Source organism: Camponotus vicinus, unplaced genomic scaffold (assembly GCF_025532165.1).
Source record: "Camponotus vicinus isolate PSW18456_S1 unplaced genomic scaffold, iyCamVici1.0 SCAF_12, whole genome shotgun sequence".
Lineage (NCBI taxonomy): Eukaryota > Metazoa > Arthropoda > Insecta > Hymenoptera > Formicidae > Camponotus > Camponotus vicinus.
The window spans coordinates 9,532,376-9,634,425 of NW_028141948.1; the positions used below are offsets into that span (position 1 = coordinate 9,532,376).

Genomic DNA, 102,050 nt, shown 5'->3' on the forward strand with positions numbered 1-102,050 from the left:
ACATAAAAAATATATGTAAAGAATAAAAAAATATAATTTTAAAAGAACAAAAGATGTTGTGAGGAATATTATTTAAGAATAAATATAATATATAATTGTATGTCTCTTTTTAATTAAAAATATTCTCACTTGCATTCGAGTATTATAAATACTAAAGAATAGAAATCCATGCTCAAACGATATGTATAGATGCAGCAATTAAACGCGTGCTTATTATACAGAGAAGAATCTCGTTAGTATGTAGCCTCGAGCAAAATTCAAACGACACGAGACGAAAGAAATTGTCGTTATCGAATTGCATTTGACCTAGTAGCCTTTGCGACGTAGAAGACAGAAGTTAAATTCGTGTCTTCAACGTGTCTCATTCTCCCCTTTTGTTCTCAATGTCGACATATCGCCACGGATAATTACTGTGCTCTCTCAACTTTGAATGTATCGTGGCGGAAACTGATATCTCATATCATTGATATATAAGGGAACAGATCCAACAATGCGAATAATACACGATTATACGATTACGTAAGATTATACGATTACGCAAGATGATCTTCTTATAACTCCCTTAAAAATGAAAATCTAAATCAATTGAATTTCTCAATTTTTTCATAATTTTATTTCTTAATTTTTTTATTTTGAAAATTTTAATACTTAAAGGCGTATTTTCTAATCCCGAAAGTTAATTTAAGTCTTAATTAATTAGTTAATTTAATTTTAATCCTTATTATTTTCGTAACGTCGATTTAAAAAATATTATATTATAATTAAGTGGATTTAAAAAAAATGCCATTATAATCGCTGATAGAATTAGTGAAATTATTAACAAATTAAATTGATTGAATAATGTTAAATAGTTAATTCATTCTTGACTGCGACCAGAATCCCAATCGGAAGTACACGTAAGAGAACCTTACCGCCCTCGCAGAATGTATCCCCGATAAGGTAAGAGTATCGAGGATCGAACGATACTCTCAATCTCGCTTAATGCCAGAGAAACACTCGGTATAATTTAGCGAGGGTAGAACCGCGGCAGCTGATAGTGGTAAGTGATGAACGCTGGTAATGTGCTGCATCTACTTTTCTCAGAAGTGGGAGAATTCCTCGGGCGTCCGAGCTTTTATTAAATGGTGTCTTTGTTTCGGAGTAGGACGAAGAATAAGAAATCGTCACCTCGTCGAAGAAGTTCTCTCCTCTGAATAGAAAGTCACCTTCTCGGATGACCGCTTCTTTATTTTGACGTTCGATATTTGCGCGCAATCGTAAAGTACATAATTTTACAGTGTTTGAACTTTTTGTAATGAAAAAAAAGCATTTTATTTCATAATGATTTTATAAAAATAGGAGGAATTGTTTTAATATTACATTTATAATATAATCTAAACACTTTTAGAAAATACCCGATGATTAGCAATTATGACACAAGAAGGAGAAAAGGAGAGAAGAAAAACATGATAATTATTTCTCGAACACACGATTACACAATATTTAAAACAAAATAATTTAGGAATATGCTTTGTAATTTAATATTACTTAAATCATAATGAAAAAATACATTTATATATAAACAATTATTTATATCATCTAATATGAATGAATTATCTAATATTAAATTTCTCTTCGAATCAAATTAGCACAAGCAAAGCAAAGTATAAATTGAGATAATATCTTAATCTTTTTCTATATTTTCTCTTTTTTTTCTTTATGCACAATTCACTGCGTCTTATTTCTTAGATAAAAATTTATTGCAAAAATAAAGAAACCTTGAAGAGTTGCATCTCGTTTATTGAAGATCTTGCAATTTTTGCGCGCGCCCTTCGTTATCGGTGTTCCTATCATTCGCTCCAGTGACGTCACGCGTAGGAAATACATTCGAGGACCGGCACCACTTGCCGTTAAACGGGGTGAGCCAACACTTGTCTTCAACCCCATGAAAAGTTTTATCCGACCAATGGGAATCGCTGGTGCCGCCGTGCACCGCCCAATCACGGCAAGATCGTCATTGAGAAGGACGAGCACAAACGGGAGGAAGCCGAGGTCTTAAGAGGACCTGCTAAGGATGGTACCGGCACACTGTTACTCGTGTCTTAAAAGACAGTGAATCGGTAACAAGTCAGTTCGTATATATCGCTCAAGATATTGAGAAATAAATTCATTGATAAAAGAAATTATCGAGAAAAATTCTTGTAAAATTGATAAAAGAAATTACCGAGAAAAATTCTTGTAAAATTGTTTCGCAAATTCTTTTGTCGTAAAAGTTATGAGTGGATCAGGAAAGAGTCTGCTCGGGGTGTGGCTGTACAGAAGAGGCAAGAATTGGGCTGTGAAAGAAGGAAGTCCGTTACATAAATCGCACAATGTATGTTATTATATATATTTGGCCAAATCAAAAAAGCAGATGATATATAAAGAAATGACAAATTTTATTTTGTCTTTAACGAGTCAATAATTTCACACAATTAAAAGAGAATTATACATTAATATCTATAATAAATTATAAATATATTTTTTATTGTTTAATTTATTTAAATAATCAATTTAGTCTTATATTTTATCAAGAGCTTAAATATTATTATATAAAAATACAAGTGTCTTAAAATGGAATTTATATGATAATAAATAAGAAAATTAAAACAACTATCTTAATAAGTAAATTCATCCTCTTGTTCATTCAGCACACCGTGGATGAAAGTAATCAAACCAATGACAGTAAGAATTCTGTGATATTTTCCCTGAAAAATCAAATCGGTGGCTTGGCTCGAACGCTTCAAGTATTTCAGGTATGTTTCTGTACTTTTTGTTTTGGATATATGTGCTTACGTTAAAATTTATATGATATTCTTTTCAAATATTTTAATAATTATGTAGTGTTAAAAATAAAATAAAATAAAAGGATTGTTTTATGAATGTATACATATATTTGAGGAACAAAATACAAATCGCGAATGAATCCATAAATCTCGCAACGTTTCTCTGATCGCGCTTGTCGTCTTTTATACGTTATATTTCTCGCGGCTCGCTAACGTTCAACCGACATGTCAACTCGTCCTAGAGGTCGATCCTTTTTTGCAAATAATCGCAAATATAAACATTCCAATATAGATAAGAATATTCAATGTGTCGGAAACCGTTACACAGCGGGTGACTCATCACACACACACACACACACACACAATTTCATTATTTAATTATTTAATTTAAATCCCTACAATTATTTAGCGAATCTAAATGAATAATCGGAAATCAGACGATAAAAAAATGCAACATGTTGCAAAATTCGAATACCGCAAGTGAAATGTGATCATTCATGCTATTATATAAACAGCCTTTTTAATCAACTTTTATCGTTAGATAAATAAAGATAAATAAATAAAGTTAAATAAATATATAAATAAGAGATAAGTTATTTTATCATTATAATTTGTAAGATTAAAATTTTTCAATATGTATTTTTTAATTTATGTATAATATATATGTATATATATTTTTTATTTTACTAATTATAATTTACTAATTTCTATCGGATAAATTATATAATTAAATTTATAATGCTTTATGCGACTAATGCATTTCAATATGTGCAATACTTACTAAAAAATTATCTAGAGATAATCTTTTTCCAAATTCCAAGCAATAAGTATTGCACATGTTGAAAAGTACGTTTGGAAAATATTGAAAAAGAACATATTTTTCTTGATCGTACAAAGGATCTAGGAATAAACATCGTGCATATCGAATCAAGAAAGTCTATGCGCCGTGGTTCCGAATACGACATCCTCGTAGATGTCGAATGCGAATCGAGAAAGATGGAACAATTGATGAAAATGTTGAGCCGCGAAGTAGCGGCTGTCAATCTTGCACATTATGAGCAAATCGGAAATATACCACGCGTACCTTCTCTCTCGGCCGCGACAAGCTTCGGTGAGTCATTAATATGCAATATCAATAGAATATCAATAAAATTTTTTATTTTTCATTATAATGAGATATACAATTAAATACAATGTTAACGTCCGTATATTGTTCCTGTATATGTTATTATATTGCATCTATAATTTAACCCAATAAAGCTCCGATACGATAAAAGTTTTATCGTATCACACTTATATTTTAATCTTAATTGATAATTAATATTCTAAAATTAAAAACCTATTATAGTTTAATAATTATTATAATAATTTAGCAAATATAGTTAAATAATTTAGTAACTTGTTAAATATTTGGACACAGATAATTTTAAATTTAAAACTTTAATTTAATTATTTAATAACTGTATTTAACTTGTTAAAATATGCTCCTTTTTTGTCATAGTCATATATTTAATATATCTATATATATTATTATAATCCAGAATAAAAGAGTCTGATTATTTCAAAGGTTAAATAATTTAGATTAGATATCAAAATTCATTAAAAGTATTCTTGTGGCGAGGGCTACATTTGAAAATTTAATAAAATTTATATCGAAGTTTACTATACGACACTTTTATTATTTCTGCCTTTTCCAAAACATTTGAAAATAATGGAATATCTTATCGCGTGTATCAAGACGCAATAGATTTTGATTTTATAGATTTTAGTGAAGTAGACATGCCCTGGTTCCCGCGAAAGATATCGGACCTCGATCGTGCGCAGAAAGTTCTCATGTACGGCTCAGAATTGGATGCGGATCATCCCGTACGTTTTTGATATGATTACATGCATCCTAGATGCTGTTACAGCAACTTCTTCTCGAGTTTATGTTCACTTTAATGAATTACTATTGCAGGGCTTCAAAGATCCCGTGTATCGTAAACGTCGCGAGGAGTTTGCCGACATCGCTTATAATTACAGATAGTAAGTAAAGTAACGATTCATGCGTAAACATTTTCATTTTAATTATAAACTTTCTAATGACATAATTCTAATGACATTAATTACAAACTTTCTAATGACATATTTTAGTGGTCAACCAATACCGAAGGTGCAATATACGCCGGAAGAAATTAGAACTTGGTACGTTTTTTCACATAAAAAATATACCATATTTGCAACAATGTTCATTTAAAAAAAATGCATTTTGCTTAATAAATTCGTTTTGAACTAATCAAAAAAATTCAAAAGAATTTAAAAATAAAAAGAACGAAAAAAATAACTTAAGAAAAATTTATAATTTTTAAAAATTAAATCTTTAATGCTAATTTTAAATTAAAAATAAGTAGATAGAGAAATCCTAAAAAAAACTCTTTTGCGAACATATTTAAAAATCATTTGTAACATATTCGTAAGTCGTGAATTAATTGTCCCCATTGACGTCATCATTCGAGATACGGCATATAACTTTTCCCCCCGATGAAACTACAAACGATACGGCAAACGTGTTTTCGCGTACATGAAGGCAATTAGTATGAATAAGAGAAATGAAAGATTTTCTCGATACTTAAGTTGATATATACTCGTTCGATATCTTCGATTTCATCTCTCGTTAAGAAAAGATAAATTCTATCTCTTTTTTTTTCTCTTCTCTGTCTTTTTCTCTTCCCTCCCTCTTTCTCCCTCTATCTACTTACTTATCTATCTCTTCCTACTTCTCTTTGTAGTGCGAATCGAAGTAAGATTGGCACGCTGAATGCACCCTTAATTGCGTCAATTTGATTTATCCTCGACGCGGCATCAAGTAACAGCTTGGCTAATGCAATCTCTCTGAGATGCAACTCGAATGCAACGAAACAAACATTGCAACTTTAACAAACTTAATCACAACGAGAGCTTTTTAGCAGAAGTCAAACATTTAATGATTTGATAACGATAATTAATTTGTCTAACGTTTAATTTGTAACGTTTAAAAAATACATCCAAAATGTACGTGTCGTAAATTAAATACATATTTAACATATAATATAAAACGTTGCTTAATATAACATGTAATATAATATAAAGAAAATTATAAATACACATATACATAATAACTTAATTATTTAAATAACTTTACCTTATTTTTTTAGGGGAACTGTTTTCCGTGAATTGCATCAACTTTATCAAAAATATGCGTGCAAAGAATATCTAGAAAATTGGCCGAAGTTAGTCAAATATTGCGGATACAGGTATAAAACAAGGAGATAATTAACATAAAATCTTATTTTAAAAACATAAAATGTTATTAAAAATAAGTAATTATCCAAAACAAAAATGCGCATATATATTATAATATTTTGTATATAATGATACTTCCATCCATCATAATGATTTTTATAATTTTATAATTAATTTTATTTTAAAAAATCTGAATACATATAATATTGTGAGATTTACAAGAAAATAAAATTTTTTAGTCTTTTAATCTTTTACATTTTTTAATCTCATCGCTTTTAGGGAGGACAATATACCGCAATTGCAGGATATAAACAATTTTCTAAAGCGTAAGTGAGAGATCGGTGATGATAATTATGTTATTTATACGTTTTACAAAAATAAGAACGACGCTTTTAAACGAAGCTCGATATTTGCCAGGAACCACGGGATTTCAACTTCGTCCAGTCGCGGGTTATCTCACACCGCGGGACTTCCTCTCCGGACTTGCTTTCCGAGTGTTTCACTGCACCCAATACATTCGACACTCTTCCGATCCATTTTACACACCGGAACCGTGAGTAAATGACGTCTTTTTTTAATCAAAGTAATGTGTAAAAGATAAAATATGCATCAAATAAGTATAAAATAGACTTTCCTATAGTTATGATTTCCTCGCATTATACCATCGACATAAAGTAATTAATTTATATTTCGCAATTTATAGAGATTGCTGTCATGAACTGCTGGGCCACATGCCGTTACTTGCCAATCCAAGTTTCGCGCAATTTTCTCAAGAACTTGGTCTGGCTTCTCTCGGTGCATCGGACGAAGACATAGATAAATTGGCAACAGTAAGTCTTTGAAAAGAATTTCATCTTCCGTCACATTGATACGACCTCTATCTTTTCAGCTATACTTCTTCACCGTGGAATTTGGATTGTGCAAACAGGATGGTATGTATCGCGTTTACGGGGCCGGTCTGCTTTCGTCGGTGGCGGAATTGAGACACGCTGTATCCGCGCCCGAGAAAATCATGAGATTCGAACCGGACATCACGTGCAAGCAGGAATGCATCATTACCGCCTTTCAGAATGCGTATTATTATACAGATAGCATAGAGGAAGCGAAAGAGAAAATGCGGCAAGTATCTCCCTTTGTGACAATTATACATGTGTCAATCTTTTCGTTTGAACACGTTCAACCCTTTTTCTATGAAAGCAAATAAGATCATATATAAGCAAAGATGATCATATTAATATTTATATATACCTCCAGAGCGTTTGCTAATCAGATTCAACGACCATTCGGGATACGCTACAATCCGTACACCCAGTCGGTGGAGGTGTTGACAGATGCCCAGAAGATCACGGCTGTGGTCAGCGAGCTACGAGGTGACCTTTGCATAGTGTCGAACGCCCTGAGGAAGATTCACGAGCAGGACGATACCGTCGATGTCGAGAGGATAACCAGTCTGTTGACTCAGGGCATCGAGATTCCGCAGGACAGCTCGTCTTCGGATAGCGATGTCAGTCCTAATGTCGAGGAGTCTCGTCCCCAAGAAGATCAGCACGTACATTGCGATGATAAAGATGCAGTCGCTATGGGAAATTAAGCAATTGATATCATCACTTTAATTGCATGCTTTTTAAAATTTTGACAATGTTTGAGAAAATCGAGACACGAAATTTTAGAAATAAATTCTCTCGCGAATGCAGAGATATGACTTTCTGTTATCCATAGAAAATTAATATAATTATTTTGAGAAGTTAATCGATATACAAGATCAAAAGATAGATGTATAATATATCTATATCCCCGAATAACTAGCGGGATGTGTATATATTATTTATGGATATCCATGGATGTCCTATGAATATTTATGAAATCTCATATGGCGGACATTTGGATATCCAGAAGATATCTAATACAAATTATATTATATTCAGTATGGGTTTTACTTTAGAGTAAATAATTAGATTTTAACAATATGTATGCAATATGTGAATTGAAACATAATGAATGTATTCAACAAGAATTTTTCCTCTTATAATCACAGGGAACAGGAAAGAAATCGTGTAAATGTAAAAATTAACGAAATCGGAAATCGTAAAATTTTGATTCATCAGCATAATAGCAGCATGCTATATTTGTTAAATGTACAGGCAAAATATTATATAGAATGCCATCAATGTATCGTAATTAAATTAAAAATAAATGCAAAGTTATAATAAATTTAATCTCCCTAATTTAAAACTTTACACACACACACACACACACACATACTTTATCTAAATTTTTTAAATGAAACTCTATTATATATATTTTTTACATATTATTTAAAGATAATTTTAATTGTATATTTTCGACTTAAGTCTTCATTTTATAAATTTTATCGAAAAATTAAGACATTACAAAGAGCGCACTATTTAATTCTTTTTATCATATAATATCAGAGAGAAGACTGAGAGGTGTCATTACCCGCTTTTAGACGATCCCTGAAAGCGATACGCTCTCTGTAGACATTAAAAACGTGGACATGAACTACAAAACCAATGTCCACGAATGTTCTCAGAAGGTAACATATATATTATCCTCTTTTTAATGTCCACAAAGGGCGTATCGTTTTCAGAGATCAAGCGGGTTATAACACCTCTCTCAATTTTTTCTTTAATAATATAAATAATATAAATAAAAATATAAATAATTTAATTAATAATAATTTATTTTATATAAAATTATTAGTATGTTTTCTCTTTCCACGCTATCATTTATTTATTTATTCATTTATATAAGCTACAAGTCAGTCTTTTAAAATACAAAACTAAATATTATAGAATTTGACTTTGGAAAAGCGCGATAAAACAATCCAATAAATCCAAATAAGTAGCATAATGAAAGGTCCTATGATACATCAATCGTTTAATAAATAAACGTTTAATAATTAATTTATAAAATAAAATATACCTCAATAATTTAAAATTCCGCGTGTATATGTAGTACGTAAAATATTTCGGCAGAGAATTATCAATAATATAATGTTTGGCCTGGACAGCGTATAGCGTGAGAGCGCTATTGTTTACATGTCACAACTTCATCATCATTCGCACGGTGACATTCGAACAATAAAGTAGTGGGATGTGTGTGTGGGTGTGTGTGTATGTGTATGTGTGCGCGAAACGCTCCGTATATTATCGAATTCTTTTTCCAATCCGATCGTGATTAATATTGCAACATAATTCGCTATAATTATTATAACTAACGAGTATTAGTCTTTTGATTAAATTTTTCTAAAAAGCAAGTATAAATTAATTATTAATTAAACAATAGTTACCACGATTTTTCATTAGTTTAATTTTTGATCTTACGATTTGTATTTTATGCGTATACTATGTATATATATATCAACAGTACTAGTGCTACTCGCTCTGCTTATTACTGCTATATTATTAATTTTAATCTAGTATAAATGTTGCTCTTATGATATAATAAAGTGCGAATTTTATGTGATTATTCCGCGATTGAAAATATCATGCAAAATGTCCTACGTATTCGACTATTGTAATTAATCGTGCTTACGTGGATGAGTGCCACAAGAAAACAGCGAAGAATATATAAGGGAGAAGAAAAAGAAAAAGCATTTGAACAACATACGGAACACACATACACATATGCGGTAAGTAATTTTATTATTTATCATATTTATATATTATTTTCAAAATAAACATTGTTTATTCTTTTTTCATTGTCTGAATTGGTTGGAGTGATTCATTCTGAATTATCATACATGGTGTCCCATTTTAAAAGTTCCACCCTCATAACTTTTTTAATTTTGATTATAGAAAAAAATGTTTCAGACAAAAGTTATATGGCTTGAAGGGGGCCATTAGATGGTGGCAATGATTTGACCTTGGAGAGTCATTTGAAGGTCACGTAAAGGTCACCGTCAATTTCTTAAACGGAACTCTCTATTTTTTATTACATATTCTTGTAGCTTATCTCGAGGGCTTTCCAAAACACTATAATAAAATATTTTTCCCTCAAGTACTTTTTGAGTTATAAGGCTTGAAATCATTTATTAATTTTACATAAACCGTAAAATATCTTGTAAAATATTCATTTTTCGATTATCTTACCTTAATACTTTTATGTACAAAATAATGAGAGTAATTAATTGGTGTAAAGAAAATATACCCCAGTGAGAAATGATAAATCGAATAGACGTTTAAGACGTTTAAGACGTTTAATAGATGTTTATTAGACGTTTATTAGACATCTTAGACGTCTAACAAACGTCTATCCGACTTGTCATTTCTCACTGGGACAGTTGTTTGTAAGAAAAAATATGGAATTGTTAATTGCAAATTACATATTTTTTCTTAAAAACATTTTTTTTTTTTAACATTTTTTTAATAAACTTGTACTGTTTAAAGGACAATAAAGAAATTTTTGTATCTTGATTCATAAATATTTTCATTATGTTTATTAATTTAATTTGTTTCAAAATTCATTCTTTATCCTTGATTTTAATTTCAGAATAATTATAAATTTTTATATATTTTGTTACACATTTTTGCTATTAAATCATATTACGAATATCCTTTATTCTTTTTTCATATATAGCGGTACAGACCATGCGCAGATTCGTAGCCAATAGAAAGCAGGCACATTCCCTCCCGCATTTTGGCTTCACCCCTCTCGCCTATCTCGGGAACTTATGCTCGATCTCTGTATTCCTATGTCTATGGTTTCTCCCTTGCCGCTACCCGTACCTTCCCCTCGGGAAAATGCTCCGTCTGTGATGTACGCACCGCTAGTGTACGACGTAGGGAAAGCATTCCCTGAAAAATAGCAGCGTGGCCCCTCTCAGGCTTCTCTCTGCTGTTAGTATTCATTCGTTTTTAAGAAATCACCAGATTATTTTAGAACCAGCCCAATGGCTGCGTTCAGCAGAAAAAGCTGCTTTACAACAGTTGCAAAGCAACTTTTTCTGCTGAACGCAGCCAATGGTTTCATCTCCATGTAACTATCCGCATCTGCTGTGGTATGGGTGGTGTGTTATTGCATATGGCTGCGCGAGAGATTCATCTGTGAGGAAAAACCATGGGAAAAACAATTTAATTGAGTTTAGAATGAAATAGAAAGAGCTTTTTTGCTGCATTTAAACAATTCAGAGGAACCAATGACAATTTATCGATAAATGTGCGGAGATACATGCACGGGAGAAAAAGGATGATAGAGGACGTCCGTGAGAAATAATCGGAGCAGCTAAGATACACAATCGCAACTTCTAGGTGCCGTTAATGATGTTTCTGCCCGGAAGGTAACGCGTGATTTCGAAATTAAATCCCGGCGGAAATAAATAAATATGGCACAAATACAGGCATCGACCGTAGACGGGCTGCCGAAGCACTTCGTCAACGCGATGCGCACATTGTTCGACATAATGGATGATCAGAACACTGGTTTCGTCAAGTTCGCCGACATCGAGGGTCGATGGCAGGACGACGGCACGCAGGGCCTGCCTAAAGGTATCCTCGACAGCTTGAAGAAGGTCACGCCGCCGAGCGGCATGTTGTCGTTCGAGAGATTCTGCGCGGGTTTGAAGATCTGCCTGCTGCAGATACAGACGGAGACTGATTCTAAGAAACATAACGGTCAGCCCAACAGGCCCCCGTCCGCACCGATACTCATCCCTGACAGTCAGAACAAGGCGGCTTGGACCTCGCCCAACACCGCTACGATAAGACCCAACAATGCCATATCTCAGCAACGTACTCTCAGCATGCCGCAATTACTGGCCAATCGCAAAGACATGAATACTCAATTAGAATTAATGGATGGAAGAAACATTGGGGAACCAAAGATCAATAAAGTGTATGGCCCACCAAAGCCACCACGGACAGGTGCTGCATTAGAAGGTAGAATGATGGGTTCAGAGCGTAATTTTGACAAGTCTGAGATTAGAACTGCTCTGCAGAATTGGCAGATGGGTCTCATGATGAACGACGAGAAGGAAAAACGTCAGTTGCAGGCTGTAAATTATAGACCGGATGCTAGGACGTTATTGAGACCAGCCAGAGTTCTGGGTGATGGTAAAGCCATCGATATACAAACTAATCAACTTGGAATTCAACCTAAGAAACTGTCGGGTCGTCGCAGAGAGCCCAGGCGGCATACGTTGCAGAATGGTATTGATTACAATATGGTAAAGATGTTCTCCTCTAGGACTCCCAACTAACACTTGGTGATTGGTTCTGGGTATGCCTGATTAATACTTATTAACACTACACATATCTTTTAAAAATGTAAACTATGTATTTGTAATAACTTGTGTATTATTTTGAATTTAATATAATTCTTTTACATATATAGTTGGGAACCTCTCTGTATTTTTGATATTTTAAAAAAGAATATATTTCCATAATATATATTATGTTTCTAGATGAAAAGAATGAAGCAGATTGAACAAGAAAAAGATGTATTACTTCAAGGTCTAACTGCTGTTGACAAAGCTAGAGAATGGTACTTGAAACAAATTTCTGCTACGCAAGAGAAGATTAAACATCTAGGACGAATGGGCTCTCATGTGGTATAAAGAAATATATTTTTTATTTTCTTATATCCTATAAAAACTGTGCAATGTATATACAAATACTTTGTTTTTTAATAGGAACAATGGACAGAGGCACAGCAGGAACGTTTAGAATTGCAACGTGCGCGAGTCCTAGAAGTAAATCGGCATCTAGCCGCTTTGATAAGTACCTGGGAGCGTGGAGGACTTCCTTTACATATGAATCTCGCTTTTTTAAGTACTCCGACTTCGGCTCAACTTCAACAGGATATGTTATCACGACTTAAACAGCAAAATCATAGATTAACCGAGGTAATGTATAATAACAATTTTAGAGTTTACCATAGGAAATCCAAGAAATTAATCTAATCTAGATTATTTTTTTTATATAATGAAACAGGAAGTTAGCAAAAAAAGCCAACGAATAGCATTACTTGAGCAAGAAAAAGACAGTCTTGTTAGAGAATTGTATAATAGACAATCAGGACTGATTCAATCCCGAAGAGCAACAATGATTCATGAACAACATGATCAAACGTTCATGTAAAGTACTAATAGTATTTAAATTAATTGTCATTGAACAGAATAAAATTATATTGTAATTTTATTGAAAATATATCCTTTTCAGAATATAAATATTTCCGACTTTGGAATATGCGCCATACAAATGATAGGATCTGAATTAAGCTTTAAATAGAATAAAAGTAAAAAGACTTACAAAACTAATGCGGTCCACTTGCGGATGTTTTTGTTTCCTAGGTATCATAAAGTAATTTAATTAGTAATTTTTATTAATAATTTCAATATTGTCAATTAATTACATCAAACACATTACAGTTGGAATGTTCTGAAAATAGACAAAATGTCATGTTTTAGATTTTACAATATGCCATGGAATGCAACCTAAAAATATAAAAAAATATTTGACACATTATGTTAAAGTAACTTTATTGTGCTTCTTTATCTGATATCTCATATTAAGATTGTAAGATATTTAAATAATGGTATACGATTATATTATCTAAATATAGCTACAATAAGTGAACGAGACATATTTTAAATTTTTTGTAATCTACCCAAAAAACGAAAATCTGTTTTATAATAAATTATTTCAAAATAAATATTATTAATAAATATATACACGCGCGTGTGGGTGTCTCTGTTTCTCCTTGATATTATAATCTTAAGTTGCATATTTTTATCTCATGATGCACTCTTGACATATCGATCTTGATCTCGTGAAAATTTTTATTGAATTTTACTGTTTTGTCAAGATCACAGCAAATTTTACGAATTCATCTTCGTGACATATATTTGATCAATTTCCGGACTTAGAGCTGTCAGTGTCAAATGTTATCGAATTCTGAAAGGCGATAGCCTATTACAACGATATGTCGTCAAATCCGTTAATTTGAATTTCACTCGAGTTAATCACTCATTATAGAAAAGAATTTCACGTACAAGACTCGAAAATAGAAATAATTTCATAAACGATAACGCTTTTAATTTTAATGTTCTCTTAATTTTAAATATAGCGAGAAACATCATTTTATACATGTTTTGTTTAATAAAATAAAGCAATAATTAACAAACATTCAATGAATACGTGAGAGAAAATGTGCACAATTAAATAATTTTTTTCATTCTCTTAATTATTTGTACATAATATAGTTTAAACAATTATGACCTATTTGATGCTAATTATTATCATTATATACTATTTTATTTAATGCTAATTTTCATATTTTATATAATAAGAGTATAAATATCAATGTATAAACGAAAGAGAAATTATAAGAGTATCAATAACAACTTATAAGAATATCAATAATAATAACTTTCTAAAATTAAATTTGGACTTTTCTACGGCTTTTCTATTGGCTATGTGATGCATATGCGATAGTTTTGCACGTGTCGTCAAAACATTAATTATTTCCACGACCGCACGCGTTCGAGATCTGTTCTTCATCCTGAATCCAAAAAGATCCGACCAAGATGCAGTTTTTTTTACAGTGAAAATAGATATCATTTTTCACGTTATAAAAACTGATAATTTCGCGGCAGTGTCGAATAAAACAAGCTGAATTCTCTAAGATTTACAGAAAATAAATCCTACATAATTTTCAGTGAAAATCGCAATAAAAATATTACAATATTCCTAAATCAAAGCATCAAACGCGCATACATAGCTTCTCGTGCCAGAAAATGTTATACATATACCAGACAAAGTAAATTAATATATTAAACGTCTTGATTCATCTTCAACTATCTCTACACATTTTCAAAATGAAAAAACGAAATATTGGAAAAGCTAAAAAGACGTTCAATTTTTCTTCTTTTATTATACAATTTCTCAATTTTGTCATTCCATATATTAAATTTATCGCTTATCTGTTTGTCGGAATCAATCAGTTTCACGATTAAAAATTAAAGAATATATTATTGCACAATTTTGTGCGTATAAATCTCTGTCGGGCATTATTGTGATTCGAGTTGCATCCCACGCATAGTTTCTCAATGCGTTGGACAGCATCCGCGCGATCGCATTTTAGTTATTAGCGATCCACGACAGTTAGCTGCCACGAGTCGACGGGTTCGGTCGACTCGGCCGCTGCATCGTCCTGGAGCGCTTCCCACTGTTGCAGCGCAGCCTCATAAATCCCTCGCAGCGCTGACAAGAGAACGCGCGCGCAAAGAGAGGACCGCGCTGACCCCGTGTCCCCTTTGTGTGAGAGCTGCCTGTGTGACCTTTGACATCGGACTCGCGACGAAAGCCTATCAGCAGGCGCCCGAGCGGTCGACGATCTCCCCCTTCGAGCGCTCCGTTCTTCTAGATTATCACCGTTCACGATATTCCTTGACGTTTCTCCCATCTCCCCTCATCTGGGAACATCATGCTATTGAGATTGACGCTGTCGGCTGCTCTGCTCCTCTCAACAATAGGTAAGACGTATTATAATATTCAAGCGGTGAAAATTATATAAATTTTGCATAGACAAAAATACCTTACATATGCAGGCTATCATTAAGTAATTAAAAAAGGACTTTTTTTTAAATTTCAGAGATTTTGACAAGTAACTGATTAAATATATAATTACCGGCAATTACAAATAGCGATTATTAATATATAATTGATTATACTGTTTTAAAATTATACAGTGTTGCAATATTTTTATTGTTTGATCAAAAAACAAGTATGAAAACTGATTTGTCTCAATAGATTCCGAGATATATTGGAGAAGCAACATTTTCGCTTAAATCTTTTTTTAGCTAATTAATTAATTAATCACTTAGATAAATTACTTTCCTTTTTTATTATTGTCTTCTACAGTTAACATAAAAAGTTTTCTTTTATTTTTATCTGCTTTTCTTATAGACACTAAACTTTTAAACACGCGCACATATCTAATTTTTTTCCTTATTAATTTAATACGATATGTAATATTTTTAAAAGTATTATGAGATCCCCTCGGTAAAATTAATTTTCCATGGAATAAATAGCAACAATGTGCGAGACGCATTCTCAGTTTACTTTTGAATAATCAGACGATAAACCCGTCATAACGATAGTGAATGGCGCTCTCAATAATGAACAATCCTACATACGCCTCCCCTTTCTGATTATGACTCCATAATAAATCATATCGTTCGTAATTAACAATTACCCTTGAATAAATCGAAGATTACGAAGAATTTGCGCGCCCGCAAAGTGTTTACTTAAATTAATCAAAATTAGAGAGTGCTGCAATATATTGCACACACACATTGAACGGAGGCGAAAAAGGAATCAAAACTTTATGCAAGCGAATGCATGATAATAAAAGTGAACGAATCTAAAAATCGATTAGCCCACGCACGCGGTATCCTCTCGTGAAACACTTATCAATTTAGACAAGTGGGAAGTGGACAGCCGACTGCATCCGGCACAAACATTTGTCTCCGCTACCGTATCACATCTTCTCTATCTCCTTCTGGGGTAAATAAACTGCAGATACTTCTGCTGCATCTGTCGTACATTCACCTAAAAATAATACAGATTAATAAATATAGAACGCAGATGCATATAGACTCGCGTCTATTAATTAAAACAGTTATTAATATATATATATAACACACAGATATCGTTCACAGACCTCGTTATTCTTCTGTATCAGAACTGAGAATGCCCACTTTATCACAGCTTCATTGAGTAATTTTCTCAGAAAAAATATCGAAAAAATGTGTTTATCGCATCTCTTCAATAATTCATTGTCTATCTTTACGTGATAATTAATAGATTTAAAATTATCAGTCAGTTTATGTGAAATTAACTGAAGAATAAATTATATTTTCATCTATCTTTTTTCTATTATGATGATTTAGAAGCTTCTTATTTTTAATCATTTAATTATATTTGAAAATTATATCTTTGATATTTTTATGTAAGGAAATATCTCTTAATACGATCGAAAAATCTAATAGAAAGGAATATCACAGAATATCTTGCATAAATATAGAAATAAGAAGAATACCATGGATATATCTCTTCGTTTAAATAGCTGAAGCATTAAATTTGATCAATACGAATTAATGCCAAGCTTTTTGCCAGCAGTTATATTGTCCGAGGGATGCGAATTGGATCAAATGCGATACGGATGTCGCATCTACAATGCACAATGCAGTTGCGGCTATGGTTGTAAATCTGAATACAGATATAATAATAATGACGATTGCAAGCTAGCGTTGAAAGGTAATATCTGTTAAATCTGTAGTACACATACAATCATGTTGACAATTTATTTACACGCTTTTAAAAAAATTTTATCATATTTAACGAAGAAGAAAGAGAGAGAAAAGAAAGTATATATATATATATATATATATATATATATATATATATATATATATATGTATATGTACTCACATATTCTAGTTCATTGTCTTGTATGAGCATTACTTAACTTCTTCCTGTAGGAAGACGTAGCGACATATGTTCTCGATCGAAGCCTTGTCTGAACGAAGGCTCGTGTTCCCAAATATCATCGGAACCCGGATTTAAATGCCGCTGCGAAGGAACTGGATTCTACGGCACTTACTGCGAGATACGTTAGTAATTCCAATAACAGTGATTTAACTTTCGCAAATTTAATTAATCTAATTCGATGAACATTGCGTCTCTTCGTACACATTGAAATCGTCAAAGTGATTGAATAAAATCAGTAAACGAAGGATTTATTTCGGCGAAAGAAAAAAAATTAGATATTTAATATTGAGAAACCTTCGCATTTTTTGAGTTTTTTCCATATAATATTATAACATAAAGAGAGAAAAAAAGAGAAAATTAATATAAATAATTATATGTTACAGGTTGTCCACGAGCGGACAATTTACTTCTCCAAGGACAATTTCCTTACGAATGCGTTATAATTTAATTCGAAAGTTTTTTTTTCTTATTCTTTCATCCTGATCCAAATTCGTCTTAATATGATACATACGTACAAAAAAAGAAATGCATCTCATAAGACATATTTACACATCTTTGTACATACATAATAAATATTAAAACAGACGATACGCCGTTTTATTTAATGTTTTGTATGATACCGTACATATTCTTGATACTTGAAATTTTATATATATTCTTGATTCTCGATACTTTTTGTAATCGCGCAATTTTAAAACATTAAAAGTATAATACATATGATAGCAAAATAGAATATGAAAGTGAATAAAATATTAAAATATTATCCCATAAAGTAACTTTAGTTTTAAAAGAATTTTAAGATTTATATATATATACGAAGTATAGATATATATATATATATATTTCTTCGATACTTCCATTGTTTATTCATCAATAATTTTACAATATGTATGCACATGATGTGTTGGATCCACGGGTTTCGGAACAAGCGCAAGTTTGTATCGTGCTTGTGTTATGTACTTTACCTTATATTTTATACGTTATTTCTTTCATATATCTCTCTACAATAATGCCACATGTATCTCTCGCTTACCATTTCAGAGGTGGCAAAACTTATAAAATGTGATTTTTTATACTTTACATAGGTATTTTTTGTAACTTCCATTGTTGTATGACCACAAAATTTGTAATACTAATTTGATTTTACAACACGAGACTGCGAGATTAGAGGAACTTATAATAATATGTATGTTGAATATATATAAATATATATTATATATATTATATATTATATACACATATACATATGCACATGTATAATGTATATAAATATAAATATATATTTATATATATATTATCTAAAGACAAACAGCTCCAGTCATATAACTTCTTTTTTTTCCAAATTCATAGATATTATTTTAACAGAGTGACACTCAGTATCATAATTCATGTAACAAAGCACACCGCTCTTGACATGATAAAATTATACAACTAATTCCAATAATGAAACTATAGATTGTTTCTTTTTTCAATTTTACAATTAAAATTTCGTACATACTTTTTGCATTTGCATATAATTTCTTTTCCCAAATATTTATTTCTTTTTTTTACTTATTGCATATGTATACCACATGTATAAAGTACATAATAAGTTAAACAAGCTTGAAAAAAGTTATGCAAATGAAAATTGTATTAATTTATAAGAATATACTTTTTATAAAAACAAAGATATCTTTTAGAGCATACAAATAGCTTGTCAGCAGCCCAACATCTAAGTGTACTGTAGGACATTTTTCATACTTTGTTATTTCCTCAAATAACAAAACGAATTGATATATCGACCAAACGTGTATGAAAATAAACATACTAATCAAAAATTTCGATGAATCCTATAAACTATCGATTATGTTTAGAAAAGTAACATCGAATATGTATAGCTTAGTAGTAAATTCAGACATGGGAAATTAAAAAGATAAACCAATTACGTATTGAAGTTCTAATATTATCTTAAGAATAAGACAAACTGCCTTTCGTTTCCCATTATGAGGTGATAAAATGAGTCGTTGTTCTTTTTTTTCTTTTTTTTTTTACTTTTATATTATTCCGGCCCTCGTTCATCATCCAATTCCAGATCACTATCATTATAATTATTGTTGTCGCATTAGTCTGAATTTTTTTGGCAAACGTTTATGACCATGCTTACAATAGTAATCTTGGTATCGAAGTGTATGAACTAAAAACAAATTGTAGATTACAATTTGGATAATAAGTGTCTCACAGCGCATTACTCTTCTATGGCACCAGGAATGTGCTGGCATCTTTCCTGGTTAAATCCGCGAGTGCCATCGGGACCTCTTGGTTGTCTGACCACAGTTAATTTTGGGCCTGTGTCTTCCAACGATATGGTACGTAATCGGCTTATTAATCGTTCAGGTCGTTGTTGGACCGCATCGCTGTTAAAAATTTGCGAATAAAAATACATTATGATGTTAGTATGAAAGAAACATAAAAAAAAAATATTTTCTTCGCATCGATTTACCTTAATCGAGTCACGTTGCACGCCGACGACTTGCCAGTGCGTTGATTAGTAACCAAAACAAATTCCACTTGATCACCCGGTTGTAACGTAGCGTGATCTCGAACCTCGCTTATATGGAAGAATAACTTTTTACCCTCATCTACTTCGTAGGCGAGAAAACCGAATGGACCTTTTACCGCATCCACGGTTGCTCTTCTTTTTTTTCTGACGGCCACAATATTGCAAGCATGACCTTCTGAATCAACTTGTAATTGTACAGGATCACCAGCCTGTAATAGCTCTCGCTTGTTAGAAAGTCCCATTATTCCGAATTCGTATTCTGGCGTTTCCTCGTCTTCGTTAGTTGGATTAATTTTGATCAAACCAGCGTATTCGGACTGCTCGGGATTTGCACTTCGTAACGGTCGTACCACAGTACCATCTAGGACCTCGCTGACTGCCGTAGGCCTCGGAATACTTCCGCGTGGCACCAGTTTAACATAATCGGCAGCTACACAACCTCCAGATCCTCTTCCATTATTCGAACTGCTAATTGTACATTCGATATCAGCTCCTAATTCCAACGTATTAGCATCTCCTTCAAAGTTACTGCGAATAAAAATCGAATTAAATATTGTTTTATATACGCGTTGTTTTATAAAAAAATTGAAGTACACACAAAGTACAATCTTTACCTGTAGTGAAAAAATATTTCTCTATCATGATTTACTGTCTCAATAAAGCCAAATCCATCCTTAAGAGCAGCTATAAAACCTTGACAAACTTGTCCATTTGATTTTTTATTAACATTTTGAATTTTTTCACCAGCAGCATTTACTAAAAATATGTCCTCAGCAACAAGCTCTTTATTTCGTTTTACTTGAACAATATTGAACATTACCTACACAAATTAAGTAGATAATTATAACACAAGATGCACGAAGAAAGTAAAATAGACAAAAGAATCAAAACTCTTCATAATTAATATAATAATTTTATACAACCTTACCTTATCGCCCAATTTTGGAATATGTTTAGGGTCACAATCTTTAGAGAAGAAAATAATGCTCTTCTGTGAACCATAACCAATGAGGCCAGGTTCCATTGAATTTGTGTCTTGTATTACAGTACCTAATATATCTTTTTCTATAATAGTTTGAAACAATACAGTACCCATTGTCAAATGTTTCAATCTAATAGCACTTTGTCGAGTATTAGAGAATGATGACGAAGGATCCTTGTGAGAAAAAAGAAGATAATTATTATGAGTAAGATAGATAAAAGATAGATAAAATTAAATTGTAGCAAGAAAATTGTTTTAGTACTAATTTTAAGTATCACTGCCATGATGACTTACTTGTATAACTGTAAATTCAACCTCATCTCCTACACTAATTTCTCTATCAACATCAAGAACTTCGTTAAAATGAAAAAAAAGTCTGGGTTCTCTTTCTACACAACGAATAAAGCCAAATCCATCTTTGAGAGATTGTATAACACCTTGCTCCCGTCTTTCTCCTGACACAGTGAAAGATTCTGGTAATAACATTATTTCTGTAGCTCTTTTAAGTTGATCTCTAGTGTCTGTTGCAATACGAAATTGAACCCAATCTCCATGCCTGTTGAAAAAATTAAATTGCATTAATACATGGATATCTTATAGCTATAGAAAAATGTGTTATTATATATAAGGAAATAAATGTACTTATATATAAAATTGAAAAAAAAAGTATACATTTAGTAACTCATATTTATTACCTAAGAGTAAAATCTCCTTTTTGATCTTTGTCACCAAATGGTACTTCCACTTCAGAATGATTACTGTCTCTATATCGAATGCGTCCAGGTAAGGGATCATTTTGATGACGAGCAGCAGTGCCTCTTTCCAAAGGCTTCAAAACTTGTCCTTTCACCACTTCATTACTGACTTCTTCAAATATGATTGAACCAGGTGGTAACTTCGTAATGTTACAAGCCACCTCCTTTCCCTGTAACAGCAAAATATTAGATTTGTTATTTTAATCGCAACGCGTATATGTTTATGTGCCTGCAGTTCTTTTTTTTTTTTTCAAAAAATCGTTTTGACAGTTTCCATTTCACTTACATTGCGAGTTTGTATTATAAATTCTACATCATCTCCTAGCCTAAGTTCTTCTTTCATAGACTTAGCTTCACTAAAGTGGAAGAATATTTCTTTAACTACGTCAGCACGTTCGATAAAACCAAAATTTTCCTTCATCGAACACACCACTCCGCGGTATCGAACCGGATGTGCTGGATTTTCCAATCTCACATTACATGCACCCAAGTTCCCTCTACAATTTGCACATAAGAATGTATATATATTTTACTAAGAATTAATATATTAATATATTAATATATTATACCGTTGATTAGTAGCAATCTGAAATGAAACTTTGTCGCCAGCACGCAAAGTTACGTTTCCTTCGACATCATCTTTGGTATATGGCAGAAAAAAACATTCTCCACGATTTTCGTAACTGATACGTCCTTGTGAATCACCACTCGCTTGTAATTCCGTTGTTACATTACCGATGCATCGTTGATCACCCAATGCCTTAAACAAATTATATTTTATATTATATTCATATTATATTTTTATATATTAAATTTCTTACACACATACATTCATTTCTTATCAAGCTTTTTCATACTCTTATGTTATATTATTATTATTATTAATGATATTTTTACTTGTTATTATTGTACTAACCACTGGAGCAATTTTGCTAACAGTGCTTGCAATAGGCTTGCCTGTTCGCCGATCGTAAGTCATTTCAAATTCCACAGGATCTCCAATCTTCAAATGTTCAATGTTACCACTAAATTGGCTAAAATGAAAAAACAGTCTTGCCTGTCTTTCGCAGCATTGTATGAATCCATAAGAATGCTGTTGAATAAAAGTTTCAATTATGTGAAAATTAATCATATATATATTCTATAAAAATAATCCAGTTCAATTCACAATACTCACTAGTAATTTCTCAATTATGCCAGTTTCCCGTGTTCCTTGATTTGCAGATTGATCCTGATAGGTAGAATTATTGGTGACAGGTTCACTAGTGTAACTGGTATTTGTTTCCATACCCGTAAATTCAAATGGAAATCTTGTGGCGCCATTGCGTGGTGACGATTGTGTGCCAGGATAACTTCCATAGTTAGAAGTAGAATTTTTGCCACATTCAGGAGGTGAACCCATATAGTGATCACCACTATAGTTGGTACCATTACGATAATTGGTAGTTGTTGATTGATGAGATCCTGTTATGGCTTTAGGACTTGGTATAGCCATAGACTTGTAGTCAAGTATTGCTGGGTCAGAGTTCATGATTGGCGGCTGGAACGTTTTCCACTGAGGATTGTTGGACATTGTCTTCTCAATTTGCGCAGTGTATTATATTTATAATACAGTGTATAATATTTACGTATAATTTAGCTCTTCTTCTCGTGAAACAATTACTTAATTCCCCTTATGTTCACACTTATGTTTCACCACAATATATATATACATATATGTATATATATATACATACATATATATATGATATACATACATATATATACTTATATTTAGAAATTTTTAGTCTTTTTTTCAATTATTTAAGTGTTAACATAGATATCACAGAACGGTTCTTGGTACCTTATATCTTTGTTCACTATTATAATGTTACAAGAACTTAATGAAGAGGAAGTGGCTCTTTGAAATGCTGCAGAAATGCAGACTCCTTTGTGATCAGGAAGTGAAAGTGAGGTCTCTTCAAAAGTATTTTAACACATATATCGTCAATTATTTAATGGAGAGTACCACAGTAGCTCGACACAAACTTGGCACTCCTTATAAACGCAGATAAAGATGTTCTATCAACCAAGCAGAGCAGCACAATCTCAGCCGCAATCGCAATCACGGTCACTATATTAGCCCACCTATTTCTTGTTCACAAAGCTTGTTGTGTATACAATATACAAATGAACGATGCAGTTAATGTTGATTTATGACTTAATACAAGTACAAAACCTTAGCACACCATATACTGTCAATACTTTCCATATGTATATGTTTGAATATTATAACAACTGTGATAAATACTCAATTTAGCGTGCACTAGAACAACTGTGTTTCTTTTTGAACATCAGTCATTCTTTATAAAAGAAGTAAATCAAAAACATAGGAGATTTAAAGAATAAATGTTGACTTGAAAATCCTCAGATGTCTTCAATGCGTGCTGAGTCTGGTTGTGTTCTCTTTCAATATTTCTATAATAGCGTTTCCTTCTTCAGCTTTTAAATGTGAAATTTACAGTGAGCCTTAGTTTCAGAAGTGTCCTAAACTAACAATGACACAAGCTGCAAGAAAAAGAGAAGAAACAATATGAAAAAACATGAAAGTCAAGAAATTATATTAAAGTATAGTGTTTTTTATTCGAAGATTGCGAGCTTTCTGTATTCAAGTTAAAATATACAAAATATTTACAACATTAATTTTGTAATACAATTAATTCTATATGGAATAAATGTTTTATAAAAATTTTCAAATTCTAATTAAATTTGGTACATAAAATAAAAAAAAAAACAAATTTTGCAAACAATATTATTCAAAGTAAAAACACATATGTCTTTATAAACTGCTATAGATGCTGTAAAAAATATTAATTAAAGAAAAATAATATTTATGGATTTTCCACTTTCTAATGTAGTAATAATATAACAATTTCATTGATAAAAATTAATTTAAAATTATTAAAAATATGCATGAAAATTTAATGAATAAATTTTTTAAATATTAAATAAACATATAGTAAATATAAAATAAGTATATATATATATATATATATGTGTGTGTGTGTGTGTGTGTGTGTGTGTGTGTGTGTAATTATTTTATATTTACAATATATTTATTTTATCTCTACACAAACAGAAAGATAGAGAACTTTCCATATTATCTAAGAAATAACAGGAGCAAAATAACTATACATTTCTTTATAGCTTTCTACGGGAATAAACGCGATTTCTTCCTAATCGTGTGATAGTTTGACATTGACTCGGTGTACCGCAAGAAACGTGGTTCTATCATTAGGTGTTCCTCACACGTTTGCTGAAAATTGCGCCTAACGCGACACTGCAAGACGTGTCGCGTGGTACGCGATCTCACGGATACATGAATCACGATCACGATCCTCGGACCCTTACATTTATCCTATCCGATTCCGATCGCGTTACTATCGGCTAACATTACCGTATACGCGATAACACGAAATGTTTGCGAGATTCGAAAGAGGAGGGCGATTGTGCGATGGCGATACACGCGACAGATGATCCTCGCGGACGGTTCGCGCGAGTCCCCGTCCGCGTCTCTCCCCGAGGAGTCCTCCCGTCTCGGAGTAGACGAGCATCGTGCGCTCGTCGCGGTTTTCCGCGGATCGGTTCTGATTTTTTTACGAGGTCGCGAAGCGCCTTATCTCGCCGCAGGCGACAGCGTGATTCCCTATCGCGTCCCGATTCCTCTTGCGTCTCGCGGGGTTCGATCTCGACGACCGGATCGGAGCGAGGATCGCCGGGGGATCCGAGCCGCACGCGCCGCTACACAAAGCTCGCAATTGTACGGCAATTAAATGGCTTTACGAGACTCACCACGACACAGCACAGCACTGACGACATGCCGCCATGTTGAATGTCAACATTCAGCGTTCACACACATCCAAGGGAGGAGCGGCCGCACGCACGAGCGGCCCAAATCCCTCATTTACATTGTAGCACGTGATGAAAACGTACCTTTATGGGAAATTTGGAATCTTTTTTTTTTTGACATTTCACGAGAAAAATTCTTCTATTTTTGACATGATTTCTCGAGAGAAATTCTTCTCTTTTTGACATGATTTCACGAGAGTAATTCTTCTCCGTAAATAATCTGCATATTTTAGGGGTTTCTAGGTTTTTAATAACATTTCTCTTTAAACGTGCTCCGAAAATATATAATACAATACGGTTGGGAAAAGATAATTGTACTTGAAACATTGCGATTGCGTAGTCAGTTTTTCTCTCTCGGAATATAAATTCTTCGGCTTAAAATTAATAAGTACAATAATAAAATCCTTGCTCAAACGTTTTTATTTCGAGAAGGATTAGTATAACAAATTTGAGAGGGGAAAAGAAGACAGTCGATAAAACTTGCGTTCGAGAACCGAAAATATAGCTTTAGTTGATTTCATTTGAAGTAAGACGCTTCTTTCTCTCTCTTTCTCCTTTTCTTATCATTACAATATTAGTATACAAAGTGACATATATATATATATATATATATATATATACCTTTTTGAATTCAACTACTCAATCATATAATTTACAACGCATCCCTTTAGTAATAGTAAGACATTTTGTGCAGGAAATTTATGCTTATTGTTAAGTATTTAATTTTGCCGAAGGCTCGCTGTTTGGCGTTCTTGTATATATGCCAAAATGATTCAATCGACGCCAGCGAACGTCTTCAGGATCAGGCGTTGGTGGGGCAGTCACGCATTCGAGGCTCAATTGTAATGCTCGTCTCAGCTCGTCATCTTCGTCCGCATCATTTGTAGAATTTGTTAAATGCGTCGTTTTATCATCAGTGTGGAGATCTAATCTTAACTTCAAGCTCTTATCTACATCATCCTCGTCATTTTGCAAACTCATCTGCAAAGCCCTTGCTAATTGCACGTTCTCGTCCTCCTCCTCTTCCTCTTCCTCCTCTTCGCTTTCCTCTTCTCTACCCTCGACTCTTATAGGAATTATCCTTTCGCGAAGTTTATCCGTGGGTAACTCGGATTTATGCGAAAGCAAGGATGCACTTCTAGTTGTACACGACGTCTGCGGAACCTTTACCTCTCCCATCGCAAGTGCAGCTTTCAAGATATCATCTTCCACTTTGCCACCTAAATGATAACCTTTGGATGTATTCTTTGATTCCGGGCTTAGATTACTTTTTGTGGCAACTATAGGATTTTTTAGAAGAACATCTTCGGCAGGGCATTGTGGAAGTGTACCAATAACAATAAAGATAGAATAACCTACAAGCAAAAGAGAGTAGTAAATTAGCATGATATATTTGTTATTATTTTGTTTTGTATTTACCTTCTTGCAACAATTGAGCTAGATACATTGCGAGATAAGTGTCCGATATAAGTTGTGGCCCACTGAGCATTGAATTTAAATTGAACCACTGGTTTCCAAGCTTTCTTATTGTAAACCAATGTCCTTTATAGTTACAAATATATGCTCTCATCCGACTGAAAATTATATTGTTTCATGTATTACTTCATAAAAGCATAATGAAGTTATTAATTATATTTTTTGAACAATATGTCCAAATATCATGTCCATATAAGTATTATTATTCATAATGTATTCATTTATACATTTATTACTTCATTATTGTAATTACACTAAGAAATATTTGAAAAGAATGCTTTTTCGCAAGTGCAATAGAACAAAATATTTGAAAACAAAACACAAAGAGAACAAATTATCAATAACCTACGAAGGATCATTCTGTGCCAGTAAAGCTGTCGATTCCGTGCTGTTATATGGAATCAGTTCTAAACCCCAAACTTTCAAAGCACTGCTAATAACTTGAACTGAAAAGTATCCACTGTCGTCCATGTTTCCCGATGGTTGCTAAACATACACAAGAAGCAATTTGCTATTGTTACAGACATATCCGCTTGGCTCTTGGGGATGATAACAGCAATGCCAAGCATTTGTATCAACGTTAAGAAAATTTTGAAGGAAAAGAATGTCTCTTTTCTCGCTAACTTAAACCTATAGTTGCGTATAGTGCTCTTATTTGTACTGCAAGTACTATGCAAGTATATATACGTGACACGTGAAAAAAAGAAAGAAAAAAAATTTCTCTCGCTTTTACCTCTAGAAATAGTTTATAATCCTCACTGTCGACGCCCGACTCGGCCATCCGGATTCTCTCCTCCTCGTCCATCTGATGACCGAAACTCGCCAGATCCACGGCGTTAAAGTAGGGACCCTGTAGAAGCGCGTTCAGGCAATGCTGGGCGCATAGATACCCCTCTTGCTGCGAAACATTGCCAGAGAACGTGAACGCGATCCCGTTTCTTCCGCGGAGAGAACGTCGAATTAATTACATCGGACATCGGCGTGTTTACCTTTTCGTGGAATATGCTCTCCATTGCACAATCCGTCCGCCGATACCGTGTACGCAGAATCCGTGCACGTCAGCCGTGTAATAATAACCGCAACGCAACGTTTCTCCGCCAATTTCGCCGTACAAACGTCATCCGTAAAAATATTTTTTATCCATAACCATAAACAAGCAAGGATAATTGTGGATCGCACTCGCTATTCGCGCGTACGCGCCTAATGTCACTAGGGTTTAAACGCAATTCTCAAATTAAAAACTCACCTTAACTCAAGATTACCAACATCGGTTAAGGCAGATTGTGTATAGATATTTTTTTTTTCAAGTCCAAATTGTGTATATATATATTTTTTTTTTCATATTTCGTTAGAAGAATAATACCGATTTTATCAAGCTATTAGATTTTTTCGCTTCTGCCTCGCGGAAAAATGCTGCAAATCATCGAAATAATTTTCACGAGTGTACCATATGTCGTGCTTTGATAATGTTTAGAGACAAAGATCAGTACTAATCCCATATCACTGCGTGATTTTATTTACATTTAGCTATCTGCTGTTGAATTTCGCAGAATTATTTCACCTCTTCGGATATCGAGCTTACACATCGAGAGCGATCGCGATAATAACTTATCTCATCGCGCGGCTAGTATCATATTCTTATCGCCATAGAAATATCGTTGATATACGTGTATCGTATGTATGCCGCGTGTATATATGTATGTACACATGTATACATGTGACGATCGGGCGCCTCGCACCTCGCGACTCGCGACTGGCCGTCTTGCGCGAAGCTGTCAACGCTGTCATAGCGTTTCCAGCGAAGCTGTCGTCGCCCTCGCTCGTCGTTCTCCTCTACAGTCGCCCTTTCACCTTGACCGCGAGGATATAAGGCGAGACCGCGAGGAAAATGTGAGTTCGCCTAATCTTTCGAGGCGGACGCACTTCTTTCTGGGAAAGGAAAGTACACGCGACAATCGAACGATCGCGTCGCGATAAGCTACGGTTATGTATTTCGATGGAGAGCTGTTTAACGACAATGGCAGCAACGTCCCCGTCGAAGGTACGTCCGCTTTCATTTTTTTACGGTCTCTTCGTGTATCTCGAGACGATCGGAGCAGCATGTCGTCGATTTGTCGAGAATACTTAATCTGTAATTGGGAAAAAAAAAATATTAAAAGGATTTTCAATTTTTAATCCTTCTCTTTCCCAACGCGAACAACTGAGCGTAGTTCTGTAATGGACGTTGTGAAATGTAAAATGTATGATTTTATTGACGAAATATTCGTATATGCTTTTTATCAAAAATTATGTGATCAGCAAACTCGAATTATCGATTATATTTTCATTGAAAGTAAGAGATGTACGATTGTTAATAAAAAATGTTATATTCTCAAAAAATATAATTATCTTTATTTTTAAATATGTATAACTTTTGACAAAAATTTTGTAAAATTTTCCATTACTCATTTAATTACCACTTGATTCACAAATTAATCAATTTTTATTATATTTATTTTCTTTTGTCTAATTATTATATGATTTAGATTATTTAACTATTTAAATATTTAAAAATGGCACTGTGAGTTTCTAAAATAAAATTAATTATTTATCAAAAAGAATGCGAAGCATTATATATATTTTTGAAAAAAAAATATATATATATCTTTGAACAAAGTAATTTTTCTAAAATTATTTATATATAAATTATTTATATATAAAATGTTAAATAAATTTATTTAATATCCTAGCGAAGACTTCAAAAGGAATTGATGTCTTTAATACGCGAACCACCACCAGGTGTACACGTAGATGGAGAAATGGTGGGACAGAATTTGACACAATGGATTGTTTATATGGAAGGTGCTAAAGGCACGCTGTATGAAGGAGAACAATTTCAGCTTCAATTTAAATTCAGTTCTAAATATCCGTTTGATTCACCAGAAGTGACTTTTATTGGTGGAAATATTCCTGTACATCCACATGTTTATAGCAATGGTCATATTTGTTTGTCTATATTAACGGAGGATTGGTCTCCTGCTCTCAGCGTGCAAAGCATTTGCCTGAGTATTATTTCCATGTTAAGCAGTTGTACAGAGAAGGTATAACTTACTTAGCTACTAAATAATACATATGTGAGCCTTAATATATTTATTTACAATATGCAAATCTCATACATATACTTTTCTATACAGAAAAGGCCATCTGACAATACATTGTATGTTAGAACTTGCAACAAGAATCCAAAAAAAACAAAATGGTGGTATCATGGTAAGAAAGGAATAATTTTATATATTTTATACATATTATGTAGTTACTATCAGTATCTGAGATGCTACATTTCATATTATTTAATTTATTATAAAAAATACTTTTATAATATATTGGCGATGCCAAAATACCTTTTTAAAACAAAGATATTGTATTTTTCTATTCACTAGATGACAGTGTCTAACATTGAACATCACATTTAAAAGATCTATCCAACTAAAGATCTAACCAACTTGTCAACATGGAAAAATTGTTGGACCAAGTGGGATAACATTTAAACTTGATGCATTAAATTAATTTTGCATACCATATTCTATAGTGATTTCACAATATATAATAGGAAATTAGATGCATAATTTTAAGAAAAGACAAGGCTACAACCTACTTACTATTACAGTTATAGAATTAATGTGAACTGCGCGAGTTGTTTAATTATAAATTATTGCAATGTTGCTGATAGTAAAAAAATATGCATATTATAGTTATACAGAACTATTATTGCAGAAGTCAGTTTAAATGCTAGAAAGAGAGACAGACAGGATGTATTCATTATTTATTATTAAGATATTAATATATGAAATTTTTCTCTCCTGTTGTGACAAAGAAGATTTAGATATTAAAAAATAATCATTTAATACATTTAGAAGACAAAATGAATATTGTTACTGCTGCATATACATATTACACTTGCTATACATTCTAAGAATCATTTTCACTGTGTTATTTTCAATAAAACTCGATAATTGATTTAATGATGTAATATTAAATTTCTTAAATAATTTCTTAAAATAATTTAATCTCTCTCTAATCATTAATTTAATCATTAATATCTAATAATTAATAATTTGTTATTTATTTGGCTTTATTTAAACAAATTGAATTGCAAACAACTATTAACCCTTTCTCAACAATTTCCCTTCCAAATCTCTCTTTCTAGATTCAGATTTTTTCAAAATTCCAGTATTTTTTGTCTGCATAAATTGTATAAAGAATAGATATTGTTTATTTTTATATTTTAAAAATATTTTTCTCAATTTCCTATTTTTTTGAAAACAAAAATTACAATTCGGTTTTTATTTGCAAATCTGGTTGTACATATTATATTGATTTTAGCCGAATCTTGTAATTTTATACAACTCAAGTTGATGCGACCACGCATTTAAACTCAATATGATATCAATTATGATATGAAAGCTGTCGTATTAATACGGTAGCATTAAAAAAAGATACCGATTGAGGCTGTAGAAATTATCATCTTATACATGTGTGTATGCGCATAATTGTATTTCATTATATCATATATATACATATATAAATTTTTCAAAATAATATTGCGAAACTATTGATAGAGCGCGTATTTAAGCATACACGTTCATTTATTGTTGGTTCGCTATAATTATTATAATGTAGAATATTTGTATAAGTTCAACGATTTATATACTATCCAATGTGTAATATATTTTTAGCAAAATACTGAAATAAGATGTCTACATTAACATCTCAGCATTCTAAATTTATTTTAATTTGGAATTTTATTTTACTCACAATTAGAAAAAAGTCGTGTCTAAAGTTATCTTGTTATCTAAAGTTCATGCTACTGCATTTTTTCTTCAAAATACGAAAGATTGTTTATTAAAATGTGTTTTCTTCTTAAAGAAGATACAATTTTACGATTAAATTTAGTGTGAAATAGTTTTACGATATAATTGTATAATTGAATATACAAGTTTGCAGATGAAGGATTTCTTTTTTTTTGTGATACCGTATTCTTCCTCCATCTTCAAATTTTTTGAAAATATAAAATGTGTTCGTAATTTGTTCGTAAGTTGAATATAATTGCGTGCAAAATGTATGTTTTACAATTTTGCGCGCGCAAAATATCTCTTAATTGTCAAAAAATTATACAACAAGAATAATATAAAAGATATTTTTTGTGTCATTGAGATATGCTAGAAATCTTCGAACATCCGGACAGAAAACGCAGATTCATTTGGTGTAAAACCCGTGAAAAAACCCAAGAATCGCCTAAAGCAGCGTTATCATATAGTAGACGATGCGAGCGCATCATATCGTTAACAGTCACCGTTGATTGTGAGAGAATGCGACAGAGAGTGGGGCCGGCAATTTCCGAGCATGTTCGACAGTGCGATAGCAGTCTGTTACAAGTTATAAGTCATATCGAACGGAGATGATGCCACCATTACGCTAGAATTTTAACATCGCTCAACAATCTGATCAGCCAGCGCTGATGTGTGGCCGTAAATATCTATTTTTTTCGAAAATAGAAACAGGTGTCAAACATTACACATGTATATATATAGCATCTCTTTGTGTTACGGTAATTTTGTTGTAAAGTACGCAGTGCGATTCGCAAATGACGCAGATTACGCGTGACATTGTGAACATCGCGGTATCATCCGCATATCGGTACGAAAATCCACGGCATTATTATTTGAATTAACGAGGACATTGCACGAGACTCGAAGGACAGTCGCTATACCAGTTTTCGTGTCTACTTTTCTTTGTTTTGTTTTATATTTTTGCAACTCTGGCGAGAACGAGCATTTCCACGATTCCGTCTCTTCATGACGTGTCGTCCTTCAACAATCACGTCATCGTCCACTCTAATATCTATCTGACAGTGTCGTAGGATCAACGAAGATAACGATAGGTTCCAGCTGAGTTCGTGCTGCATGGATTGTACTTTGTTCCCGTGAAATTTAATTGTCCAATAGAACAAGTGGTTCGACGACGTGTCGAGAATTCGGAATTGACTCGAATGAAATTTTCCGCGAAGCATCTTCCACAACGACGGTGCCTTAGATCGATGGTGGACTTGGTGTTGGCAAAGTGACCACTACCAACAGGAACGATGATGCGTGTGAGGTAATCTCGAGTATGAGTCAATCTCATCCTTAACTTAGCAAATAATGCGGGTGTGATCGGTTGCGCCGATTTGATGGATAACAATCGCAAATGATGCGCTTCGATTAAAGCCCATTTTTTTTTATTTTACTAATGATGATGACGTTCTAAACGTGACGCGTGTTGCATACACATATCTTCATTTTTGTCCGAAGCTTGTTTCTGTAATGGAAACGTAATTTGTCAAAAAAAATATCGCAGAAAGTTACTTGTTGAAATTACAAATGCAAATCTAAAGTAGTCATAACTAATTAAAAATTTCCTATCACGATATATATTTATAATGATACCCACGAATATATATCATAACGAGTACGAATAATTCACGTGCATTTAAACTATATATCGTGAACTACTACATATCGTTTAAGATAATCGATGTTTGTAATTATACATACTTTGCTAAGAAAATCAATTCGTTATAGATGTCTTATAGTTGAAGGACACTCATTTTACATTCATATTCTTTTTTTTGTCTCATTCGACGTACTTAGGTTCTCATCGGTAGAAAAAAAGTTCAAAATTACTGTTGCCAATATATAATGGTCATTTTACTCTGAAACAAACATATATATTTGCATATAGATTGCGAATATTTTCAAAATAATGATGTAGAAGCGCATCCTGTTACATCGCGTTGACACACGACGTCCCCAATGTAAAAAAAAGCGTTCTCCATGTAGTGCATGGGCATGGTGACATTGGTACAACAGCAGCAACAGCAAACGGCCGACGATAATCATCAGTATCAGAAGGAACAAGATTGCTCGAACGGTGCTGTTGTGTCCGCCGAAAGAGTACACGCGGTCGACAAGTTTCACGGTGAAGTTGCAAGGTCGGCGAAGGAAACCGCAGTAGTCGTTCCGGGCAATGGTAGTGTTGGAGATTCCTCTACGCAGTGCAGTGACATAGACGACGACGATGATGAAGAGGAAGAGGAAACAGATGTTGAGCAGGATGGTGATTGGATCACGAATCTGCCGGTATCGTCAACTATCGTTCAGCAACATCAAGCGGTCGCCACCGCGAATGGCGACGTCGTCCTCCCGAATGCTGATCCGTCGAACTTTGGCGATGTATGCGTGAAGAACTCGGCAAACGTGCATCTGGGTAACAAGACTTTCTACAAGGGTCCGGTTACCATAAAGCAGTTCGTTTATACGAATCCCATTCCGATACAGGAGGCAAACAAATTCGAGGCAAGCGTTTCCGACGTCAATATTTCAGACTTATCGACGAATAAGGGTGATGAAGCCACCAACGGACCTATTTTTCCACAAAATACCGAATTAAATAAAGGTAACAATTAATGTTTGTTGCTTATATATTATAGGTCTCTCTCTTCCTGGTGTATTTAATATAATTATTTTATAATTATTATTACCCTTATAATATTATAACTATTATCTTACTCTTATAATTATTTTAGTGACGCAATTGCTATGGACGTGGAGATGTGCGGTTTTGTCGTGCGTTCTAGCTTTAATATTTTTAACTGCCACAGTGGTCGCCATTGTACATTTCGCTCGTCCTACGGACGCACCGCCAACGCCAGTTTTCCCGGAAATTCCAGACTCATCGCTCGAGGGTAATTTGCTATCTGGAAAATTTGCAAACGCACGAGATAAATTTCATTGTACTATGCTCTTATAAAGTTATTCTGTAATTTGTCTTCTATATTCTTCTACATTCTTTTGCACTTATTATATTTATTCATTTATCTAAGAGATGTTTTTAACTTTAGCGATTATAGAATATGTACAATTGAATGTTGCAAAACATATTCTCGAAAATGTATCAGATTTAAAATGTGCATTATGATCTATATCAAGATGTTAATTAATATTATATATAACCCTTGATCTTTATATTCAATGCAAAATTAACAAGTTTTTAATTCACTTGTATATGTAGTAAATTTTGGATATTTTATATATGTAGTATATTTTGAATATTTTATATACGTGTATTGCTTTATAATTTTCAGGTATAACAGTAACTTCAGTACGTTTTGTCGAGAGGAACGAATGGGGAGCGCAACCGCCCTCAGAACCTTTAACAAAATTGAAGCTACCAGTACCATATGTAATTATCAGTCACACCGCCACGGAATTCTGCGAGACGCAATCGGAATGTACAATGCATGTGAGATTTGCTCAGACTTTCCACATCGAATCTAGAAAATGGTCGGATATCGCTTATAACTTCCTCGTCGGAGGCGATGGCCTCGCATACGTTGGCAGAAGCTGGGATTTCGTCGGTGCTCATTCTTTCAATTACAACATTAAAAGCATTGGCATCTCTTTTATTGGCACATTCAATACGGTCAAACCACCAAAAGTACAAATACATGCCGCGCAAAAAATTATAGAACTCGGTGTCAAAGCTGGTAAAATTGCGCCTAATTATATACTACTAGGTCATCGACAAATTTCGAAAACTTTGAGTCCTGGAGATGCTCTATATAGTGAAATTCAAACATGGCCGCATTGGTCACCTCATCCTTAACACGACAGTGTAAAAATCTATTGTGAAGAAACGACAGAAGAATTGATTGTGATTTTTGAAAATATTAAAACTTTTTTCCTTTAAATTGTATGCGGCTGTCTCATTTAGACAGTTCTGATATGTTTACATAATAGTTGACTCTGGAATTTCATGAACTTATTATATTGTTAACAATCATTTTATATTTAAATATATTGAAAGCTTCACCATTAAGAATTCTCTGTAATCTAAGTAAATTTAAACATCAAAAATACACATATATATTCTTGATGTTTAAATTTACTTAGATCACAGAGAAAATTCTCAATGGTAAATCTTTTAATATATATACATAAATAATATAAATAAAAATATAAATAATACATAAATAATATAAATAAAAAAGCAAAATGAAAATATATCTTCCTTTGCCTGATAAAATTTTTTATAAAAAATAGCATTAAGAAAATTTAATGATATGAAAAGATTTTGAAATTACAAAAGAAACAAAGTATGTTAACAATCATTTTTTTCATTAGCAAATAGCAAGTTATGCCAAACAAAATAACAAGATATTTCTCTCTCTCACTCACTCATATATAAATGTAAAAAAATTAAAAAATTTCTTTTTTGTTGGTAGAAGAGAGATGTATACTTAATAGTTCAATCCATTGATATAAGATATTGATGAAGATGAAATGTAAACAATCGTTCACACTAAACAGTAAACGCTCAATGAGCGGTGTTGTACTAAATGCATGCATTTCTGTCATATCGCATCACTAAATTTTCAAAATCAACAGTCATGATATATGAATTTAGACATGATGTGTCCGACTGTAAATGGTTGATGCTTGCTAGAGAGTTTGAATCACTTACATCAATTGGTCTAGGAATATCCAGCACGATTGACCAATCAAAGTTCTGCATCTAATCGAAATTTATCCCAGCGAAATTTATAGCGTTTTCGACTTGTCGGGTTCAATCGCTCCAAGATAGTTTACTAGGTGTTATTGACCAATCACAGCCATTCTTTTGAAGAATGTAACCATATATTCTTCTAAAGAATGACTGTGATTGGTCAATAACATCTAGTAAACTACTCCGGAGCGATTGAACCCGACAAGTCGAAAACGCTATTATGCAGGATTCACACTGCGTCCGATATCCGGCGTACGACATCCGACATCCAATAAGAAAATTTGATTTCTAGGCCGGTATTCATAGTCCGATCTTATATTTGAGATCGTCTTAAATTCGAGCTTGAAATGCTACGCAGCCATTTGATTGGTTGAATGAGGTCTTAAGTCAACCTCGGACCAGACTTAAGACAATCTTAAATATAAGATCGGACTATGAATACCGGCCCTAGAGTGTCTAGCAGTCTCTAGAAATCTCATTCTCTAAAGGTACCTTTTCATGTGTCGCTCATCGCTCGTTTTGAGCGATAAAAAAGTCACGTAATTAGATTGTCGCTAGCGACTAGCTATTGAGCATGAAAAGGGCTCCAGCAGCGATTTAAAAAGAAAAGTTCCGTTGAGACACGCACAGTATAAAATAAATATAAACAAAATGTTACAAGCAAGAAAATATTATAATTGGATGATTGAGTGCACAAAAATTATAAATGAAAATAATATAAAACAGAATAATATAAAGAAAAGATTAGCAGTAGCGGCAGTTCTTTATTATTTAGAAGAAAAAAAGAAACGATACAAAAAAAAGTGTTTGGGTTACTCCATCATCTAAAAACATTATAAAACAGATTATTTTTGTAATTAACTAATATAAAATTTATAAATACAAACATTCTACCTAATACAGGATAAAAACACAAATTTTCATCCGTAATAAAATTGGAATAGCCTTCTAGACATGTATGCGTCGGTACTTCATCCTCATTACAAATAGTTTCACATGACATATTCTATAAATAAAAATATTTCGTTTATTTTAATGTTCTCTTGCCATTACACAAAAGATTTTTAACATAACCATATATATCAGCAGATTTATATTTACATTTTTATTATGTATAAAATTACATTATAAAATATTATTATTATATATATTTAATATTTATTACAAAATTATATACTTACTCTTTGATTATCCATTTGGGCTACGTTCCAAAACGTAAGTAACCGAGGAAATTTTACTCGAATCGCCGTTCCGAAACTCTTTTAAGCCTTTCTGATTGGTTCAAATCGGCCATCGAGTAAAATTTCCTTCGGTTACTTACGTTTTGGAACGTAACCTTGAGTCTTAAAATTACCGAATTTTGTTTCAGTGGTTGGCATCACTACTTAACTACTAGTTAAGCTTCTTCTTCTTTTGTGGCACTGGGCAATATTATTTTTCGCCCATGCTGCCAGATATCTTCGTGAGTATTAATAATCAGCAGAGTTTCTTACATCAAATAAAGTATAACAATCAGGGGTCATAGGTAAGGAAGGGGAAAGGATGAGGGGAAGGAGTAGGAGGGGGATTGGGGCGGCTATATCGCAGAAATAAATTTTCTGCCTCAGCGGGACTTGAACTCAAGACCCCTTTTTGCCCTATATGGCAGGCAAGTACCTTGCCGCCTTAAGGTGGAAGCACATAAAATTACAGGAGCCATAAGCAGAATGCAGAAGTCATAGCGCATGCGCTATGATTCTGAATTCTGCCTGTAGGCCATTACACACAAAATTGCATAGCTGCATATGCATAACATAAGACCATATAGACCAATGAGCATGAGTATTAAGTCGCCATATTGACTTACATAACATAATACTCGATGCTCATTGGTCCATATGGTCTTATGTTATGCATATGCAGCTATGCAATTTTGTGTGTGATGGCCTTATGGCTTGTGGATTTTCAATCTACATAAAAATACATAATGCATAGCCACGGGCATAACTCACTGTAGCCGGTTCTAAAACGTATCGCGTTATCAAAAAGAAATAATTAAGGACGAATATTACATATTATATTTATTAACTCGAATAATTATATACGATCATTGTCAGTTTATATTTTCATTACATGGATAATTAAATAGTGATAATACTTACGTATATAAATATAATATGTAATATTCGTCCTTAATTATTTCTTTTTGATAACGCGATACGTTTTAGAACCGGCTACAGTGAGTTATGGCCGTGGCTATGCATTATGGTTCATATTCTGAATCCTCTTTTATTGATAAAAGTGCCTTTAAAAGTGGCTTATAAGCCTTCTGATTGGCTGTAAGCCACTTTTAGAGGCACTTTTATCGATAAAAGAGGATTCAAAATATGGACCTATGTATTTTTATGTAGATTGGAAATCCAAAAGCCATAGGCAGAATTCAGAATCATAGAGCTTCTGCATTCTGCTTATGGCTCCTGTAATTTTATGTGCTTCCATCTTTAGCCACACGCCGCCCCCTACTAGTTAAGCTAACTGGTCACTGTCGAACTGGGCCTAAAGCCCCTTGCACAATGCTAGGCAACAGGCAATAGAAATAAGGAATAGAAACTATTCACCAATAAATACGCGGAACAGAAAATATTTGCCAATAGGAGCAAAGAATAGATACTATTTCTGTTCTTATTGCCTGTTGCCTAGCATTGTGCAAGAGGCTTAAGGCCTGTGTCCACGATGCTAGAAATTGGTCCGAGTTCTCGATCGGAGAAAAAGTTACTAAAACTCGAATCGTGTACACAAGCAACTCGAATGAATATCTCGAATAGAAATCTCGAACAGAAAAATGCAATACTGTCCCATATTTCCATACTAGTTACTAGGCTAAATCTATTATATATATTACAAGATATTGTTTTTATTACAATTTATAACAATTAGAATTTCACAATATTTTTATATTGTTTTTCTTTCCAATATTTTAATGTTGATATAAATTATAGGGTCTGTTCTTTTTAGCTGCACTGCTGCACTAGTGCAATAAGTTGGAAAAAGACAAACATACTTTCTTTCACTCTAACTAATTGCACTAGTGTAGCAGTACAGCTAAAAAGAACAGGCCCATAGTAACTCTAACCTCTCGCATACTCGACTATAACGCTATCTACAGTCATCAAAGTACAACCAGAGAGAAGACTAAGGCCGGCGTCCCATGGAGCGGAAATATTCAGCGGAACAGAAAGTGCGAAGCCAGGGCGACCAATCACAGCCATTCCGTTTTTTTTGCGGTGCTTTTTCTATGGCTGTGATTGGCCGCGTTGACTCCGCGCATTCCGTTCCGCTGAATATTTCCACTCCATGGGACTTCAGCCTGAGAGATGTCACGGTCTGTTTTTAGGTGATCCCTGAAAGCGATACTCCCTCTATGGACATTGAAAACGTGGACATGAACTACAAAGCCAATGTCCATGAATGTTCTCAGAGGGTAATATATAATGTGCACAATTTCTGGTTTTGTTCCGTGCTATGTGCACGAAATGCCGGTAGCACCAGAGTATAACAATCATTATTTTGAAAATAATATATAAATATGATAAATAATAATTTTTATAAAAATAATTTTTATAAATTACTTACCTATATGTGTATGTATGTGTGCCCATACGTTGTCCAAATGATTTTAAGTATAAGAATAGACTATTACGAATATCGAATATGTTACCGCCGGCATAGCTCTCAGGTTCATGAGAGTACTGAAACCTTCACATCTGGCAAATGCCTTCGTTAAGGCGGAGATACAGGGGAGGAAAAATTGAACAGGAAAAATTTTTTATTTTTTTTATTTTTTTAAATAGAGTTTTTAAACAAAGAATATAATACATATAAAAAATATATATTACATAATTATAATATATACAACGTAAATTATAATTAATTTGCAATTACATAAAAAACACATTACAAAATATTAAATTATGTAATATAAAAATATTTACATTACAAATATATATATTAAAAAATTTAATGCAGAATATATAAAATACAATGCATTAGAAATATGTATTACAAAATATAATACAAATTTAATATAAACTATAATTTTAAACTTAATACAAAATAAAATTTATTACACGAAAGTGTCCAAAGTATACGTACAATATAAAATTTACTAAAAATTTTTACATAGACCAGACAAGACTGATTAGTGATGATTAATTACGCGATATTTATTATTAATAATCGACATAGAATAATAGAATTTAATTAGTTTTATATAAATAACGTATAAACGTAAATAATCATGATCAAAAGAGTCATTAATAAAATTATTGATCATTTCTTCGATTGTAAAAGAAAGTATTTGCATTATTGACGCATTTCGTGCAGACCATGAAAAGAAATATTTAAAACGTGTAAAGATAGAACAAGCTTTGATGTAAATCAAAGATTAAATTACAAAATAAATTGCGATTTAAAATTCGCGAGAAAACGCGACGAATAAATAAATCGACAATAATCGAATCAATAGACACGTGTGCGATATAATTATTATCACACAAATGTTGACAGACGAAGATATTTTAACAAACATTTGTGATCCGTATTGTTTATGAACATAAAATTCACTGTCCGATTTATTTGCGATTAATATATACGCGACTTTATACGAATTTCACGATTGAGAATAAAATACATATCCTATTTCTCTCTATGATTAGCTGAATAAGAAGAAATGAGCTCTATAAGTTTTAAAATATAATTAAAAATCGCGTTGTGGCCACGTTTAATAGAAAATAACGGAACGAATGATTTTCATTAATATAGTTATCGATCGTCTTTTAAATTATAAAAGAAAATATTTACACTACCAGCATTTTACACGAACTATTAAAAACAATATTCAAAGATGTGGAAAGATAAACAAAGCTTCAATGTATAAGTCAACGATTAAATTATAAGATAAATCGCGATTTAAAATTCACGAGAAAACGCGACGAATAAATAAGTCGATAATATGCGAAATATTTGATCGCGATACGTATAATTTTTATAATATAATAATCGAAGCTCTCAATAGACACGTGTGCGATATAATTATTATCACGTAAATATAGAAAATCGAAAATATTTCAACAATCATTTGAAGTCTGTAATGTTTGTGAATATGCAATTCAGCGACCGAATTACTGCGAATTTTTATAAGATATATCGCGATTTAAAATTCGCGATAAAACGCGACGATAAATAAATCGATAATATTCAAAATATTCAATTGCAGATACGCGAGTGACATACCGGTAATCCGATAAAAAGAGGAGCAAATTTTATAATATAATTCGACGCCATTTGATACGCGGATGACATACCGGTAATATCCGATAAAAAGAGGAGCGACCTTAAAAATGGAAAACGATATTAACATCTTGTTTCTACATCAGATTTCGCAAGATCAATTTGCGAAGAAAAGTTAAGTGATCCATTGAATGTCGGGAACTTCACTGTAGGAGGGAACGAATCCCGGATCTTCCGGACTATTCCCAATAGCAATGATTTCAGTAATAAATCAACGACAATTATCCCTCGTCATTATCTTCAATTCACGAAATTGATATTCACGTCAGAAAACATGTTCTCACATTATTAAGAAATATATTTCTTTATTGACTAAATAAATGGATATAACGATTTTTTTATAGAAATGTGATTACGAACGATTATATTTATAAATAATAAAATACATGCATCATTGGAGTTTGTGTTAAATGTGCGAACACATAATTTGGGGTACCGTTTGCGCGCGCGAGACGAATCGAACCCGATAACAGCAAGATTTAAAAAATTTCAATTCGAATAGTGTGCAAAATAAAATAAATGAAATAGTTTTAAATATATAATTAATTCTAGATTAATTCTCTAGATTCTTATTCTTATAACGTTTAAATTAATAATTTTTTTTCTTTTAATCAATATCTTACTGATATAAGGGTACCCATTCGATTCGTCTCTAAATTTTTAAGTATTCGCACATTTTATGTAACATTCATATATAATTTCGCGTATATATAATATATCATATTAACAAAAATTATAAATATATTTTGGATACGTTAATTTGTGCATGTATTTTATTATACATATATATAAAATAGTATATATCTAAAAACTAATATTCTAAAATGGCGATGGATGTCCAATACCTGCAAATAGTTTCTTAAAAGAAACTAAAAACTAATATTAATATCCCCAGTACCTAGAAATAATTTTTCAAATGAGATAATTAATTAATAATTAATAAAATATATTCGTTCGTAATCATTTTTATCCAAAAAGTTAATAAAAACTAATTATAATATGGAATTACTTGAAAAATAGAAATTTATACACAACGCTATATCCATATTTAATCTACTACACATTAAATATTTCTGGCATTAGGCAATAATAATACCAATCCTAATAATGACAGAATATTTTTAACGAAGAAAAGAATAGATGCATTTCTCTTACATCTATATATATATTATTTAAATTAATTCGACTTTAAAGAAGCGTATGGCGTTCGTCATTGAATGACTACCGAAATCATTGCTGTCGGAAATTGCCAGGAAAACCTGGGATTAGTTCCATTCCTGCAATAAAAATCCTCAATTTTCAACAGGGCACCGAACTAGACGTCGCGAATGGATCTTACAAGAACCGATGAGAAATAATTCTCCATAATGAAAATCGTTTCGACTCCTCGGCGGTACGAGTCACGCAACTTTCATTAACGTTTATCTAACGAAAGGAACAACGATAACTCTTTCATTAATCTCGTATAAGAACACGAAAAGAACGCGGGAAAAACACGGTGTTTTCGCAACTGTAATTTATTAATTTATTTATGAATATTTTCCGATACGAAATTCGTAAATACACAAATATAACCGAAGAAACAAATTATTAAATTCATAATAATTAACTCGCGATTCTATAATATCGAAGGTGATCGTTTAATTTTATAAAGCTAATATTTAATCGTTGACTTAACACATCGAATCTTCACACTCTTATTCCATATTTCTTTAAATTTAATTAGCGCAATATTCAAAAATATTATTTCACGAGAGGGACAGCGGTAAGATCCTTTATTACAGTGGCAATTTCGTCTAAGAATAGAGAAAGAATGCGGAAATAAATATGATATGTTTCCGTAATTTATTAATTTTACGAATATTTATTTCGGATACGAAATTCGTAAATACATAAATCGAATTGAAAGTATCACTAAATCCGTATAATAATTGACTTGCAACTTCATAACATCGAAGGCGATCGTTAAATTTTGTGAAGCTAATACTTAATCGCTAACTTAACATCGACTCTTTATACTCTTATTTGATATTTTTTTACTTTTAATTAGCAATATTTAAGAATATTATTTGAGAGGGACAGCAATAAGATCCTTTATTAAAACGGCAATCTCATCTAAGAACGCGAAAAAACGCGGAAAGAGCACGGTATTTTCGCAATCATAATTTATTTCATGAATATTCAGTTCCGCGCGATATGGAATTCATAAATAGATTCCGAATTTATTTTTTATTAATGACTCTTTGGTATGAAAATACAAACGATTATTCTTTTATGAATATTTCAAAAATATATACTATAGAATTAAATATGTTAATTTAATGAATTACTATTATGTAATCATTATACGTATACTTCGGATAATTTTTCGTGTAATTTACATAAGAATGTATTCATGTAATTTACAATCGTAAAATACAATTTCATGTAATATAATTATAGATAAATTAATTATAGTTTATAATTATATTGTATTTTACAATTATAATATCAATATTATAATTAAAATATAATTATAAATATTTACAATGTAAATATGTTAAGATATTTCTTAAACATTAATAATTACAATTTTCTTTAATTTATACATTAATATGTACAATTTTCTTAATATTTCTGGAAAAATAATAAATAAAAATAATTTTAATAATTTAGAATTTATTTTTAATGTTCTTTTCAATAAATTAGGTAAAATTTATACAAAAATAATTTTTTCTCGATGTTCTTTCTTTATAATTAAAATACTGCAATATATTTTCGCGATGGATGCAATACATTTCGAACGAGAGAATTTATTAAAAGTTATTTAATTTAATCTATCCTAGCTCATCCATTTTAAGTTAACAGATTTATCTACAATCTCTACAGTTACCTTAAAATTAAATAAAAGTTTTTGTCACTCACCGAGACATTGATGTGCAGCAGCAGAGTTGTCGTTATCGAAACTACGGAGTTGTTGTTATCAAAACTACGTTGTCGTTATTAAAACTACGTCTGTAACATACAAATATAAAATTCATATATAACAAAGCTCAAAATACATTCAATATTTCAAAAAATTATTATTGTGCGGCATTTCATATCCAGTGTGCAAAAGTAATAAGCAGATATAAACATGTATGGGAAGATTTTATGAATTTTGAAATTATTTTTTAAATAGAAATTTTTATATTTATAAAAATCTTTCTCTCTAATTTTCTCTTTAATTCCTTTAAATTATAAGAACGAATTATTATGCGTACGATTTATAACAATTGATATATAAATAATAAATATTCACCATCAGGTTGCTTCGCCGATGCAAGATGCCTCTCCCAGGCCTCCTCCTCCTCTCACAATAGTTTTTGTTGGTCTGTAACATACAAAGAAGATTCAAATTGTAGTCACGGTCAAAAAATTATTATTATATGCATTTAATTTTATATCCGACGCACATAAATAATAAGCAGATAAACAATTTTATAAATTTTGAAAAAGATTCTACTAATAAGTAATAATTTAATAATTCTATCAAAAGCTATTCGAACGTAGAAAAACTTTTAAATTACTTTTAAATTACAGTTTTTATGTAAAAATGTCTCTCTTTTTCTCTTGTTTAAGTCATGTAAATAAAAAATCAAATTACGCGATTAATTACTTAATTTAAATCGCGCGTACGCAATTAATAAATAATTATATATAAGCGATAATTTATTTACCATAGAGTTGCTTCACAGGTGCCTGATGCCTCTCCCAGGCCTCCTCCTCCTCTCATGTTGTTGACGCGCGATACTTTCAACGGCACTCTCGCACTCACGAGCGATATTTTTGTATCGCTATTTTCGCTATTTTACGCGCGATACTTAACGATTTCCGCACTATTTCGATGCGATTAAAAATTTTATATTTGATCGCGCGATGTATATACTTAATATGTATACCTATACATTAGACGGCACTCCCGGTTTCGGTACGAGCGAAAATCTCATTTCACTTACAAGAATCAACTTCGAGTAAACCGGTCGGGATTGCAATGATACAACGCGCAAGGACTAAGCCCAAACCGGAAAGAAGACGAAACGATTGACGGAAATAGAGGAAAATGAAGTTCACCAGCTCTTTTTCGCGCATAATTATCCTATCTCGTATCGAACCTGGGTCCGCTAAGCACGATTTCAGGTGCTCCGCCCGGACATATTATGCCTCTCGCGGTTGCTATATGCTACACCAGGCTAATAGACGGCAAAAGAAGAGGATACCCACATTTTTTAAATGCTAACATTCAGCAATTTAGAAAATGGGGAGGCAACCCCTTTTACCGAGCGAAAATCGTGCCTAGGGGAATCCACTCGACTCCTCGATAGGGTTAACACACGCAGTGCGTGTGGTTGTAGACGAGCAAAGAGAAGGGACCCATTGACGATCATTCCGAGCAATCGATCGAGTTCTAATCAATTCGGGCCGAATCACTTGACGAAGCACGAAGCAAGAGTGTACGTTGCATAGCAACGTGTGCAAACTCGAAACATCCCAGTTAGTTGGCATCGGAAGTAGAGACTCGTGACAATAAATGAAATTAGGATTTTATATGAAAAGTCCAAAAGTTCCGCGAAAACGCGACGACGCGAGAATACTACAACGCGAAAACGCGGTAACGAAGCGCTTGCCGTCCGCGGCACGTTGACAGCACCGACGACGCGAAAGGGTACTTAGCTTCCCATTCAGGCACCTTAAGATTTATCATAAATAGAAAAATTTAAGATAAACCTCAAGGCACCATCCAAGTACTAAGCCCTCCCACCGCGACAAGGTGTACCCCATGGGAGGGTTATATTATATATAAAATTATATATAATATAATACATAATTTGAAATTTATTTTGTAATATAGTACATAAATTTGAATTCGCAAATATAAATAAATATACGATAAATAAAAATATAAAGGATAAGAGAACATCTATTATACAAAGCAATGTTCAAAATAATTGATTTTAAACCTAATTATTGCGCGCAATTAATTTTTACATTTTTACTTTTAAATAGATATATTTTAATATTATAAACTGCGTAATTACAAAATAATTGATATTTCTTAGATATAAACTTTTAAAAATATGATAAATAAAAAAATTTCTATTTTTTTTATATATGAAATATTTAAATAAATATATTAATTTGAAATGTTTTATAAAACATAAAAGTATCTGAAAATATTAATTAATAAAAAATTTTATAAATGTTTTAATTATTTTAAAATAAAATGGAATATTTTTTATAAGTATATGTATTATATATGTTACAATTTAAAATCACTATTAAATCACAATCAAAGAAATAAAACGAAACGAGAAATATGTATATTTTGAATATATATATTATTGATAAATAATTTATATATTGTTGCGTCCGCGGAACGCGTATATATATCGAACGCGCGCGCCACAATCGGCAAAATACATAGCATACGCTGACGCTCGTGCACTCGTAAATAATAACGCGATTTAAGGTGCACAAGAATTTTAATAAATCGCGAATAACATACAAGAATTCAGAATAATCGTAAAACGGATCACAAATAGACGCGCGTTCGCACAACTTGACAGCTGGGCTTAGACTCTCTGACAGTCGTTGTTTATAACAATATCTTGACAACGCGCGCGAAAACGATCTTCTTCGAAAGAATGCAACGGGTGACAAATACATTCAGCGGGACGGGACGCGGGGACGCAACAATATAATAAATAATGAATGTGATAAATAATTTATATTAATGACTTACATCATATCTTATTGATCCATCCACTTCCAAAACCTTCTTTTTTTTTTTGCTTCCTTCGCTCTTTTCTCGTGGCACTTTAATCCTCGTTGCACTTACACTTATTCACGAAAAGTTCCTCGTTGCACTTGCAATTGTGTTTAGAGAAAGAATTTGATAATATATGAAACGTCTCACATCACTACTTCATTGCTCAAGAGCCACTGAGCGAATGATCGTAAGTCAAGAACATTACCGCGGTACTGTTTATATCGCCAGGGTCGACTATGTAGAGAAAGAATTTGATAATATATGAAACGTCACTACTTTATTGCTCCAGGTACTGTGCGAATGATAATAAAGCCGTGTAACGTATTAACAATAGCGCGATACTGTTTATCAAAGTCGAACATGGTGTTATTGATAATACTCTCGTGTCGAAATATTCTCTGTAATATAAAATATTCGCGCGCGGAATATTAAATTATAGAAGTATTTTAATTTATTGATTTAAATTGATTATTTTTTAACAATTTATCATGGAGCCTTTCGTTATGCTATTTATTTGCATCTATAATTCGATTGTTTTACTTTGTATTCTCTCATAATCCAAATTAGTTTTAGATTTTCAAGTAGAACGATAAAGTAACACGGATGAAATATATTTGTGACTCTAGGTATTGAAATAATAATTATTGTCCGTAAAGATCGCAACGATCGAAGCAATTATTTAACATTTTGGATTCCTATCATTTAATCGATTCTCGATTAAATTGTACATTGTTTAATTAACAAGGATTGTTAAAATTTAAGGTATTGATCGAAATATAATTAATTCTAATATTGTTAATGAAATATAATAAGCATCAATGAAAGTTCATAACATAATTAAGTCTCTTATCCCCTTTTATGCATATTTTGTTTCAATTTTTAATCACGATAATGAATGATTGCGATTCGATAAAGATTTATAGTTGCGATACAGTTTTATGTCGTGAATTAATTTTTAATTAATTAATTTATATTAATATTTAAAGCAAATTATGTTTCGATACTAATCGTAATCGTGTTTAGTAAAAAAATTACAATACAATACGAAACGTTTCGCACCACTATCTTATTACTGGAGAGTCACCGTGCGAATGATGACAAAGCCGAAACATAGCGCGCTACTGTTTATATTTTATATTGCCAAAGTCGAACACCGTGTTATCAATCATTCGTTACCAAAATATTTTATATATTATAAAATGTACATTAACGCGGAATATTAAATTAATGAAGTATTTTAATTTATTGATTAAAATTGATTATTTATTAAACAATTTATCCTTTCATTATGCTAATTATTTGCATCTATAATTCGATTGATTTACTTCGTGTTCTCTCACAATCCAAATTACATTTAGATTGTCAAGTAGAACGATAAAGTAACACGGATGAAATATATTTGTGACTCTAAATATTATAATAATTATTATTGTCCGTAAAAATCGCAACGATCGAAGTAATTATTTAATATTTTAGATTTCTATCATTTAATCGATTTTCGATTAAATTGTATATTGTTTAATAACAAGGATTGAAAAAATTTAAAGCATTGGTCGAAATATAGTTAATTTTAATATTAAAGCTTTAACATAGCGCGCTACTGTTTATTTTTTGTATTGCCAAAGTCAAACACCGTGTTATCGATAATTCGTTGCCGAAATATTTTACATATTATAAAATATACGCTAACGCGGAATATTAAATTATAGAAGTATTTTCATTAATTAATTAAAATTGATTATTTATTAAATAACTTATCACGGAACCTTTCGTTATGCTAATTATTTGAATTTATTCGATTATTTTATTTTCAAAGTCAAATTCTATAATATTTAGTTTTGCATTTTAGAAGACTGACTTAGAGCGAGCTAAATAAATAAATAAATAAATAAATAAATAAATAAAAAATAAATAAATGATGTTGAGAAGAAAAAGAACAGCATAAATAAATAAATAAATAATAGCGTGGAAAGAGAGAACATACTAATATTTTTATATAATAAATTATTATTAATTAAATTATTTATATTTTTATTTATATTATTTATATTATCAGAGAGACATATATGTTACCCTCTGAGAACATTCGTGGACATTGGCTTTGTAGTTCATGTTCACGTTTTTAATGTCCACAGAGGGAGTATCGCAGGGATCACCTAAAAACGGGCCATGCACATCTCTCAGTCTTCTCTCTGGTACAACTAATTCTATTCGAGACCTCAGATCGAGAACTCGGACCGATTTCTAGTATCGTGGACACAGGCCTTTATTGGATATCGGATATCGTACGTCGGACATCGGAGGCAGTGTGAATCCTCCATTATCCTTCATCGAATAGAGGATTCTTAGTCCCGAAAATTTGTCTATTTGACAGCCAATCATGCGACGTTGCATTGACGCATCCTTTGTGCAAGAGCCTTAAAAAGGGAACCATCACCTCAGATTTGAGAACACACATAACCCGCAGAGGAGCGATTACAGGTTTCAGAGCATGCTTGTTTTCGAGCGCTCTCAAGTAACAAACAAGTCTGATTAAACGTGGTTCCGGTAAGAGACTCGAGGAAAAAAAATTGCGTCCCACTTGACGCACAATACTACGTAGGCCTGCATTATTATCGTAATAGATTTTTTATCAATCGCATGAACGCGGCGTGTCGATTGCATGTTCGAAGATGGCCATTTTGGCGGGTGACGTGTGTGCGCGCTATCGACAGCCATAACGCGACTCGTGGCGTTAAGGACGCGTAATTTCGGGCGACTCATTGAAATCGCGAGGGGTGACGCACGATCAGAAATACACGATCATCGAGAGTATTCGGGAGCAGCTCGGTGCCCGAGGATGGCGAGAATTTGGCGGTTATACCACCCGCTGGTAAACAGAGAACTCGCCGCGTACAAGTTTTCGCTGCGCTAAATGGGGCGGAGTGGGGGGGAGAGGCAGTGCACCATGGGAATAATTTGCGACAGGCGCACGCGCAATTCAGTTTACAGTTGGAGCTTGGAAGAAAATGGCGTCAGCTAAGTTTTTAGAGGAAGCTCTAAGCACGGATGTCGACGAATCCGCAGTGAACGCGATAGTGGGCTCCCTCGAGACGCAGCTTGTAACGTCGACGCCGACCGTGGCCGGCCATCAAGCGAGTCCCGCGTCGGTCAGTCAACAGAATCATCAGGTGAACAGCGCTATTTCCAACGGGGGCACCATCACCGCGGTACAGCCGCAGAAACATGGGGTTTCGAACGGCGGCGGTGTGACCACTGTGAATAGTCTAATGACTCAAGAGGTCACCAAGCCCATCACCACCAGCACTCTGCTGCCAGTAAACGTGGTTACCTCGAACGCAGTGGCGCCGCAGGTCATCACCACGCAACAGCAGCAACAGCAACAGCACACACAGCCACCAGGAATACCTCCTGCTGCCTATATTAATCAAGTGTCCACCACCAACCAGGTGTCGAGCAATCAGGCCACGCATATACCAAGCTTGACCAAGACGCACGAATCGGTAAAGATCATCTATCCCGGCGTTGGACAAGTTATAGCTACTACAGGGGTGGCAAATGCGAATAATAAGCTCACCTTTCCTGCCCAAACTGTTGGGCAGCTAGCGAACGGTACCTTAGGTATAACTTCGCAACCGGTACTGCAGACTACATCGAACGTTGTTGTTTCCAATGTCGGTTCTGTCAGTCAGACAGGTAGCCAAACAGTGACCGCAGTGAATAAGCCGACAGGCGCAGCTTTAGTGATTAAAACTAGTGTAGCACCCGGTGGCATGGTTTCCGTTCCAATGTCCGTTCCAGTCTCTGTGGCTGGCAATGCAGTCAGCACGGCATTGCAGGCCAAAGCTGGAGTTACTTCGACGATAGTACCCAGTAATGTTCAAATTCTCAATGTAAATACAATGCGTCCTGCGACACCAGTGGCAGGACAACAAGCCAATAAACAAGTTACTCCAAGAGTGGTTATTGGACAGCAATTGGTAGGAGCGAGACCAGGAGCTCCAGGGGTAAGATATTTTAATATTTATAAATATGAATAATATAGCAAAAAAATTTTTTTTTAATTATATAGCGTATACAAAATGGAAGGCATCGTGGAATTTTATTTTATGCGTTCAACTCTTTGCAACATGTAAAACTTCTGTTTTATTTATCATAAAATATAAGATACAATACAATAATTAATAAATGTGTTTTTGATTTTTTTCTCTAGATAACATTACAGGCGCTTCACGGTCTTCAACCTGGTACTCAAGGTCATCTATTATTAAAAACAGAAAATGGACAATATCAGTTATTGAGGGTAGGTCCAGCTCCAACTGCGGGTACTCCCACTGGTACTGCAGTTACGCCGAATAGTATAGCTGGCAATGCAGTAGTTGCTGCACCATCTCCAGGCACTACCTATCGCCTAACTTCAGTGCCGGCTGTAAGTAGGCTGAATACCCAGTTCACTGGCCCACCACTCGCCACCCTAAGAAAATCTGTTCAGGTGACGCACTCTTATACCTCTTACAAGACTCGATGTAGTGCTACTGTAGAGACTTCTTAGTTTGTGACTTTGTTTTCTGTGGAATGATGTTATCAGTACGCCAATATATTTTGTTTACAATTTATATTTTTCACCTGGCACATTTAAATTTGGATATTTATGATACAAGAATTTATTTTTATTGTTATTTATTTTTTATTTTTGCTTTATTCGCAAATAGTACATTATTATTTTTATAAACACCATATAGAAAATGTAGAAAAATTATATTTACCATGTAGAAAAATTATATTTGTAGATCTTAAAGTTCTTAAATACATATTTTGAATGCGAAAAATTTTATGATAAATTTTATTATCTATAATATCAATATCACTTTGACCTAAATGTTCTACAAATTTAAATTGCATAATTGATAACATCTCATTATTAGCTTACTTTTGGGATGCATTTCTCTTTGGTAGTATGTTTTGAGTTTCATGGAGTGTAATAAATGCATTAAAATTCAATATCTTTATCAAATATATTGCATGAATAATTGGTTAAAGGTGTTATGTATAGAAAGATTACATAGATTAAATAAATTCTTTTTAAAAAAGAGTATATAATTGTGTGAGGATATTTATACATCTTCTTTGCTTTTTTTTATAATTTTATACATATATTTATTAAAACTATTTCTTTATTCTTATATCTTGTAGTATTCGCATGTGTAATTACATTACTCAAATTTGTATAATACTCAACTTTACTTTCTACAAGTCTATTTTTGTAATTGAAATAGAAGTAATAACAATAAAAAGGTAAAATCGTATTACTATCACATATTCTTTACGTTAACAATATAATATTATAATTGATTAAGAAAGTTGTATTGTGTATGCGCATTATTTTTAAACGTTTAAAAAAAATTTTTGATGTATAATATAAAATTTGATGGGAGGTCTCTGTATAATGCAAAGAGTAAAGTAAAATGATTAATAAATATTATTTATTATCATGCATTATTTTTAAATAATAATATACATTTTTTATAATATTAAATACAATTATAAAAAAATTTGTAAAATACGAGTCTGTACAAGGTACAAGTGCGTCTGTAAAATATATTGTAATGAATAAGTTAATATTATCATATTTTCTTGAAAGATATAATGAGGAATATTTATTTATATTTATTTATATTTTTTTATTTTATATATCAGTAAAATATTGTTTATTTTTATAGTTATTGTGTATAAATATAAGAAAGTTACTTAAATAAATTATTAATCTGGATAATTACATTATATATTAAAAACTTATATATTAAAAATATATATATTAAAAACTTATACATTATACTTATAGTTTTCTCCAATAGTCAGTGAGTTAAAATTTTTGCATAGGATTATTTTTATTTTTAATTTTTAGCATGCATGTAGAAAAAATAGATGCAGTTTATCAGAAATGTAGTACCATACAATTTAGCAAAATTCTCCTAGTTGCATGCAATAAATAATGAAAATAGTTTGAACGTTATATTCGAGAAAATAATTTTGTATTTTTGATTCTGTTTTGAATTTTTTTTAATTTTAGGAAATTTATTTTATTTTTTTTTTTAATCATAGAATGTATAAAATTAATATTTAATTTGATGTTATTTTAATTGTTACATTAATTATATATACTATTATCGAGGAAAAAAAGAGGAAGAGAGAACAGAAACAATGTTATTATGTGCTGCAAGGATTTTCAATGATTTATTTTTTATAATATAAAATTTTCTTTTAATATGATTCTATTCTTTTATTATGATTTCTTATTTATTTTTAATTTATTTTTTAATTTATTTAGTTAATTTAATTTTTTAAATTTATTTTTTTGATATTTATATTTTATTATTATCATTTCTGCATGAAATTTATATCTTGTTATTTATATTTAAATATAAATATAAAAGTATTATATAACATTCTATGGATTTTTTTTTTTTAGAACACATCTCACTTTAGTATTTTGATAGTATTTCTATATATTGTAAAAGTATACATTTTATAACTACATTTTTAAAAGTATACATTTTATATCTATACATTTTTAAGCATATTTGCAGTTATTGTAATAAATATAAATAATAATTATTTTTTACATATGTATTGCTACAGACTGTAGCTCCTACTATTACTACATCTACTACAACTCCAGGAACAGTGACTACAGCACCTACAACTACTTCTGCACCAACGGCTACTACTGTTCAAACAGTTCAAACACCCGCACCAGTATGTTTGATAAAATTAAATTTAAAATAACAATTATTTATAATGTTTTATATGGTATATTTATATAAATAATATTTTTTTTTCTTTTTTTAGCGTCAAACTATTGATAATACCAAAGAAAAGTGCCGTAAATTCTTAGCAAACTTATTAGAGTTATCTAGTCGAGAACCTAAATCAGTGGAACGCAATGTCCGAACTTTGATACAAGATCTGATCGATGCTAGAGTTGAACCAGAAGAGTTTTGTGATAGGCTTGAAAAATTATTAAATGCCTCACCACAACCATGTCTCATCGGATTTCTAAAGAAAAGTCTGCCGCTTTTGCGGCAGTCGCTTGTCACGAAAGAATTATCCATAGAAGGAATAAAACCTCCTCCAGCCAATGTTGTTTTCTCCATAGCTTCAGCTGTTGTTCCAACTATCACACAGGTAGAATTAATTATCTATTATGAATTTTATTAATTCTACAAGAGGTATGCACAAAATGTGATAATTTTTTCTAAAGTATTAATTTTGGAAAAAACTTTGGGTACTTATAAAGAGAAATCTTCTAGAGAAATAGATTTTTGAAGAGGATATCGAGCATATATTTCTTTAAAATCGATCTTTTCTAAGATATTAATTTGTTATAGTTTATCAGAATCTATATTTATATCTATATAATTTAGTATTTTTAAAAGAATATGTAATATAATAGTAATTGTAATAGAGAAAAGAGAGGATTTTGCATCTCATTTATATCACTTTCTAGTTTGTAATTATATTTTACTATGTATTGTAGCAAACTCAATATAGACCTACAGTAGCCGCAACAGTTCCTGTAACAGCAACTGCGACAGCTACAACACAAGTAAGAGTAATGGCACCACTTCAAACAGCAGTAACAGCAGCAGCAGCAGCAGTAGTTACAACAGTTCCACGGCCTGCTCAACCTGTTCCACAAAGACTTGTAAGATAATCTTTTATAATCTGTTATAATATTAATGTATATATTTATCATGTCTGTGTATTACAATATTATCAGATATCTAACAAAAATTTGCATTTTTTTGATATCCAAAATAAAAGAATAATAGACCAGAATAATTATGTGAATTTAGTATGAGTTGATTAATTAAACTTCTTATATATGCTTCTTAATAACATATATTAATTATTTTAATATTTCTCAAAATTTATGCAAGATTTTTTACAATCTTTTGTTTTAAATGTACAATAAAAATTATATTATTTTAGGCTCGACCAGTAACAACAGTTGTTCGTAGCCCTGCAGCATATACTGTAAAATCGACAGTACCAGTAACTGGAATTCGACCCACTGCTCCTGTTGTGCAGAAGCCACCTATAGTTACAACAACGGTTGTAAAAACGGTCACGACTACAACACAAGGCAAAACAGTCAATACAACCACTACTGTTAATAAAGCCGTAGTGCCTTCTCTTGTTCAAAAACCGACTGCAAAGGAAAAAGAGAAAAAAACGTTTTCATCAGCAGGATATACGTAAGTTTTGTTTTCTAAAAATAATGTAGAAAAGCAATTATTGCTATTAATAAATTAATAAAAAATATAAAGAAACAATAATGAAACAATATTAATTTAAAGATAATGCATTCTGTAATTATTATAAACGTATAATAACGTAATCGTTGTATTTTGTTACATAGGGCGGATGATGATATAAATGATGTAGCAGCTATGGGTGGTGTTAATCTTGCAGAAGAATCTCAAAGAATACTTGGTTCTACAGAATTTGTTGGTACCCAAATACGATCTTGTAAAGATGAAATATTTTTGCATATGACACCATTACAACAAAGAATTAAACAAATTGGTAATTTTAGTTTTATCATTATTATTAAATTAATATAAAATGATATAAATATATAAATATATAGTTAGCTCTATATAAAAATATATTATTTTAGCATCCAGTCATAATCTGGAAGAACCAAATCAAGAAGTAGCAGCATTAATTTCGCATGCTGTACAAGAAAGGTTAAAGAACTTAGTAGAAAAATTAGCAGTTATTGCAGAACATAGGATAGATCTTATAAAGGTAATATTTAAATGGATTATCTTATTTATCTCAAATACAAATTTGCATCTCATTACAAACTAAAATAATTTTTTTTTATATAAATTAGCATTTTATATCTTTTCTCTCCGTTTTTGCAATATTTTTTTGATTGTTTTTAGGTCGATCCTAGATATGAAGTAACACAAGATGTAAGAGCGCAATTAAAATTTTTGGAAGACTTAGATAAAGTCGAGCGTAGGAAACATGAAGAACAAGAACGAGAATTACTTTTACGTGCCGCAAAGAGTCGCGCAAAAACAGAAGATCCCGAGCAAGCCAAATTAAAGGCTAAAGCCAAAGAGGTGATATATAAATACCTATAATTTTCCTTGTGCAATAACTTTATATGATATACATGTATTATGTGTTTATTTCAATTCTTCTTAATAGTAATTTATTTAAAATACATAAAATGTTTCAGATGCAACGCGCGGAAATGGAAGAATTAAGACAAAGAGAAGCAAATTTAACAGCTTTACAAGCAATTGGCCCTCGCAAGAAGCCTAAGCTCGACATCGCGGGATCGACCAACAGCACAGGGGGCACTCCTGGCACAAACGCATCAGCTAGCGGATTAAATAGACAAATGCCAATGAGACCACGTTTAAAAAGAGTGAATTTCAAGGATTTGTTATTCCTTTTAGAACAGGAAAAAGAAACGTGTAGAAGCACAACATTGTATAAATCGTACTTGAAGTGATGCACTGTCAAGGGCAGGAACTTTTGTGACCCGCCCGAAACCTGGCGCTCTATCCGCATATTTTGTAAGCTGGGCTCGATGAATCGCGTGACGTTACTTTATGCTGTAATATACAGTGTTTCATCGCGAATTGCATATTGCAATGAGATTCATTAGCAGTCGGCTTGGAGAATCCCACATATATTCAAATTAAAATTATTTCCACCGTGTCGATACTAAGCTTCCTTATTGTAAATGACTGAACATTTTTTAACTGTAGTATACATTTTTTAAATGTAATATAATAGTTCTTTATTTTTCAACACGAAATCGCATCAATGAAAGGAGCAATGTGTATGAGCACATGTTTCGCAATTAGTCTCTATATAGTCTTCGTGGCAAGGGAGAACGTTGTGTGTGGCTAAATACAGTGCTTCCTCGTTACAAAAAAGATTTTCGCTCCACGCTATACGCGATAACGCGAGTTATCTCTCCCCTTCTCTCCTCTCCCATTTTTTCGAGTGAGCAAACTTAATTCTTGTACTCTATTTTGCTCGATCATATTCTTGTCTCACGTTCGTCCAGAATTGTTCGGTCGTTGGCAAGATTTATGGGACAGTTCCTGGAAGGTAAACAAGTCTGCGCCCATGTTAGAGGATAGCGATCGATCCCGAGCAATAATCTTTTAACGAGATAACACTGTAGAAACATTGTTATATAATGAATACATGAATGCGCGGATGCATTAGGCGAATGAGTGTACATTGTCACTATGTATAGGCTCGCTACATTGTAATATTTGACCTATACTTTTGGACACTGTAGCGCTAGTGTAAAATAAGTAGGTTTTGTTATAATAGTAAATCGTATTTTTGCAAACTGTATAATGTAATAATAATACATGAGCACACTGTCCAAAAAGTATGGAATAATTTGTACAATATCTTACATATAATTACAAAATAATGATAATTTCAATGTTGGTACAACACAATATAGCTACTCTCCACTGAAAAATGGAATTGTTATCAGTATATTATGTTGTATATTGCGATCTACGATTTTCAGTGTTTATAAGAAATTAGCTGTTACGTTTTTTATTAAAGAAATATTTACAAAAATAAGAATAATCAATATTCTTTTGAGTGATGTTAATTTAATTATTTATATTACTCCTTCTCGAAATTGATGCGTGACTTCTGCTAATGATAAGATAAGCTTCCACAGGAAGTTATGCTTTGCATAATTGATTAAAATAAATTCAAAGTGAGTACCTGATTTACATGTAAAAACAATAACCATAAATATGTATGCGTGGGTGCCTGAGATCATACATAGAGGATAATGCTTAAAATATCGATTTTTATTAATTCTTTTATTGTATCAATATTTTATACTATCCTGTATGCACAGTATATTCTTTCAACACAATTAAGAAAATATTGCATACTTATGATTAATAATATTTGGACATAATATTAATCTTTGTATCTCACTTACATGTGTCATATCTCTCACATTTACAATATAATATGAAATTATCTGTGCAATATAAACTAGCACTTTTTTAATGAATTTTGTTAAAAATTGTGTTTTATAAAATAAAATTAAAATTTATATATTTTATATCATAGGATATTTTTATGAGGACATTTGTATCTAGATATTTTATTTCATATTATTTTAATTACTATTTTTTTGAAATATAAAATATATAATATTTCTCCTATTGTGTTGAAATATAAAATAATATTGAAACGTAAAATATATAATATTTTATATTTTATTTTAAGAAGTTTTGTATATTGTAATTACAGCAACATCATTTAATTTCAAGTACTCTTAAAGTATTATATTGATATATCACTTCTGTTATTAATCCACAATTGAGTGTTATAAGATTATATGGCACATTTATTTCATTATATTATTTATTTCATTATATAATATTTCTATTCTATGCTCCATGCCAAATAATTTATATCAATGTTAGCGTTTATTATTCTTACAATTTCTGTGCTTCCAATTTGGTTAAGAGAGAGACGGCACAGTAAAAAATTTATATATATATATACACACACACATACACACACACACACATACATACATACATACATACATACATACATACATATATACACACACATGCACACTTCCTATATTTCTATAACAATATATTCCAAGAGACATATGATTACGTTTTTCAGCTTTCAGATAATAATCAGAATAAGTAATGGATGTATGCAATTATCATAATATTTTATAATTAATTTATAATTAACATGATGTTGATTATTATTACATGCTATGTTTAATTGCTTTTCAGTTGGTTTTACGTAAAAAAAAGACTGAATGAATATAGTGTGTAGGAAAGATAGATATATGAATTGTCGTAATTTTAAAGATGTTATAGCACGATAATTCTGCACCACAGATTTTTATAATTGGGAAAGTAATATCATTGTGTTAAATAGAATCTCTCACTTCACATTTCATTAATACATATTCTGTGTGTATGTGTGTGTACATGTGCATATGCGTATATATAAATAAAATATTTCATATTTATTATTTCTTCTGTCATTGCGATTGATTTATTTTCGAAAGAGTTATTATGATTGAGAATTCAGCATTTAAAACACATTTATACATATATTGAAATTTAAATGTCAAAATTAATGACTTATTAATGTTTATTTGACTCGTTTAATTAATAATAAAGTCATTTATTGTGACAGAAATAATGACAATGTATATCTTGTGTAAATAAGTCATTTTTAATAATCGTATATTTTATTTGAAAAACGTACAAGTCGTTATTATATGTATTACTTTGTCGAGCATATCGCGTATAAGAAGTTTTCACTTAACCATTCTTCTCTTTGCAATTATTATATCATTTTTTACGATTTCGAAGCAAAACATAAAACCACGCATAAATCATAACGTTCTCTTTACTGCCAATAGGTAGAATATTAATATATATCTATAAATAGAAGAATATATAAAAAGTATAGCAGTACGTTACCCAATTTTGTGGTACATTATGATATTTTTATAAATTGTATTGAATAAGCACAGCAAGCGTAAGATAATAAAATATAAAAATGAATCTCTCGAAATATAAACTATATTTCTTCATTTTCTAATTAGACTTTTTGTGTGTGTGTTTCATTATTTATTAAAACGTCTATTAAAAAGAGAGATATATAATATAAACAGAGAGAAAATATATGTGTCTTTTATCCTTTTTTATATTTTTTTATCAAGCGTTTATGTTGCATTTTTTCTAGAGCATGCAAAAGTTTGAATGATAAAAAATAATCGATTGAAGAATTTTATAATTTCAACTGATTTTTTTTTAAATTGTATTTACTGTGTAACTGTAGTTCTCTTTGAATACAATTTTCTGATTAGATCTCGATAATGGATTTCTATATGCATTGTATATAAGTGTGAAAGTTTTCTCACTTACGATATTGTCATCTTGCTTACGATATCTCATAGATACATACGCGCGCGCGCGCGCTCATACACACACATACACACACACACACATGTATATGTATATATGTACATATATCGTATAAAATTTGTATTTTATTTCTTTTAATTATATTATTCTGATTATATATATTTTAGGAATCTATAACCATAATTTATTTTATTATAGTCATATCAGAATTATTATTATTATTGCTATTATCAGAACGATAATTATATTATTAATCATAACTGATGATAATTATTTGTTACGTATTTCCAAGTAAATTCTGGCAATAAGTGATTTTATTTTAGATTAATTTATAATTATAATTATCAATGTAATTATACGCACACAGTATGTCTGATTTAAATGGATATATGAAATTATTTCATAAGCAATTAAAAATGAACAAATTCTTAATATAACAATTGTTGAAATATTTGATAAATATAAAAATATCTCATTAATTTACAATCTTCCATGATTTTTCATGATCTTTAATGATCTTTTAGTAAACTATTGAACTCTCGTTTCAACCATTGTTATCACATTAAAAATTAAAAATATAGTATGTTTTAAACTATAAAGTTGATTTGAAAATTTTTTTCTTTACAAAAAAGCTAATAAAAAAATCATAAATAATCATATCATATAAATCATTTTTCAAAGAAAATAATTTCTATATGAACAATTTTTTATATCTTTAATTGCTTACGAAATAAATAATCTCGCATGTCCATTTAAGGAAGAGAATGCATTTGAAATTAAATTATTAAAATTCTTTTTAAATCTTAAAAAAATGGTTTTAAATATCTAAAGAAATATTGAAGATATAAGAATGACTTTGCAAATAAAAATTTTCGAAATTTTTGAAATAGTTTTCAAGATCATTTTCGATCTTACCTGTACTTTTTTTCTCAGAAAAATCATTAGTCCGTTTCGTATTTTTTTATTCTATTTAAGGATAAATAAATTATGATTTAATCCATTCCGTTTAAAGAAATAATTGTATTTTTATCAAAAGTTACGACTGATTAAAAGTGTCAAAAAAGTTGACTTTATTGAAATTATAATAAAAGTTCAAAAAGACTATTTTGTCGAAAGCAAAAATCAAAATAGCTAAATATGGGAAAGAAAATTATTTAGATATATTAAACCAATGTTAAGGAAAAGAAACAAAGTAAATTTTCTATATGATTTTGTAATTGTATTCTTCTCTCTTAAATCAGACATACTGTGACAGACTTCTATTAACATAAACTGATCAAATGCAATAACTTTAACTATCAAAAAATAGAGAAGAAATGCTATTGCTTTAGAGCAATTTATTCTTTCTCCACGATGTTTCAATCTGAACTAAATAAATTTTATTACTCACTTTTTTAAGACATGTAGAAGAGAATAATATATGAGACGATAATGATAATTATTTGTTTCAGATTAAAATAGAATAAAAAAAGAATCGAAGATATATTTTATCATTGCTTATAGAGAAAAAGAGACTGGATAACTAAGTGTATTAAAAATGAAAATCTCAAAAAATTGCAAACAAATTCGCACCTATACATATATAATTATCCTTTGATATTTCATTTTCTAATAATGTAATTTTTGCTTTAATTTATTTGAATTGCTTTTGCACCATCTACAAGAGTAAAAACAAAGAAAGCGTACAATGAAATCCAATGTAAAATATAATAAAATATTGGCCTTGGCCTCAATTTTTAATACGGACAACAAAGGATTTTGTCCGAGGATATCCTCGAATTTCGAATATCCTGTCTTCCGCGTAGCCGACGGCTATTCCGCTTCGTGTCGTCTATCGAAGGACCCGGCATCAAGGTGACCAGGGCGATCCAGAAATGGAATATAATCAGCTCGGCGTGGAGGAGACAGATAGAAAGGGAGACGGAAGCGCGGAACGTCAGAGAGAGAAAGGAAGGGGGAGAGAGAGAGAGAAAAGCGTTCCGCCGGGTGGATTCGAGGGATGACAGCCTCGGGCTGTGAAACCCTCGGGCGACGTGGATATTGAGTTCATAGTAACCATGGAAACGGGGCCCAAGGGCACGACGTTTGTGCGCTTTATCCCTTATTCCCGCGGTTACGTGTGATCAACGCGGTCCCAATGAGCTCTCTTGCTACGCTTCTCGCGTGTGCGTTTCTCGTTCTTATATAATCATCATCAGATTGGTCGAGACATCCGATCCTTCTTCTCTTTACACGTATTTATTTTTATATAGAAAATAATAATGCAATTAATTGAAACATTGATTGAATAGTATCATTATTTATAGCCTTGCGTATGTCTTGCGTTTTACAACTATTATCATCATATACATATACACACATGTACACACATACAATTTTGATAATATATATTTGATAATTTTATTTTTAGAAATAAATTCATAAAAATTCTTAAAAATCATGTACATAAATAAAAATATCTTAGATATTCTCATGTGTCGGCTGTGATTTTGCTAATATAAAATTAATTTTTAATTTTAAGGAAATTTGCAATTCTCTTTTTACGAATGATTTTTTTAAATAAGTATTTTTTCAGTATTTATTTTTACAGCGAAGCTTTTCCGTTGCAATCTGATCGCGGTTATTGATGTGTTAAATAATTCACATTTATGCATCGACATATTTCAAGAGATTTCATTTGTTGGACAATAAAAAAATTTGTTACACGGGATTGTGCAAAGAATAATTGAACTAAAAAAAAGATAAAAAAGTAAAGAATTGAAGGAATCTTACTCACTGTCTTGTAATAAATTTGTCTGATTTCCATGTTACGTCCAGCGATTTTGTTTGACTAATAATTTTATTGTATGGAGCAAAATTCTTTCGCTTCGGGCGCGACGCAACGTCCATAGCAATCGAGAATTGATTGCGAGTGACAATAATTTCGCGGTCTATACTTTTACTCGCTTCTCGAATAGCAAAATTATTGTCTCTTTATTTTCTAGAGAAAAATCTAGATTACTCGCCGTTAACGATACTGCTATTTTTTCTACAGAGATAGTGGCAATCAAACTACGACTCGCACGTCGTTATGTGTTGCAGAAAATAAAAATAACATACATTTCACTAATCTCTCTTAAATGTTGGAGGAGATCGATGCGTATGAAATAATAAGATCGCTGCACTTTCCTGAAATGTAAAATAAACATTTTATTAGATTAATTGCGTGGAATGATACTTATATAAGAAGGTTTCTTAGCAATTATATAGTTCGGGTTTTTCTTATAATTTTCTTCGTGAAAATGTCGCGTTTTAAAGAACATATATAATTTCTCGTCGATGCTTATATCTCGAAAGGATTTAATATCTTTTTCTCACTCCTTAGCTCTCTTCTCTCATTTATTGGATTATATTATAGATTATATTATCTCAATGAAAACTTAATTTAGTTGACTTTCGACACACATAATCAGTATGTGTAGTATCGTTATTTACTTCTCTTTACACTATGAATAATGATTTTAAGTAGAATATATGTATATTCATACTTATATATAAGTATACTTATATCTATATATGCGTATGTATATACACGTTTATTCGCGATATTTACAGTAATTAATATGGCATTTAAATACATATAGATACACTTTATTAAATAATAACAATGTTAAAAATCGGCGCATCTGATATTCTCAAACGCAAGTCGCAGATCGTAACACGAGGAACGAACGATGACATTTATAATTAGGCATTTCATTCTTAAATAGCATTAAAAGCGTGCGAAAGACACAGTGTATGACATATTGTTGATTAACTTTTCCAAGCTGCGTTATGGCTATGTATTTCATTTCAGTGAGACGTGCATTTTTACACAATGAACGAAAGAAAAGTATATGGAATAGCGTATACACGATTAATATATTGTGTGGCTTAGGCTCTTTGCTGTGAATCACACGATACATCGTTGCCGATTATTAGGCTTGCTATACGCTGTTTGGTCATTGCTTTTTAGATGTGATTCAATGGTATGATCGTCGTTAACGGAAAATATATCTACTCAAATAACGTCCACTTAATTATTATTTATTTTTAAACATATGAGCAATAATTTACATTTCTATCACGATCAATCAACAACGATCTATCTAAAACCACATCTAAGCTCTTATTGAATAACTATTGTAACGCCTTGCAATCGTCGCAACTGCAGATAATTATTGAATATTTATTTCAAAATAACATTCCAATTTATCTCAATTTATTATTATATTTACTATTGTATCTGTTTCTTTAATTTTTAATTTTATATAAATTATTAAATTTATATATTACAAATTTATTAGTATAATTAAATTGTAATAGATTTTATTTACGTGATCGACGATTTTATTGATTAAAGTGATCGATTAAGTATCTTCTGTGTCAGCCATCTCGGATCAGAACGTCAGAAATACATGCAAATAATTTTTGCATATATTTCTGACGTTTTTACGTACACATAAGCGAGATCATCTGTTTGATAAAAATGCTTTGAAATGAATGTAAATCGTGAAACTTATTCGCGCACATATTTCCCCATTGTCCAAGATATTTGACGTAAGCGTCGAGAAACTTCAATATACGTTTCAAAGACTTTCGTACCGTATTTTTTGGCATCAAACTGCGGTTGCGACTGTCAGCCTTCTATCGAAGATGCTCCGTGTGTATTTTGTTCAGAATAACACCATATTATCCGCGATGCAGTCTTGAGAGATCCTCCTGGACAGTTGCACTCACTCTGGATCATAGTCGCGCTGCAGGCAACGGATCGATCTGGAGATCGTTTTGCGCTGATGCGCCGTGCTCCGTCAGGTGTTGACGGATTGCCTGACGAACAGGTACTCGGAGAACTGCTGGCCCTCGACGCCGCCGCCGTTGCTCGCGATCACCCGGAAGCCGGCGTTCAGCAGTCTGGTGATCGCCTGAACCGAGTTAAGCTTGCAATAACCGTTGAGCGGAAACCTGATTACGTGACGAGCGTCCTGCTGATGCCAGGCGACGCCGGATCGCGCGTCGATCACCGCCTGCGTCGTCTCCGGGAACACCTCGTCCAGGAGGGCCCGTCCACCCGACAGCATCACCCGCTCGCCCAGATCCGGACTCACGTGTAACGCCACGCACTCGTAGCTGCAATTGCCGTCGTTACCGCGCATCTTCTCGGGATCGCGATTGCAAGGCCCGGTGGTGCAAGCGGTGGTGCCGCGACCGGAACCGAGCTGACCGGAAGGCGGCGGACTCGGCGACGACGTCGTCATCATCGTCGTCGAGCCGTTTTTTATGCGTTCTTTCTTCATCTGTTCCAGTTGCCTGCACATCGCTGAAAGAGAGATACGATTTATGTTCAAAGAGCATCGTCTTACGAAGAAGGATCGTTATTCTCTCAGGATCCTCTGAGGATTTAGCGATATTGACAAGTATCTCATTTAAAGATTGCAACGTTTCTTTTCTGATAATACAAATAATATTTTATTTCTCGGATATATATATTTGATAAATTATGAAAGTATTTTGGAAAAGTGTCTACGTAAAGTCAGATTTTTATTGAAATGAAGTGTGTACGTTGATTATATTGTCCTGAGGGAACAATTTCCTTATTTCCATTGCCTTATTTCTATCTTTTTATAGCATTCAAAATTCTGTATTATTCCTGTAATCCAGTAAACAACTACTTTAGAGTTTGTTATTACTTACTTCTATTACAGAAAGCTACGTATTGCGCAGTTGGAAGTCGGTCGAGAAAATTAGAAGAGAAATGATATACATATTGCTCTCTATGCGATATCGCGATTAATTTACTCGAGTGATCTCTCGTCACTCATGAAAACTCTTCCAATATTTTACAACCGAGATTTTTTCTTTATATGATGTGTTACATATATACACATAAAAATATGCTACTCTGATATATTAAAAAGAGGCAAATCTTAAAAGATGAAAATATGAAAAATTTTTAGATGTTATAAATAATTAAAATTAATGAAAGAGGGAAACAATTAATTGAATAATTAACTTACGAGCAATATCGAAGTATCGCGCTTCCTCTAGCAATAAATCGAGATCGGCAAAGTTGTCGGGTATCAGTAACCGGGAATTTCGCATAAAATTGAGTATGTGTCGGAACATGCCGCCGTCTCTATCGATAAAGTAATGTTGTTTTAGCGAATCCAGAACGATGGGGATGCTGCCATTAAACAATTTCGCTAGTCTAGATTCCGGATACCTGAAAGAAATTACAAGATTTTTTAAAATAAAATTATCATATGTGAAAGTCGCAACTTTTTACAGCCTATAAGCATTAATCATGACACACATACATATTGGTAACCAGAAGTGCGCTCGAGAAAGTCTTAAAGATTTATGCAAATTTTGAATAGATTAAAATATTATCATAATATCTGTGAAGATAAAATATTGTTATATTCAAACTAACGGAATTCAATAGTATAGACATTTGCATCCCGTATTCAACGACGTGAGAATTGCGTTTTCTATCGACCAGCAGTTAACTGAGTGTTGGCAGGTGCTGATACTTTGGTCACCTGCCGAAATCGCTTCAGGTAGCATGTAGCTTCAAATGATGGCTCGTACAAGCAGCTGTTCATTGAATAAATTTCGACACAGCGCGTGCGCACGTTACTTAAGTTAGTAAAACTTAGCATACACAATTATGTAATATTATAATCATTACGAAAAATCGAGTAAAATGTATCATGTCATTTTAGATGCGGAACTTTTGATGTCTTATAAATTATATATTTGTATTTATAATATATAATATGTTCTCTTTAATCTGTATAGATAAAAAAAAGAAGAATATGATAAAAATAATTTCTTCGGACAGAGAGTAAAATTGAATTATTAATAAAATCCATTAGCTAAAATTATTTACTGAAAGAATTCTGTTTAATACAATTTAATTAAAAGAATTGTTTATTATTAGCAGAGAATATAACGAAAGAAAAAAAATATGCAGAATCCTATCAAAAATTGTTACGCATGAGTGAGGATACAACAACAGATTCGTTTACTTTGTAAAAGCTTAGAATAAGAACATGCGTACAAAATGTGCTTCAGTAAATATGCAAATGCACGCGAGTGTGTCCTATAGCGACGGGTCCATTGCATCGTGTCACTTTTTTCGGCTTCTTTAGAAAGTGCTCGTAACATTTTTGAGCGCATTTTACAGCACACGTTTGCGAACACAATTTCAAAGTAGGCTGCAACTAATTTTTTTATTATATATCTTAGTGCCTTTAATAAGATACCTATCGTACTTCGGAATTATATCCCAAAATAATGAGATTAATGTCACATTTCATTACGCGCCTTTTTGATCTCGCTTTAAATTCAAGCAAAGAAACTAACAAGAAAATTCTTATTCATCCGTACAGAAAGATTAATTAAATAAATTTAATTTAATTATCCAAAGACATCTTATTATCAATCATATCATGAAAAAACACATTAGAACTAGTATGAAAAGAAATCTGCATCAGATCTCTCATTTGCAATTTATTAAAATGTACATTCTCTAGTTTCTCAATTCTTTTCTATCAGCTTCATAATAATAAATCGATTTTGTATCAAATATCTTATTTTAATTTCCTAAGATTGTACTTTTTATTATGCATTATTTACGTGCACCGTAACAAAGATTGATAAATTTCTTATTTCAACGATAATATACTTGAAAGTAATTTTATGTAAAATTAAAATTTCCTCGATGTAAAGTTAATAACGTAAAAATTCGAAAGTTCTTGGTTAGCTCAATACCATGCGCTCAATACCATGTAACAAAGGTTAATAATGTTACGACCTCGAGCATTGAAACGAATCGCTCTCGTGAAATCCATGTCAATCAGCTTCACGCACGCGTTTGCTCCGCGTGTACTCACGGATAGTGCCCCGCGTGGATAGCCGAAGGTCATCGTAATTTAGCATATAATAGACGAGTGCTCTGGGAAAAGGACGGGATAAAAGAAAAGAAAGGGCAAACGTGGGGAAGAGGATGGATAGAAGGTACGCGGGTGACTCTGAGGACTGTGAAGGGACGTGAGAGGAAGAATTGGTTCTCCTCTTCCCCGCGTATCTCTCGTCGGTGCGTTATGGTACAACGAGGGGGAAATACCGAGGTATAGGTACTCGGTACCCCCTCAGGCCGGTTCCCATACCTTCCACGGCGATAACATATAATAACGTCGGGCTCGTGGAGCCTGTGGGCGATCTGACTTTAGCGAGGAAGAGAGAAGAGAAGATACTGCGGGGTAGATACGAAGCTGTATATACATATACAGATATAGAGTGGCTCTCTCCTCTCTCTCTCTCTCTCTCTCTCTCTCTCTCTCTCTCTCTTTCCTTCTTCCTTCCCCTTTTTCATTCTTCGCGAGTTTCTCTCTCTTTCTCTCTTTTGCGATCTCGCTTTCTATCGACTTCCCACTGGGTATCTACCTACCTTGGCCCAAAAGCAGAGAAAGAGAGAGAGAATTGCAACGTTGTCAGGATAGAGAAATGAAAATCGCTGGATTTTACCTCAAAGCCTGCGCGAAATTTTATACGGTATAGTTAATTTTCCATAGAATATCGAAACGAGTTATTGTAAGGGAAACTTCACTCTTCCTCGACGTGCAAACCCGTTCCTTTTCTTCGCGATTGCCGCAGGTATGTTAAAATTCACACTATAATTTCGGTCAGTGAAGATATGAAAATGACACACTTTCTATTTAAATGGATATCATGTTTTTTTTTCTTTTTAATAATCTCTTTCATCTAAAGCACAATCAATAAACTCCTTTTATGTTTAATTGATGCATTTAATGATGCAATAATAGATTTTTTAAATAAGTTGTAAAAAATTGAAATAGTTAATCAAAATTTAATTTTTTCATTTTAGGATTAATTCTAGTCATTCTGATTCTCCAATCCTTCACGTTTTAATTTTTAGTTCTACAGACAAAGACGTAACAAGCGCTAATAGCTATGGAAACAAGTGCTAATAGAAATGGAAATGGAGAATAGACAAGGGGGAAGGAGCTTACGTAATCCGCGTTAAGAAACAGAAAATAAAAGAGAAAGTGCGAAAGTGATGCCACTATGTCTCGACAAGCGTGAAGGAGACGCGCTAGGCCAAGGGCCAGCGATGTTTGTGGAGGTCGAGGCGACCGAAGAGGGGTGATAGCGGGGGAGGAAACGGTACCAGGGGCGGAGAACGAGTACCGTGATTACCCGCGGCGATTTCTTGAGCTCACCGACCAACCGAGGTCCGATCCCGGGTCAGATCCGTTCGCTATGGGAAAACGCTAAACGATCGGCTCACATCACTCAGATTCCGCTCTGCTTTATATACACGATGTATCCAAAGTTGCGCATCCTTTATCAAATTTCTTGATAATTTTCGGATCGATATTTTCTTGAAAATATCTCATGCCCAATTCTATAAATATTCACTTAATTAATAGTAAATTAATATACAAATCTGTAGCGAAAAAGCAAGAAAATGTCAACTCCTGTTTAGCAGTTTGGTAGATGATAACTACAGATTTTGTTTTAACGAGATTTTAAAATGTGTATTTGTGAAAATGTTCAATCAATTAAGAAATTTATATTATAAAGAAAGAAATTTTTCTCTTTTATTATATTTTTAACTTTTGTTTTAAGGATCTATATAATATCGTTATTTTTGGCGAATAAAAAAAATTTTTGCTCGACAAAAAAACCTTTATTCTCACCGTTTTGTATGATAATCTTACGTAGGAGAAATGTTTTAGGTAAAATGAGCACTCGTGTGTGGCTCGTCGTTGTATATTCAGGACATACGTGTGAGCTCGAGAACGAGACACGTCCGTCAAGACATTCCGTTAGATCCCGCTAAATTATACGTGTCGGACTAGAGGGTGCGGAAATGACGACTTAGTACTTCACCATAGGATACCCTCGAGGCCTTATGAGGCCTCGTCGACCAGCAGGATGATCGACGATGTTTTAGGGATTATGTGATACCGGAAGCGTGGACTAATGATCGGCTATTACGTCATTTCTGTAAACGCTTGGTAGAAAATGTCGATACAAAACGATTAATCTTCTGTAAGACACGGGAATTTCGCGGTAATTTATCTTTGATCAATATTATTAATAATATAGCGAATTAAGAATTTTACACAATGAAATATGTAAAAATAATTATCAAGAAAATCCTTGATTGTAATTTTATGAAAAATATTTTATTTACAAATAATAAATATCAATAATAATGTGATTGTCCCCATGTTAGTAAAGTTTTCACAATATTTTAATCCATGTAAAAAAATTGTAACATTGCAAATATGATTCTATCTCGTCCTATTTAATATTAATTATTGACAATTAATATTAATTGACAATCAATTGACAATTAATATTAATTTATATATATTAATATTAATTTGTAAACAGATAATTAATTTGTTTCGCTAATATATAATTTAATTAAAATAATTAATTATAGATTGATTGTAGTATTGAAAAAATAATAACTAAGAAAATACATTAGTAATATAAATATGAAAACATATACATTATACATTATAATGTTATATGAAAAATCAACAACGTTATTGTACTAATTGTATAATATATTGTATAATGTGTGTAATACAGCGGCATAAAAATTTTCGTTTATTCTGCATATTCACAAGAGAATTGTATTAAGTGAGTATTATATTTTTGGCGTATAAATCAGAGCTACGAGAATTATATCGCATAAATAGACATTTGCTAATTAACATCGCGCTAGGTTGGTCGGTTGCTACGGGATAATAAACGTTTAGCGTTATTTTGGAATTGAAATTGCCGATTATACACCGATGATTGAACTAAATTAATCAGAGGTATGAATTTATGATCCATACACATTATATTGACCTGTTTGCTTCACTATAACGTCGTACGGTATAAACAAGGCACCTAAATATGCGCGGTCTAATAGGAAACTATTCGCACGACTATTCAATCTATCACGTTTAATTAACCAATCGTGAATATTTAATTACTTACACGCCGCGTTTTAAACCCTCCTATGTTCTTGATGTATATTGTATTTAATTGATATTTTATTTTTTAATCTAGCAATATTTTTCTATTAACAATAATCAAGATTTTATTTTTTTATTTCAAGAGATATTCTTGATTATAATATTTTTCACAAAAGTGAGAGTTTTTTCATTTAGGAAGACACAAAAGTTAAAATACGTACATTCTTAATGGATATATCTTATATAATTTTCTCAATTTAATTTTCCATATTTTGAATGTCTTCAAAATTTCAAATTAATTTATTATTGCTATATTGTTTTTGTAAAAAATTAATCCCATTATTTTTTTATTTTCTTTACATATTCTTTCAATTATTTCATTATAAGATAAATATTTTGTACATAATATGTTGCATATTTATCGCCTTATTCAATCATTGCGCCTTTTCTCGAAATGCATTATTGCTTTAGCCCGAGGATATCTCTCCGGCGATCGTTTCGTATCATAGTTATTATTGTTATCTTCTTGTCACATGTTTCTAGAGCATCGTTAGCTGGCACATTAGTTGGCACGCATAAATATCGGCACGAGTCCCGATGCTAGAAATGATTATCCTAAGTACGAACTGCGTCAATGCCGTTAGGCGATTGCGATGATTTAACCGCTATAAGTCAATTGCACGAGTTGCAACGCCACGATATGTGAAATATATAGCATTTTCTCTCTCTTTCTCTCCCTTGGCACGATTTTAATATGAGAGCAAATTATCTAATTGACGCGCTTATTTCATTACAAGATAATTATACCCAAGCTAATGGATGAGCGGTATAAACACAATGATCACCAAACATGGATGAAATACATTGCAGATCTATTTTGTCGAAAATGATAATCTTCAATATTACTCCTGTAATATTCTGACGATATCATTATGAATACAAAGCAATGACAGAACGTGTACTGTCACATTTTCCTAATTGCATCTTTTTGCGATTTGCTTAAGAGAAAATAATTGTTCGAATTTTATATAATTCACTAACTGAATTTTTTGTAGAATTCGAATTTAAGTGTCGAATAAACAGAAGACAATTAAAATATTTTCAAATTAAATCTTGAGCAAAGAGATATATGGCTTTGTATCGAAAATAAACTTTCTTCTTCGATCTTCTTTTGTGATCCATTTATTTCTTAGGAAAAATACATTATCGAATGACACCGTTGCTTTCACGCTAATATGAATCTATTATATCTGTGCAATTTATACGCATTTGCCACGCACGATGCAATCGATACTTTCGATAAAATAATAAGGTCATATAATGAGGGAGGACGATGCAACTCAAGCGTGATGCGATAGAGATGGCGGGTGGACAAGTCGTCGCGATTCTACGTGATATTCATTTTGCGCTCATGCTCGACACGCCGGCGACACTTATTCCGACATTTCTATAGATTAAATCATGACTAGCGATGCACGCCGTAACGGTTCATAGGAAAACGGACCTGCGCTCCACTAACTCATCTAACGATAATCCGTGCATCGCGTGTAAATTTGCCTCTAGTGTGCTGTTATTAGTTTTAGCTTAGTTTCGTTGCGCGCTGATCCCCGATGATTTTCAACTATTTTTTCTAGATGTAAATAAATAACATAAATAATAAATAATATCCGTCATCTCGATAAACACGCGCCTGAGCGATGATTGTGGAGACAAAAGTATGACTTTCATATATTTATCACAGCTCATATCAATATTATTATTCTTCTTTTGCCCTTTCTTTAATTTTTGAAACTATTTTAATGCAAGATCTCTTTGCTAATTTGATATCTAAAACTTAGAAAAACGTGAGAAAAATAATTTTTTAAATAATAAAGAGTATGTCACATGATGATATCTCCTTATTATTTTTATTACGTATTATCATTGATTTAGTCAAGATTTAAAGGTTTTTTTAATCTATATATTTTCAAGACAAAATATATAAGATTATTTTTGTTACTTTCATAGCTTACTTTTCTCATTTGCCCTCATTTGACAAGAGAGCTCGATTCCAGTATCGAGGAGCACGAGGGTATCCATTACGGTTTTCTTGCTCATTCATTACAGATAGTCTAGATAGAAACATCTTCGCAAAGCTCTTTGCTTATTCAGTTAACGAGACGACCGGGGAACGATAAGGCCACCTGTCAATTATGATTAGCTTTCTCACGGATGCATCGGTCTACCGATACTGTATTTATGTATGCTACAGTCTGACGTTATGCGTTCGTGATCTCCTTGTGAAAGGATCGATTTTCCTTGCCACTAAGCGCGCTGGATATTCATTCACATTGAAGATGCATATTAGGTTCGTGTAACAAGCATCGCTCGAAATACGAAGATTACGAGGCTATGGTGACATTTAGCAATTTAAATGAAACATCATGTTTTGTAATTGTTATGTAACGCACTGCTATACACCGTATCGATATGAAAAGTTTGACGTATTGTGCAAACACACAACATATTTAGATTTATATTTTTTTATATAATAATGAAAAAAAGTAAACTTACGTTCGAAAATATTTATTAAAAAATTGTAAGCGTTAAAAAATAAATGAAATCGTTTTTATAATTTGTTAGCTGAAATCTGACATGTTTGCATATCACATAATTAAAAAAAATTAGTTGTTTATTGTAATTGCAAAAACGAAATCACAACGACTGAAACATCAAAATTATATTGAACAAATTAAAGTCTAACAAAAATAAAAACACATGATAAAAATCTAGAGATCGTAGACGTATAAACGATAACTGAGATTTACCTGTTTTCAAATAAATTATTTCTTCAAATGAGTGATTCTAATATAGTTTAAAATTCTAAGAACGCTTATTTTTGAAAGTTTATAATTCTTTAATAAAGTAGTTTATAATTCTTTAATAAAGTTTTAAACATAAGTTTACACTTTTTTAGCTTTATTCAATTCTATTAACACATTATAAAAATTTGGTTCCGATTTTTACGAGTATCCTGTATCATGATTTTATCATGAATTTGAATTCAATTATCTATTTGTATATTATTAAATTTATTTATGGCAAATAAAATATCTTGTGATTGTAAAAAGTATTACTTTATACATCAGTTTGAATTATGTGGAGTATAATATGTAATCTGTATATATATTACGATTGTAAAATCCAATTTTATTTATTATTATTAGATTTGTGTGCATTGCAAATGAATCATCTTCTGATTGTAAGAAATATTATTTTATATATCAGTTGTGGAACCTCGTGGAGAATATAAGAGTATAATACTCGTGAATTTTTTTTCTTTCGTCCGAGCAAAGAGGATACCTGCAGGGTGATACTTCGAGGAGATTAAAAGCCCCTCTATAAGCAAAGTGCAGTTGTGCTTTCACGTTACGTCTCTTTTATGCATAAAGTGCACGGGCAAACCGCAAATAGCCTTTGGACACTGCCGGGCACGGTAACGGTGTGCCTGATTGCGAGCGATATGTTCTCAGAGATATTGCTCGGTACGAACATCCTGGAGCGTTGTCGATGGTCACGTTTCCGCGATCCGGACATCACGCTCCCTTTCTACTCTCTCACTCGTTAGAATCTCTTCATGCCGTTTAAAAGTCACACTCCGCGTGCTTTCGCGGTAGGATGCATCCTCTAAAGGATTGATCCAGTCCCGTTGTTTTATCTCTTTCCCTTGTTACATCGGAGATAATGTCCTTTCGCGAACACGTATAAATTTCTTCCAAGTAATATTCTTTTTCTTTCCCGAAATATATAATGTCCAAATATAAATTAACTTCATGAAATATCGTTAAATCATTTAACACGATTTAACGATACAAATTAGGCGCTTACAATACGCATTGCTTCGATGACAGGACCGTTTTGTTCTCGGCCCATCTTGTATCATTAAAAATTTAAGGTACATTCTCTTACTTTGTTAAAGTCTCGAGGGAGGATGTGTATATCGTGCCACCGACGTCGATGTGAACCGGTGCGGTGTACCTCGAAGCGGCCGCCACACAAGGAATACCGGCCATCTTCTGGTTGTAAGTCGGGGCCGCCGGTGTCGGTGGTGTTGGCGACGAGGAATTCGACATTGTGGGCGAGGTGGCCGGCGAACTGCTTGGCGACAGCAATCTGAGGAAGATACTTTTCATATTAAGCATCATAAAATTGTGTATAAGACTTTGGCTAGTTTTTCTGAGATCTTGTATCGCGTCGTGTGATTTTCATGCCAGACTCACGAATGGATGAAGATCACAAATTCGCAAAATTTCCAATTTCGTGTTATGTATTACAAGTTCTCAGCAATTCGTAACTTTAAATTTATGAATTATTAATTGGAGTTATGATACAAGTTGAGATTTTGAACGCAACTATATTATTTGTATAAAATTACACAAAGTTAAACGCTCCCCAAAATTAACAAATTAAAATGAATAATAAGAGGCAATAAGGAGCCAACGCGGTTGTAGGGCGTGAAAACAAATTTTTTCTCCAAACAGTCAATTGAAACGATCTTTCTTCTTTATTTCATACGTTTCGGCCTCATTTCGAGCCATCTTCAGTGATTCTAATACAATCAAAAAATGCCAATTAAGACAGTAAAAAGGATGCGGTGTCAGTAAAAAATACAAAAGAGAAAAAAAAGGCATAATCACATACATACATAGTCTATAGGAGTGAACGCTATCTCATCCAAGTCGATCCACCCGAAAAAGACCGATGCAAGCAGCACTCTCAACGGTAAAAAGCGCGAGGAGCGATGCACTGACAAAGTAAACATAACAGAGTCATATATTTGCAATAAAAATTGATTGACAACAGTCAAGGGCTACTCACTCGGACAACGAGAAGACCGGCAGAGACGAAACGAACACCCAGCACGCAAACAATCTACTAAGTCGAAAATTCAAACAACAACGGAAAGCGATATCAAACTGTGGTCGAACAAAAACAATCCGTGTACATGGAGGGCAAACATCAGCCCATTAAATCTTAGATATGTTTTCAATAATCGACAGACACGATGTGTTCAACTTTAAAGTATCGCTTTGGAGGTTCAACGAATTCCTTTGGCGCTTGATATGAATCATTTCAGATATTAGTCTTTTACCTAAAAACATTTCCTCATCCAAAATGTCAACCTTATCAAAATCAAAAGTGTGATCAAGCGCTCTATGTTCCGCGATGACGGACGTAAGATTCCTTCTATGTTCTTTGATTCTCGTTTTCAACAAGCGTCCAGTTTGTCCCACGTAAGAAGCGTCGCAGTCCATGCAGTTAATTTTATACACTATATTACTGCGCGAATCTCTCTGCAAACCATCCTTACCGACCCTAATAAATCGGCGTAAGTTATTGATTCCCGTGTAAGAGAGCCGGGTGGATCGACTTGGATGAGATAGCGTTCACTCCTATAGACTATGTATGTATGTGATTATGCCTTTTTTTTCTCTTTTGTATTTTTTACTGACACCGCATCCTTTTTACTGTCTTAATTGGCATTTTTTGATTGTATTAGAATCACTGAAGATGGCTCGAAATGAGGCCGAAACGTATGAAATAAAGAAGAAAGATCGTTTCAATTGACTGTTTGGAGAAAAAATTTGTTTTCACGCCCTACAACCGCGTTGGCTCCTTATTGCCTCTTATTATTCATTTTAATTTATATTATTTGTACACATAAATTAAATCGGTCGCTCAAATCTTTTTCAAATTGTAATTTTAATGTTACATTCAATAATAAATATAACTTAAAATAAAAAGTTAATATGAGATGAAGATGAGCTATAAAATCGTGGATGTTATTTATGACTTATGCATTGAATAAAATTAAGTGACATTTGCAGAGAGAATTTCATTGAGAGTCATGTTATTTAACTCTTTCTCAGATAGATTTTATTCTAAAACGACTCGTAAACTTAAATTGGAACACTCGAAGGAAGACTTATTTACCTCATTTTAATTTGAGCGCTAGGGAACATATTGCGTTGCGCCGTCAACTCTGCCTTCGCCTCCTTCCCATCGGCCTCACATTTCCGTCTGGAATTAAAAACACGTAAATGTTATTTAAATGCATTGCTAATAAAAATTCACATAAATGTAACAGTGTATTGAATTTAAAATGCACGAGGAATTGCGATAGACATATATATATGCTTACATTTGCATGATTACATAATTTATGACATATGTCTATGCTTTATGCATTACTATTTTTTTGCGTCAATATCATATTTTAATTTCAATTATCATTGTAGATAACAAATTTTTGTATTCAACAATATACAGATCACGATAAAAATGATTTTATGAAATGCAGCATCTATTTTTTGTCTCTATGAAACTTTATTATTTTTTATAATTATTTAAAATATTAATTTACTTATCCAATTAAATAAAAATTTTGTGTAATGAATTATCAACGATTATTATTAAAATTTAACATCTTTTTCATCAATGTTCGGTGCTTATGCGTTTCATCTGCGTAATGTGTAGGTGTCGATTTAGCATATCGATCGTCACGGCTGCTTTCAGATGACGATAATACTAGTTTAGCGATCCATTGTTTTTGGTCCAATATCGGGAATGCTGAAACGACTGAGGGCTTGGAACATTAACGTGAAATTCCCGTATGCATTAATAAGGCAATTAGCAGCGAAACAATATTTGGCGGGCGTTAGCACGCCAGCCGTCCAAGGGTATTCTTTTAAACGCGTTTCCAGCAGAAAGGGAGGGTCGGTTTGGTCCGCGAATGTTAGAGGTACCCGAATTTTCATTACTATGTGCTCGTGAAAAGCCAGCTCATTATTAGCTATTATCCTAAAGCCTGCTTTTCATAGCTTCTGTAATGCGTGGTTTTTAGAACATTAATTTTCTTGCTTGAACATAAAACCAATAAGAAAATAATAAAATCATATTCAAAAGATTTCTATAATTTTATCGCAAATTATTATTCTTGAAGGCACCTGAAAGATATTCTCCTGAAACTTGGCTTCAAAATCCAAATATAAATAGATATAATAAAAAAGATACTAAAAATGTGATCATATTGATGTGTAAATTAACGTGTCTGGGAGAATAAATCTAGAAAGTCAACGTTACGAAATTGATTGAAAAATTGCGGCATTTCGCCCTGAAATCCCTCGAGATAATCGCGAGAACGCAAGAAGGCAGGGAGGGAGAGACGCGTTTATAGTCGCCTCAGCGACTTGTTTTCCATCGTCCGGCGAAGAATTCGCGACGGTCAGAGAAGACAGGGTACACGCGGGAGAACAAGAAGAGGAGGGAGGGAGGGGTACCGGTTCTCTCTTCCATCTACCACCCACCCTCGCCCACATCAGTCCGCACCATTGCGGTGCATCGCCGCAGGAGATGCCGCGAAATGCGATGCAGCGCCTTTTCTCGGCCGCGCGCTGCGAGAGGTCGCCGAGCGATGCTTCTCTACCTGAAAAGGTGGGGAACGACGGTCGTCGCAAGTCGGACATCGGATTAAGGAATAGAGCGGGAGAGGTGGTGCGGACGAGAGGGAACGAAAGAGAGAGAGAGGACAACAACGGCCATCACGGCCGCGCTGACGCCGCGGGCTAATCGCGAGATTTATGTAGGGCTATGCATTTACGAGTACAGAGAGACGCATACTTGCATAATTAACTCGCGTTATTGTTGTGATCTTTGAGCGCCGATGAGAGATCGATCATTGTCGCGCGGTAACACGTGTCGCCGGAATGGCTGCGCACTGACGGCGAAATACACCAGCGGCGAAATTAATGAGTTTTGACGGCACTTCAATCATATTCCCCGTGTTTGAAAGTACGCTCGAATGCCAGATGTGGGCGAGATGAAAAATCACTCGTCGTTAGATTAAACGGGGAAAGTAATATCGTATCATTAATTATTTTATTACGCAACGTCTTCCCTTCTTTCAAACTTGACGTCGTAGTCAAGTTTTCATTGAATTTTTCTGTCTTTTATATCATTTTACCGATGATATGAAAAGAGAAATGTGCAGGCGGGAAAGAGAAAGTAATTTTGACACTGATGAGGGCACAGCAAAAATAGGATATCTTATTAAATGGCCTTATTAGCGGTTATCAGGTGTGCTTGTGATATAGCGTTAAAATGACCGGCAGCGCCGACGAAAGAAGAATCCGAAGAACGATATAGCTATAACAATAGATGATCATCATGGTCGTTCGGGTCGCTTCAGGGCGATTGGTTGGTATACGAATGTACATTACGGTCGATGTACTGAGGCCGCTCGGCGATTAATATTATGCGTAATTGCATGCGTAAAATCGATAATTAATTCAAAATAGAAATTACTGTTTGCGCTTATAGAAATAATTTAGATAACTTGATACGTTGCTATTCTCTGTAGTGATAAGATTTAAATTACGCTCTCTCAATTGAATCGAACGTGCTACTTCTTTGCCCGCGAATGCATCAAGACTTTTTAGAATTTAGAAAAGAAATCCCGGAATATGGAACCCAGGACGCGAATGTCGTAATGATATCCGCAATAATGTCTACCGCGACGTGGCGATGCCTCGAGCCAATTGTATCTCGTACGCAGGTAGTTTTATTACGTGCATACATCCGTATGCGTGCGCCAACGGGATAAAGATAAGTAGGGAGAGACAGAGAATACATAATTATTGTGTATTATCTGCACAACTGCTCGTGTACCAATACGACTTCTTCGTTAATAAATTGGCTTTACACGTACGACGATATTCCAGTAATCCTCAAGCGATTTGCGATAAAGATATCCGTTCATGTAGAGGTTCGCAATAAAAATTATTATTGCACAATAAACGCTCGGTGAATAATTTCATAAAACAAACGATGAAAAATTCACTCGATACTTTATTTGTAGAATGTGATGTCGCTGCAAAGAATAGTTTGCTTCTCATAAGGCGTCTTTCATTCATCGATGGATATTTTAGAAACAGATTCTTAAAATTTAAATTCTTGACTTTTCCTTAATAAAAACGTTGAAGGCTTAAATATTCAATTTTCAGTCTTAAAATTCTTAAGAAATAAAATTCGATTTAAATCAAGAAAGAAAATTTTATTATTTATTCGCAATTGCAACCGAAATTCCTTTATTTTTGATATAAAAGTTTTCACGTATAAATCACTAGTCATTATAAAATATTTTTTAATGCATTTCTGAGAATTATATCTAAAGTTACGCTTCAATCATGAGAAATCAATAGTAGATTCGAACTATAATTCTGTGCAAGCATTGGCAGGCCAAAAAACTCCAATATATCCGTTGAATGAACAACTGTATACAAAGTAGATCGTGCAAAAGAGGAGAAACTCCAAGCTTTAACCAGCAATCTGTCCAGATAGGCACGCGTCCGACGTCGCAAAGGCATCGAAAGCCAGGCGTGAAGATGCAACGTCGTCGCCTCTCGAACGTCAAATTAGAAAGGAAGGCGAAGTAGGGGATGAGAGATGCGGGGAAGGTGATGCAAGTCGCGAAGACGTCGTTCGCAACGACACCATGATATTCGCGTTTATTACTCGAGGCCATCGGAGGCCTCTTACCCAGATACAGTTCTGATACGTACACGCGAGCGAGATACCACCGACATGCTGCGAAACGTATAAATTCGCGCACATACGTTAAGGTGATCATAGCTCGAGGATACGATGAAGCGGCTCACGCGCGCGCAGAACGCGCGCGTGCACGATGTCGTGCGCAGAAGAAGAGCACTACTAACTTTACGTGGACGTTTAATGGCCTGGGGACGTCGGTGTATGCAAATTTAAAAGCGCTCTGTTACATCGGGCAACGATGTATCACCGGAAAAGTCCGCTACTAGATGTGAAAACGAGCCAATTTGTAACGTGTCATTTTATAGAAAAGTTTGAGAAGCTTCCGTTACTTGGAAAGTTAGATAAATAATATAATTAAACAAATAGGAAAGATGATCTAATTTAATATATTTGAAATAATCTAATTTTTAATATATTTAATTTAATTTATCTAATTTAATATATTTGAATTCCTAAATAATGGAGTAATTATTTATGAGAGAAGAAGAAGGAGGGATGAATCCTTTTAAATAAATGTATCTATGTAGAAATAAAAATAAAATAATCAACAAACGCTTACCTAAAGAATTGGCGCGAAAGAGAAATTATTTTTTATTTATTTATTCATGACAAACAGTTTATCTGATTAGAAAATCAGCGTTGAACGTCACATTTATGTAAATTGACATTAACAAGGCAAAGCAGAGCTCTCCTCTTTTACGCGGATGATGAATTTTAATAATTGAAACTATTCTCTACCAATTTTTTCGAAAATGTTGCATGTTTATACTCGTGTGAGCACAAAGTTAGAATAACAGAGATATCAGGCGGAATCACAAAGTGATGAATCGCATGCGAATTCATTTAGACCAGCCGACAGATTTTCCTCTGGTGATTTCATTATGAGGACCAGTGAGATCGGCTCTCTCTCTCTCTCTCTCTCTGAAAATATTTGTAATGGAGAGCCATTTGCGAGCTCGTACGAGCGTTCGCGAATCGCAATGTTATTAACGTTATAATCTAGAGAATGTAATCTTTGCGCCAGTCAATACATTAGTTTTCTCGAAATAATACAATACGCACACGTATGTGCGAATACGCATTTTCAGATTTTTTTGATCCGAGTTTTTTTAAATGTATCCTCTAGTAAAGATATCTGGTGATTTTTCTATAAGAACTATATAAAGTTGTCACATTCTTAGTTTTTGTCAGTATGTGTGAATGATACAATATATATTTATACTTGCAATTATGCGCTGATATTATCTATAATTGATCGATTCAGTTGCTAGTCACTAATTGCGATACCAAGATTTCAGTTAAGATTAATCATATCAATTTATTCAATATTTCCGTATCGTCAACACATACCTCGAATGATCATAATTTTATATTCTAAAGGAATTTAACTACGCACGCATATTCATACAAACATGAACGTAGGAGAAGAAATTGATTTGGGTGGAGTTGCATTCCATGAATATTGAGGACGCGAATAATTGAGGATCGCGATAAATGCAAATTGCAAAAGAAATGTAAAATAATGCAAAAGGAAATATCGCACTTTCTTTTTTCTAAATAACATTATTCAAATACACGTTTTTAATGCAAAATAGTATGTCTCACGGTCAAAAATATCCTTAATTAGGAATGTTATCAACAAATATGTAATGATGTTTAAATACATTTGAAATGTGCAAGTACATAAAATATAGCATTTATGTCTGAGAATTTATAAACGTGAAAAAAATAACTCTGGCAAACGTTAATGACACATAACGTCATAGTAAATGTCTTTTAAGAATACTATTCTGTTTGCGAAGAGAGAGGAACGTGCTTATTTAGCTGTTATTCGTTGCTATTCACGCAAATGTTTCACAGAGTTTGTACCAATCTCTGTCGCGTTTCGTAATAAAATATTATATTCCTTGCTTTGCTTGTGTTCTCACTTTGCACATGCGCATGTAATATGAATACTTTTTATTTAATAATCTGTACAAGCTCTTAATAATCTATAAATTCTTATTAAAGGTAAAATTTTGAAATATTTGCATGTGATTTATAAATAAAAATTAAATTAAGAGAGTTTATTTATACATATAAATAATTGTTCGAAAATTTATTTCCGTTTTTGAAGAATCTAAGCCGCGAATTTCGAAACAATTTGCATCATCATCTTTTTCTCTTCGATTAGTTAACATCTTTGCTCGCGAGACTCGTAGCTTTGTCCCGATAAGTGCATTAAGCTACTGCAACACAGTTGATTGATGGATCGGTTCATTCCTTCGCCACGATTAACAGTTTCGCACAAGGTCGGCGAGTTTAAATATATTTGTAGCGTTCTCTATCATTTCTGTTACCTGCCGAAGATGAAAGCACCGTTATAGATTGTATTCATAATACAATGCCTAGTCTTTCGATATGCTGCGCGATGCAATCTTTACTTACAAGAAGCATTTATAGCATATTTATTGTTGCATGTTGCAAATAGAATTTTGCGACAAATAGAATTTTTATTATACATAAATTAAAACATGCGAATTAATTCGATAAATATTCATTATGTATATTAATATAATATATTAATGAGATAATATAATATATTAATAAAATTGTTATAATATTTTGTCCATAACTGATAATTATTTATTATGATATAACATATGTAAAATAATGTTGGAATAATATGTGTTAATGTATTAATATTTAAATTATACTCTCTTCTCTCTTATGTCATAATAATTTTAAATTTTCTTAATGTGAGCATATATACATTCATACATACTAAAGCTTGGAAATGCTTTGTGTCAATCTGTATTTAATTATACGGATAGTTCGTTACATCAATTAATTAAAAATCAATCTGAAAATGATACTATAGTTATGAGTAATATGGAGTTTAATATAATATACTTATTGTTAGATGATATTTGATGACTTTATGCATGAGAAAAATATCAACTAGGATATTAAAAAATCAAGAGTTTTATGAGTGAGAATAATTCCCGAAATTAATTATTTTAAAATTAAACGTTAATATTGCTCAAGAAATATCTTTTATACATTCACGATTTAAATATTAAATATGTAAAAGATTATAGAAAATATAATAAATATATCGTATATATATCGATTATTTATAACAAGCTTATGGTTGTGTGTATGTAATTTTATGCAATTATATACATTCCCAGTCCCAATTCACGGAACTCCTTGTTACATTTCATCCCGAATTACGTTCCATTTGTGCTTTTCATCCACACAAATCATGTTTATTTATACTTAAAATTTCTTGTACTTTTTACATCGTTCTATTGACCACTGCGAATTGCCTGCCTCGCGGAAATTCAGTATAATTATCGTCGCTAATACATTGAAAGCCGTTTGAACGGCAAATTCAACGAATAATCGTTGCCAGAGAAAGCTTTTATAACATTAATTGCTATCACAATCGAATGCTACTCGCGTCACGTTGCGAACCACGCGTTTGTGTGAGCGTTGTTAAGGTTTTCAGTTGCAACCTGCATGTTGCATCTCTGCTGTTCTCGCCCGCGTGTCCTTTTTCTTACTCCCGCATTTACCATCTGGTACTTCATTACCGGAACGTCACTTGTCGGATACAAACGATAGACAGACGCGAATAGTTGTCGGCTACTAAAGAATCATTACTCGCGAAATTATGCGCGCTTGTTTCAATTGTAGGGCCACTTATTACCCCGTACAAGCGTTAACGATCGTTAGCGACTGTTGTTTTCCCGAACGATAATTACGTCTCGTACTCGGCTCTTTTCCGGCTGTTTACACATGTATATTCAAATGAATTTTTCTATGTTCATTAGTAAAAATTACGGTCAAGCGTCTGGAACGGAATAACTGTTTTTATCGAGTCATGTGTAAATTTAGATTTGTCTATGCGTTCTTTACAACGCGTATTCAATCCTCCATTTGCAGCGGCGAACTTGTCAAACTTGTTCCGCAACGATTCGTCGTAAAAATACGTAAGACACGCTCGCGGTGGGCGTTCAAAATAATCATCGCACATCTCGTAGTCGAGTTTACTCGAGTATGAAACTTCATCGTATGACGATATTTCCATGTCGTTTGACGTAGTGCCTGAAATCATATCAATATCTGTCACGCGTGAGATACTCGTTCTCTCGATTTCCCGTACGCTCATTACACGAGCGTTGAGATATAAGAATCAGGACGCTAAATGCATCGTCGCTAAACCCGCCCCGGGTGTTTTCGTCTCGTCGGAGATACGTTCGCTCGAGCTTTTTATAATATTTCATCGAGTGGGTACAGGGTACACGCAAAGGGCACACGCTCGTGTATACGCGCGGTCCACCAGCCGCGGTGTAAATCTCTCTTTGCGGCTCTCTCGGTGTGTGCCTGGTGGCACTGGCTCGTATATACCCGGGTAGGGCAGGTATGTATCTATCTACCTACCTACGAGCGACTGTTGCAAGCGTCGTTACTTACGACGGATAACGCGAGGTATGTAGGCACGTACCTGCTTACACATATACATACATGCATGCATACACATACGCATACCTTCGCAGGTAATCGCGGACCCGGGGCCTGTTCCGTTGCCGGCAAAGAGGCACTCCCGACACGCGCCAATGCATGTCTTGCTCCATTTCATCCTCGCCTATTCCCACCACTTACTCACCTACTTACCCTACGAGACGGAAACTCTGACCGAGACGACGTGCACAAGCCGCGGCGGACCAAACGAGATAGGAATTTTATGCGCCGCAAACGCGAGTTATATTGCAACACGTGTATGTATTATACCTCTCTGGTCTGACCAGCTTGTGTTCGCCCAGCGCGGACAGATTTGAGAAACGCACCGCAAAAACGCACGATGCGGAAGCGCGTTGGCGGTTCTGCTCTTTCTCCTCGAGAGATTATTAATTATGAATCTTTCGAGAATTTTTTTTCAGGAAAGATCCTGGTGCTCCTCATCAGTTACATTGAATTATAGTGTCGGAAGAGAAATCATGTGAATTCTTTTCTTTCTCCTCGAAATAAATTAGTTTCTTCATGTGCTATCATGTTCGATGATTAATAAAATATATATTAATTTGTTTTCTGATTCGACGAGCAGTGTATGTCTTGATGAATTATAGGGTCGGAAGAATCAATTTTTTAAATTCAATTATGTTTGAATTCAATTTTAAAAATTTAATGAAGAATAACGATTTTTCATTAATAAGATATGGTTTAATTTAGTATCTACGGAAAAAAATTACAAGTTACATTGAAACATACATTTTCCTTTATAACATTTATTGTAAAATTGGAATATAACGACGTTAAGATATTTATTACTGTAAATTATTGTAAATTATGCATTTGTTTGTTTGTTAACCATTATGCATTTGTTTGTGTATAAGAATATTTGAATAATTTCAATATTCCATTCTCTTCTAAAATATAATACACACATATATAATATTATTCAACAAAAATATCGTGATTTTTCTTATATGTTAGTATGTTTGACGATTACAAAAATTATATATTGTAATTTTTACTATTTTAATATATTTTCTCCGTGCAATTCTTTGTAAATGTGCAGAAATAAACGCAGTGATATTAATTATGGAGATCAAGCACGTTATAATTTAATTATTAAGTAGGCTTTTAATTAATTTAATTACGGAAGGTAATCTCATATCGTTATACACAAATTTATTTTCGCTGCGGGCCGTATCCATAAATAACGTATTTTCAGGAAAGAGTAAATTATTTTGAGTTTTAACTGTGTATATTTTATTTATATGAAGCATTACGTATATCGTTACTGCAGGCTTAATGTAATCAGTGATCGGAGAAATTTTATATATTTCGTATAACAAGCATATACGCGTGAGTGATCATTCATATTGAATTTTAATGTGTTTCTTTTATTAATATAAAAAAATATTAATTTACATATTTTGTAAATACTAATTCTTCATCTCTCTTTAATGTACATTTTATGACATATATTCTTATTCTTTTAACCGATCATTCCTAGTCTATAGGAATAATAAGAAGAAGACTTTGTATACTGACACGAAATTGATTAATTATATGCTTTATACACAGCTTATCTTGTTCTTCTCTTTGATTAATGTATCAAATTAATCATCGTATGCTAACTCAATGACAGCGTTAATGTGAAAAAATATTCGCCGCGCACATTCAAAGTTCAAAATTAAATTGAACCGATCGTTTTTTTGCTGCGTAATCTTTATTATGACATAAGTAAGCCAAAAAAAATTCAATTTATTGAACACGTGATTAAAATCTTGTGTGATCATTAAACGCACATGATAACCGTGGAAATCGCCGGCTTCTGCCGGCGATCGACGATTCGTTTCTTTCGATTTCGATTTTCTTATTAATGACGGGAGGATCGCAGCGCGATTTGTTGAAATTGAGTTAGGACTGAAAGGGGTAGATCGGAAATACGCGCCGGGCGCGATCCGCGTTTGTTCGCTCAAACATACGTACGCGTATATTCGGGGCGATATCTCGGACGAGGCAAAATATTTACGAGAAAATTTCGCCGTGGGTGGCGCGGCTTCATGAATAATTTCGGTCCGCAGGAGACTCGTCAGCCCCGGGCTATGTGCTCGGGGCGCACGGTTCTAATTACGGCAACTGCAGAGCGCGCGTCTGCGCCCCCGGCTATCCCTCCAGCCGGTTTCCAACCTCCCTTTTCCTATCCCAGCACAATTTCCACAGAGCCCACATCCGTTCTGAAATGCTAGCAATCCTCCTCCCCCTCCGGCTTCTCGCCTCCCTCACCCTCTCTCTCTCTCTTGCTATATGTATCTATCTATCTCTTTCTCGCTCACTCGTTTTCTCTCACGTTCCGCATGCTCCTTCTCTCGCTCTCTCCCTTTTATAGCTCGAGGTGTACATCGACTATTACGTTGCAACCAATTTTTGAAAAGTTTCTACAGACTATATATATATATATGTATATATATATATATATATATATATATATATATATATACATATATTATTTTTTTCTACACTTCTATGTGCGCATATTTCTCATGCGGAGAGAAAAATAAAGTTTGCATCATGTGCAATTGCAATTAATACAATTAATGCAATGTCATCATTTATTAATTTATTTTCATGTATAAGTTTCAAACAGAAGCTTCTTTTAACCATATTACTTTTAATTATTTTACGTAATTAAATTATACAATCGTATTTTATTATTTGTATTTATTTAGTTATTATTACGTTTATTTGAAATCGCTTTAGCCGAATAGTAAAATTCCATCATAAACTGACTGTTAAGCGCAGCTGCTTATTAATTCGCAATGACTGCGCTGAGATATCTAGGGGGAAATGAAAGATTGAATCAAGGAAAAGCCCATGTAATATTAATCATGTTATAATTGAAAATTGCATCACGTTCTCCATATATCAGCTAGCTGACTACAAATTCATGTTAATCATTATTAATCCCACGCACGAATATAATTATATAATTATATTATATTATATTATACGTGATACATGCTATAAGTACATTTTCTTTCATTTTATTTTTATATACTATTTAGACTTTAGTTTTCTTCGACTTGTTTGATTTTTAACTATGATAAGTATTCAGCTACCTTAACTAATACATTTACTTCTTATCCATAGCTCATTATGTCAAGAGGAGAAAAGCATCGATCCGTCAGTCACGAATCTTGATGCAATAAATCTTGCAGATCATACAAAGATATTTAAACGTATCATAAATTTTAACCGTAAGAAAGAGAACATAACTTATTGTTATATAATTTAGAAATATCATTATAAAAAAATTAAGATCATCAAGTTTTATAGGCCTTAAAGTCTAAAAATATCAAATGAACATTTGAAAATATTTAATTAATCTTCTTTTACAGTCCTATAGCCTCAAACTATTTTATATCTCGATCGCGTTAATTTCGAGAATGGTGAGGGAATTATTTCGAGTTTTGATTAGACTATACCGCGCAATTTGTCTCAATGTATAATGTCCGATTTTTATGCCAACATTTTATATATTCTCCTCTAGAGCCTCTTTGTATCACGTGCGATTATTCGCGACGCGAAATGCATAATTGATCACAACTATTGTTCGATGATGAGGGAATGCAACGCATGATTGAGCAATTTCATTGTCCTGTCGTGTTTCTACATATGCATTTCTAAAGACACCGACACCCTCTCGCGCACGGACACGTCTGGCATAGATTAAACTTTCTTTACCCGCGGTGTCGTGAGATCAGATTGACTTTCTATCGACTCAACTTTAACTCAATCGTATAAAAATGCCCCACAGACGTGTGCGTAGGTGATTACCCGATGTCGTAGCATTTTCTCGAAAAGGGAAATTATTGCAACAGGCATCTAAAGGATGTTACAAGGATGTCTGAAAGATTAAGCTCTTCAGTCTTAGTTCTAGAAGAGATGAGAAACTCTTGGCGGGAACTTAACTGAGAAAATGCGTAATTTGTAACATGCGTACTTTTAAAAAAGATAAGAAAAATAATATAAATTATAAACGAAATAAATTACATATGTAATAAATTATACGATATAAATTATGAGACAAAATAATATTTTTCTGTACAGAAATGTAATGCGAGATTGCTTAGATAAATTTCATTTTCTCCAGATAAATCCGACAACAAATGAAATCATTAATCATTAATCATTAATCATTAATCATTAAATTAAGATTAAAATTAACCGACTACATACAAGTATGTCTTTCAGATGTTTTATTTACATCGATGCTTAATTCTCAATCCGGAAATCTGTTTTTATTATTAAAATTATCTCTCCTATTTTCATTAGACCGAACTTTCTGTACTAGAATGATACTTAGCCGCACCTCGCGAGTTACCAGCGACATAATTAACTACGTGAAAGTATACCATTTCCATACGTGAATATCAGTTTGTCACGCGATGTTTATATCCTATACCTAAGAAAGATTTCTAGATGCCGGTAGTACGATGATGTACTTTCGTTATCCGGAAATCTTTGATCTGCAAACTATAGAGTGAAATAAAAAATAAAAAATATTTCATAAAAATGTTGAAGTGCGTGAAATTAGAACAGACCTGCAACACGAGCGAACGTTCTCTCAATGCGAGGCTACGTAACGCAAATGATTGAATAATTGAGATAAAGCTCTTCATAAATTTGCGCGACGACAATTATACTCTCGGAGCACACTTGTGTGACGATAGAGTAAAGAGCAAAGCAGACTTACGTCCTTGTTGATCTCAAGCAATAATAATTCCCGACGTTTAATTATCACGTCTAAGGTTTATGTCATAAAGCAATCATAACTCCAGTCAATGCAATCATTGCGGCTCGAAACGCGCGCGTATATTACTTTAATCCCGTGGTCAACTTGTTCCTCTCGACATTTCCGCATACGCAACACGTGGAGATTTACATTGCAATTCATTAATATTCACTTAAGCAATTTTATAACTTAACGATTTATCCCGAATTAGATAAATCTTATCTCGTAAAATAATTGTTTGTGTTTATTTTGAAAACACGCGTCACGAAGCTACATTATTTACATCCACAATCTTGTAATTAAAATTAACTCATTAAAGTGCGAAACACTCACCGTTTTTGGCACGTAGGCTCCAGGTTGACGGCTGCTGTCGCGTCTACGGCTGCGGATTGAGGAACTTTGGAGTCCTGTCGTCGGAATCCCGGTCGCAAGAAACTTGTCACTGTCTAGCAAACACCCTCCCGCGAGCAGCTCCGGCTCTCGTGTGTCACGCACTGGACCACGTGGTTGCGTTCACGTGTCGGGGGACAAAAGTGGCGCGAGCCGCGCGCGCGCCACCGCGGCTTTCGTTGGACTGCGTGCGTTCTCTCCGTCGTGGCGGTCCTCGCGCTGATCCCGCTGCCACCACCACCACCATCTCCACCGCTACCGTCATCTCCTCCACCGCTAGCTATTTCGCCATCCTCGTCGCTCGCCGATCCTTCCCGCCTCGGATCTGCATCGGCTCGTCTTCGTCCCGCGAGCTCGCGGCGTTTCGGCAACCGCCCCGAGCTTGCGACGATTCTCTCCACTCGGACTGCATCGCACTCACCGCCAGTTCCAACCCCTCATCGCGCACTGCAACCATTTGTAAGAGATATAACGATGTCCGATGTACATTTATCATTTCTATATATATGGATAATATAGCTTAGTCTCACTACGTCTTTTAAACGTGTTCAATGTGCTTGATTTTTGATATATTAATTATATTTATATTTTTATCTTAAATTACATGTTTATTTTATATTTTATATTTTTTTAAATATTCTAAGTGTTATGAAATTTTTCGGATGAAACATGTTATTTTTTAGCTATACTTTGACATTAATATATTACACAATATGTGTATATCTTTTACTTATTATTAATATAAATAGATTTCAAATAGATTAATATTTAGATAAATATTATATGTACATTAGAAAACGATGAATGTGTATTCAAGTGTAAGCCTTCAGTTGATACAAAGCCATTAGTTACTCATATTTGCGGTATTACATAAATACTAGAGAAGAGTAAATAGACGTACTTGATAAGACTCTCGATCATAAGATATGACCTTTGCAACCGAGATGCTATCCACTCACAACATCGATCATTGGAATACTATATATTGCGCGAACTTTAATGATCAAAACTATATTTTTGCCATAAAGGCGATATATAGTTCGATTTATTAAATAATAATTTCATAAATTTAAATAATTTATTAAATAAAATGATATACGCAAATAGCATCACAGAAATGGTGCGATATATTTTTTATTATTAAAAAAAGCTTTATAAATCATCTGTGAATTTAGAATTTTATCAAAGTTACATGGACATATATTATATGTATATTTATAAGCGCGCTGAAAATACAGTTGAAATTGCATGTTATTTACGAGAGTGACGTTCAAAAAGGAGAGAGACCTGCGTGCCGACATTGTCGTCGAATGACTGAAACATTTTCAATATCAACCGCAGATTTCGTCTTCGTAAAATTACAATTGGTATCTCGTCTGTACGATTGGCCATCGGCTATCGAGAATAATGGAGCAGTTGGCGAGAGCCGATATAAGGAGGGGAACATCGAGCCAGGCTCGGGCCTCGGTCTCTGTCGTATTCGAGGTGCCCCGGGGCCAAAACGGCCACGGCCGACAACATCGTTCCAGAATGCCCCGGGCACTTCCAAACCCACCGGACGATGTTGCTCGCATACGTAAACGCCAACTTCGTCAGGGACAAAGTGACGCTCGTATATATGTTGATCCGGCCAACGTGGGGAAGAGAAGAAAGACAGAGGAACGGTGGAAGGGACGGGAACGAGGGAAAACGCGACGAGGGAAGAGCGACTTTGCCATTTCGAGACTCATTTTAACGTTCGTCTGAATCGCACGTTCGCGGCTCGTTTCTGCCACTCGCTTTAGGCGATATATGCCCGCCAGGCAATTACGGGACGTCCCAAATCTCCTCGATTTCTCGCTTTTGGGAAATGCGTGAGCATCGACAGCGTGTCTGAGCATTCATGTATGCATCCTACACAGTTATGTGATATAACTATTATACATGTATCAATGTACATGCATACAAAGGATTTGTATGTGAATAAAATTAGTTAAATTTAAAAAGAAATAAATTTTTTTAATGAATACGGAATCGATTTTTTTCTAGGGAAAAAATGAAACAACACTCAGTCGTTTTTCAATAATATTATGAGAATAATTTTGAGCAATTTTTATTTTCGCTTTGTTCATTTCTCAAGTGAAGAAGAAACTAGCGAGATTTTTTTATCGTCATTAATTAATAATATTATGTATATTTTATGTAAGAAGACAAAAGTAGATACTCCATTCATAGAATAGCTATTATTTAAATATATGATCAGTCTATCTTTTGGAATAACCGGCTCCAAAATGAATTTAGCATGACAGGAAAAAGTAATCATTCATAACATTTAACTTTTATTCGTCACTTTGCGATCAGCTAGTTTGTATTTCATTAACTCATTTCCGATCAATTCTTCTTCTTTATTCTGTCACATTTATCGTATATAAAAATGATATCTCATTTTTTGTTGGTTAATATATCTTGTGCAAAGATAACATGATTGTCGTAACACGATAAAGCTTTTCGCTCCGCGGCAGATTAATCTCTGAAAAAAATTTGGGATCCGGAAACACGCATAAAGATCCTTTCGAGAGGCGAACATCGCGTCGTAATTAATTAGCCGGTGATGCGATCGCCGGCAAGCGGCGCTTTCGTTTCGACTCGTTTAGCGGATACGTAATTCTCGAGGCAGAAGGATATCCCGACGGCGAGATGTGGAATGGGAAGCGAACGAGGAAGGAAGGAGGTTGTGTGCGGAGGAGGACGAGAAAAGGAGGACGAAGAAGGGGGAAGATCACGGGACCGGGGAAGGAGGATGAGCATAATGGTGGTCACATGCCCGCGGGCTCTTCGCGGAGAGGAGAGGAATAAGAAGGAGACGGGAGAGAGGAGGCTGCGGTCCAGAGAGAGAGGAAAATAATGCGATGTTTTTGTATCATACGATATACACAGGCGATGCTCTGGCCGGACCGGTATACGCCCGGAGCATCCAGCGGGATGTAACGAGAAGAGTCCGAGTGTTGCCCGTGGGTCCACATATTTTAGGGAGAGAAGCCTTCTTCCCCCTTCTCTCTCCCTCCCTCCCCCCCACGTCCTGCCCTTCTTCGCCCCCTGATTTGAACCTACGTGTCTCTGAAACGGGTCGTGCTGTGCCCGAAGGCGAGAGTTCCGCTTCTCCACCTATCCGTCCGGCGTTCTTATTCCTCACCCACCCTCCTCTCCCTCGAACGTGGCTTGTCTTCTGTACTTTTTATTTTTTTTTTTTCATATAAACGATCTTTATGCATGAATCATCGCGCAAATTCTACGGCCGCGTGTGCGATGTTCCTCCAATTAAAAATTCTATGACACACTTTTGCGTCCAATTTTCCTTAGTGAAAGTGGAAGGAGAGAGAAAATAGATATTCGTGTTTATTAACGTGCATACGTGTACGTGTGCTTTTCAATTTTAATATTAAATATCTTTTTGATATGCGTGATAAATTTGTAAATTAAATATCTGTTAGAATCTCGAGATAAGGTTGATTGAGAAGTAAGATTTCTTTCTAATTTATCCGATCTCAAGTTGAAAGGTTTCATAATATATTATTGTATGAATATAAAAAAAACTTTGCGAACCTTTAGACGCAATAAGTTCTCTCGCGCTTCTCGCTCGGATCAATTTCTGTAAACTCGCTAACGCGCGACCTGCCAATCAGTTTGAGATTCAAAGTGTATTTCTGCCGTTTCTCTTCTTCTCTTTTGTCCTCGCAGGCCAATGCATCGTTCTGCATGCGCAAAGTACACGTATACAACGGCCATAGGTTGCGTTCCAAAGAGGGGGAGGTAGGTTGAGCGGTCTTTCTCTCCGATGGTTACGTGACCTCCGGTGGGTGTATGTTTAACCTTTTCGATGGCAGTCGGCAGAGAGGAGAGTTTAGCCGGCGGCCCCCCCTCTGTTCCCCTCCCCCCTCCCCCTCCCCGACTCGACGATCACCCACGCAAGCGAATGTAAATTACCGGAGGCTGTGAATCATTTTTAGAAGATCCCAGACGACCCCTGCGGTCTTTCTCTCCTTCGCCATAGCTTATACCTTTCGTCTCCCTTTCCCTCTCTCTCTCTCTCTCTCTCTCTACTTCCAACTGCATTCTCTTTCTCTCTCTGTATCCTTTCCTTTCTTTCGCTATACCTTCACCTCTCGTTTATCCGTTCTTTCCGTTTCGTCCTCGTTTACCCCGCACGAACTTACATAAGGTAAGAGAACGCTCCCTGAGAAAGGTAAGCAGCTCGCGTAGATGTGCCGTGGGATGTGCTCCGGGCCTCGACTCCCACCTAGGCATGATCGGGCCCCGCTAACAATGCTTATTAAGTATCTCCAGCGGATCTTCGCGAATCCTGGAAGATGAAACTTTGCACTCGGGAAACAGCTAAAGTATTTTCAATCGACACGCGCGTCAAAATTCTTACCATTTATGTCAATAGCATGCATTTATATCTTCTTGGGTTTATAGATCTGAAATACTGTGGATATTCCGTTTTATTCGCATGTATAACTTTAATTGCAGCACGTCATGCTTGGTTAAGAGAATAATTCATAATTACAATTCTCACACAATTGCAAATTAGCAGCTAAATCATTTTACGAGGGTATTCGGAGCTGTACTGTTATCAGTAAATTTTATAGTAGAAACTAAAGAGCGTTAGAGAGATGCTTAACCAAGCGTAATTGGCCATTGATACTATGGGAATTATTTTATAGAATTAACTAATTGCACGCATTATATAAATTTACAAATACGCATTGTTGATTTTCCACCGATTCTGTAATGAGAATGTCTGTTGCCGATATTAAAAGCATTAAATGCATATGTATCGCTTTTAACCTTAATTACTGATCCTCTCTAACAAAATGTTTTTGTTATCTTGATATTTAAATTAATAATTTAAAAAGTGTAATTTTAAGGAAAAGAAAAATATATATCGTTCAGATAGAATCTCTAGAATCAAAAGATATACAGTGTTCAAAATTTATGTTTTTACATTGTTGATTATGATATATCTGTGAATCCTTCGTTTTACCATAATTATTAAAACCATAAGACTTGATAATTTAATTTATTAGGTTGACATAAAGCAAGATTTTAATACAGCATCATCTGAAACGATGACATTTTTCGTAATATTATTTACAAAGAAAGACGTCAATAGTGTTTATACGCGACCACAATTTAATAAAGTAAGGTTCTTTAGCGTGGAAATTATAGAGTGCATCAATACAACATTGTTTTATCGTCACCATAAGCTATATTTCAACTCATTCACGCGGCTTTAACGAGGAGGCTTAACCGCAATTAATCTCCGAGAGGCTCTCGTCTAATAATTCTCCTATAATCACTCCATTAAGTGTCATTGCTGGCCCACCGAGTTCTTACCACGGTTTTATGCCCCCCGCTCACTTTCGTAAGCAAGATTTACATGCGAGCGCAAGTTTTGCTCTTCTCTGGATGCGTTTCGCAGTAAAAGTCAACGAGCTTCTCGCGTACGGTAATCAAGTGTTTGGAAAACCTCCTTCTATGGTAACTCGTTGCCCGCGAGCAACGTTGCGATAAGCAGAGCCTTTCGGCGCGCTGATATATATATTTTTTTAATTTATTCCACACCGATGATGTCGATAATTCGAATCATCATCGCACCATACGGTCGAAAACATGTTATTAAGCAATAAAAGATAATCACGTCGGGTTTATGAAGATAAGAAGATTGCGGACACTTGAGTGACACGTACTACTTACCACTTTCGATTAAATAATATTCGAATTAATTTCCTCTAATATTCACGACGTTACAAATGGAAAAAGATCAAATTTTATATAATAATGGACATCACGAAAGAGGAGGATCTTGATCTGCCAACTGCTTTCCCTGGCAGCTTACAGATTGAAATTAAAACTGAATTAGCGTTATATCTTTGAACTTGGCGCACGATCATGCCAATTGCAGTGTATTATGAAATTGTTTATTGAGACGTGCGATCAAAACGGAGGAAACGCATTTCGTGAAAAGAAGGAGGAAGCATCGTGCTGCTTTCCTCCTCTGTCCTTCGGCGGAGTCCGCTTGTAGGCAACGAGACCCGCGGCGACTCGTGAGAATCGTAGAGATCGAGCGAGATGGCGATACACACGAGAAAGGCGATGGTCCATGTTGGCTCGCGGGGGCGTTCGACCGCTTCGAAGCACACGTCCGCGCGCCTGGTCGCACACGACAGAAGAGAGACACGTGGAGCATCGGGCGAAGGGCAGAGAGAGAAAGGGAGAGAAGGAGAGAGAGCGGGATAAGATGTAACGAAGGTGAATATATGGTATCTTGCAGAGGTTCGCGAGGTGAGAAAGAGAGAGAGAGAGAGAGAGAAAGAGAAAAAAAGAAAGAAGTGCTCGAAGTATTGGTGAAAAAAAGAAATAGATCTCCCTTTCCTCTTCCCCCCTCGCCCGTTTCTATCTCGCTTTCTCTTTACGACTTTCTCTTTCTCCCTTCTCTGCCTCCGCCTCTCTCTATCTTTCTCTCTCCCAACTCCGTTTTACTCTCATTTTCTCTTTCCCTCCGTTCGTTTGCCTCTCACTGCAATTAGGGAATTGCCCCGGGTATTTTCGTATTCATCGCAATGCAACCATCGCTGACATGCATTGCCGCGGCGACGATAAAGGTGCGCAATGGGTTATTTTCCATACATTGTTCGCGAAAATGTGGCGCTCGAATTCCGCTGAAGGGCTAAACGCAGGCGGTGCGTTATTATTGGCCGGCTGTATAATCGGGATGTGATCGTTTGACTTTCGCAAGAGATATTTATCGCTGTAACATAAATGCGTTCGTATTTTCACATTGTCATGCCACGTATATAAATGAGTTCGATAATTTTATATAAAATTTCAATCGATAAAAAAATGCAATGAGAAATAACATAGAATGTCAATATATCTTATGCAAATTTATTGCGATTATGCAAAGTGATAAGAATCATATGGATAGCCCCTATGAATTTGAGGCGATTTATATATAAACATCTAATTGAAAATAGCACCATCTAATACGAAAAGCTTGCTGTTACAGAAATTTATGTATTTTGTCTCGATTAGTAGGTATCTCTAGATATCATTATGATTCGGTATTTAAATTGCGAAAAAATTAATACGAAACATTTTCAGTGATTTTATTTGATGTTGATATGTGTCACTCTTTTTTAGCTCATATTTCCAAAACATAAAATTTTTGAAATGTCATAATAAAACTATAATAAAATATATACTCGATATCCTCTTCTTCATCGTCAATTTTCTGCATCCCTCTCTTTTTCTTCTATAAAGCAATTTTACGTTTCCATTATTTTACACATTTTCGAAAGTCCCTAAATATATAGTTTCAACGATAGCAGGTATAAAATAAAAAGAAGGATTAAACGAAAAAATAGCAATAATAATAAAATTTTATATTCTGTTTACACATCTATATCTCATAAACGGTTAAGAGAAAGAAAGATAATTAAGCGACATGATTTTCTTGAGATGCCAGAGATATCGCTGAATCAAAATGTTACATTGCAATAATCCGGACACCAGGGGAATAACACAGCAGTCGTTCCTCCTCGTCCTTCTCTCTGTTTTCTAGCGATGATTCTTTTACTTCCGATGAGCCAGCCGACTTTTTCTTCGGCACCTGAGGCGTTGGTGGTGAGATGCCCGCGAAAAATGGACGCGCGCTCAGGTACTTCATTAATATTTCATTTCGTTGCTTATCGTTACCACAGTGCCGCGCCGCGGAGGCCCGCTCCAGGGCATCGTTACTCCCTCCAAGCGAACGTGCACTAGGAGAGAGAACGCAATAGAGGAGGAGGACGTGGAGGAGGACGAGGAGGCTATGTGTTAGGGAGATATAAGAGCGGGTGCGAGCTGGCGGTAAAGAAGGACGCCGAAGAACGCTTTATTGCAATTGGGGAGACATTCTGGAAATTTTACGTCTTGGATATACACCGGAGACAGTTATGAAGATTTAGAGACAAGTAATGACGCGCCGGAAACATACCGAGAGGAATACAGCGAGAGTCGAATAAGGTCACCGAAAACGTAATAATTCGACCGCGGCTGGATATAAAGTCGCAATCAAGAAAATATCGAAAAAGCTAGGAGTAAATTAAAGGAATGATGAAAAAACCAAAGTAATATTTGCATTCTTTTCTTCATCATTTTTTACGAGATTAAAATAAATTCTCGTTAAAATGAGAGAGATCTAAGAAATTATAAATCGGTTATGTTTTTTTAGTCATGTCAAACGATAATTTCTTCTATTTCCCAATAACGATTTCCTTCTTTTTTAAAGAAAATGGATCTTTTTTCTAAAAATTGCGTACCTACACGTACAGAATAATTTCAATATCACCAAAAGTTCATGCAAATGACGAACGGAAAGACTCTCGCGGGGATGAGGGAGAGAAAGAACTACTAGAACGCGGGGCGGGAGGAAAGAAAGTAAAGAGGGGAAGGAAAAGGAGAGAGAAGAGCGGGACGGAAGAGCGAAGAATCGCCAGAGGCCTAGGGGGGGTGGGCAGAGGGGGCAGAAAACGAGGGAGAACTACGGTCTGCCTTGGAGTCGCCCAGAGCGTCACGGAGCGCATTGTCTCGCTGGATACCCCCAGGGCAACATAGAGAGATCCTCTTCTCCCTCTCTCTCTCTCTCTCTCTTTCTCTCTTTCCGCCCTTCTATAGCTCTCGCCCTTCGACCACCTCTCTCTCACTGGGACACCGGGAAGGTGGAGAGGACCAGGCTCGCCGCGCTATCTCTCGTTTCCGCGCCCGCAGCGGAACGACCGCACCGCTTCACGGTGGGATGCAGCGGCACCGCGCGTCTATCGCCCGGGGCACCACTCGCGTACAACGATAGCGGACGAACGCAAGAAGAAGGGTAACCGGAGGGAAGACGGGGAAATAAAGGGGAGAGAAAGACGACGTCCTTCTTCTTCTCCCACGCCGCGCCATCCCGTACCTTCACCCGCGGGCCACCCGAAACGACTCTCACGTATATACATACATACACACACACACACACACACATATATATATATTTTAATATGCATATGTGTAGGTGCACGAGCGTATGTGCATGCACGCGTGCATGCATGCATGCGGATACGTGTGCATACCATCGCATTCTGCGCCGACATTTTGCCTGCATCGCTCGGGGCGAGGTGCACTACCCCTTCTTCTTGAACTTTGCATTCTACTTGGTTGATGGCATCATTTATCGCAAGAAAAATAATGAGATTAGGATAATCTACCACCGCGGGCGCTCCCGCGCGTTTTGCAAAATTTACCTTCAAAGTTCTTCATCGGTACTTTCCGTTTCGCGTCTTAAAGCACGCGCGCGGAAGATATGTTATCGCCGTTTCGTTATCGCGGTCTCATTCAAGTCGCTGCGCGCTTCGTATCTTCGGCCAAGCGACCCTAAGGGTGTCTTTCTCGCTGACGCTACAGGCGCTACAGTTACGCGTGGAAGGGATGCGCTTCTTCTTATTCTACGCTATACGTAATATTATGCGCTTTTACCCCCCCGGGGGGTCAACAGAAACGGCTCTTGCGCCTCTTGTGTACGTGCGAGTGCGTGTACCGTCATATTGGCATCTGCCCGTATATCGCTTCCGGCGACGCAACTCTTGTGCTTTTCTTCTTTCCTCCTCTTTCCCTCGCATATTTTTCAATTGCGTGTGTTATGAGAGAAATAGAAAGAGAAATTTCAAACAGAAATGAGAATGGCGATATTGCGGTGCAATGGAAATGTCAGCGACTCTCTTGCGACCTTTTAACACATCTCATTTCCCAGCTTGTCTTCTTTATTGCTATTTAATAACCATGTTATCCACTTCAGCTTTACACCTGTTTTTCATTTGTCATATAATTTGTAGTATAGGATTTTAGTTGCATCGTAAAAAGATGGAATGGAAAGTATAGATTTATCGCTTTTTTCTTCTTTTTTTTGCAAAATTTATACTTCGTCTTTTTAAATGGATAATCGATTATAATCGATTTTATACATATTCATTTCTTATTAAAAATTTTCTTCATGTAGCACTCACTTTTAATATACTTATCTATTTTTTTTCAAAATTAATTAGCACAAAAATGCGACATAAAGAACAAACATAAAAAAATACCAATCTCGGATAAAATGGAACAAAGGTATTACTACTGTTTCATATATTTTATATTACTTTTCTCCTTTTTTTTTGCTGCGTGAGATTCTTAATCGTCAAACGCTAATACAGTTTTGTATATCAGTGCAGATATATGTATATGTATTATTGTACGTTCTGGTTGCATCGCCCTTGGCAAAGCTTACCCCTCTCTTGTGCTTCGTACACCTCCTTTCTTCTTATTCTTTTATTCCCCTCGCTCACTCGTTTCTGTCCTTCTTCTTTAGGTCGTTTCTCTTGTACACGTTGTTCCTTGACCGACCCCTTGTCAACCGCCTCAGCTCGTCTCCGCTCCGGGCAACTTTTCTTTCCAGATAAAACTTCACGGTATATCCCGCTTGCTTTCTCCTTTCCCTTGTTTTCTTATCCTTTTCCTCTTTCCTGACTTCTCCTTCAAATTATCATTGTTCGAGGGATATAAGAAGATTCGTATTAAGAATGGCAACTTTTAATTTTCTTTAATTCCATCGAATTCTACTCTAATTTCTAATCGAAGCAAAGTTTAATCCGAATTAAGATAAAGTTTGTCTAAATCTTTTCGAAAATAATCATATCTAAAGATATCCAAAATTACAGTTATTATATATTATTACCATAGAGTCCACGTCAAATAACAAATTTAACATTACTTTATTTGACATGATTGATTGTTTGTAAGAAGTATATAATA

At 33.7% G+C, this 102,050-nt stretch overlaps 9 protein-coding genes and 3 long non-coding RNA genes across 28 annotated transcripts; 6 read left to right on the top strand and 6 right to left on the bottom strand.

The window, feature by feature from the left end:
* Positions 1-1,909: 1,909 nt before the first annotated feature.
* Positions 1,910-8,259, top strand: Trhn (tryptophan hydroxylase). 2 transcript variants are annotated; one of them, XM_083084452.1, is made up of 12 exons: positions 1,910-2,353; positions 2,670-2,774; positions 3,702-3,915; positions 4,543-4,670; positions 4,762-4,829; positions 4,938-4,988; positions 5,978-6,076; positions 6,345-6,391; positions 6,483-6,618; positions 6,769-6,895; positions 6,955-7,184; positions 7,320-8,259. In XM_083084452.1, the coding sequence occupies exons 1-12, from the start codon at positions 2,255-2,257 to the stop codon at positions 7,654-7,656; spliced, it is 1,641 nt and encodes a 546-aa protein (XP_082940578.1). In that variant the 5' UTR covers positions 1,910-2,254; the 3' UTR covers positions 7,657-8,259. The 2 variants fall into 2 exon arrangements, with proteins under 2 accessions (XP_082940578.1, XP_082940577.1); XM_083084451.1 differs by having other exon boundaries at positions 2,207-2,353; positions 4,567-4,670.
* Positions 8,260-10,999: 2,740 nt separating this feature from the next.
* LOC145963297 (suppressor APC domain-containing protein 2) lies at positions 11,000-13,753 on the top strand. Of its 5 annotated transcripts, none has more exons than XR_014436116.1 (6): positions 11,004-12,249; positions 12,487-12,633; positions 12,715-12,927; positions 13,016-13,158; positions 13,244-13,374; positions 13,453-13,753. XR_014436116.1 is itself a non-coding variant. In XM_083085076.1 (6 exons), the coding sequence occupies exons 2-6, from the start codon at positions 11,467-11,469 to the stop codon at positions 13,248-13,250; spliced, it is 1,293 nt and encodes a 430-aa protein (XP_082941202.1). In that variant the 5' UTR covers positions 11,004-11,364; positions 11,425-11,466; the 3' UTR covers positions 13,251-13,753. The 5 variants fall into 5 exon arrangements, 3 of the variants coding, with proteins under 3 accessions (XP_082941201.1, XP_082941202.1, XP_082941200.1); XR_014436115.1 differs by having other exon boundaries at positions 13,492-13,753; XM_083085076.1 differs by having other exon boundaries at positions 11,004-11,364; positions 11,425-12,249; positions 13,244-13,753.
* Positions 13,754-14,236: 483 nt separating this feature from the next.
* LOC145963305 (uncharacterized) lies at positions 14,237-17,507 on the bottom strand. Its single transcript, XR_014436123.1, has 2 exons — positions 16,749-17,507; positions 14,237-16,636 (listed from the first exon to the last, which is right to left on the bottom strand). It is a non-coding gene; the product is annotated as an uncharacterized LOC145963305 (long non-coding RNA).
* Positions 15,174-18,163, top strand: LOC145963302 (uncharacterized). 2 transcript variants are annotated; one of them, XM_083085082.1, is made up of 4 exons: positions 15,174-15,558; positions 17,204-17,344; positions 17,569-17,700; positions 17,962-18,163. In XM_083085082.1, exons 1-4 carry the CDS (start codon positions 15,510-15,512, stop codon positions 18,024-18,026), a joined length of 387 nt encoding a protein of 128 aa, XP_082941208.1. In that variant the 5' UTR covers positions 15,174-15,509; the 3' UTR covers positions 18,027-18,163. The 2 variants fall into 2 exon arrangements, with proteins under 2 accessions (XP_082941208.1, XP_082941209.1); XM_083085083.1 differs by having other exon boundaries at positions 15,175-15,558; positions 17,207-17,344.
* A 257-nt stretch (positions 18,164-18,420) lies between these two features.
* Unr (cold shock domain-containing Unr) lies at positions 18,421-25,774 on the bottom strand. Its single transcript, XM_083085072.1, has 11 exons — positions 25,686-25,774; positions 23,032-24,401; positions 22,771-22,947; positions 22,424-22,614; positions 22,141-22,351; positions 21,795-22,024; positions 21,394-21,655; positions 21,046-21,273; positions 20,732-20,937; positions 20,058-20,645; positions 18,421-19,971 (listed from the first exon to the last, which is right to left on the bottom strand). The coding sequence occupies exons 2-11, from the start codon at positions 23,425-23,427 to the stop codon at positions 19,803-19,805; spliced, it is 2,658 nt and encodes an 885-aa protein (XP_082941198.1). The 5' UTR covers positions 23,428-24,401; positions 25,686-25,774; the 3' UTR covers positions 18,421-19,802.
* A 370-nt stretch (positions 25,775-26,144) lies between these two features.
* Positions 26,145-28,471, bottom strand: LOC145963299 (uncharacterized). Of its 2 annotated transcripts, XM_083085079.1 has the most exons (5): positions 28,208-28,464; positions 27,952-28,116; positions 27,568-27,704; positions 27,162-27,316; positions 26,145-27,097 (listed from the first exon to the last, which is right to left on the bottom strand). In XM_083085079.1, exons 1-5 carry the CDS (start codon positions 28,229-28,231, stop codon positions 26,454-26,456), a joined length of 1,125 nt encoding a protein of 374 aa, XP_082941205.1. In that variant the 5' UTR covers positions 28,232-28,464; the 3' UTR covers positions 26,145-26,453. The 2 variants fall into 2 exon arrangements, with proteins under 2 accessions (XP_082941205.1, XP_082941206.1); XM_083085080.1 differs by having other exon boundaries at positions 27,978-28,471.
* Positions 28,472-28,912: 441 nt separating this feature from the next.
* Positions 28,913-32,206, top strand: LOC145963300 (ubiquitin-conjugating enzyme E2 W). Its single transcript, XM_083085081.1, has 4 exons — positions 28,913-29,259; positions 29,948-30,298; positions 30,392-30,467; positions 30,638-32,206. Exons 1-4 carry the CDS (start codon positions 29,215-29,217, stop codon positions 30,649-30,651), a joined length of 486 nt encoding a protein of 161 aa, XP_082941207.1. The 5' UTR covers positions 28,913-29,214; the 3' UTR covers positions 30,652-32,206.
* LOC145963304 (uncharacterized) lies at positions 30,333-46,920 on the bottom strand. 4 transcript variants are annotated; one of them, XR_014436120.1, is made up of 6 exons: positions 45,827-46,920; positions 45,409-45,480; positions 45,033-45,122; positions 34,024-34,992; positions 33,791-33,948; positions 30,333-33,554 (listed from the first exon to the last, which is right to left on the bottom strand). It is a non-coding gene; the product is annotated as an uncharacterized LOC145963304 (long non-coding RNA). The 4 variants fall into 4 exon arrangements; XR_014436119.1 differs by having other exon boundaries at positions 33,791-34,992; XR_014436122.1 differs by lacking the exons at positions 45,033-45,122; positions 45,409-45,480; positions 45,827-46,920 and adding an exon at positions 36,535-36,663 and having other exon boundaries at positions 33,791-34,992.
* LOC145963298 (peptidoglycan-recognition protein LC) lies at positions 32,403-35,990 on the top strand. 2 transcript variants are annotated; one of them, XM_083085078.1, is made up of 5 exons: positions 32,403-32,725; positions 33,110-33,353; positions 34,076-34,691; positions 34,822-34,980; positions 35,380-35,990. In XM_083085078.1, exons 3-5 carry the CDS (start codon positions 34,079-34,081, stop codon positions 35,898-35,900), a joined length of 1,293 nt encoding a protein of 430 aa, XP_082941204.1. In that variant the 5' UTR covers positions 32,403-32,725; positions 33,110-33,353; positions 34,076-34,078; the 3' UTR covers positions 35,901-35,990. The 2 variants fall into 2 exon arrangements, with proteins under 2 accessions (XP_082941204.1, XP_082941203.1); XM_083085077.1 differs by having other exon boundaries at positions 32,403-33,353.
* Positions 37,545-39,051, bottom strand: LOC145963303 (uncharacterized). Of its 2 annotated transcripts, XR_014436118.1 has the most exons (4): positions 38,942-39,051; positions 38,647-38,802; positions 37,695-37,806; positions 37,545-37,624 (listed from the first exon to the last, which is right to left on the bottom strand). It is a non-coding gene; the product is annotated as an uncharacterized LOC145963303 (long non-coding RNA). The 2 variants fall into 2 exon arrangements; XR_014436117.1 differs by lacking the exons at positions 38,647-38,802; positions 38,942-39,051 and adding an exon at positions 37,982-38,450.
* A 3,210-nt stretch (positions 46,921-50,130) lies between the features above and the next one.
* LOC145962860 (transcription initiation factor TFIID subunit 4) lies at positions 50,131-58,354 on the top strand. 2 transcript variants are annotated; one of them, XM_083084258.1, is made up of 10 exons: positions 50,131-51,923; positions 52,130-52,408; positions 54,556-54,672; positions 54,766-55,101; positions 55,454-55,621; positions 55,909-56,174; positions 56,339-56,505; positions 56,600-56,730; positions 56,871-57,053; positions 57,173-58,354. In XM_083084258.1, the coding sequence occupies exons 1-10, from the start codon at positions 50,925-50,927 to the stop codon at positions 57,449-57,451; spliced, it is 2,925 nt and encodes a 974-aa protein (XP_082940384.1). In that variant the 5' UTR covers positions 50,131-50,924; the 3' UTR covers positions 57,452-58,354. The 2 variants fall into 2 exon arrangements, with proteins under 2 accessions (XP_082940384.1, XP_082940385.1); XM_083084259.1 differs by having other exon boundaries at positions 50,132-51,923; positions 52,130-52,345.
* Positions 58,355-63,280: 4,926 nt separating this feature from the next.
* On the bottom strand, positions 63,281-91,395 carry Twz (BTB/POZ domain-containing protein twz). 4 transcript variants are annotated; one of them, XR_014436039.1, is made up of 6 exons: positions 91,146-91,395; positions 77,906-77,992; positions 75,881-76,084; positions 66,941-67,146; positions 65,529-66,243; positions 63,281-64,073 (listed from the first exon to the last, which is right to left on the bottom strand). XR_014436039.1 is itself a non-coding variant. In XM_083084500.1 (5 exons), exons 2-5 carry the CDS (start codon positions 77,932-77,934, stop codon positions 65,735-65,737), a joined length of 948 nt encoding a protein of 315 aa, XP_082940626.1. In that variant the 5' UTR covers positions 77,935-77,992; positions 91,146-91,395; the 3' UTR covers positions 64,080-65,734. The 4 variants fall into 4 exon arrangements, 3 of the variants coding, with proteins under 3 accessions (XP_082940626.1, XP_082940628.1, XP_082940627.1); XM_083084500.1 differs by lacking the exon at positions 63,281-64,073 and having other exon boundaries at positions 64,080-66,243; XM_083084502.1 differs by lacking the exons at positions 63,281-64,073; positions 77,906-77,992; positions 91,146-91,395 and adding exons at positions 76,613-76,717; positions 76,790-76,897 and having other exon boundaries at positions 64,080-66,243.
* Between the last annotated feature and the right edge of the window lie 10,655 nt (positions 91,396-102,050).

Excerpts from the sequence above, each read along its gene's own strand:
- Trhn (XM_083084452.1), top strand. The coding sequence starts at position 2,255 with ATGAGTGGATCAGGAAAGAGTCTGCTCGGGGTGTGGCTGTACAGAAGA. Across the intron at positions 4,830-4,937 it reads ATCGCTTATAATTACAGATA|TGGTCAACCAATACCGAAGG; the intron begins GTAAGTAAAGTA and ends GACATATTTTAG. Across the intron at positions 6,896-6,954 it reads ACATAGATAAATTGGCAACA|CTATACTTCTTCACCGTGGA; the intron begins GTAAGTCTTTGA and ends CTATCTTTTCAG.
- LOC145963297 (XM_083085074.1), top strand. The coding sequence starts at position 11,410 with ATGGCACAAATACAGGCATCGACCGTAGACGGGCTGCCGAAGCACTTC. Across the intron at positions 12,250-12,486 it reads ATGGTATTGATTACAATATG|ATGAAAAGAATGAAGCAGAT; the intron begins GTAAAGATGTTC and ends TTATGTTTCTAG. Across the intron at positions 12,928-13,015 it reads AAAATCATAGATTAACCGAG|GAAGTTAGCAAAAAAAGCCA; the intron begins GTAATGTATAAT and ends ATAATGAAACAG.
- LOC145963302 (XM_083085082.1), top strand. The coding sequence starts at position 15,510 with ATGCTATTGAGATTGACGCTGTCGGCTGCTCTGCTCCTCTCAACAATA. Across the intron at positions 17,345-17,568 it reads TTGCAAGCTAGCGTTGAAAG|GAAGACGTAGCGACATATGT; the intron begins GTAATATCTGTT and ends TTCTTCCTGTAG. Across the intron at positions 17,701-17,961 it reads CGGCACTTACTGCGAGATAC|GTTGTCCACGAGCGGACAAT; the intron begins GTTAGTAATTCC and ends TATATGTTACAG.
- Unr (XM_083085072.1), bottom strand. The coding sequence starts at position 23,427 with ATGTCCAACAATCCTCAGTGGAAAACGTTCCAGCCGCCAATCATGAAC. Across the intron at positions 22,948-23,031 it reads GCATAATTGAGAAATTACTA|CATTCTTATGGATTCATACA; the intron begins GTGAGTATTGTG and ends TTTATTCAACAG. Across the intron at positions 22,025-22,140 it reads TTATAATACAAACTCGCAAT|GGAAAGGAGGTGGCTTGTAA; the intron begins GTAAGTGAAATG and ends TTGCTGTTACAG.
- LOC145963299 (XM_083085079.1), bottom strand. The coding sequence starts at position 28,231 with ATGGAGAGCATATTCCACGAAAAG. Across the intron at positions 28,117-28,207 it reads AGAGCATATTCCACGAAAAG|CAAGAGGGGTATCTATGCGC; the intron begins GTAAACACGCCG and ends AATGTTTCGCAG. Across the intron at positions 27,098-27,161 it reads AGCTCAATTGTTGCAAGAAG|GTTATTCTATCTTTATTGTT; the intron begins GTAAATACAAAA and ends TTTTGCTTGTAG.
- LOC145963300 (XM_083085081.1), top strand. The coding sequence starts at position 29,215 with ATGGAGAGCTGTTTAACGACAATGGCAGCAACGTCCCCGTCGAAG. Across the intron at positions 29,260-29,947 it reads CAGCAACGTCCCCGTCGAAG|CGAAGACTTCAAAAGGAATT; the intron begins GTACGTCCGCTT and ends TTAATATCCTAG. Across the intron at positions 30,299-30,391 it reads TAAGCAGTTGTACAGAGAAG|AAAAGGCCATCTGACAATAC; the intron begins GTATAACTTACT and ends TTTTCTATACAG.
- LOC145963298 (XM_083085077.1), top strand. The coding sequence starts at position 34,079 with ATGGGCATGGTGACATTGGTACAACAGCAGCAACAGCAAACGGCCGAC. Across the intron at positions 34,692-34,821 it reads AAATACCGAATTAAATAAAG|TGACGCAATTGCTATGGACG; the intron begins GTAACAATTAAT and ends TAATTATTTTAG. Across the intron at positions 34,981-35,379 it reads TCCAGACTCATCGCTCGAGG|GTATAACAGTAACTTCAGTA; the intron begins GTAATTTGCTAT and ends TATAATTTTCAG.
- LOC145962860 (XM_083084258.1), top strand. The coding sequence starts at position 50,925 with ATGGCGTCAGCTAAGTTTTTAGAGGAAGCTCTAAGCACGGATGTCGAC. Across the intron at positions 51,924-52,129 it reads CGAGACCAGGAGCTCCAGGG|ATAACATTACAGGCGCTTCA; the intron begins GTAAGATATTTT and ends TTTTTTCTCTAG. Across the intron at positions 56,506-56,599 it reads ACAAAGAATTAAACAAATTG|CATCCAGTCATAATCTGGAA; the intron begins GTAATTTTAGTT and ends ATATTATTTTAG.
- Twz (XM_083084500.1), bottom strand. The coding sequence starts at position 77,934 with ATGTTCCCTAGCGCTCAAATTAAAATGAG. Across the intron at positions 76,085-77,905 it reads AGCGCTCAAATTAAAATGAG|ATTGCTGTCGCCAAGCAGTT; the intron begins GTAAATAAGTCT and ends TATCTTCCTCAG. Across the intron at positions 66,244-66,940 it reads GCGATACTTCGATATTGCTC|CGATGTGCAGGCAACTGGAA; the intron begins GTAAGTTAATTA and ends TCTCTCTTTCAG.